Below are 116,666 nucleotides of genomic sequence, written 5' to 3'. Positions count from 1 at the left end.
CCAGGGAACCCTGGTTGAGAAACCCTGGCCTAGAGAACATCCTTAAGCCAACCAGGAATCCTGGGTATATGTTACTTTAGTACCTATCTGACCTTGGAAGAAGGGAGGGAGGGAGGAAGGAAGGCAAGCTAAGCAGCATTAGACCTTATATCTTCTTGGCATGTAAGGTGCTCTCTTGGATGGGAGTTCCAGATTAAGCAAGGAAACATCCTCAGGCCCACAGGGGATCCAGCATCTTTTTTTTTTTTAATTAAAGAGCATCAGAAGCTTGGTTCTCTCTCCTATCTTATTTTGGGTCAGAGAAATTCATACTGAGCATACAAATATATTCATGAAGCGTTGGTCTCTTAAACAAAATTATTTGTAGAAATTAAAGCTACCACACCTAGGCTGCATAAAAAATCCAGAGGAACCTTAAATGGCAGCAAAGAGATACAGAAGACCCTAACTCTTTGCTGCCATCTAGTGGTCATCAAGAGTTTTACAGCCCATATCTGATACCCCTACTAACAATCAATCAATATTTCAAGAGCATGGAGACAATGCCCTGCTAATTTCCTTCCAACAAACTTGGCAGTTTTCCCAGAAGCAAGTACTCCTGCTTTTGACTTTGCCATTCTCTGTTCTATCCAAGATTTGTGCCTTACTGTTAAATTCAAGCAACACTGAACTCTTAAAAAACCTTTCGACTACTATCATAGGATTTCTGTGAAGAATGATACTCATAATTAGCATTATCCTTAAGCTTAATGCAAGTCTCTTTTGGTAAAATCACACCAATATCTCCTTTGTTAAATAGGCAGATCTACAATAGTTGCTGCCTTGGATTTGCTTCCTCTGTAGTTCACAAATTTAGCTAATATAATACTTCTTTGTTATACTATGAATGGGGAAGATACTAAATTTTGTAATCCTAGACTGAAATCCCATGCCTTCTCAGGTAATGTACATGCAGTGATGGAGTATGCTTAACTCACCTTTCTCTGGTTGAAAAATTGACACTACCACAAGGACACAATGATCCACTCAATCACATTTTGTTCTAAATACAGCTCCTTTACCTTGAAAACTGGTTCAAGAGGTCTTCCTGATCCCCACAATATGGTGAAAGGAATAGTCAAGTCACCTCTAACCCAAGCATAAAGATATGCTGTGTAGGAAGAACATCTGAGAGCCAAGGAGTGCATTTTAGATACTATATACTCTAAGAAATGAGTGGGGCTGAATTCATCAGGTGATATGATTACTCATTATTAAACATTGGTATTTAAAATGCCTTTGTGTCACATTAAAATACCATTCAGTCATAGCCACCCTGACTTGTGAGAAATACTCTAATAAACCAATATGAGCTAAGTGAAAATACAGGTTGTGAATGTCAGTCATAGAACAATAAGACGAAGTGTTTGAACTCTATCTTTCTTTGGTCTGTAACCAGATTGCCTCAGGGCAAAATTATTTGCCAATACAATTATGTCCATACTTTTTTTCTGGACTTCCAGGACACAGGGCAAAGTAACTATCTTGTTAATGGTTGATTTTTCAAGAATAAAAGGCTGACTGACTGGATGATCAAGCAAGGATGGTGTCACATGCCCTCCAAATCCCTTCATAATTGAAGTCTGCCGCCTCCTCTTCTCCCTCTTCCTCCCTCTCCTCTCAGCCAGGCGTGTCCTTCTCACAGGTAAGCCTTACAGGTCCTGTTGCAGACTTTCCTTCAGAAGATGTTGTACAGATAAGACAAAACCTTCTTAGCCACCATTGCACCAATTCTTCAGTACAAAATACATGGAAACCTTTAGATACTCTAACCAAATTTTACCTTATAAATGGCTAGGAGCCAGTCTTGGACTTAGGAAAGTAAATTTTAATGGAGTCTTGCAAAAATGGACAGCATACCATGGCTTAAATGCTAAAGGATAAACAAGCTCCAAAGAGATTACCTTGGGTGTGAAAAACAAAATATTGGAAGCAGAGGCACAAACTATTGCTTGAAAAATGGGAAAACATCCACGTCCCTATGGCCGAACAGTGAACACATAGATATGCTGAGAAGTGACAAGGAGATATCTGGGAAAAAGAAACAGAACCAACAAGGAGTAGAAACAGGTGGCTTGAGCCTGTAGCGGTGGAATCAGAAGACTACAGATCAGAATAGGATAAGGCTGGCAAGAAATGCCAAATGCTCTGAAAGAGTGTTGTTTTGGTACATCCAAATAAAAATGCAGTCAAGGTAACTTTGGGGGTGTTGCTTGTAAGAAGCGGGGGAGTAATGGGGGGAGAGGGAGAAGGGAGAACTGCTGCCTATCTTCTCAACCAGAGGGAAAATGCTCTTCCTAAACTGACTGAGGAAAGCTGGGGAACACAGTTCAGGGCTGATAAAGCTACCATATGTTCCCTGATAAAGCTTTTTGTTGTTTATTCGATTAGTTGCTTCCGACTCTTCGTGACTTCATGGACCAGCCCACGCCAGAGCTTCCTGTCAGTCGTCAACACCCCCAGCTCCCCCAGGGACGAGTCCGTCACCTCTAGAATATCATCCATCCATCTTGCCCTTGGTCGGCCCCTCTTCCTTTTGCCTTCCACTCTCCCTAGCATCAGCATCTTCTCCAGGGTGTCCTGTCTTCTCATTATGTGGCCAAAGTATTTCAGTTTTGCCTTGAATATCATTCCCTCAAGTGAGCAGTCTGGCTTTATTTCCTGGAGGATGGACTGGTTTGATCTTCTTGCAGTCCAAGGCACTCTCAGAATTTTCCTCCAACACCACAGTTCCAAAGCATCTATCCTCCTTCTCTCAGCCTTCCTTATGGTCCAGCTCTCGCAGCCATATGTTACTACAGGGAACACCATTGCTTTAGCTATGCGGGCCTTTGTTGTCAGTGTGATGTCTCTGCTCTTAACTATTTTATCGAGATTTGTCATTGCTCTTCTCCCAAAGATTAAGCGTCTTCTGATTTCCTGACTGCAGTCAGCATCTGCAGTAATCTTCGCACCTAGGAATACAAAGTCTTTCACTGCTTCTACGTTTTCTCCCTCTATTTGCCAGTTATCAATCAAGCTGGTTGCCATAATCTTGGTTTTTTTCAGGTTTAGCTGCAAGCCAGCTTTTGCACTTTCTTCTTTCACCTTCATCATAAGGCTCCTCAGTTCCTCTTCGCTTTCAGCCATCAAAGTGGTATCATCTGCATATCTGAGATTGTTAATGTTTCTTCCAGCGATTTTAACTCCAGCCTTGGATTCCTCAAGCCCAGCATGTCGCATGATGTGTTCTGCGTACAAGTTGAATAGGTAGGGTGAGAGTATACAGCCCTGCCGTACTCCTTTCCCAATCTTAAACCAGTCTGTTGTTCCGTGGTCTGTTCTTACTGTTGCTACTTGGTCGTTATACAGATTCTTCAGGAGGCAGACAAGATGACTTGGTATCCCCATACCACTAAGAACTTGCCACAATTTGTTATGGTCCACACAGTCAAAGGCTTTAGAATAGTCAATAAAACAGAAATAGATGTTTTTCTGAAACTCCCTGGCTTTTTCCATTATCCAGTGGATATTGGCAATTTGGTCCCTAGTTCCTCTGCCTTTTCTAAACCCAGCTTGTACATCTGGCAATTCTCGCTCCATGAACTGCTGAAGTCTACCTTGCAGGATCTTGAGCATTACCTTACTGGCATGTGAAATGAGTGCCACTGTTCGATAGTTCGAACATTCTTTAGTGTTTCCCTTTTTTGGTATGGGGATATAAGTTGATTTTTTCCAGTCTGATGGCCATTCTTGTGTTTTCCAAATTTGCTGGCATATAGCATGCATTACCTTGAAGGCATCATCTTGCAAGATTTTGAACAGTTCAGCTGGGATGCCATCGTCTCCTGCTGCCTTGTTATTAGCAATGCTTCTTAAGGCCCACTCAACCTCACTCTTCAGGATGTCTGACTCTAGCTCACTGACCACACTGTCAAAGCTATCCCCGATATTGTTAACCTTCCTATACAGGTCTTCCGTATATTCTTGCCACCTTTTCTTGATCTCTTCTTCTTCTGTCAGGTCCTTGCCATCTTTGTTTTTGATCATACCCATTTTGGCCTGGAATTTACCTCCAATGTTTCTAATTTTCTGGAGGAGGTCTCTTGTCCTTCCTATTCTATTGTCTTCTTCCACTTCCACGCATTGCTTGTTTAAAAATAATTCCTTATCTCTTCTGGCTAACCTCTGGAATTTTGCATTGAATTGGGCATATCTCCCCCTATCACTGTTGCCTTTTGCTTTCCTTCTTTCTTGGGCTACTTCTAGTGTCTCAGCAGACAGCCATTTTGCCTTCTTGGTTTTCTCTTTCTTTGGGATGTACTTTGTTGCCGCCTCCTGAACAATGCTGCCAACTTCTGTCCATAGTTCTTCTGGGACCCTATCTACTAAGTCCAGTCCCTTAAATCTGTTCTTCACCTCCACTGCATATTCCTTAGGAATATTAGTGAGCAAATATCTAGCTGATCTGTGGGTCTTCCCTAATCTCTTTAGTCTGATCCTAAATTGTGCAAGAAGAAATTCGTGATCTGAACTACAGTCAGCTCCAGGTCTTGTTTTTACCGACTGTATAGATGTCCGCCACCGTTGGCTGCAAAGGATGTAGTCAATCTGGTTTCAGTGTTGTCCATCTGGGGAAGTCCATGTATAAAGCCCTCTCTTAGGTTGCTGGAAGAGAGTGTTTGTTATGCACATTGAGTTGTCTTGGCAAAATTCTATCAGCCTATGTCCTGCTTCATTTTGTTCACCCAGGCCATGCTTACCTGTAATTCCAGGTGTCATTTGACTGCCCACCTTAGCATCCCAGTCTCCCGTGATGAAAATAACATCTCTTTTAGGCGTGTTGTCCAGTAGGTGCTGCAGATCCTCATAGAACTGCTCTACTTCAGCTTCTTCAGCATTTGTGGTTGGGGTGTATATTTGGATCACTGTGATGTTAGATGGCTTGCCCTGAATTCGAATTGAGATCATTCTGTCGTTTTTTGGATTGTATCCAAGCACTGCTTTAGCCACTTTACTATTAATTATGAAGGCTACTCCATTTCTTCTGTGGTCCTCTTGTCCACAGTAGTAGATCTGGTGGTCATTTGATGTGAAGTGGCCCATTCCAGTCCATTTCAGTTCACTGACGCCCAGAATGTCTATCTTGAATCTTGACATCTCACCAATAACCACATCCAATTTGCCCTGGCTCATAGATCTTACATTCCAGGTTCCAATGGTGTGTTGATCCTTAGAACATCAGATTCGCCGTTCACCACCAGCACCGTTGGCCGCTAGCTGTCCTTTCGGCTTTGAGCTAGCTGCGTCATCACGTCTGGGGCTAGTTGAGCTCATCCTCTGTTCCTCCCCAGTAGCATTTTGACCATCTTCTGACCCGGGGGTCTCATCTTCCAATGGTATACCGACATATCTCTGGTTGTACTGATCCATTTAGTTTTCACAGCAAGAATACTGGGGTGGGTTGCCATTACCTTGCCCAGGGATCGCATTTAGTCTGACCTCTCTGTCATGACCTTCCCGTCTTGGGTGGCCCTTCACGGTTTAGCTCATGGCATCATTGAGGTGCTCAAGCTCCAGCACCACGACAAGGTAACGATCCTTTGCTGATAAAGCTACCTGAAATTAATTGAAGTCTCCAGGGCCACGTGAATTATCCCAGCGTTGAAATAAGCTGGCCAAAGGGAACCGAAAATTGCAGACTGGAAAACTGGGGAGATGCCCGAAAAGGCAACTTTGTCCCTGTATTCAAGAAGCAAAAGTCAGAGGAGCCAGGAAATTTGCAGACCAGCATGGATTTGTCAAGAACAAGGTGTGCCGTACTAACTCATTTCATTTGGATTTGCAACTGCTGCAACAATCACACCCCAAGATCTGCATCAACCTTGAAGGAAATTTGAAGTGGGGTCCCCAAAGTCAGCCCTGGGCTAATCAACAACTAAATCAATGACCAAGAGGATGCAAGTGGGGAGGGGATGTTTGGCAGATTTTCTGATTACATGAGCTAGCAGGTGGTTCAATGGCTAATCATCCAAGGACAAAAATCATAATTCAAAATTATTCTGAGAAGCTTAATCCTTGCCAAATCTAAAAGGATGGTATTCATCAGTGACAAATGTAAGCTCCTACCTTTGGTGGGAAAAATGAAGCACATATGTAGAGGATTGCGGAAGCCTGGCATGACAGCAGAGCTCGTGAGAAGGATCTAGGAGTCAGAACAGGCAAACGGCTATACATGAGCAAACACTGTAATGCAGCATCCAGAAAAGCCAACAGACCCCTGGGCTGCCTAAACAGAAGCAAAGTGCCCAGCCCACAGGAGGCAATCGTCCCATTATATCCTGCACTGATTAGGCTGCACTTGAAGCTCCCTGACAGATTCTGGGCACTGCGTTCTAAAAGGGGATGGAGAACCGGGAGGGAGCTCAAAGGAGAGCCACTAGGCTGGGGAGGGGTCAGGAAACCCTTACCTATGAGGAATGACGAAAGGAGCTAAGCATAAATACCTGCAAGGCTGTCGCGTACTCGGATTAAAGCTAGGGCAGGAGCCTTTCCAGCTCACACAGTGCATAATTCTACGACGCAGGATCCCTTCAATCCATATTTGACCAGGAAGACTTTTCCTGAGAGTTCAGAATCTGCAACGCTGACAGATACCATTTGAACACATCTGCTGGTCTCAAGTGGGCTGGCAAGACGGTTCATAAAGAATTGATGCAGTTCTGCCTCTCCTCTCCTCTCCCTTCAGGTTTGCTCACCAAAAGACGTCTCTGCGGGACCTGCGCGGCAGCCTCTCCCTGGCCAGCCATGCTGATCCTGACCTGCTCCTCCAAGTTGCAGCTGCTGGAGGGTGTGTTGCGAAAGGGCCTGCCCGAAACACTGCTGGTAACCACCTGTTTAGAGCTGCCTCCTTCCCCTGTAAATGTAACAGCTGACGTTTCTCCATGTCTTGTGAATTTGGAGAAAACAGCACTGGTTAAGTTTCTACATGCATAACAACATCTGACGCCATCCTTGCAGCCATTTCACGTTCAAGTCTACTTTTCCTTTAGCCACATTTGCAAATGCAAAGCCAATAAACACCAAAATACAGGGGTACCTCCAGCTGCACAATTCCAAAAGAGAAGAGTAAGCTTTGAAAAGGGAGATACAGGTAGGGAAGGTGGGAGCCTCTCTTTGCTGATTTCTCCTGCTACAGGAAATCCACAAGCCACATGGCCTTTCACCCAGGTAGCAAATTCCCACAACTTACCCAGCGTAGCATTTGGCCCTCAACAGGCTTTGGGTGGGTTCTGGATCGGCCAATCAGGGAGGGATCAGTACTGCACCCAGACCCGCCCCCGACCCTGAGAGGAAAGACTGCATGTGTCCTGCGTTGCCTTCAAGAAGGTGCTAGAAACCTTTTCCTTCCCCCTCTATTCACCATATTATGAAGCTCTGTCAGCCTCTGGAAACCCACCTACAAATGAACCACGCTCCGGATAAGTGCTGAGCCAGCCCTGACATTTCCCACTGCTTGGAAGTCTACACACCTCAGAGCATATTTGAGACAGATCGATTCTGGCAACAGAAAAGAGCATCAGCACGTGGGAAAGGGGGGCGATAGCTCAGCGAGATGGCCAGTCCAGTCGGGGCTCCAGATATCAGCCTAGGATCGGGGGCCAAATCCCAGGAGGAGGCCACTGGCTGCATCCTCCACTTCAGGATGGGGTTGCTGTCCTGACGGTCCCCAAGCTGTCAGGAGGTGGAGCAGGAGGAGGAAACTCAGGCTTTGTGTCTCAGAGGGGAGAGGCAGGCAGATGGGATGGCCCTCGATCCACCAAGATGGCTGCCCCCCAGCATTTTGGGGTGGAACTACAGTATCTGGTCTTCTGCCCTAGGCCTCCCTGACCTTCTTTTTAATGGCCAGGTCTGTGGGGCAGTGATGCACATCAACCGTGGAAACCCAGCTCAGCACGAAGTCGTGGTGGACTCTTGGCCAGAATTTAAAGCGGTTCTTACCCGACCACGGAAGGAGGTAGGGAATTACAACTGATGTTGATGGGTTTCTCCACAGCCCAGTGGCACCAAAGATGGGGGAAACCCACAGGAAACGTCGGCCTCTGTGGCCATTCAGGAGGCGCTCCGAGGTGCCGTGGCGGTTCTCCTTGACTCCTCTCTTTTATATCCCTCCGCCAAGTTAGCCCGGCCTCACCAGCCCCTCCGCAGGGTCTCCGCTGTCTGCTCTGTTCCTGGTGCCATGAGTGTCTCTGTGCCGCTTCCTGCAGGTGGTGACAGACAACAGGGATTACTATGCCAACCTGCACGCGGCTTTCTACCGGGAGGAAGATGCCTGCAGAACGCTCCTAGAAAACAAAGACGCTGTAGACTGGGACAAAGCCTTCCACCTGAAAGGCAAGGCGGGGCTCTGGGAATTTCTTTTCCCAGCCTTAGGAGATTTTGGAAAGTGCTCAAAACCTGGTTGGTCCCTCAGCCCTTGCAAAGGGTGGTTGTGGAGCCCCATTTAGCTTAGCTGAGTTTTGTTTTGTTGAGTTTAAAACGGAGTGTTTGCTCTTCTTCCATGTTCTTTTTCTTTATATAGGGTCTATATGGATGCATGTATGAAGGTGTAGGTATACACACACAAACACAGACACGTACGCTAAAATATAGGGTTTAAGAACTAGCCCTCGGCCATCATTCAAAATAATTGTAAATTGAGATTAACTTTGAAATAAATATTTAAAACAGGAGAGTCATGGAAGGAAAACGTTCAGACGTTTTACATTTCTTTTAACGTGCTATGGAACCTTGAAACTGTCTACTGAAGTTGTGGGATCCATTGAGTTTCATGGTGTCTATGCAAGCAGAATGATGCAGTATATTTAAATAACCTCCTCAACCAATAGTTTATGAACAGATTAAATCATTAAGAAAGTAACCAAGTTGTCTAATTAGTTCATCCTTCTTATTGCAAAAATCACTATAAAGGCCTTCTACCTCTGTGGAACAATTATTAACGTGAAATTACTAATCAAAGCATCAGTCACATTGCCTTATGACAGATACAAACGCTATTCTCAGAGTTCCTTGGAACCAATGTCTTCTTTTCTGACTGGATAACATAGGTGAAAACCAAACGATGCATAGAATTAAGTAGCCCTGGATGTGTCACTTTCCCCTTGGCCCCCCATGTGAAATCCCCAGTGCAACCTGTAAGTCTGGCCCTTAAACCCAAGAAAGTTGTGTATCATGTTATGATTTCATAGCCGTGCCCGATAATCCAATCCAGAGTTCATCCTGGTGGGTGACATTTGTCCTGGTGCACTAGAGCAGTGGCCATTCCATTCTACAGGCCTCCAGCCAAAGAGGAGAAATTATAAGCTTATGCACCATCCCATTCCAGCCACCACCACCATTTCCCTGTGCCTGGGAAACGTCTCCGTGCCACCAGTTGCAGAGACTTAGGAGCAGAGACAAGATACAGTTTCATCTGAACCCCAGGGTGGCTTTCTGGAACATTTCCATTCTGTGCAGGTCTCCAAGATGGGCTCTATCAGGCTGTGAAAGTCATGGCAGAGGCTAGGCGTGTCCACCTGGAGCCCTATTTCTACCAGGCAACGCTGCACCCGGACGCAGCCACGTTGTGTCAGACCCGGTGAGTGAACATACTCTCTTTCTGAGGGAGCTGCCTTGGGGGAAATCTGTTACGTGGATTCAATTCCATGAAATGTCTGGAATTCAGTAATGGGGCCAAGGTATCCGGCAGTTTTATAACCAATCCTATCCTCTGTAGAAAACTAGGACTATGTTGTTTCCCCTATTTGTAAAAGAGAGACAGGTTTACAAATACTCCCCCTGTGGTTACAGTGCAGAATTTACTATTCCTTGCCCACTTGGAAGATGTGGAACTGACAATATTCGGTAGAGAGCAGAGGTTAGCTTGAGTTGGAAGCATTCAGTGAATGCAACTGCTCCAGAAGAAATGGCATTGAGAATATGAAGGCGATGTTAAAGACAACAACAACAAAGTATCCTAAAGGTGATTACTGGAGCTTCAAGAGGCTGTTAAGGGGATATTTCAGAATAAGTGAGATTTGTGTATTTTGAATATTGGGTAATTCTGGGATCGTGGTTTCCCTTGAAATGTCCTATTAGACTTTTGGTCTTGCTGGGTGTGAGGAAAGATTTTTTTCCAGTATGTGGGATGCTATGTACGTATGTATGTATGTATTTCAATTTCTGTAGCCGCCCATCTCAACCAAGTGACTCTGGGCTGTGAACAGTTTATAAAAATAATTAAAACAGTTAAAATACAATACAAAAATAAATATATATGGCAACTGAAAAAAGTTAACGCCATAATTGGCAGTATAGCCAGGAAACAGGGGCCTTAACACAATCGGGGCCCCAGGCCCGGGAACATAAGCAGGCCTTCAAAGCTTAACAAAAGGCCAATAGGGTCAGGGACATCCTGATCTCTGAATGGATCATATTCCAGAGGGCAGGGTCTATGGCAGAGAAGACATGTCTCCTGGTCCCTGCCAGCCAATTTTCCTTGGCTACTGGGACCCGCAGCGTGCTCAACCTGCCGGCAAATTGGACGGGTAGAGACTATTGGGAGATGACGGTCCCTTACGTAGCCCAGTCCCAAGCCATGAAGGGCTTTAAAGGTGACAGCCAGCACCTGGAATTGCATCTGGAAACACACTGGCAGCCAATGCAGTTCACAAAGTAGTGGCGTTACACGTGCCACATATCCAACACCATTTCCTACCCGTGTGGCCACATTCTGTACCAGTTGAAGCTTCCAAATGCTCTTCAAGGGCAGCCCCATGTAGAGCACATTGCAATAATCCAGACGAGAGATTACGAGGCTATGAGAGACTGTAAGCAAAGCCTCCTGGTGCAGGAATGGGCGCAACTGGCGCACAACCAGAAGGTGAGTGAAGGCCCTCTTAGCCATGGCTGCCACCTGCTCCTCGAGCAGGAGCTGTGAGTCCAAGAGGACCCCCAGACTGCGCATTGGGTCTGTCTGGGGCAGTGCTAGCCCATTCAGAACCAAAGATGGAAAAACCTTGCCACCAAAAGGCCCAAATAACCAAAGCCACGCGGTCTTGCTTGGGTTGAGTCCAAGACCATTGCGCCCCACCCAGGCCCCTACAGCCTCCAGACCCTGGGACAGGACATCCACAGCATCGCTCAGGGGGCCCAGGGTAGAGATATAAAGTTGGGTTTCATCAGAATATTGCAGATACCTCACCCCAAACCAACAGATCACCTCACCCAGCAGCCTCATGTACATGCAGAAAGGAGAGATAACCGAGCCCTGAGGCACCCCACAAAGTAGGGGCCACGGGGAGAGACTGGAACTGACTGGAACCAACCCCAGAGGAAGGAGGAATACCAGCACAACACAGTGCCGCCCACCCCCAACTCCCAAAGCTGGCCCAGAAGGATATCATGATTGATGGTATTGAAAGCTGCTGAGTGGTCAAGAAGAGCAAGGATGGATGCACTGCCCCCATCCCGCTCCTGCCAGAGGACATCCAAGAGCATGACTAATGCCATCTCAGTCCTGTAACTCTGCCTGAACCTTGACTGAAAGGGATCTAGATAATCTGCTCCATCCAGGGTCCTTTGAAGCTGCCACGTGACCACTCTCTCCACAATCAATCTCTCCACTATTCTCTTACTCCAACATCACTACCACCTGCTCTTTCTTTTCAGGCTCAGAAGTGACCCTCTCCACTTGGGGACGCTCAGTCCATCCCATGCACCCCTACTCAATGACACCTGGCCCACTGGAGGCAATGCTCGGAGCCTGCGCTATCTGAGGAGCCTGATTGATGACTTTCCAAATGCTTGTCTCCTAGATGAGGAAGGCCAGCCAGTTGCCTGGTGTCTAAGTGATGCAGTTGGGTGTATGACACATAGCTATGCCCTCCCCAAGTACCGGGGAAAGGGTCATATGAAAACAGTGTTCCAAGCACTATCCAGGAAGTTGCACGCTAAAGATTTTGCCTTGTATGGTGGAGTTCTGCCAGAGAACCAGAACTCCAAGCGCCTTTTAATTAGTCTGGGCTTTCATCTCTTACCTTGGACAAAGTATGTGCTTGTATTCACTCCAAATCACCTGAAATAGCCTACTGCATGATTCCTCCTTGAATCAGTGGCACCAGGTCTGGCTTCATCAGACTGAAGGTTGGAAGTACATTTGAAACCTAGATTTAAGAGAATGCCTCTTTGGATATATCAAGGTTAAGTCTAAAAAGAATCACAGGAAACAAGAATAGCTCTCAATGAATAATTGTGCATTCTAAAATAAAACTCTTGCAGCCTTTAAATGATTCATTTCCCATAGCTATCCCCTTTTTTCACCATATCAGGATCCATCACGTTGGCCCTTAATCTCTTCTTCATGAGAGCTCCTCCACCCCACCACTGTGTTGAGTCTCCCATCCTGCAATCGTCCTCACTTCTGCCAATTTCAAAAGGCTGAGAATAGGCCAAAGACTCTAAAGCAATTACTGTTCGCACCAGATTCTTGCACACAATCTAAAAATGGAACCATGAATGTTTGACAGAAATCTACAAGCGTGTTAGGATATTCCCTCATGTAAATAAAGATTTGGTTATCCTGTTTGGTCTCACATACTGCAGGGTTCAATCACTGTATCTTCAAATTAGTTAATAACATGTTTTATTCCCATTTAATGAAATTCAACTAAGAGTTTGGAATTTTCCATAAATTTGCCTATCACTTGAATGGTCACTCAGGTTGAATGTGCATGCAGAAACTCCTGCAATCTGGGAGATCAGATATAAAATGCTGTGAGGGCAAAACAAAACAAAAATGGTATAACTGACTGAGGTCTTATGTCCAATGACAAATATTTTCTTAGAATGAATAGTCCTTGAGCATGTGCAAAGAAATCCTGCCAAACACATTGGCTGACTTGTAAAAGACAACGCCTTAGTCTTTAATCTTCCCTACACACAACTTTTACGATGTGCTCATTGACCCATGACAGAGCAGGCACCAGAATAGACATGCTCCATTAAAATGAATTCTTTAATTGATGAGTAATGGCAAGATGGCTGTGCTGGCTGAGAGATCTGTCACACGGCTCAGAAAACTCTTTACACTCCTGTGTACTTAGGTTGCCTGTTCCTTTCTCAGAGTCTGGAGTAGAGCAGGGGCTATGCCAGATGACGTATCATCCTTGAAGCCAGGCGACATGGAGCCATGCAAGCTCTCCATCCAGTTCACCTGCTCATCTCCCCTCATCAATGGCCTGCTTGTTTACAGAAGTAGAAGTAGTACTTAGGTTTTATGTAAATGTCCATGAGTGTGCTTGTGTGTGTGTGTGTGTGTGTTTGTACACACATCCCTATACCTTTGTTTTGATTTATTTTGCATAAGGCTGGTGGTTTATTTGTTTGTAGTAGAAAGGCAGTATAAAAGGAATACCTCAATCAAAACAAATAAATATGCTTAACAAGTATGCTTAGGATGAATGAAATTACAGCTTTCCATTAAAAAAACATTTTAAAAAAGAAATTGCACAGACTGCCAAACTGGGACTGTCTTGGCACCATGGACAAAACAGCATCCAATCTGCTGAAGTCCGTCTAGGGTACTGCAATGGCCTCAGTTTGAAAAACATACGATGGAGATGGTCATGAGCTACATCGGCTGTGATGCCGTGCCTTCAACCTGAAAAAAAATGGAGACATTGAGACCAAGGCAGCAGTATAACAAGCGGAACAGCAAACAAGCTCAGCCCAAGCTCAACCCAAGCAAGACTGAGTGGCTTTGGGTTTGTGGGCCTCCCGGTGCTAAGGTTTTTCCACTCTGGTCTTGGATGGGGTTCCACTGCCCCAGACGGACCCGGTGCGCAATCTGTGGGTCCTCATAGACTCACGGCTCCTCCTCGAAGAGCAGGTGGCAGCCGTGGCTTGGAGGGCCTTTGCACACCTTCGGGTTGTGCGCCAGCTGTGCCCATTCCTAGACCGAGAGGCTTTGCTCACAGTCACTCATGCCCTCGTGACCTCCCGTCTGGACTACTGTAATGCGCTCTACATGGGGCTGCCCTTGAAGAACATTCGGAAGCTTCAGCTGGTGCAGAATGCAGCTGCACAGATAGTAAATAGTAGTGGCTCCTCGGCACATGTAACACCACTGCTACGTGAGCTGCATTGGTTGCCAGTGTGCTTCTGGGTGCAATTCAAGGTGCTGGCTGTCACCTTTAAAGCCCTTCGTGGCTTGGGGCCGGGTTACCTAAGGGACCGCCTTCTCCCAGTTGTTTCTGCCCGTCCAATTCGATCTAGTAGGTTGCGTATGCTGCGGGTCCTGTCAGCCAGGGAGTATTGGCTGGCGGGAACTAGAAGGCGTGCCTTCTCCTCCATAGCGCCTGCCCTCTGGAACATCCTCGCTCCAGAAATTTGGATGTCCCTGACCCTGTTGGCCTTTCGTAAGGCCGTAAAGACCTGGCTTTGTGCCCGGGCCTGGGGCCTCGAGCGTGTGGATGGTCCCGTCTCTTGGCTGTATTAATATCTATGCATTGCTCACTTGGCAGCCATGTATATTTATTTTGTATTTATTTCATATTTTAACTGTTTTAATTATAACTGTTTTATGGTTTTATTGTTGTAAGCCGCCCAGAGACACTTGCTGAGATGGGCAGCTATAGAAATCAAACAAACAAACAAACAAACAAGTCTATTCAGAAGCTCTGGTGCCAAACTCTCCTCCCCCCCCCTTGTTCACTAAAGGGGGACTTTACTTTTGTCCCTAAACACAGCCAAAGCCAATGGGGCTTTCTGACAGGTTCTGCAAAATGGGTACAGACCACTGATCAAGGGATTGCTGGTTCAGATTCCAGCATGGGTGAACCAGATCGTGCAGAAATCTGCTTTTCAACCTCTTTGGCTGGGAAAGAGGTTGGGCCCTTTGGTGTTAATCTGTTCTGCTTGGCATGTTACCCAGCCCATAGTAAGCAAGGTCACCAGCCCCACCCCCTGCTAGGTCCCATGGAATAGCAAGGCCAGAAGACGGTGGCATGAGGATTGGAAAGCACCGTAGCCTGCTTCCTCTTGTGTGAACCCAAATGGAGGCCCTCAGCTAATGTGGGATTCAGCGCTTTCCTTCCCAGCTCCAAGGATTGATGGCTGGAAGGATAGCTTTCCCTAGACCAGCTTATCCAACCCTGCGTCCCCAGGTATCTTGGTCTACAATTTCCAATATCCCCAGCAAACGGGTATGTGGCCCTGGTTGAATTCTTCCTGCTGTGAACAACATATAGATGGCCCTGGAGAGCTGGTTGTATCTGCCTTTGGTCCACCTTTGCAGCCAACTCCTGGAATCTCCTGAAGGTGGGAAAGGGACGAGAACTTCTTAGACAGACAGACATATATAGTATTTTTCTCAAAACCGCAGCAATGTTTATTGTCACACTGCTTTCCAAGCAAAGAATTTGTGCTGATTTCTATTATAAACAGTGGCCTTAACTTAGCAAACTATGCAGACCTTTGCAGACAGACTTTTCTATGCAGACATTTCTTCATTTTCTTAACTGTCTCACTTGCTCCCTCCCCAATTCACAGAGTATTCCTTATAACGACTTTGATCAGGAAGCTTCAGTACTTTCACTTCTTTGGCTCACCTTTAGCCTAGAGAGGAAAGAGGGAAGAGGGAAAAACAACATTTTCCTGAACTTTAGGGAATTCCAGTCTCTTGGTCAAGCTTTTTCTCATTGACTCCAGATCTGTCATTTCCAAGGACAGCTTCAGTCTTTTCCACCATTCCGTCTACTCTGCAGATCCCCCTGTCTGATCCTGCCAACTTCTGTTGGGGCCTCAGTTGCAGATTCCTCCTTCCTCCAAGGATCCTCTGTCCAACTGTGCCTGGATTCACACAGCACCTTCAGTCTGCAGAGTACAAACACAGCACCTTCCTTTCATGGCCTAAGAGATCTGCCCTTTTATTTATTTTTGCCAAAAGGCAGACGTGTCTGCTCATAGGTATCTGAATTAGGAAGGAAACTTCTAGGTGTCTATATGACACCTTGCATAGTTCCGGCAAATAGACAAAAACCGTCAACTTTGGGGCCAATGACATCATACCATCAGGTCCCTCAGGTCAGCTCAGCCTGCCACAGGGTTCTTGTAGCATAACAGCAGCTCAGCAACACAGAAGATATGATCCAGGTTGGTTACAGTGGCCTCCCGTCTTATGGGCTCTCATAGGTTGCTAGCTTGGATAATAACTCCAGGCTGCCTAGTGAACATCCTCAAGCCAGCACAGAATCCTATATATATACTTTGCTCTGGGAGCTTCCTGACCTTGGTGGAAGGGAGGGAGGGAGGGATCCACTCAACTACATTTGATCCGACGTACACAGCTCTTTAGACATAAAGATGTATTATGTGCGAAGAACGTCTAAGAGACAAGGAGTGCATCTTGGAACCACCCTTGTCTTCAAATGGTAGATTGGACACCATACCCTGCAAGAAGTGAGTGGGGCCAGGACAAAATAAGTTCATCAGGAGATATGATTACTCTTTATTAAACATTTGGATTTAAGAATGCCCCTTCTGTCATATCAAATTACCATTCAGTCACAGCCACCTTGACTTGTAACCAGATTGCCTCGGGGCAAAATTATTTGCCAATACAATTATGTCCATACTTTTTTCTGGCCTCCGGGACACAGGGCAAAGTAACTTTCTTGTTAATGGTTCATTTTTCTTGTTAATGGTTCATTTTTCAAGAAGGCTGGATGATCAAGCAAGGATGATGCCACGTGCCCTCCAGATCCCTTCATAATTGAAGTCTGCCGCCTCCTCTTCTCCCTCTTCCTCCCTCTCCTCTCAGCCAGGTGTGTCCTTCTCGCAGGTAAGCCTTACAGGTCCTGTTGCAGACTTTCCTTCAGAAAGAAGATGCTGTACAGATAGGACAAAACCTTCTTAGCCACCATTGCACCAATTCTTCAGTACAAAAGACATGGAAATTTATAGATACTCTAACCAAATTACCTTATAAATGACTAGGAGCCAATCTTGGACTTAGGAAAGAAATCTTAATGGAGTCTTGCAAAAATGGACAGCATACCATGACTTGACATCCCAGTATTCAAGAAGCTAAACACAAAGGAGCCAGAAAATTACAGACCACTGAACGTCAACATCTGTCCTGGAAGGGTGTAGGACAGATTGCCAAGTATCCTGACTCCACGCACCTAGAAAAAAGGGTCTCCTTACCATGACTTAGCCTGGATTTGTCCAGAACAAGGCATGCCAAACTAATGCACTGATGAACTCTGACCAGTTTAATAGATCAGTAAATGTTGTAAAAGGTGTGCATCTTGATTTTAGTAAAGAAGTTAATATTGTCTCTCTCTCAAGATCCCTGTGGAAAAATATCTTTATAGAAAGCTGTAGGCTACAGGGCACTGCAGTTGTTGGATTGCAGCATCCAGAAAAGCCAACGGACCCCTGGGCTGCCTAAACAGAAGCAAAGTGCCCAGCCCACAGGAGGCAATCGTCCCATTATATCCTGCACTGATTAGGCTGCACTTGAAGCTCCCTGACAGATTCTGGGCACTGCGTTCTAAAAGGGGACGGAGAACCGGGAGGGAGCTCAAAGGAGAGCCACTAGGCTGGGGAGGGGTCAGGAAACCCTTACCTATGAGGAATGACGAAAGGAGCTAAGCATAAATACCTGCAAGGCTGTCGCGTACTCGGATTAAAGCTAGGGCAGGAGCCTTTCCAGCTCACACAGTGCATAATTCTACGACGCAGGATCCCTTCAATCCATATTTGACCAGGAAGACTTTTCCTGAGAATTCAGAATCTGCAACGCTGACAGATACCATTTGAACACATCTGCTGGTCTCAAGTGGGCTGGCAAGACGGTTCATAAAGAATTGATGCAGTTCTGCCTCTCCTCTCCTCTCCCTTCAGGTTTGCTCACCAAAAGACGTCTCCGCGGGACCTGCGCGGCAGCCTCTCCCTGGCCAGCCATGCTGATCCTGACCTGCTCCTCCAAGTTGCAGCTGCTGGAGGGTGTGTTGCGAAAGGGCCTGCCCGAAACACTGCTGGTAACCACCTGTTTAGAGCTGCCTCCTTCCCCTGTAAATGTAACAGCTGACGTTTCTCCATGTCTTGTGAATTTGGAGAAAACAGCACTGGTTAAGTTTCTACATGCATAACAACATCTGACGCCATCCTTGCAGCCATTTCACGTTCAAGTCTACTTTTCCTTTAGCCACATTTGCAAATGCAAAGCCAATAAACTCCAAAATACAGGGGTACCTCCAGCTGCACAATTCCAAAAGAGAAGAGTAAGCTTTGAAAAGGGAGATACAGGTAGGGAAGGTGGGAGCCTCTCTTTGCTGATTTCTCCTGCTACAGGAAATCCACAAGCCACATGGCCTTTCACCCAGGTAGCAAATTCCCACAACTCACCCAGCGTAGCATTTGGCCCTCAACAGGCTTTGGGTGGGTTCTGGATCAGCCAATCAGAGAGGGATCAGTACTGCACCCAGACCCGCCCCCGACCCTGAGAGGAAAGACTGCATGTGTCCTGCGTTGCCTTCAAGAAGGTGCTAGAAACCTTTTCCTTCCCCCTCTATTCACCATATTATGAAGCTCTGTCAGCCTCTGGAAACCCACCTACAAATGAACCACGCTCCGGATAAGTGCTGAGCCAGCCCTGACATTTCCCACTGCTTGGAAGTCTACACACCTCAGAGCATATTTGAGACAGATCGATTCTGGCAACAGAAAAGAGCATCAGCACGTGGGAAAGGGGGGCCCTAGCTCAGCGAGATGGCCAGTCCAGTCAGGGCTCCAGATATCAGCCTAGGATCGGGAGCCAAATCCCAGGAGGAAGCCACTGGCTGCATCCTCCACTTCAGGATGGGGTTGCTGTCCTGACGGTCCCCAAGCTGTCAGGAGGTGGAGCAGGAGGAGGAAACTCAGGCTTTGTGTCTCAGAGGGGAGAGGCAGGCAGATGGGATGGCCCTCGATCCACCAAGATGGCTGCCCCCCAGCATTTTGGGGTGGAACTACAGTATCTGGTCTTCTGCCCTAGGCCTCCCTGACCTTCTTTTTAATGGCCAGGTCTGTGGGGCAGTGATGCACATCAACCGTGGAAACCCAGCTCAGCACGAAGTCGTGGTGGACTCTTGGCCAGAATTTAAAGCGGTTCTTACCCGACCACGGAAGGAGGTAGGGAATTACAACTGATGTTGATGGGTTTCTCCACAGCCCAGTGGCACCAAAGATGGGGGAAACCCACAGGAAACGTCGGCCTCTGTGGCCATTCAGGAGGCGCTCCGAGGTGCCGTGGCGGTTCTCCTTGACTCCCCTCTTTTATATCCCTCCGCCAAGTTAGCCCGGCCTCACCAGCCCCTCCGCAGGGTCTCTGCTGTCTGCTCTGTTCCCGGTGCCATGAGTGTCTCTGTGCCGCTTCCTGCAGGTGGTGACAGACAACAGGGATTACTATGCCAACCTGCACGCGGCTTTCTACCGGGAGGAAGATGCCTGCAGAACGCTCCTAGAAAACAAAGACGCTGTAGACTGGGACAAAGCCTTCCACCTGCAAGGCAAGGCGGGGCTCTGGGAATTTCTTTTCCCAGCCTTAGGAGATTTTGGAAAGTGCTCAAAACCTGGTTGGTCCCTCAGCCCTTGCAAAGGGTGGTTGTGGAGCCCCATTTAGCTTAGCTGAGTTTTGTTTTGTTGAGTTTAAAACAGAGTGTTTGCTCTTCTTCCATGTTCTTTTTCTTTATATAGGGTCTATATGGATGCATGTATGAAGGTGTAGGTATACACACACAAACACAGACACGTATGCTAAAATATATGGTTTAAGAACTAGCCCTCGGCCATCATTCAAAATAATTGTAAATTGAGATTAACTTTGAAATAAATATTTAAAACAGGAGAGTCATGGAAGGAAAACGTTCAGACGTTTTACATTTCTTTTAACGTGCTATGGAACCTTGAAACTGTCTACTGAAGTTGTGGGATCCATTGAGTTTCATGCAAGCAGAATGATGCACTATATTTAAATAACCTTCTCAACCAATAGTTTATGAACAGATTAAATCATTAAGAAAGTAACCAAATTGTCTAATTAGTTCATCCTTCTTATTGCAAAAATCACTATAAAGGCCTTCTACCTCTGTGGAACAATTATTAACGTGAAATTACTAATCAAAGCATCAGTCACATTGCCTTATGACAGATACAAACGCTATTCTCAGAGTTCCTTGGAACCAATGTCTTTTTTTCTGACTGGATAACATAGGTGAAAACCAAACGATGCATAGAATTAAGTAGCCCTGGATGTGTCACTTTCCCCTTGGCCCCCCATGTGAAATCCCCAGTGCAACCTGTAAGTCTGGCCCTTAAACCCAAGAAAGTTGTGTATCATGTTATGATTTCATAGCCGTGCCAGATAATCCAATCCAGAGTTTATCCTGGTGGGTGACATTTGTCCTGGTGCACTAGAGCAGTGGCCATTCCATTCTACAGGCCTCCAGCCAAAGAGGAGAAATTATAAGCTTATGCACCATCCCATTCCAGCCACCACCACCATTTCCCTGTGCCTGGGAAACGTCTCTGTGCCACCAGTTGCAGAGACTTAGGAGCAGGGACAAGATACGGTTTCATCTGAACCCCAGGGTGGCTTTCTGGAACATTTCCATTCTGTGCAGGTCTCCAAGATGGGCTCTATCAGGCTGTGAAAGTCATGGCAGAGGCTAGGCGTGTCCACCTGGAGCCCTATTTCTACCAGGCAATGCTGCACCCGGACGCAGCCACATTATGTCAGACCCGGTGAGTGAACATACTCTCTTTCTGAGGGAGCTGCCTTGGGGGAAATCTGTTAAGTGGATTCAATGCCATGAAATGTCTGGAATTCAGTAATGGGGCCAAGGTATCCGGCAGTTTTATAACCAATCCTATCCTCTGTAGAAAACTAGGAGTATGTTGTTTCCCCTATTTGTAAAAGAGAGACAGGTTTACAAATACTCCCCCTGTGGTTACAGTGCAGAATTTACTATTCCTTGCCCACTTGGAAGATGTGGAACTGACAATATTCGGTAGAGAGCAGAGGTTAGCTTGAGTTGGAAGCATTCAGTGAATGCAACTGCTCCAAAAGAAATGGCATTGAGAATATGAAGGCGATGTTAAAGACAACAACAACAAAGTATCCTAAAGGTGATTACTGGAGCTTCAAGAGGCTGTTAAGGGGATATTTCAGAATAAGTGAGATTTGTGTATTTTGAATATTGGGTAATTCTGGGATCGTGGTTTCCCTTGAAATGTCCTATTAGACTTTTGGTCTTGCTGGGTGTGAGGAAAGATTTTTTTCCAGTATGTGGGATGCTATGTACGTATGTATGTATGTATTTCAATTTCTGTAGCCGCCCATCTCAACCAAGTGACTCTGGGCTGTGAACAGTTTATAAAAACAATTTAAAAAGTTAAAATACAATACAAAAATAAATATATATGGCAACTGAAAAAAGTTAACGCCATAATTGGCAGTATAGCCAGGAAACAGGGGCCTTAACACAATCGGGGCCCCAGGCCCGGGAACATAAGCAGGCCTTCAAAGCTTAACAAAAGGCCAATAGGGTCAGGGACATCCTGATCTCTGAATGGATCATATTCCAGAGGGCAGGGTCTATGGCAGAGAAGACATGTCTCCTGGTCCCTGCCAGCCAATTTTCCTTGGCTACTGGGACCCGCAGCGTGCTCAACCTGCCGGCAAATTGGACGGGTAGAGACTATTGTGAGATGACGGTCCCTTACGTAGCCCAGTCCCAAGCCATGAAGGGCTTTAAAGGTGACAGCCAGCACCTGGAATTGCATCTGGAAACACACTGGCAGCCAATGCAGTTCACAAAGTAGTGGCGTTACACGTGCCACATATCCAACACCATTTCCTACCCGTGTGGCCACATTCTGTACCAGTTGAAGCTTCCAAATGCTCTTCAAGGGCAGCCCCATGTAGAGCACATTGCAATAATCCAGACGAGAGATTACGAGGCTATGAGAGACTGTAAGCAAAGCCTCCTGGTGCAGGAATGGGCGCAACTGGCGCACAACCAGAAGGTGAGTGAAGGCCCTCTTAGCCATGGCTGCCACCTGCTCCTCGAGCAGGAGCTGTGAGTCCAAGAGGACCCCCAGACTGCGCATTGGGTCTGTCTGGGGCAGTGCTAGCCCATTCAGAACCAAAGATGGAAAAACCTTGCCACCAAAAGGCCCAAATAACCAAAGCCACGCAGTCTTGCTTGGGTTGAGTCCAAGACCATTGCGCCCCACCCAGGCCCCTACAGCCTCCAGACCCTGGGACAGGACATCCACAGCATCGCTCAGGGGGCCCAGGGTAGAGATATAAAGTTGGGTTTCATCAGAATATTGCAGATACCTCACCCCAAACCAACAGATCACCTCACCCAGCAGCCTCATGTACATGCAGAAAGGAGAGATAACCGAGCCCTGAGGCACCCCACAAAGTAGGGGCCACGGGGAGAGACTGGAACTGACTGGAACCAACCCCAGAGGAAGGAGGAATACCAGCACAACACAGTGCCGCCCACCCCCAACTCCCAAAGCTGGCCCAGAAGGATATCATGATTGATGGTATTGAAAGCTGCTGAGTGGTCAAGAAGAGCAAGGATGGATGCACTGCCCCCATCCCGCTCCTGCCAGAGGACATCCAAGAGCATGACTAATGCCATCTCAGTCCTGTAACTCTGCCTGAACCTTGACTGAAAGGGATCTAGATAATCTGCTCCATCCAGGGTCCTTTGAAGCTGCCACGTGACCACTCTCTCCACAATCAATCTCTCCACTATTCTCTTACTCCAACATCACTACCACCTGCTCTTTCTTTTCAGGCTCAGAAGTGACCCTCTCCACTTGGGGACGCTCAGTCCATCCCATGCACCCCTACTCAATGACACCTGGCCCACTGGAGGCAATGCTCGGAGCCTGCGCTATCTGAGGAGCCTGATTGATGACTTTCCAAATGCTTGTCTCCTAGATGAGGAAGGCCAGCCAGTTGCCTGGTGTCTAAGTGATGCAGTTGGGTGTATGACACATAGCTATGCCCTCCCCAAGTACCGGGGAAAGGGTCATATGAAAACAGTGTTCCAAGCACTATCCAGGAAGTTGCACGCTAAAGATTTTGCCTTGTATGGTGGAGTTCTGCCAGAGAACCAGAACTCCAAGCGCCTTTTAATTAGTCTGGGCTTTCATCTCTTACCTTGGACAAAGTATGTGCTTGTATTCACTCCAAATCACCTGAAATAGCCTACTGCATGATTCCTCCTTGAATCAGTGGCACCAGGTCTGGCTTCATCAGACTGAAGGTTGGAAGTACATTTGAAACCTAGATTTAAGAGAATGCCTCTTTGGATATATCAAGGTTAAGTCTAAAAAGAATCACAGGAAACAAGAATAGCTCTCAATGAATAATTGTGCATTCTAAAATAAAACTCTTGCAGCCTTTAAATGATTCATTTCCCATAGCTATCCCCTTTTTTCACCATATCAGGATCCATCACGTTGGCCCTTAATCTCTTCTTCATGAGAGCTCCTCCACCCCACCACTGTGTTGAGTCTCCCATCCTGCAATCGTCCTCACTTCTGCCAATTTCAAAAGGCTGAGAATAGGCCAAAGACTCTAAAGCAATTACTGTTCGCACCAGATTCTTGCACACAATCTAAAAATGGAACCATGAATGTTTGACAGAAATCTACAAGCGTGTTAGGATATTCCCTCATGTAAATAAAGATTTGGTTATCCTGTTTGGTCTCACATACTGCAGGGTTCAATCACTGTATCTTCAAATTAGTTAATAACATGTTTTATTCCCATTTAATGAAATTCAACTAAGAGTTTGGAATTTTCCATAAATTTGCCTATCACTTGAATGGTCACTCAGGTTGAATGTGTATGCAGAAACTCTTTAATCTTCCCTACACACAACTTTTACGATGTGCTCATTGACCCATGACAGAGCAGGCACCAGAATAGACATGCTCCATTAAAATGAATTCTTTAATTGATGAGTAATGGCAAGATGGCTGTGCTGGCTGAGAGATCTGTCACACGGCTCAGAAAACTCTTTACACTCCTGTGTACTTAGGTTGCCTGTTCCTTTTCCAGAGTCTGGAGTAGAGCAGGGGCTACACCTTGACTTTTGTTTTGTTGGGTAGAAGCAAGTATTTTTTTCCAGTATGGTGGAATGCTATCCTCTTGTTCCACGTTCACTACCACTTGCTCTTTCCTTTCAGGCTCAGAAGTAACCCCCTGCACTTGGGGACGCTCAGCCCATTCCATGCACCCCTACTCAACAACACGTGGCCCTTTGGAGGCAATGCTCGGAGCCTGCGCTATCTGAGGAGCCTGATTGATGACTTTCCAAATGCTTGTCTCCTAGATGAGGAAGGCCAGCCAGTTGTTTGGTCCCTAAGTGATGCAATTGGGTGTTTGACACATGGCTATGCCCTTCCCAAGTACCGGGGAAAGGGTCATATGAAAACAGTGTTGCAGGCAGTAGCCAGGAAGTTGCATGCTAAAGATTTTCCCTTGTATGCTAGAGTTCTGCCAGAGAATCAGATCTCCAAGGAACATTTAAGGGGCCAGGGCTTTCATCTCTTGCCTTGGACAAAGTATATCCTTTTTTTCACTCCAGATCACCTGAAATAGCAGGGGCAACATTTAGGCTTCATTCGTTTGGGAGGCTGGAAGTACCATTCATACAGCAATTTAAGGGACAGTCTCTGGATGTATTCAAGGTTAACTAAAAAGAATCACAAGAATCAAGAATAGCTCTCGATGAATAATCTTGCCTTCTAAAATAAAACTCTTGCAGCCTTCAAATGATACATTCCCCATAGCTATCCCTTTGCATACATTTTACATCATTATCAGGATCCAGCACTTTGGCCCTAAATCTCCTTTTTATGAGAGAGAGCTCCTCTACCCCACCACCATGTTGAGTCTCCCAACCTGCAATCATCTTCACTTCTGCCTATTTTAAAAGGCTGAGAATAGGCCAATGACTCTCTAAGGCAATTACTGCTCCCACCAGCTAATCAGTAGGAGAGTGCAAAGTATGTCCTTCAATCAGTTCCCTACCCCAAGCTCTGTGCTTTAGGGTTCCAGCACTCTTAGAAGAAGAGAGATGATTGCTAATGAGGCTTATTCTGTTGTCCTTCCTTATGTCTAAGAGTCATATGCAGAAAATGGAGAGAAAATGTCCATAAATTTGGGGTTACTTCCTACATTATGACTTGCTTATTAAAAACAAATCCAGGTACAAGTTTTGTCAACGGAAGTTCTTTGAAGGCCTCATAAAGCTGGAATAGTCAAATGTAAGTTGGGACAATAATACTCGTTTTTGCTAGTTATGACAGGGAGAAACATCTGGGAAGCAAAAGCTTCTCTTGTTACCAGCTTCTTGCACACAACCTGAACATGCAACAATGAATACTTGACAGAAATCTACAAGTGCACTAGTGTATACTCTCATGTCTAATGGGGATTTGGTTATCAAACATAGGGCATCAGAATTCCTATCTATTCTCTGTGTGGATGCTATCACTTCCAACTGATTAATGGCAAGCTTCATTCCCACCCAAACAGGAAATACCAACCAATAATTTGGAATTTTCCAAAAATTTGCTTATAACTTTAGAAATCAACCAGATTGATGACTTGCATGTATTTCTGGAGACTGAACAAACTCATAACAACCAGGAGCAATTTGCAACAAATACCTACAATACCTGCCATAGTCCATGTTATCTTGTCAACCTGAAGCAGCAGCAAGTTAGCAAAAGCATGCTAGATATCATATGAAGAAGAGGTCTTCCATACTGTGAAAGAGTATTAGGAAGAATAAAATAGCTAGTGAAATTGAGTTCCCCTGCTGAGGATGCTGTTGTAAAATTTGCCTTCTTCAAGTGAATGGCAACAGACCACAGAAGCTGAACATCTGTTGATAAAGGAACAACAGAAACACTAGACCCAGATGCCTTTGAACTTTAGGAGTTGATGCCTCTCAGCTTTATTCAAGAGTCACACAATTGAAAAACAATCCTCAGTTGTAGTGTATTACTTGCAAGACCAGTTCCAGCAAGCAGTCATTATTAAGAGAGAAGTCAAGGACCGTGGGGTTCCAGAAAGAGGGAATGATTGACACACTGCAGAAATAGGAGAAGTAAATGAAGTTGTAGTTGGATTTACAGACAGACTTTTATCTGTGTGAAGTTTTCAACTATTTTCATGATATGGGAATACAGGCAGTTAATTGCTCATTAGTAGTTTTCCCCACAATCAACGATCAGTGTGCCAAATTAGTCAAATTCCTTCAATATACAATAAAGGAAACAACTTTCAGAAGGTGCAGATAAAAGCCCAACTCCCCTCACAACGTTGTTGTGGGGAGTATAGGAGGAGGAAGGATGTTCCCTGCCTTGGGTTATTTGTAAAAATAATAAAGGCAGGATAAAAAATAAAATAAAAAAGGCATCTCTTTGTTACACTCACTATCTTCAATCACAATCACTCCATACAGCCATGGAAACCAAGCAACTCCACTTTTAGTATCTCAGCAGGACCTGCAAATTTAAGAGATACAGTACCTGAAATATTGGCTTCTATTTCAGAAAGTGGTACTCTTGCTGCCACCTAGTGATGGAGCATTAAAAAATGATCTGTTTTCTATGCTTCTGCCCATTTTTGTACTTTGATTTGATTTCAGCTCAAGGCCCTTCTCAGCAATCTTCCTTAGGTCTTTTTTTCCTGAAGGTGGCCAAGTTTATAAGTTCTACATGGCATTACTAACTAGCACATGATCATCAAAACCATACAAGAATCTCACACAATTTCATTCAAACCATACAAGAGTCTCACACAATTTCATTCAAACCATACAAGAGTCTCACACATTTTCAACAGTTGTTTATATTGGCAGGATACCTCTTTATTTTTATTAGATAAGTCTACCAGATCTGGGCTATTAGAGTCCAGACAGCCACTAGATGAGAGGAGAGACATACAAAAAACAACTCCATTATCTAGTGGTCGTCAGAATTTTTGTAGCCCAGATGTTAGCCTTAAATATGGACACCAGGAGGAATGACTTACTACTGGAGTAAAGGCAGGGAAAAAAACACTATGAATTGTCACTGAATCCACATTAACTTGCCCCGTTTTTCTGCCAACTAAGGTGGTTAGGATTGATACTCAATTTAAGTGCCTGGTGCCCTATTAATAAATAACCTCCAACATAAGCCTCTTAACCAAGACAGTACTGGTAAATAAATACATCTGTGATCAGCCCTGTTGCTGAATAATCAATCGTTTCCTGTTGTGTTTGAGGAAAGGTTGGAGGAGGACATCTCTTAGAATTGCACAATTAGACCCAACATGCCCAATGGCTCTGCCGGGCACACCACAACCTGAAAAGAAGCAAGATTTTCAGATCAGCTCCTCACCCTTGCAGGTACTGTTACCTGCTTGGCTGAAAAGAGCTGAACTAAGAACTGTGCCCTACTCCAAGGGGGGGGCGGAGGGTAAAATTCTCTCTCCTGGCCTGGAAGAAAAGGGGAAGAGGCTACTGGATTTTGAAGATGATTGGTAGTGGCATAGCTACCAAATGTCACAAATTTCCCAGGACTACCACATTTTTCAGAGTGAAATCCTAAAACAGAACCCTGCCCTCAAAAAAAAAATCTTAACCCCTAAACAACCATACTGTATTTGAAGAGCTCCATATTCTTTCTGCTTTACTTTGCTTGGTTGTCTCCTCTATGGGGCTTCTTCTGGGCATGCTCATGTAATGGTTATTTTATGGCCAGGAGCCTACTCTTTTTTGCAGCCAATTAAGGGCAAAGACAAGCCAGTCAAGGCTAATTGTGGTTTATGGCCCAATCACGTCTTTGCATCTTGGGCTTTGCATCCCAGACTTATTCCTGGAACAATTTTGAGAGAGCCTAATATCTTTGGTAAAGACATCCATGAAACATGGGATGCAAATTATAGATATGATTTTCCTGATCATAGTTTGATTACATGATAAGCCAATGGTTGGGGGGATGGAGCAACATTTTGTTTTCATTTTTTTAAGCAGCTGTTGTAAAGCTGCTTCTGTTTGTGTTACTTCCATTTAAGAATGCTGCAATCTGATGGCCCACCGTGTAGGACTGCATTGCGCAAATAGCAATCTAACCCCAAAATGTTTCAGATACAGTTTTATACTGACTAGTAAAAAGACCAGCAAGAACTGGGTGCTTTTTTGTGGGGAAAGTTTATTATTCATTTCTCTTTAAGGAGGCTGCAATATTAAATGTGCTTGCTGGGCACAAGCCACACTGACTGTCTCAGCTGAGTCAGCATGTAAAGCAACAGCATTTTCAACTGTTGCCCTTGCTAACTTCTAAGTGACTCTGCAACCAGTGGCCTTGCTTATTTTGGAAGTGTTATGATGATAATGATTTTGATTGCATCAAAATTGTAATGTAAGCCTTTCACAGAAATGGGCTGTAAATCATTCTTTACTTTTGGTATAAATAAAAGAAGCTGAACATAAATCATCATGTGGATTTCTGATTTGGTTTGGACCTACATAAAACAACCTTTTTACGGCAGTTTTTCCAAACTCTAGCAACAACCATATTATGGACTTCCAACTCCCAGAATTCTCAGCTGGCAGGGAAATTCTGGAAGTTGAGGTCCACAAAGCTGGAAGTTTGCAGACTGGAAAACACTGCTTTGGTTTGCTAAACAGCGAAGGTGCCTGTAAAAGTGGGTGGGGGGCATATTTGCTTTGTGAGGCACATTGAAATAATCATGTGCCTATTTTAGATTTTGATTTGGTGGCAGGTATGTGTGAGAGTTAATAAAGCTCTGAACAGCAAGAGGTTTTAATAGTACCACCCAGCTTAGTAAAGAAGAGTTCCTGGTCACTCTAAAATAAGGTCTAGGTTTATGAACAGGGTTAAATTATATTTGGGATTAAAACTCATTTTTTTCTTGTATGCTGCACTAATCTGCTGTTTAGGCTTAACTCCTGGATACCAGATGAGAGCAAGATCCAGGACTCAGGTTTGCCCCATAAGTTACAAACTCAACAGGATATCATAAAAAATAAAGAGGGTTTCCTGGTTCCCCCTGGGCAGTGGGACCTTCAAAATTAAAACAGATGGCAGCAGCCTATCAAGGAAGAACCGGGTTAGTCTGGGTTGCCCCCAGACCAGGAAAAAGTCTTTTTGTGCCAGGTAACCAAGAAAAAGAGTAGCTGTGTGAACAAAGGGCTTGCTCCACTAGGGCAGAACCACTTGGGCGGCAAGACCAGAGTAGCAGGAAGCCACAGCAACTTCTCTGAAAAGGAGAGAAGCCTACCACTTCCAAAGCCCATTATGAAAGCAAGACCAAGTTCTGTGAGAACATAAAAGATGTAAATAAAAAGAAACATGCGAGGCCACATCAAATTTTGTGGAGGAACTCTGTCTTGGCTTGTTTGCTTTCTTTAACCCAGCAGATTGGCAAATTCATCCACTACCTTAACTTGGCCTAGACCACCTCAGTGCTGACTATAACAATCCTTTATTCTTCTGTTCAAACGGAGGAAGCCATTTCTGATCGGAGCCCTGGGCTGGCTGCAGACAGACTGAGCCCCAAACCACCAATGGAGGAAGCTGGGAGGCCTCGGCATTTTTCCAGAGCCTTTACTGCAGAGCAGTGCCCGCAACTGGAATGAAGGAACTATTCAAATGATTATCCTTTCAAAGTGTCAGGAGCTGTTTCTCAGTCTGTGGTAATACCAATTGCTCTTTTCCAAGGGCATATCCATGCCACAGGCTTCAAGGAAGAATTTGAAGCATGGTTACTCTCTGGGGAGGCCTGCCTTGGCATCTCACATGGCCTTTGCCAAACAGCTGGGACGGGCTTGGCTGCCTCCAGCGACACAATGGCGTCCTTTGGAACAGACACAATTTTATGGTCAACTTAAGCAAATGATCCATCTGGAGTCAGACTGTCCCACGGCTCTCAGTTTTCAAGCCAGTGAGTTCTTGGCCAAAGGAAAGGAGGAGATGAGGAGGGAAATAAACACAGTAGGGAAAGAGAGAGAGAGGGAGAGAGAAAGAGAGAGAGACACAGAGAGAGGGTATGCCTTGGACTAGCCATTGTTGAATTTATTTACATTTCTGCTTAAGTCTTTACAGTCCTTTAAAATTCCCATTATTCCCTTAAAGCCTGGGCTGGTTGGTCTGGGAACAACAAATCTTATAGCAGAGTTGGAATTAAAATGATATGGAGTTAAAAGGGATAGATCACAGCAGGACAGACACATAAATGCACAATGTGCTGCATCTGCAAAAATGCATAAAGCCAGGGAAGAGCAGGGCTGGACGAAGTTAAAAGCCCAGAATTTGGAAGTACCTCATGAAATCTTGCAGGCATTATTAACACCACAGGGCAGGCATTCACTTTAGTGAGTTCATTGTAATACGCCCCCTAAGACTGTCATTCCTATGAGTGTCCAGCACTCCCTCCTTAGAACGTTGGGATGTTATATTGTATTTGTCATGTATCAGCTGAGCAGCCATGCTCAGAGTGTTGCCATATCTGGGCTGCAAAAATTATGAGATGGTAGCAAAGAATCAGAATCTTCTGTATCTCTGTGCTGCTGTCTATGGGTCACCCAGATTTTAGCAGCCTGGATATAGCAGACCTACATGATTGGCCCCAGACAAATAGAGACAGATCACTGCTTCTTAAAGCCCTCTTCATCCCTTTGGGCAGAATAAGTGAAGAACCAGATTATATCATAACAAGCACATGTAACTGCCCCAGCATGCAGGCCCCCTGCTAATCCCCATCCCCATCCCCGTCCCCATCCTTGTCCTCCCTCTCAAACTTGGATTCCTAAGAATCTGCTGGATAGTCTCTGGTGGGTATGTCTCACAGGCACTATCTGGATAAGGGGCTGTCCTTATGTTTGGAGTGCCAGTAGGACAGCTGGATGGCTGCTGTAGGAGATATGTTGTTGTGAGTTGCCGTCGAGTCGTTTTTGGTAGGAGATATAGGATACCCTTTTCCCTCCCCTCTGCCTGTCTGAGAGTTGCCTCTGCTTTTACATGCTCCTGTCAATTAGGGCATTATTTTGCTGCTGAAGTCATGGAAGGTGTTGGCCAGAAATATGGTTGAGAGTTACAGCTCCCTTCTCTAACCTCCTTCACTTCTTTCCACCTCTTTCTCCTTCTGAGTCACTTAAGTCCTCCTCCATTTCTGTCAAGGTGCTGTGTGATCCAGGAAGATTGCCAAGCTATTGACATGGAAATAATTGGCCCACCAGAGGGACACTCTCACTGTTTCAGAATAGAGCTATAGGTTGTAACCTCCAAATCCTCCTCCTCCTCTCCTCTGAATCTGTGAATTCAGACATCATCTGTTTGTTGTCCTTTTCTTGTCTGGAGCAACCACAACTTCAGTACTCCACTTCTATGAGTTGCTACTGGCCAGGGCACAATATAGGAGGCATTAACCTTTGGGAGTACTCTGGGGGCACACATCCCTAGTCAAGCTCTGGCTTCAAAGGCTAACATCCCCCCCCTAACTTTGGTCTGATTCCTGGGGGCGGGAAATAGTAGGAAACTGCCTGGCTCTGTGGATCTTTGAGATTGACTGGATGAGGGGCTGTGGTAATCTGCCACTGTTAGGGTCCTCCTCACAGGTGATTTAGGAAGATTGGTGGATGCTGATACTTCTCTTGCTGGTGAAGTCCCACTGCCAGCTGTATAGCCCAGGACATCTTCCACTCCAGGACGATGGTGGCCAGCTGAACATAGTGTAGAACTGTTTTTGGTGCAACCCCACTTCCCTTGTTGTATGTAGTGACATCACTGGGCTGCTTTTTCATGGCTTTCTCCTTGTCTGTGGTGAAAGCCCATCTTGTTTATTTTTTTGGTAATTCAGGTCATAGTAACATCTCTCTTTATAGACTTTTCATTTGCTCCTGTGCTTCATCAGTAGTAGGGACCTTGATGAGATTTCTAGTCTCCACATTGCCCCAGTTTCTTCTTTGTCCCGGTTTGCATGGAGGACTGTGTCAAGAAGGCATCCCAAACTGTCACAGTTGGATTGTGGATTATGGATTGTGGCAATGGGAGTGGATGGCCAGCTACTTTCGCTAGACGTGGCTGGGCATCATGGGATGTTGGCAACAGGTTGTTGCCGTTTTATAACATCTGTAGATTCCCAGCACTCTTGCCTTGAAGCCCATTTGCAGGGGTGGGTTGCTTGAAGCAGACTGCGTCTGGGTGACTTCCTTTTGCTTGGATGGGATTGATGAAATTTCTGGTGTATTGTGGAACATGGGGAGGCTTGTGAGTACTTTTATGGCTCATGGAAATAGATGGCAGGGTAGCTTATTGCTTCCTTGAAGCCCATGGGAGGGTGGCCATGGCCATCAGGGGATGGAGCAATCTTCCCAGGTGAGACTGTCAGCTGCTGCTGTAATTCCCAGAGGTACACCTGAGGGTGTTTTCATTCTTGGGATGCATGGCTGGACCTCTCTTCAGTTGTTGTTTTGTTGTTGTTGCTTATTCGTTTAGTCACTTCGGACTCTTCGTGACTTCATGGACCAGCCCACGCCAGAGCTTCCTGTCGGTCGTCAACACCCCCAGCTCCCCCAGGGACGAGTCCATCACCTCTAGAATATCATCCATCCACCTTGCCCTTGGTCGGCCCCTCTTCCTTTTGCCCTCCACTCTCCCTAGTATCAGCATCTTCTCCAGGGTGTCCTGTCTTCTCATTATGGGGCCAAAGTATTTCAGGTTTGCCTTTAATATCGTTCCCTCAAGTGAGCAGTCTGGCTTTATTTCCTGGAGGATGGACTGGTTTGATCTTCTTGCAGTCCAAGGCACTCTCAGAATTTTCCTCCAACACCACAGTTCAAAAGCATCGATCTTCCTTCTCTCAGCCTTCCTTATGCTCCAGCTCTCGCAGCCATACGTTACTACGGGGAACGCCATTGCTTTAACTATGCAGACCTTTGTTGTCAGTGTGATGTCTCTGCTCTCAACTATTTTATCGAGATTTGTCATTGCTCTTCTCCCAAGGATTAAGCGTCTTCTGATTTCCTGACTGCAGTCAGCATCTGCAGTAATCTTCGCACCTAGAAATACAAAGTCTTTCACTGCTTCTACATTTTCTCCCTCTATTTGCCAGTTATCAGTCAAGCTGGTTGCCATAATCTTGGTTTTCTCTCTTCAGTTGTTGCTGTTTGTTTATTTCTGGCACTTCCTTGACATGTGTGGGGTTCTCTGAGGGCTATTCCCATTTGTTTTCATTATTGGTTTGAAACACCTGACAGAGAAGAGGTTTACATGGTGCCTCTGCAGGTGAAGGGCCTTGCTGAGTTGTACCCAGTGGCTCCCTGTAGCTCAGCCAGAAATAAATTAGCTCGGTTCTCCAATATGGCTGATGTTACAGGATCACAGGAGTCTGACATTTCTTTCAAACTGATGCAGAATCCTTAAGAGAAACTGCCCTAGGTATTCATTTTAATTTATGTTTCTTACCTTGGGAATTTTGAGTTTTTAAAGATTATATTAGCCATCTTTACTACTTATCTGATAAAAAGGCAGGGTTGAAATCAAGTGCATAAATAAAAATAAACTGCAGTGGTGTCTAACAAAACCCTGGTGCCCAATCTCTTTTGCCAGGTGTCATTGAGAGGGATCAAACATGCATTGGGGGAAAATGTGACAGGGTCCTTAGGTATTTCTCTATCAGTTGCTTTCTTCCTATAGGATACTAGGATGCCCATATCTGCAGAATAAACATTGGTCTAAACACTGGCAAGCGTGCTAGGAATAGGGTGAATATAGAAGTTGGAGTTTCAGGAAAGAAATTATTGGGGGAGGTTACATATTCTCTGCTTCCGCTGCCCCCCCCAAACCTATTTATTCTTTGCTTGCAGTATATATCTCCTTGAAATAATCTCATCTGCATTGCCTGTCAATCAATTTGTATACTGCCATAATAAGAACAATGAAAAACTAATTAAAGTATCTGTAAGTTAGGCACTACTTCACGTAGGAAACTGTTTTTCAGTAATCTCTAAAAAATTATTCTGGTTAGAGCTGTTATGATCCAGGATTTCAGGATCTAGAAATGTGATCTATAGCATATATAACACTTTGTTAAATTCTTCTGTATCTGATTCTCTTGCACTATGTCTTTGTGAATTAAAGACACATGGTCTGACTTTGGGAACACAACTGCTAAATATCACTGAACACCATCATGATGGAAATTGTTTTGAAATCGTTTGCCAATAATAAACTATTCTATGTAACATTTAGGAAACAAAGAAAACAGATCCGTATACAGAAAGCCATCATATATAAGCTTCCCCCAAATACTTGATCAGTCCACAGGGCAGTAATTAACATAAACTGTAGAAACTCCACTGGTCATAAGATGATTATGGATCCTTGACTGGAGTACAACATGTTCCCCTCAGTTCAATCCCCTCAGTTCAATCCATGCTGCATTCATTAAAGCAAGCAACCATTTTCAGACCACCCTGAAGCATTCATAGAAACAAAAAAGAGATAAAATCCATAGCTGCCCACTCATCAATAATTCTAGTGAAAATGTCAGCGGCAATGAAAAGGTAACACATCTTTATGAAATCATCTTTACTTTCATTCACTCTTGCTTTTTGATACAGAAAGCTCCAGCTGAAGGACTTTGATAGCTGAGACAGATGTCCATGACAAAGGCTGATAACAGTCCTTCGCACGGTTATAGTAGTCAGGTTCCAATCACAGCAGTGTTGCAAGAAATGGCACTGATTTCTCCAAAAGAAAAACAATGTCACATGGGTGAAAGCTTGAGTTGGGAGTCTCTTTCCAAATGATAATTCATTATAGAGTAGCTGTCAGAGATATCTACCATCTACAGCAGAGTTTCTCAACCTTGGCAACTTTAAGGTGTGTGGGCTTCAACTCCCACAATTCCCCAGCCAGCATGCAAGAATAGCATGAGCATGTTTGGGACTTTGGTTGTACTTGTGGCATATTGGCCAAAATATGCCAAATCTGACCACTATTTACCATTAAGCTGGATATGCTGCATGTGGTCTGCATGTAATTAAGGCTGAAAACCAGGGTACTGTCAGCCCTTTGAGGTAGTCCAGACAGGAAACCAAAACCATGATTACTAACACTACCTTTATTGTAAGGTTACAGTAACAGAATCTTGCAAGTCTGAAAGCACCTCTCCCCTCCCTTACTTTTACTCTCCCAAAAACTAGGGAGGGTCCCTTTCTTGGATGCTTTCTCCACCCCCATTCTTTCTGCGGGCTGAGATATCGCTTGTCAGACTGTTGCCTGGGCTGAGGCTCTCCCTCCTGTCTTCCAAGGTTATTCTTACAGCCTATTACAGGTACAGCTTGGCTCACTTACTGCAAAAGCATTATGTAGAAGCTTTGATCCACCAAAGCCATGGTGGGCATGGAGATCAAAACTACGGCCCCATCTGGGGACAGCTGTGGCATATGGAAGATTACAGCTTGGAATGTAAAAGGAATAAATTGGTGGTTGGTATATTTTATAGTGATTTTATAATTTTGTGATAATATTCATTTTGTGATAATCTTTTAATAATCATCTATCTTTTTATAATAATTGTTTTTATTTATTCACTGTTTTTACCTCATTGTTGTATGCCACCCAGAGTTGCCTTGTGTGAGATGAGTGGCCATCTATATGTGAGCAATGAATGAATGAATGAATGATAAATAGCAGGAAGGGAAGGGAGGAGAAAAAGGGAGGAACAAAAGAGTATTTGTGAAACTGGGGAATGTTGTAATAGGTTTAAATTGAAGGTGGCTTGATCCTGAGGAGTGGAGTTCACATGCAGGTAAGTGAAAGTGTAGTTTTCATTATGTATGGTAGAAAGTATGGATCACTGTCATCTAGGTTGTTGTGGCTCTGTATGGTAACATGTTACACTCCAGTGAATGATGATTCAACCAGATATGAGTTTTGGAAAAAAAAAATTTGCAACGTTCTGAATGAATACAATCTAGTGGGAAAAATATTCTGCTAGGTGACATCAATATATTAATGGGAATGAAATAAGAGACTAGAAATAATTATTTCCTGTATTCTTGGAGAGCCAAGTATGAATGAGAATGGGTGACTGTTGGCTTAGAAAAGTGTCTTTGTTTTGAATATATGATTTAAACATGAGCCTATTCATATGTACACAAGGGAAAAATGAATCACAAAGTAGGCTTGATTTCCTTGTTTATGACAAAAGAGTGAGAGAATTAGAGAAGTATGCAAGAGTGACGAGAGGTTCTGAATATGGGACAGACCATTATTTGGGAGTGTCAAAAGTGCATCTGGGGCGGGGGGATGAGCATGGGAAAAAAAGAAAAGGCATGAAAGATATTCTACTGGAAATAGAATATTGCAAGAAGGCCCATAGTTTGAGTCATGTAGGCAAAAGTATTAGAAGACAGATTAATCTCACAAGTGAATGAATAGAAAATGGATGTACAGCAAAGGAGGAGGATATGGAAACTGGTTGGAACAAAGAATTACATTACAGAGTGCTACAGAAGTGTGTGAAGTTACACTAATAGAAATATGAAGGAGATGCTTGGTGGAATGATGCAGTGAAAGAGACTATGGATAAAAAAAGAATGTAAATAAAAGAATGACATGAGAGATTCTGTATATGCTTATACAGAAGAAGAGGGATGCAAAGAGAATAAAGAATAATGACATTTAAAAGAGAGGAAATGCAGAGTGATTTTGGTGGAAAAAGCATTGCTTTTAGAAATGAGTGAAAAGGGCTGAACAAAGAACCTTCAGCTGGATGAATGGATAAAAAATTTAAAAATAAAGATTAAATTGTTAAAAACAAAAAATAAAAGTGATGAAATGATGTGTAACGAAACTGAAGTGAGGGGATGCTGGAAGGAATATTTCAGAGATTTGTATCAGGTTGCTAGTAATTTGTCAAGGAGAGGAAATGAAACAAAAGCTATAAATATTAGTGTTGGAGGGGAAAAAATTATCAAAGGTCATAAATGCTTTGCAAAAGTTGGAAAATGGTAAGATGTGTAGATGGTATAAGAGAAGAATGTTAAAATATTAATGAGATGTGCAAAACTTGTGTAACTTGTTTAACATGTGTTTATTTATTTATTTATTTTTCAAATTTCTACCACCGCCCATCTCTCCTGAAATGGATGTATGTGAAGACTGCATCTTAAAATGAATCAAATGAATCAAATGGGGAACTTAGCAGTACATTATGTTTACAGTTACTAATAAAGAATATCCATAACCTTCATTGAAAATGCTATGTAAAATCTATCATCTGTCTCTATTGATCTATCATCTATCTATCTATCTATCTATCTATCTATCTATCTATCTATCTATCTATCTATCATCATCTATCTCACCCTTGTATATATGTATTGTTGTTGTATAGCTTTCTTTTTCCCCCCCTTTTTTATTTGCTATTATTATTTTTTCCCTAGTTTTAGGAAATAAATAAATAAACAAATAAATAAAGCCTGTTCCCCACCCTCCCCCTCATTAAAAAGATCTTTACAACTACCAGAGCTGAGCTACAAAAATCAGGATGACCATTAGGTGGCAACAAAAACATACAGAAGGACCTAACTCTTTGCTGCCACCTAGTGGCTGTCTTTATTTTTGCAACCCAGATCTGGGGGTTGTAGTAATAGTAGTAGTACTGTTGTTGTTGTTGTTGTTGTTATTTTACTACACAGAAAAAAGAAAAGAAAAAAGAGACAAAGTATATGTATAACAATACAAGTTTTAAAGCTAAGCATTAAACCTTGACCACATCTTTCTGCTACCTTGATAATAAGGGCGACTTCATGAGCAGAGAGTAAATACACGTAATCAACCCAAGGTTGTATATTCTGGGCTGTATTGTCTTCCCATAGTAAAAGGATAATTTCTTCTGCTACGCCCATTCTCAGCAAACCCATAGTTCTTCATGTACTGCTACGTTCCAAGTAATTGGTAAATGATCCAAAATCATATTTACACCTCTAAACTGTATCTCTTCCCAAAGCCCTTTAACCATATAGTAAACCAAATCGGGATGGCTGTGGGGCAAGCACATTTCATATAATGTACATAGTTGTCCCCTTTCCATATCATTTATGTTTCTAGCCTGATGAAGTTGACACCCATAGCTTTTTAACCACTCTCAGAAGTGTCCAGTAAACACTTTTTTTGCTGTTCAGTTATGTTCATCTTAAAATCATAAGAAACACACTTAATATGCTTTAAGACCTTTAAGCATTGACATGTTAATATGGGATATTCCAACTCTTTATTCCAAAATTCTTACAAATAAATGATATCATTTAATCATCTATAGAAAAATAGTGTTGATGTAGGATTGTCCAAAACAAAGTGTCAGCAGTCATTCTGGAGTTGTAGATGTTGGTAATGTACCTGCAACAAATTGTAAAATCAAAAGATGCTTTAACTGGGTATATTGCCTTTCTACAGTTTTAGACAATCCAAATGGTTCTAGCAAGAATTCAAATAGTTTAAAAACTTATTTGTCAATAAGCTGATCTAGAGTATTAACAAACCTATGAGACTATGAATAAACAAACAAATAAATAAATAAAGATTTACCTGCTGTTTGCACACTGGATGCTTTCATAGTGTATTGTGAATAAGAATCAAAACGGTACTTATCTCCCAGTATCTTGCAATTAAGTCTTGCAGCCCATAAAGCTGGAATTACTGTAGAATTATAACTAAAAGAAACCAAGCCCCTGCCATGATGTCAGAGGGATCACAAAATACCTTTCTAATTGTGCCCATAATGGTTTTGGATTTTGTCATTTGAATTCCACAGAGAAACAAAAGTCAGAATGTATGCCCAGTGATAAAGCCAAAATTCAAGAAAGTTAAAATTCAATTATCATATGATAACTGTAATTTTAGATAAAGAGAATTTAGGGGTTTGTCCTTTTCCTGAAACTTTCTTAATTTTATCAGTCCATGTACTTTGTTGGTGAGTACACACACACACACGCACCATGCCACACACACACACACACACACATGCCCCTTAATGTGGTATTCAGTTTTATAACATTTACCTTTCTCTTGAAAAACGTGAGTTCTAATCCTGCCTTAGACACGAAGTCAGCTGGGTGACCTTCGGCCAGTCCCTCTCGCTCAGCCCTAGGAAGGAGGCAAGGGCAAACCACTTCTGAAATCTTGCCAAGAAAACTGCAGGGACTTGTTAATGTAGTCGCCAGGAGTAAAGACTGCCTTGAAGACCCACATGCACACACACACACATATATACACTAACCTGGAATAAACTATTTGAAATATTTACAGCTACAATCAATTTTTTCCCTTGGTCCAAGATACTTGCAAGAATTCAAACAACAAATTCATTAGCTTATATCTCTTGTTAAAACTTGGCACCTTTAAGATGTGTGGACTTCAGCTCCCAGAATTCCCCAGCCAACATACTGGCCAAGGAATTCTGGGAGTTGAAGTCCACACATCTTAAAGGTGCCAAGTTTGAATAACACTGGCTTATATGAATATATAAGACTTACTCCAACTGATTTAATAACTAACAATTTACCAACATATTGCACCATATCAATAAATGGTATAAAGCATTTATAATATCGATAAAGACATAGGCATATAACAGCAATCTGTTTTCCAGCCCCTTTTAAGCCTAGATGGTCCTTCATTTACCCCCTAAGTCAGGCCAATGGGTCCAATATCAGACTGAATATAAGAGGAGGCAAAGGGGGTCCTTGATGCCTCCATGAGGCATCTTGATAGGAGAAAAAAACCATTCCATTTGTAATATATAGGGCAAAGAATAGATGATTGTCAGATGTGGTGGGTGTGTGAAAAAATTCAAGCACATTAGAAGGAGGTGGTTGACACTGTAAAAAGAACCACAACGTGCTAGTTTGTCCCTAATGTACCATTAAGATTACTTCTTGGAGGTAGAGAATAAACAGGAAATAGTGTCTAATTTGATTATAGTGGCAAGAATAGAAGAGGCCTCAACATGGAAAAACTCATGTGGACCATTAATATGATTGCCTGAAGAGTTTGCAGTTGGCTTTGCACAGTAAAATCGACACATTTAAGTTTAAATTCTGTTTTCAGAAGGCAGAGAAAAAATTACTCATGTAAGGAATTTCTAACAATCTGGGATTTATTTGCATATTCCTAGAAGGTACATTTTATTTTCTGAAGGAACTCTAGAAATCTATTGAAAAACAAAGAGAGTTTATTTTTAAAGACAAAGAAGGCCAGAAGAACACTTCTTTTAAGGATCTCCTAACAACCAATATAGAAAAGCCGGTGTGTTTTTCCCAAGAGCAGATGTTCACAAAGATCCATGGGAATCAGTGACCTGAAAGCGTTCACTGGCAACCCAAACGGCAGGGTTTCTGAAGCTACTTCCATGCCCAGCCTTTCGTTGCAAGGAGTCCTTCAAACTGCTTGAATCCAACTTCCTTTTGGACTTTACCCATGATTATAGCAGCCAGAAAGGCCCAGTTTGGCAACTTGCAATGCTGAAGCTCCACAGGGCTTTGAACAGTCTGTTTTCCCCTTTGCAGGAATTCTTGTCCTACCCACCTCTGGTCATCTGATTTTGGAGCTTTGTAATCTATTTCATAAGCAACCCTAATAATAAACCAGTTTCAATCCTTCTAGTCCATTTCACAGTCCTGGGGGGGTGGGGGTGGAAAAAGTCAGGCTTGATTTCCCTTAATTATACAAGCAGTATACACTGAACTTTACACTGGCATCTTAGCTTCTGAGTTCAATCAGACATTACTCTTCCCCCTATGCGCATACACAGAGACTTTCCCCCCATATACACAAACATACAGACTCTACGGTGCAACTCAACCACCAGGCTGTAAAATTAGTGTCATGCCACCATCACAGTTTTCAGTGGGAGCTGATATGCAAGGGGGAGAAAAACATCTGAATGGCCAGGCAGCTTCCCACTGTTCAGAGTTTTTGGAAAAGAAAGACACACACAGCCTGTTTTAAAACATGAGAGGGGGGTGGCAATTTTGTTTTTTCCCCTTCCTGGGGAAACAGGTTCCAAAGGATTGTGGTTACTGAGTGACCTGCTGTAACTCAGGTGGAGAGTTTTGTACTGTCCTATTGGGGCACTTGCAGGGGGTATAAAGGGTGCCTGTCTGGGAGGGGCTGAAAATCAGAAGAAGAGAACAAAGTGAAATATTTTGGAAGAGGCAGTGGCTAGGGATCCTAAATGTGAATTTGCTGCAAAATGTATTGTAAATTCTTGTTGCACAATGCAATGGTAAAATTTTATGTACAATTAACTGTAATATTCTTGCAGCTCTGCAATACTAATATACCTATTTCTTGCTACTAACCCCCCTTGTCTCCTGCTATTATGTGCATAGTTCTGTTTGCAAGGAGGATAAATTAATATCCCTGCTCGTCTTAAATATACCCCTGACCTTTGGTATTCATACTCATGTGCCACTTACTTGGACTATCCTGATAAATGATGCTTGCACAGCACTGCCGCTGAAGAAGTTGTGTGTGAGAGTATTTACATGGGCAAGGAGAAGTATTCATGCAGATTTTATCTTGCTTTATCATCAAAGATAATCCTAAAGCAGGATTTGCATTTATGCTCACTTCTCCCAGGTCAAAGGCAGCCACGTATCTAATTCTACAAAGGGTAGTCTCCTATTAAAGAGCTTTCTTAAAAACAATCCTTTGTTTGAAAGTATTCTGTGTTTGAAAGCAAATTCAGCTTTACATTGAAGAACCGTAAGAAATAATTGCCGATCAACTGTTAACACTTGGACAGCAAATCATATCTTAGCCTGATCTGCTCATAGTCACTTTGAGAAGATGTGGGTGGAAATACATGCTCACTTTTCACAGGCTTAAGAAATGCCCTGGACCCTCTGCCAGGCTTCTCCGTGGAAGGAAAATGTCTTGAGAAGGCACCTGCCATTAGTTCCCTCAGGCAGAAGTGATCTAGCAAGATGATGATACCAACACCCTCCTGGTTCCTGTGCCTGGAGAATGAAGTGGGCTGTGTCTTTGACTTGTTCACGGAATTTCCTCAAGTTCAAAATAAAACTGTAGGACACAGAAAAAAACCCCACAGCCCTGTTGAGTGAACCTTGCACCTCTGGTCTTGTGACCAGGTATCATCAGGGTTAAAGCATGCTGCAACCACCCTTTTTTCTCAATGAGTTTCTGGGAATCAAGTCAAGCCAAGATGCAGTTAATGGTTCATTTCTTCAAGAATAAAAGGCTGTTTTGCCACACTGCAGAGCTTTCCCTTAACATAGCCCCACAAAGGCTGACTTCCATGGCACTGCAGGCTGTTCTGTTCTTTTTTTACCCAATCTGAACTTTCAGGTGAGCAGTCATTATCCATGGGGTGTTATGAAGAATACGATCTTACCCCATCAAAAGTGCAGCAAAACTCCACTTTTTAAAATACTATGCCAGTAGTGGGCCCACAGATGGATAAATGGGTAAATGGGTTAGCAGCTCTTCAGATGAAAGAGAATATGCATGTGAACAGGAGGCAACATTCATGTCCTCAGGAAAAGCAGGGGCTATAAACTTGTATTTATAGTATTTTTTTTTAATCTTGTTCCTCAGCCACCATTTGAAAAAAAAGTCAGTCCCTGCTTACAATCCAAAAGTATTGGATTAGGACTGGGGAGAGCCGCAATGAGATGTATGTTCAGCCATGAAGTCCGCTGTGTAACTGGATGGGCCGTTCTCTCAGCCTAACCTAACTCACCAGGCTTCTCTGAGGATTAAAACTGGGAAGGAGGGGAATAATTGAATAACATCTTGAGTTCTTCAAGGAAAATAGAACATAAATAAGAGAAGAGAAGAGAAAACTTTTATTGTCATTCCACTATACACAAAGGTGCACATTAAAATGAAATGTCATTGCAATTGGCTCACAAAAAAATACTATAATGCTTTTTAATATTTTTAATATTAATATTTAATTTTGTTTAAAAGATGAGGGAAAATAAGCAAAGCAAGCTTAAAACAAAATATATGTCCTTGTGTTTAAAAAAGAAGATAGGGAAGGCAAGCAGAGAACAGATTCTGGAATTCTTCCCAAGATTTTTCTGGGCAGTGGCCGCAGGATGCATCTTGTCTGTTTTCTGTGTAATGAAGGAACATGTTGTATCTATGTTTCTGTTTTCACCTCTTCTTGCATTGGGGGTGGGTTGTGTACATACAAGCACACACTAGGAAGTACAGGTAGTCCTCGCTTAATGACAACAATTGAGACCGGAATTTTGGTTGCTATGTGAAGTGGTCATTAAGTGAATCTGACCTGATTTTATGACCTTTTTTGAGGTGATTGTTAAGCAAATCACTGCAGGCATTAAGTGAACCACATGGTCATTAACCAAATCATGTGGTTCCCCATTGATTTTGCTTGCCAGAAGCTGGCTGGGAAGGTCAAAGATGGTGATCACGTGACCACGGGATGCTGTGATAGTCATAAATGAAAACCAGTTGCCAAGCACCCAAATTGTGATCATGTGACCATGGGGACGCTGTGATGGTTGTAAGTGTTAGAACTGGTCGTAAGTTAGTTTTTCCAACACCGTTGTAAGTTCGAAGCATCACTAAACAAATGGTTGTTAAGCGAGGACTACCTGTACAAGGAGGGCAAAATATGCATGTCTCTGAAGGGAGGTTTAGAACGGAGCAGTTGGCAGCATTATGAGTCATGGCCCAAGTACCTCTCCCATAAGGATGTATTGGGGAAATTCTTTTCTGAAATGTTTATCTCCACTACTCCCAGATCTAGCCCATTTTCAAACTCAGTTTCCCTTTTGCTGGATTCTCCCCCACCCCTCCCCATACAAATTTGGTCCAGTTCTCTCTTGTGTTTAAAGAGTTATCCTGAAGATGGGCAGGCAAGCAGACAGAATCCCATCTACCCACCCCATTTTACATAATTCCTTTCCAATATTCTGTTAGGTTGGAAAAAATAAAAAATTCTGATTGCAATTCAATCAGGAAGGGAGAAAATCCTAATGGAGTTGGCCTTTCAACACACCTAATAGTTTCCCATCGCATTTCCCTTTGCTTCTGGGTGAAGGTTGAGGGAGCAGCTTAAAAGAGACTTTCATGTCCTTAAGGCTGCATTTGTACGTCACACTATCTTAACATGTGTTTGGCTAGTTTGTGGCTCAGTGTGTTGGACAAATGTAGGCAAATGAGCTGGATTTAAAAGATGTTGCAGGGAGAGATATTGACTTGTTGCACTGTTTTGAAAAACTTCCCTTTTAAGTGCAATAGGCTAAAAAGTTTGTTTCTAATGAAGTAAGGATGCCTTTCAGCCTGTTAGCCTGCCTCACCTTCTCATCAAGGCTTTTCAACCAGACTTCCTTTGTGGGAACTTGCCCAGCACCCTGTATGATCAGCCCTGCAGATCCTGACCTGTCTGTCCAAGTTGCAGCTGCTAGAGAGTGCACTGTGAAGAAGCCTGCCTCAAGCACTGTCAGTAACACCCATTCACTTGCTGTCAGCCTTCCCAGGTTGTCCAGACAGGAAACATGACCAGGTGAACTAATTCTACTTTATTGTAAGGCTACATCGACAGAATCTCACAAGTCTAATAGTATAAATCTCTTGCCCTCTTTTTTACAGCCTGAGAACTTAGGGAGGTTCCTTTCTTTTTTTAAAAAAAAAACTTTATTAAATTTTAAAATAGAAATATAAAATCTTACAAGTACTAGTAGTTAAGAAAGAAGGTAAAAAAGAAAACAGGAGCGCAAAAAGAAAAAGAAAAAAACAAAGATACAAAAAGAATGACTTCTGACTTGCTTTTACAACAGATATAGGTAAAACTTATGTCAAACTCTTACTCTAAGATTACAACCCAACGTTGATTTTTTTCTATTGTCTACTAATATTACTAATAATCAAAACCATATATCTTGATTTCATGTTTTTCTGTTTCACGCAAAAAGTCCAAAAGGGGCTTCCAATTGGCATTAAAACTAGTCAATGTCTTTTCTCTAATAAGAGCTGTCAATTTTGCCATCTCAGCCAACTCCATCAACTTTACCACCCATTCTTCCATTGTAGGTAATCTCAAGTCTTTCTACCACTGGACATATAAAATCTCGCTGCAGTTATCATATATAAGAACAAAGTTCCATGAGATTTTTCCAATTCTTTATCCTTAAGTCCCATAAGAAATATCTCTGGTTTTGATTGTATATTAATCTTCAAAATTTCCTGAATTACTATATGTATTTGAGTCCAACATTTTTTAGCTTTTTTACAGGTCCACCAAAGATGATAAAAAGTCTCTTCTTGTTTCACATTTCCAACATATATTTGAAGTCCCTTTCTACATTTTTGACAATCTTTCAGGTGACAGATACCATCAATACATCATTTTATAAAAATTCTCTTTAAGATTATAACATAATGTAAATTTCAACTCTTTCATCTGAGTTTCTTTCTCTTCCCGTTATGCAGCTGCAGGCTATGCCCTCTCTTACCTGATTGTTCCCCAGACAGCATCTCTTCCCCCCACCCTGTCTCCCAAGGTCATTCCCACATACCATTACTCTTGCTTAGAGTTGCTGCTTTTTTCTATAAACTGAGCAAAGTGATGTTTCTCTGTGCTGTTAAAGATAGAGGAATCCGACCAGGAAAACAATCTTCAAAGGGCCCCAGTGATGGAACCAAAGTTCTGGGCCAAAAAGAATTAGGGATTTCTCTCCCTTTTGCCCCTTGTTCCATAAAATCCAAAGCCCACCATCTGTACACCCTTCTGATACAGCAAATTCCTGCAACCCAACCAGTATAGCTATTGGCACCTGACCAATCCAGTTGAACTCCAGACAGCTAGTTGGTGCTGGATATACTTGTTAGTATCTCAAACTCACTTTGGGACTGATAAAGCATCTTTACCATCCAAGAGGCCCAGAAGTAGAAAGCAGACAAAAACAAAACAAAACAAAACAAAACAACCCCCCCCCAAATCTCTCTTTCCATGTTGTCTTCATCAAAAAACCTTAAGTCTTGAGGAATCTGGTGGGGAGTGCGCATTTCCTATGTTGTACATTTTATTTTAAGCTCCGGGTATTTAGTGCAGTCAGTCATGCATCATTTTGGGGAATTGTTCATATTTGTAATAAATAGCAGTGAAGTAGTAGGAAGCACGCTTCTTCTTCCTAGCTTTCTAGACTCTCAGTTATTAAAGGACTGAAAGCACAATAGGAAACCCCGAACTCCAGGCCCAGGGAACGGCAGTTCTGGAGCCAGGTCCTGCCCGCTCTGCTTCCTCCGCAGGTACTCTACACAGGGGGCCAAGGACTGGAAAGGGCCAGTGTCTTTCACTCATCTACAGCATTTCCCAGCTGATAAACAGCTGTGTCCCCTGTCACATCTCAACTGGCACATCTAACAGTAACTTCTGCACTTGCTTTTTCAATGCTTCCTCTGTCAGACAGATGCAGTGGAGTTGCTATGAACTGCTCTTAACTGCTATCCTGAGGGCGCTGAATACAAATAGCCTGGAGGAGGAGGGTGAAGGCAGAGGCCTGTCATATTAATACTTGGAAAATCTGAGTCTTAAAATGGATTGCTTCTTGCTGAACGTGTTGGAAACCATCCACCGAAGGTCGCGACCCCCAGCATCCTCCGCATCTGACTGACTGGCCTCGTATTTCGCATATATGCACAGATACATCTATGTGATGTCCCACAGCTCATAGCCGAAGTGCTCCCACAGCTCCTCTTCCATTTGCCTTGTATGCGTACCCATATACACTGAGGGGTATTCTGTGGATTTTCTGTCCTTTTCAGCAGGTAAGCACTGGACTTTATTCCCTGATTTTTCAGGAGAGCCACACAATACTGTCACCAATCACTGGGGTCCTGTCTTTTTACTGTGATTATTTTGTCTTTTTTCCGGAATGCAGGAAGTCCTGTAAAAATGGAAAAGAAAAGCACGTATACAGATATGGAAAGTTTTAGTACTACTATATTCTTTCTTTTTCCTTGATGAGGTTTTGGTGTGGGTAGCAACGTATCCAAAAATCGAATCAATCACAGCACAGCATTCCTTCCTTCATTCCAGCCTTTGTAGGGCCCCAGTTTTAATTTTTCACCCATCTTTAAATCATCGTTAGAACATTTGCTAGCTGGAAGTCATTACTTTTTTAACATACCATTTAATAACTTGTCATTATTATATGACCTTGAAATAATATTCCAACCACATAGTGTCCCACCTCCTTGGGCTGCTGAACGAAAAGTGAGATATACATCTACAAACAGATAAAAATACAAATACTAAATTTAACTTGATAGAATTATGATGCTACGGTGTTTAATGGAAAGTGAGAAAAGGCTGTAATACCATAATGAAACTGATTTTAAAAAACCTTCTTATATATCATCATTTTGGCAGTGAAAAGAGCCTTTCATTTCTGTTTTTTAAAATAATAATAATAATAATAATAATAATAATAATAATAATAATATAACAAACTCAAGAATTTGGAACCAATTCTTCTGGAAAAAATGTTTCAGCAATAATTCAAGGATTAAAAGGGCATCCACCACAAAGGCTATAATGGGGGTATATCCATTACGATCTTGCCCAGCCATACCCCACTCAGTGCTGTGGTCGGAACAGAACCGGATATATGCATAGTTAGACTGTGGAAAGCCGGTTGCCAGCCCGCTTGTGGCTGACAAGAGAATAGCAATGCCTGATCCACGCTTGGAGCCATCTGTCTGGAAGAAGACTTGCTGAAGCCTGGTTCCAAACCACAAGTCTACTTCTGATCTAAGAAATAGCTTGATGTAGTCAAAATTATTTCTGACTTGCTCCACCTGCAAAATTAATCAGGAAATTAAGTGGTAAAATGGATCCTCTCCAAATATTTAGTCTACAAGTTATTTTCCTGTACAATCAAGCTGAGCAATGCTGTATGATAAAATAATGACTTCATTTTCTACATCATTTTATTCCAGAGAGATCTGGAGGTAATTCAGATTCCCCCGCTCCTCCCCGCCTTTTTTTTTTTAAAAAAACCATCCTGCTTTCTTGTTCTTATGGGTACAGCCCCCAGATTATGTCTGCAACACCCCAGAATTTCTTTCAGGACTTTTCATTTATTCTTCTCCATCTGCTTGCTCTTGTATTTCAGGATAAGAAGTGATGTCTTACACTTGGGCCCTTCTAAATGAAAACTGGGATTTTCGCGAAAACCATTTCAGCCATCAATTCCTTGATGGTTCATCAACAACTTTCCTAATATCTGCCCCCTGGATAAGGAAGGCCAGCTGGTTTCCTGGGTTCTTAGCAATGCGTTTGGCTGTGTGACACATGGATGCACCCTTCCTCCGTACTGAGGGCATGGCTATGCAGGATTACTGTTACAAAGGTAGTTGGGAAACTACATCCTCATGGTTTCCCACTGTATCTTGGGGTTCTAGCAGATAATCAGTTCTCCAAAAGGCCTTGAAGTGTCAGGGCTTCCAGTTGTTGCCTGGGACATACTACATGCTGATTGTGACACCACCTTTCAAGAATTAGCAAAACTTAAATATCACTCAGAGATCCAAGGGAAGCATTTTTAGAATCACTTGTGGAAGATGACAGTGGTGTTCCTGGGAAATGGTAATGAGATGGCAGGGCTTGCTCTGGGATATGTTCATGGTGCAATTGCAAACAACATCTAAAAAAATGTATCTCGTTAATCCAAGATGCAGATTCTCCTGAAGAACAAAAGGCAATGTGTAAAGCAGTGTATGGACATGTAGAAACAAGAATGGTTTGCAGGAGTAAAAAATATGGAGATGGTGAATGGTGTTGGGATAAACTAGTTTAACTATGTTTTCCTTTTGTTTTCTTATCTTGTGCTTTTAATTTCTTTGACTGAGTTTTTCTTACCATGATAGGCAAGTGCATCTATGCAGACCCTCCCAAGAAATTCTCACACCAGGTACAAGTGTAGGGACTTTCTTTGCTTCTGTACTATTGGTATATCTTTTATGCTGAATGTGCCACAAAATAGACTTATTTATCTTTCCCCCTGAAAAGTAGCATCTACATCAAACCAAACATGTCTCTTGTAGAAAACTGCCTGATCTAAACTCTTTGGCATGGAAAGAATCCAGTGACGGGACCACACTTAGCTGATCTTGACTGACCTAGAAAACCTAACTAGGATCAGATCTGGATAGCATTCAGATGGAAGATTATTTATTTATTTGTTTATCATATTTTTATCACTGCCCATCTCCCTCATACAGGGGACTCTGGGCGGTTCACAATAAAACCGTTTAAAATTTGATAAAATCATAATAATATCATTAATCAATAAATAAATATAAAATGTAATAAGATCCAAGTAATGGCAGATCTAATACCACCCAGAGGGGAGCAAGACCGGCCTCGGCAGGACTAGGGAGCCAACCAACCGCAAGCATGGCTCTTCCTCTCCCCACTCCAGGCATGGTGACAAAGCCAGGTCTTCAATCATTTCCTGAAGTCCAAAAGAGAGGAGGCTAGCCTCACTTCCGGGGGAAGGGTGTTCCAAAGGGTGGGAGCTGCTGTAGAGAAGGCCCACCTCCTGGACCCCACCAGATGGAGTTCACGTGCAGATGGGGTCCGCAGCATGCCCTCTCTGCATGAGCGGGTGGGATGGGTTGATGTAACGGCGATGAGACGGTCCCTTAGGTAGCCTGGCCCCATGCCATGTAGGGCTTTAAAGGTGATAACCAACACCTTGAATTGGACCCAGAAGCAAACTGGCACCCAGTGCAGCTCATGCAGCAACGGAGTAATATGTGCTGATCTTGGAGCACCCAAGATTGCCCATGCAGCTGCATTTTGGACCAGCTGTAGCTTCCGGATACTCTTCAAGGGTAGCCCTATGTAGAGTGCATTACAGTAGTCTATATGGGAGATGACCAGGGCATGAGTGACCATTCGAAGGGCTTCTCGCTCCAGGAAGGGGCGTAACTGGCGTACAACACGAAGTTGTGCAAAGGCCCTTCTGGCCACGACTGCCACCTGCTCTTCGAGCAGGAATTGTGAGTCCAAGAGGACCCCCAAGTTACGCACTGGGTCTCTCTGGGGCAGTGCAACCCCATCCAAGACTAAAGATGGCAAGATCCTTGGAGCAGAGGGGCCGTTAACCCACAGCCACTCCGTCTTACCAGGGTTCAGCTGAAGCTTGTTGTCCCCCATCCAGGCCCCCACAGCCCCCAGGCACCTGGAGAGGGCGGTCACAGCATCACTTACTTCCCCCAGGATGGAGATGTATAACTGAGTATCATCAGCATATTGATGATACCTCATCCCGTGGAGACGGATTATCTCCCCCAGCGGTTTCATGTAGATGTTAAAAAGGAGAGGAGACAGTACCGACCCCTGCGGCACCCCACAAAGGAGGGGCTGTGAGCCCGATCTCTCCTCACCTATTAACACCAACTGGGACGGCCCTGAAGGAAGGAGGTGAACCAGCATAACACTATGCCGCCCACCCCCAACTCCCTGAGCCGACCCAAAAGGATACCATGGTCGATGGTATCAAAAGCCGCTGAGAGGTCAAGGAGAACAAGGATGGATGCACTGCCTCCATCCTGCTTCCACCAGAGATCATCCATAAGTGTGACCAATGCAGTTTCTGTCCCATATCTGGGCCTGAAACCTGACTGAAAGGGGTCTAGATAATCTACTTCCTCCAGGATCCTCTGGAGCTGCAGTGCCACCACCTTCTCAACCACCTTCCCCGTAAAGGGGAGGTGGGAGACTGGATGAAAATTATCCAGCATGGTAGGGTCCAGCGATGGTTTCTTGAGGAGGGGGTGTACCAATGCCTCCTTAAAGGCCGCCGGAAACACCCCTCCCCCAAGGATGTATTTATCATTGACTGGGCCCAACCACACATCACCTCCTGAGCTGCCTTCACCAGCCAGGAGGGACACGGGTCAAATTGACAGGTGGTGGCATTTACAGTCCAGAGGATCTTGTCCACTTCCACGGGTCCAACAGGATCAAACTGTTCCCAGATAACTGGGTAAGTACGCTCCCCAGGTATCTCCCCAGACTCCATTCCACGCTTGGAGTCCAACTTAGAGCGAAGCTGGTTTAAGAAATCCTTTTCTGAATGTCAATGTCTTCATCCACTTTGGCCCCTATCCAGTGCTGCCCAGACTGCGGTTAACCCGGCCCCCAACTGGAAGATTTGCCTGCTTCCTTTCCCCCCATCCTCCCAGCCAGGAGAGCCAATGCCAGTTGCTTCCCCTTCTATGGATGGGTCTTTTGAGGACTGGTAGAACAACTGTTTTACATTTGGGTTAAAAGAAGAGGAAATTTGGCAGAACTTTCAACAAGTTCACCCAGTTAAAAGAAGAAAAAGACCTCAGAGAAATGGTCAGTATTTTATTCTTTGCTGCATCTGTTTTAAATAGTCAGAAACTCGAAGTATGCATTTTACTGAGGAGGAGGAGGAGGAAGAGGAGGAGGGATCTTTTATAGCAGGCAGCCCAGGATGTTGACTGGGGAATTCTGGGAGTTGAAGTCCACACATCTTAAAATTGCCAAGGAAGAGAAACACTGAGCTAGTGTGAATTCTGGTGGGCAGTTTCTCCATATCATAAACAAAGGTAACACATAAAGATGCCCCTGAGTCAAGCTCATCCCCTGGAGACTACATATCCACTTCCATGGGATTTGCTTGGCAGTACCATGGAAGTGACTTGCTATTTCCTTCTTCCATTTTTTTGTTTGCTTTATTTCCTGGTCTAGCTTACAGCCCTGTGGTTTCCTACTTTCACCCATCTAAGTAGTAATAACCTGATCTGACCTTGCCTTGCTTTTTTCAAGGTCATCCAAGGTCAGCTAGATGCTGTCACATCTGGTAACATGCAAAGCCAAATCTTTATGACTAGAAAAGTAGTACATATTCAAAATGAAGCAGGCTTATCCTGCTGTTTTCCTTTTTGCATGGCTACACTTCAAGAGGTACTGTTACTGTTGTTGGTTTTAAACTCAGAAGCATATTTTAAAACATGATCTTCCCCACTGCCCTCTGAAGTAACACAGTCCTAGCCTCTACAACTTAATTCTGCTGCATTTGTAGAGCAGGCCTCTGTTTCCCAGCATATATACTTGAAGGGTATCCGGAAGCTTCAGCTGGTCCAGAATGCAACTGCGCAGGCTATTTTTGGTGCCCCTAGAAGGGCACATGTAACACCATTGCTGCATGAGCTGCAGTGGGTGCCAGTTTGCTTCTGGGTCCAATTCAAGGTGTTGGTTATTACCTTTAAAGCCCTACCTGGCATGGGGCCAGGTTACCTGAGGGACCGTCTCATCCCCATTACATCAGCCCGCCCCACCCGATCATCCAGAGAGGGCATGTTGCAGACCCCGTCCATAAGAGAATTTCATTTGGCAGGGTCCAGGAAATGGGCCTTCTCTGTAGTGGCCTCCGCCTTCTGGAATATCTTGCCCCCAGAGGTGAGGCAGGCCCCCTCACTCCTGACCTTCCGGAAGGCCCTGAAGACCTGGTTCTGCCATCTTGCCTGGGACGGGAAAGTGAATAACCATTCTTGGGGGTGGCTCGCACCCTAGAGTCCCTCCCACCAGCCTGGATTTTATAATTTTCTTGGATTCTATTTATTTACTGTGTTTTATTATAACTGTTTTATGAGATTTTAATGTTTATATATTGCGCTTGATTTTATTGTAAACCGCCCGAAGTCCCTCTTTTGGGAGAGATGGGCGGTGGCTAAATTTGATCAATCAATCAATCAATCAATCAACCAATAAATAAATATATAAAGGGTTTGTTTGTGCTCGCTTTGTTCCCTGTTACAGGGTAGCACCTGGGCCAAGGAAGGACTCTCTCACTCGTTCTGCTTTCCACAAACCAGAAGCGTTTAACATCAGATGTGACAGCTCACTCCTGCAAAATGATGTTAGAGAATCATCAGAGATTTCATTGAGAGGTCACAGCAATTCCCATTGCATGAAAAGAACCATTAAAAATAATAAAAAAACAACAGCTAGAATGTCCTTTTAAATAGGTCGAGTTCCTGTTTGGGTAAACATGTTGATTTTTAAATTGCCCAACCCTTTATGACCTATGCAGTTTTAAATCTTGTCTGTTCCCAGGTACCAGTGACAGCTTATTCTTTAAGTGTCAAGAATTGCCAGTTCCAAATTGGGCATTTCATTTTAAAACTCCAGAAATTGGTCAGTATTACTACAAACAAGAAGTAGCTGACCTGCAAGAGGAAGAGTATCAATCCAGTAACAACAAGACAAATAGTTTGGATAACTTTATTAGAGACTGCAAAATCCTAAAAAGCTTCTTACTAAGTGGGGAAATCAGTAAGAGAACTTCTAGAGGATACCAAAACTCACTGTAAGAGGAGGAAAAATATTTTCTGTCACTGGATACCAGCCCTACCGCCTCTCACCACCAGATGTCACTTTTACCCCCATGAAAACTTAGTGATTGGCTTTATTGAAGAAATTCATGAAAATTACTATACAAGTTAGAAGTTAACCCAGTAATTTGTCTACCTCAGCATACACATGGAAAAGGATCAGAAAATCACTGGAGCTTATTTACAATTTAGGCAGTCTAGTAGCTTTTTCTTGCTGTAGATAAAGAAATATAGGTATACAGACATACAGATGTTTTCTGTAGCATGTGAAATAAGTCTTACTGAACTCTAGGGTTGACTTCTAAGTGGACCAAAGATTGCACTGATACCCTCATCTTTAAAGTTGCTATTGTTTGTTTGTTTGTTTGATTGGTTGAATGATCTTTCTCCCATGGGGCCACAGGTTCAAGGCCTGCCACTTCTTTGTGGGAAGAAATATTTTGACCTGTTCCTTGTTACTGCAGTGGTCTGGTCTAGTAGTGGGACTGTTGGCTTCTGACCTTGTCAGGATGAGCTCTCACACTATATGAATGTTTTTCCTCCTTTCAAGGACAGTATAGGATTTGAAGCAACAACCTGTAATCTCGTACAACTTTAAAATGTCAAATATTACTTGATTCCAGTTGGGGCTGGATCATGATACTGTAGGGACATAAGTTAATGCTTCTCCCCAAACCATGTTTCTGATACTTAGTGCAGGATGCACAACCCTTCCAGACCAAGGCTCACCAACCTGGGAGCCATACTCACCAGGAGGACATAAACTAAATTTTATTCATCCTTTAAACATTTTAATTAAAATTAAATGCCGCTCATATGATTAACTCTCCAGGCATGTTTTTGACACTTTCCTCCTTCTGTCCCATTAAAAGCTGCAATTTGATGAGGCACCTTGGAATGCCTTGTTCAAGGTTATCAAGGGCCACATGTACAGTATCTCCTCAGGTTGTTCACCTTTATTCTAAGGCAAAGTGAAGCTGGGTTGATTTCTCAGTTCATACCATTTACTAAGATCATGAACAGTGCCTTTCCCTGGCATTTTCCTTTTTCTTCAGGCTCTGAAAATGAAAGGTTGGAGTCAACTGCTGCAATCTCTCTCGCTCTTTCTTTCATACAAGCACACTCGCACAGAACATGTCTAATTAGAATTGCTGTGAAAATTGTCCTCTAAATGGCCATGATTTTGCATTGCTATGTGCCAGCCAATGAACAATAAGAGGGCAGATGGCAGAGGATGAAGGGTGGTGATGAAACAACTGTGGTTAATTCAAGGTTGTTGCCTGGCCTATTTTGTGCTCTCCTCCCATTCTTGGCCATGGCCCCAGACAGCCCATCCTAGGCCTTGTCCTCTGCTGGGAATCAGAACCAAGTCAGCTGGTTTCCAGGACAAGGGAGTCCATGAGACAAAGGCAGATGGCAGGAGGCGCCAACCTCAGGCCCTGCCCCAGACTGAACTTTGTGATCAGGAATCCAATACAGCTTGAGTCATCGCCCCTCATTCTCTCCCCCAACCCTCAAAGAGCAAGCAGGACTCAAGAGAAAGGCGCATGGAGCAAGTTGGACAACATTCAATGCATCCTCCCCATCCCACCCCTACTGCCCTCCCAACCCCTATTTCACCCTCAACTTTTCTCCCGCCTGCCTTTTATCCTTAGCCTGTAACAGTGACTAATGCGTTTCCTGAGACTGAGCTTCAGCCATGAGAGCCTTGCTTTATGGAACAGCACTGGGGGCCTGACCCACTTTACTAAGCCAAGTCCACATCCTTAGCCCTTGACTCAGAAAAACAGAACTGCAATCAGCTGGTTTTAGGAAAGAATTACAAAGCCTGTCTCTAATATTTGTTCACATTCTTCAGCCTTTTGACCCAGTCCCCTTCTTAGCCAAAGGCATGACTCCTCTAACAGGCAATTCTTGTCCAGGAAAGAGGGCATAATAATTCCTTATTTATGTGCTCTTTGTACTGCTTGCTGTAATATTTTCAGTCTGTATTTCATATAGGAAAGTGGCTTCCAGCTTTACTTCTTTACCTGATAGAAACCAGCCTTCTTGTCTTGATAGCACTGGATGAACAAGAGCTGCATTATAGATAAATGACAGGAACACTTTGGATGGGAACTCCTCCTTCTCCTTCTCCTTCCTACCTGATTCCCAATGAATCTGGGTGATTCACAAATAAAAAAACATTAAAAAACAATACGATGATGAGCAAGAATAAGAATAAAAGGTAGCAAGGTAGCAAAACTGGACAGGAGCAGAAACCAGCCCATAAAACCCAAAATGGGGCTTCACTCACCCTCACCAAAGGCCTGGGCAAAGAGCCAGGTCTTCATGGCCCTTCTAAACAATAGCAGAGTAGGAGCCATCTGGATCTCAGGGGGAACCTCATTCCAAAGGGCAGGTGCTGCTACAGAGAAGGTGCACTTCCATGGTCCCAATAGATGGTATTGTTTAACTGAGGGAACCCAGAGCTCACCAACCATGCAAATTGAATCAACGGGCAGACACTATGGGAGACAGGCAGTCCCCCAAGTAACCAGGCCATATGCCATCTAGGACTTTATAAGTAATAACCAGGATCTTGAATCTGGCAACCAGTGAAGCTCATGAATCAGAGGTGCTACATGGGCATACCAAGACATGCCCATCATTGTCGGGGCCACTGCATTCTGGACCAGGTGGAGGTTCCAGGTGATTTTTAAGGGCAGCCTTATGTAGAGTATGTTGCAGTAGTCAAGCTGTCAGGTGATCAGGGCATGAGTGACTGTCTGAAGGTCCTCCTGATCTAGGAAGGGGTGCAACTGGGACACCAGATGAAGCTATACAAAGAACTTCCTGGCCACAGTTGCTACTTGCTCATTGAGCAGGAGCTCTGATTCCAGAATGAACCCCAAATTGTGCACCACTCTTGAATGGGGAACTGTTACCCCATCTAAGGTTAAAGATGAAATATTCTCGGATCTAGGTGACCCTAACATCCACAGCCACTTGGCCTTGGTTGGATTGAATTGGAGACAGTTCTTCCATGCACAGCCACACTAGATTTGAAAATCACTGATTGGCATGCATAGTTTTCTGTTATCTGATCATAATGTCCTTACACTGGTAAGGAAAAATTGATTTGGGTTCCTTAAAATCCTTTATTGCATCCTAACCACCAGATCCCATGAGTCATTTTCCAACATGACTGCTCATATTAGCTTTAGAGGCCCTTCATGAGGTGGTTGGCAATTGGAAAGAAAGTGGGGCAAGCTCCTAGATTTGGGTGGCAATCTGATAAATTCACCCCATGCTGGAGGGCCCAAATAAACAGAATTCATCTTTTGATTACCAGAACAACTTCTCCCATGTAATTTCATTTATACAATGGCATAATTGATGAAAACCAGACAGAGCCTTTACTAAGTCATTAAGAAAGTAGGTTTAGCCATGAATAATTCCTGATTTGCTCTCTAGACCCAGGACACCAGGGATCAATTACTGTTCATAACTGGGGAAAGCAATAGCACCCTAACTCAGAATAAGCTCTAAAGCAGCATTAGAGTCAGCATGGAGGCTTGCTTGTCAACATTCAGGCAGAAGGGCCAGATGATTTCTCTCTTACTACTCTTTCTGCAATGATCTGCAAACATGTTCTGAAATCCATCCTCTCAGGCAAGCAGGTGATGGAGTTCACTGTATTGATTTTATTTAGCTGTTGCATTTCCTCCCCCCACTCCAATATTTCCATTTTCCCTTTAAGCCTTTTTTTTTTACATTTAAAGATTTGGCTTTATGGTTTTAGAAAGGAATCTTATTGATGTGCAAGACTACATAACCACCTGTTCTCTGTCCAGAATGACGTGAGGTCTGTTAAGTCCTGGGCCTTTGGGCACCAAGTTCCACAGGACCTTTCTTTCCAGTTCCCCTAGAGCTGAGCAGAAGGAAGAAGTCTTTGGTCAAACCAGTATGTCCATGGCTGCACAGGCTAGTGTGAGGTGGCTGAATCTCACTGGCAGCCTATCCCAGATATCTGTTATTGGGGAACTCTTCTTGAAAGGGATCTGCCAACCAACTTCTAAATTATTCCCACTTCTGGTTTGTAAGAGAAGGCTTCCCCATTCTGGAATAAGCATCCAGAAATTTTACTTCTTTTCAGAACTGATCAAAATACCATACCCCGCCCCCCTTCCTCTCTCATCCCTGGGCTTAGAATATTTAACCATAGTAAGACTCCTCTAAGAGTTACTTTTCCCCCCTGCTGGCTATTTAATTTTATTATTTTTACATTTACAATTATTAAAAAAAAAACACCTATTTTCTTTTTGAATTATGGAAGCAGCCCAGAAAAGGATAGGGCATGCATTTCATTGAATAAAAATGGAGGCAAATATGAATATTCCCACTCCATTTATCAGGAAAATCCTTAGTGTACCTAACACTAATTTTCCTCCAATGATACTGTTACACTGAAATGCAAGATTTCACTTTAGCTTTACATTTCAAGATGTTCAGCTTTTGGTAATGAATATTGCATTTGGAACAGCAAAGGTCAGGTGTTCAGATATGGGACCTATGAAGCTTATCTTTGTACTAAGTAAGTGAAAAAAAAGATGAAAGGTCCCCTGTGCAAGCACTGAGTCATGTCTGACCCTCTGGGGGGACGCCACTTTTGCGATGTTTTCTTGGCAGACTATAGTGGGGTGGTTTGCCATTGCCTTCCCCAGTCATCACCTTCCCCAGCAAGCTAGGTGCTCATTTTACTGACCAACCTTTGCTTTAAAAATTAAGTTCTTCTAGTATTACAGTTCTGTACAGGTGGGCGGTTTGATATGCAAATAGCCAAATTCAAATTTTAGTTTGCAGATTCCTGGTAGGGTTTCTTAGTTCATCTTTGTGATGTTGTTGAGTTACTTGTAAATTGTCTTCAGGAAGTATGAGTCATCATGTAGAAACAGAGGTGGAGCAGAGTAAATAGGAACTAAAAATGAAGCCTTAATTTTGTACATACAGTCCCTTCCTTATCATTAACCCTCCACAGCCTGTCACAGAGCACAGGTTATTCCTCCAATGTATTCTACCTTTAGCCATCTCAGTATGCTACAAAGATTCACCTGGTCTGTTCATTGTTCTAAGCAATGATTTAACTGTGATTTCTTGAGTAAATCACATTTGGCTAGATTCATATAATATTCTAAGCCTATACAGTCTACATACCATAATAACTGAGTTCACGCAACATGCTAATTACAAACCAAGTATAATGGACTAGTGCTCTGTATGACTCTGTGGCTGAATACTGCTTGTAAGAAGGAAATATGAATATGTATGTGAGATATGCATGCCAAAGATTCCAATCCTTTTTATTTTCTCAGTAAAAATTGAACAATTTTTCTTGTGCTGCATTGCAAAAATTGCGAGGCCCTCACAAATGATTTTTTTGAAATACAAGGGAAGTATGATTTAATCAGAGCTAATAAGAAATTTCCAAAAGGAGAAGAGAGCCGGATGTGATCTAGGAGTCAGACTGAGCCCTCTACCTGCCCCAATGAGTATGTAACAATGTGGGCAATGCTCAAAGTCCTGATCTCTGATATCACCCATTCTCTGGGCAATGAAGAGAGGCAGCCACAAATCCTCATGTCCTTCAAAACAAAGCAGATAACATGTTAATGTCTCAAAATTTATCCTCAGAATCTTGCCCCGTTTCCCTGAAATCTCTGTATCTCTGTATATACATAAGCATATACACACAGAGAGATGGCATCAGAAAAGATCCTGGTAACAAGTGAAAAAGTATAATGGTGTCCTTGTAATGAATACAGAAAGCTTCTAGGTGGGATGTCTGTAATCCTATCTATGATCCATCCAGCCAGCTGTTTATTCATTCCCTCATCCATCCATTTACAGTTTCAGGATATGTCTGCATTGTGATATTTAGGCAATTTAATATGGACCTTCAGTATGGATCTTAATATTAGGACTTCGAATCAACCAGTGAAACCTTGATTTACCAGACTTCTATGCAACAGGCTTTGCATGGACATGCCCAGAACAACTTCCTGTCTTTTACAAAATGTCAATTATATTTCTGCAATTTACCTAAAGATGGCACGGCACAATGGACATAAATGAAATCATTTGCATAACAAACCACCACAGTGTCATACTTCCTGATTCAATGGCCATTCATGCATAATGGATCTCCCTCCCTCCCAATTAGTCTGTTAAAACAAGGTGTCTGTGTATAAGTGATTCATGAGGTTTCCTTGAAAGAAGGAAAGGAGCTCTGGAACAGCAGAAGGGGGAAGGAATTTGTTCTTTGTGGAACCGGCTTGGTTGTATATTTCCTCAGTTGACTAATACTTACTTTAAAATAAAGACATGTTCTCTGTTGTTCCTGAGGTTTTCATTGTCTGAAACTCAGGTAAGTACACATGGTCCAAAGCACAGAACAGGAGAGGCATGATAGAAATATATCTTCTTCCTTGTAATGTATCACATCCAATAGAAAAGGCTCCAGGGTTTCACAGGAAAGCCCAAGTGTGTTTACAAGAACTGCCACTTCTTTGTGGAACAAGTTAAACAAGGAGGTTTTGAAACTACTCCTTCCTTCAAAACCTTAGACTACTAGGGAGTCCTGGAGGAAATTCAGGCAAAGCATTCAACTGTAACTTGATACTATGTGGGCTGAGAACAAATGTGGTTACAAATTATCTCTCTTGTTGCATGTTGTTGGAGAAGACACACTTGAGGTTTTTAGTTATGTTCGATATACAAATTATGAAATGTTAATGTTGAGGGCTGTGATGGCAAAATTTGAAAATTACTGCTTACCAAGAAAGAATGAGACATTTGAAAATCTAAGCATGGTAAAAGTGAAATTGTCGAGCACTATGTGGTTCTTATATCCCCAAAGAATCACACAGTGCTTAACAGTTTTACCTACAGAATCTCTCAACGAGGATAGAATTATTGTGGTACCAGAGACAATACAATCCAGAAAACTTTATTGCATGAAATAAGACCTTACCTTGGAAAAATCTCTTAAGATATGCTTGGCACAAACAAAGGAAATGAAGAACCCTGAAGGGGAAGCTGTCTGTGAGTAAAACCTCAAAAATGGGAAATGGCAAAAGCAAGCCCAATCACATCACAATCACACTGTACTCCAGAAGAGCTCATCAATGAGTCCTCATCAAAGAGCAAGGGATGGGCACTGCAAAGTGCTGCCCTGGGCCTGGTATAAGTCATCATTTCTATTAATGGCTTGGATGAAGAGGTGAAGGGAATGCAGGTGATACAAAATAGCCAATACCCTTGAAGGCACAGACATTAAAAGCAAAACCATGTTGATAAGTCAAAGAAATGGCCTAAAAAATAACAGAATGAAATGTTTAAAAAAAGAGAAATGCAAAGTTCTTCACTTAGGAAACAGAAATCAAATGCACAGGTATATTACGTGACCTACCTGGCAGGAATAGGGTTAGTCTTGGAATAGTAGTTCAGGAGATTTCAAACTTTTTCAAGCTACAGAATGTATCTATCCTCCCTCCCTCCCTCCCTCCCTCTCATCTATCTATCTGTATCCTAGAACCCCTGATCAGGAGACAAAGCTCTATTAATAGAAAATTGTTTGAGCGATTTTTTTAAAAAATTGCCCTTAAACTCTCATGGAATTCCATCAAGTTCTCATGGAACCTTAGGGTTTGAAAAATCCAGTATGAGTTGACAAAGTGAAGATGAGTCAGCAGTGTGATATGGCCCCCAAAACAGGAAGCGTAATTTGAGACTGCAATTGCCATATCCTTGGAAGGAAGAATTTTACTTCATTCTGCACTGATCAGATTCCACCTTGAATATTGTGTCCTAGGCCTGCACCATAAGAAGGATTCAGACAGGAACAGAGAGGGATGACAAGCATAGATCAGGGGACCAGAAATGAGATCTCATGAAAGCAGATTGAAGGAATTGGGAATATTTAGCTTTGGGAAGAGAAGGGGAGCATTGTAATCAGACCCTTCAAATAACCGAGCAGATGTCACACAGAAGATCACAACGTTCTCCAGCATCTCAAAATATAGGACATAGAATAACAGATTTAATTTATAGAAAGACAGGCATGGCTGGCTGGGGAATTTTGGAACACACCTTCAAGTTGCCAAGGTTGAGAAGCACTGACCTGTACAGTCATACATGGCACAGGGCCAGTGTCTTGGTGGGACCACCTATTTTTGCTCATTTCACCAAAGCCAGCAGAGTTTACATGCTCCAGACCCCGTATGTTAAAACAGTGCCATCTTGTGAGATATAGGAGTCGTGGCTTATCTGTTGCTGCACCTGCTCTGTGAGACAGCATTCCCTCTGAGATCTGGTTGGCCTTGAACCTGTTGGCCTTTCATATGGCATTCAAGACCTGGATATTCCCACAAGCATTTTGGCTAAGTTAGTTGTAAGTTGTTGTCTTAGTGACTGAAATGGGACATTTTTCCTTTCTTTCAACTCCAGGCATGTGGAACATTATGGTTTCTCTGTATATAGTTTAAAATGTGTTTTGTTCTTTTGGTTTTAATTTTTTGTAAGCCACCTAGAGTCACTGTGGTGAGATGGGCAGCTATATAAATTGTATGAATGACTGACTGACTGACTGACTGACTGAATGAATGTCAAGATACCAAATAATTAGACCATAAACTCATCACCACTGAATCCTCAGAATTAATTAAAAGAAATAACAATTATGGCCATGCAGATTCCCCCATTAGCAGAATTTACCCAATTGTGACAGAATTAACTACAAGCAGCTGGCAGAATCTGGCTGCCTTTCTAGCTTTAAATCAACTTTCTAGCACTCCTTCAAATGAATGCTAAACCTGTACAAAGAAGGAGCTGGCATAAAAACCTGCCCCAGAGGGCAGTTTCCAGTAACTGGAGGGAATGGGGTGAGCCCACAGTGATCTAAAGTGGCTAATAGGAGTTGGGCAGGTCCAATCTCTGCCCATTCAGCAACCAAATGTCCACTCAGTGTGTGGCAGCTGTGAAAAAGGCAAATTCCTTGTTAGGGAATCATTGGAAAAGGGACTGAGAATGGCCAACATCATCATGCCTTTATAAAAATCTATGGCAGTTCTTGGAAAAAAGATATAGACAAGGGCAACCAGATTACTGGGCTTGAATACCTTCCCTATGGAAAAAAAGGGCTAAAACACTAGGACAGAAAAAAGGAAACTGTGGGAACACAGTTGAGGTATAGAAAATAATGTTTGATATGGAGAAAATAGACATGGAAAAGTTCTTCTCCCTCTCTCAAAACCCTGGGAACAGGGGCCATCTAGTAAAGCTGAATGAAAGGAGATTTAGACAAAACCAAGTACTTCTTCACACTGCTCATGAGCCATGGAATTCATTACTATGAGGTATGTTGATGGCTCCCAGCTTGGAGAGCTTTAAAAAGGGTTTTAAAGAATTCATGGCAGACAGGCCTGTCAAGGGTTATTAGCCTTGAGATTCTGTGCTATCTTCAGACTGGAGGCAGCATGCCCCAAGTACCAGTTACAGAAGCCACAGGAGGAGAGAGATGTGTGATCATCTGGTTAGCCACTGTGAAAAACAAAATGCTGGATTAAGATGGGCCTTGGCCTGATTTATGCTGTTATGGGTTTATATTCTTAATTCTGGAGTTTCAGCTCCAAAATACTTTGAGAACATCAGGATGGGTAAGGCTGGTTTAGGCCTAGTTGATAAAAACTTAAATCATTATAAAAGATACCATAAAACTCTACTGCAAAAAAAAAAACTATTACCCCTTGTTTTCATACAGCATTCACATAAACACAAATTATAGGTTTGATCCTAAATGTGACAGGAACCAGCCCAGTGCATGCTGGGTTTAGATAAAATGAAGCCAATGCCACTCCTGGAGAAAGCATTTTATTTATTAATACAAGAATAGAAATTCTGCAATAAATACAATCTAATAAATAACATCTGAAAATAAATAAATATTAATATAGACCAACTTAGAATAACAACCTGACAGGAGGAGGGAGGGGTGGGCAAAGATGGAGAGAAAGAATGGCAGATGGGACCACATCTGGGAAATTCCTGCTTTGCTGGTGACAGTGTAAACCACAGAGCTCCACCAATCCTGTCTTATGGAGTGAATGGTACAGACAAGTGGTGGCCACTACTGGAGCTGGCTTAGACAATTATCCTACTATGGGTAGGTCTGCACATGGCAATAGTGAATGAGTGATCTTACCTAACCACAGAGGGGAAAGAAAGGCTTTCACGTGTTTGCACTAAACCAAGCCCCTCATGTCTGGTTCAGAGTCCAGTTTGCCCCTTCTGGTGAAGACGGCCTCTAGAATTAAGGTCCAGCAGAAGGTCCAGCCTGGGCATACTGCACAACCTGACTGGAGAGATGCTTCCCGTGTAACTGCCTGATCCATAAATGCCCTTTGGAAGCTTCCAATTGGCACAGCCCCTTAAAGAGAGCAAGGAGAATGCAGAGGAATCCAGCCATTGAGGGAGTGCAGTTTAATGCAAGTGGAGCATCAACGGTGGAGGCTGCCAGATGTTGGCTGCCCTGCAGCCAGGGCTTTATTGCTCATCATGGAGGCAGGAGGGGAAAGAGCTCTTCCTCTCCTTCTGGAAAATGAATGGCCCCCTATGGGGGGGGAGGAGGAGGGGGAGGAGGATATAATGTTAATATTGTACAAGAAGGTGGAGGAGAAAGAGATGAGAAGAAACAGGGTGTACAGATGTGAATCTGCTCACCCAGAGGCACAGCTTAGGAACAGAGAGCAATGCAGCACCAAGAAAGCAAGGAAGGAGGAGGGCAATGTTGAGGAGGGGCTGGGAGAGGGCAGCAGATTTGGAGTCTTTCAGAAGTGCTAGTCCTTGAGCGGCAGGTATGAATAATGTCAGTGAATGAGGTGAAGGCAGAGACAATGGCGATGGCAGGGATCAAAAGCCTCTGGCCTCGAGATGCAGCATGACAGCAGAAGGAGGCACTCTTTTGCGCAGCCGGTTGAAGTCTTTGGCTGAGCGCCACAGCCAGATCTGTAGCTCTTTGAGCAGCCAGAAGTCATCCATCTTGCGCAGGAAGTGGCTGGGTGGGGTCAGCTCTACAGGGGGCCCTGGAGTTGGAAGTGAATAGCCCAGGGAAGCCATGATGCCCGCAATTGAGCCCAGCAGCCCTTGCAGGCTAGCCCGGAAGTGGGCTAGGCTGTGGCGCAGACTTGGCAAGGCAGTTGGAGCTGTGCCATCCATGGTCCTCAGGTAGCAGAGCAGATGGCTGTAGGCCTGGTAATTAGCTGCTAGCCGGGCATTGTCATTCAAGCTGTGCCATTCCTGAATGTCTACGGTGGCACTTGGCACAGCTTCTACCCCAATTATCCGGGGAGGGTCAAAGTCCGGCTCATTGAAAGGTGGCCCCAAATAGTTGAGCTGAGGGGAAAAGACAAGGAAGTGTTAAACTCACTTGTACAGGAATACTCACTTCACAGTTCTTTCCACCCACCATCTCTACAAACACCTCCTCCCTCTCCTACACAGCGAGACAAGGAGGTGTAACTCTATGGGAACACAGGACATGTGCCCACTTGCACTTAACCACAAAGCAAACAATATCTTTTTTCTGCTGTGACCCCCTGAGGTTGCTTCATCTGATCCTCAGTCCACCAGTGGGAAAGCTGCAATTTTCTTTAGCTGTTCTGGTGTTAAAATACTCCCCCTTATTCCAACAGCCTCAAGGTGTGCAGAATCTGTCAGTCCTTGTCATCCATTACCTTAGAGGGAGATCAGATGTCTGGCAGTACCCAGGAACACAGATAAGAGAAGTGGACTAGGGATTAGCGGTGGGAGCAACCAGTAGGGTTTTTTGCTGATGGAGGGGTGGATAAAACCTTAGCTTGGTTGTGGGAAAGACCATTTGCGATTCACAGTGCAAAATGCAAGAGGATATACATCTGTGCATACTGTGGCCTACCCATGCCTGCTGACCAACCCATCCCTAGGCATGATGGGCAAAATGTCCCTCGATCCACTGACTTGGCAAAGACCTTACTTTTACCTGGTTGCATTCCTTGCACTTCCATACTGCAACTGCAGCTGGTAAGTTTCTATCTTTGAAAGATCCTTGCTTCCTGGCTGATCATTCTGCTACAAACACAGGCACACGCTGGCTTTATTCACACCTGCCTGCCCCGCTGGGCTGTGTTCCTGGGATTCCCCACCCCCTGCCAACAGTGGTGTCCCGCAGGCAGCAGGATTGCCCAGGCAGTGGGGTGAGTGGGTGGGTGAAGCACCAAGCGGAAGGGAGGTGTGTCAAACCCTGCGGGTGTGTGAAGAATCTGACAAGCTCAGGAGACAAATTAATTTCCTCTCTGTTGCCCCAGGGCAAGTAGAGGCTCCCCAAACAACATTGTAGCAGTAGCAGAGATCAGCTAACAGGCAGGCTGAGACGTGGCCATCACCATGAGACCAGCAGGAGAAGGTGGGGAAAGGAGCTGGGCAGTAATTAAATTTGAATAATAAATAAATAAAATATTTAAGAATGGGGGCTTTGTAGGGAAAAAGAATAAGGAAGGAAAGATGGTGCACTTGGGAGGTTATTGGAAGATACAATGCTTGTTTAAGAAATGAAGTGATATGGCCCTGCATCTGTCAAAGGCTTTCCTTTTCCATCTTTTCCATGATACTTTCAGCTTTCATATAAGGACAATGAGCCAATTACTGCTAAGCCCGTTCATTGATCTCAGCTGTTGTGCCATTCGCTGCAAGACTGTGTGCCCAGGCAGAGGGAGAAAGACAGCGCAAAATTCAATGTCAACTCACTTGTTACACACACACACAAAATGCTCAGATTGAAAATGTGTATGAACCTTAAAAAACAAAATGCTTCTCTACATCTCATCATTTATTTGGGATTGGATAATTTAATGGAGAAGATCCAAAAGCTGTTTAGAACACTGAAGAACCCATCTGCCAACAGATGCAGTGGTGGCCACTCAATTAGATCTAATTTTGTGTAGAAGGGATCTAGATAAAATTGTGGAGGATCAGGCTATCAGTGGCCACTAGTCTTGATAGTTATACAGGTAGTCCTCATTTAGTGACTGCCTCATTTAGCAATGATTTGCAGTTAAGGTGATAAAAAGTAACTTTGAGACCAATCCTCACATTTACAATCTTCACAAGTCTATAAAGCAAAGGAAAGCTGAAGTAAGATCATAAGCACAGTTGTGGTTTTACTTAGCAACTGCTTCGCTTAACAACCAAGTTGCCAGTCCCAATTGTGGTTGCTAAACAAGGATTACCTGTATATCACCTCCAGATTCAAAGGCAACATACTATAGATTCCAATTGCCATGATCAGCAATAAAGAAGAGTTGTTGCCCTCACATACTGTTTCTTTTGAGCTTTTCTGTGAAACTAGACAATACTGAAGATTGATTTTTGGCCTGATCCAGCAGAGTGCTTATCAACTCTTAGAAATTTAAACACAGGAACTTTCTCATAAAGACTTCTGAGACTCCATTGTGCTCAACAACCACCAGTTTCTGAGCAGGTAAGGGATGGGAGGAAGCTAAGGAGCAGAAGGATGGGCTAGTGGGACCCATGTAGTCAGCTTTGGCTTCCTGCAAGTGTAGGGGGGCGTCATCCCTCCTCCCACACAGCTCTCTGCCTGGTGGGGGGCTGCCTCATGCTCAGTGCCTGGTGCTTCTGAGCTGGCTTTGCTAGGCACCCATAGCAGGGCTGTGCTGCTGCCCCTTCTCCTTCTAAGTGCCCAGCACAGCACCACATCCCCCTGGGGGCCAAGCAGAGAGGCAGCCCAACCTTTGCAGGGAGCCTGAGTGGATGCTGGAACTTGCTCTCCTCTGCTTCGATCTTAGGAAAAAAAATAACAAAGGGTTTGCAAAGAGACCTGGTCCAACCCTGGCTAGACAACAACTTTCTTCAGCATGTCTTGGGAAAAGGCAGGTACCTTTTGGCACTTAATCAAGCCCATGCTAACCACAGACTCCATTCCCTGCTCCTCCCACAATCATTGCCCAGAGGACAAGCAAGGAAAGGCCATGGCAGAGATTTAGTGCACTTAAACCACACACCTTCACAGCTTCTAGGAGGCTTGCGTGGTGGGTAAGACATTTGGGTTCGACTGGTGCTTCCTTCCCTTTCTCCTGGCCACCTGAAAAGCTCTCTCTACCCATAGCTTCTATGGCAGTCTTTGGAAGTAGCTTTGCTTCCACAGAAACCTCTTGGCAAAAAGTTTGTAACATCCCTCCAAAAGCTGCCAGCATGACGGCCTGCCCAATTGTTTTCCTCCCCTGGCAAGCTCAGAGCAGAGAGCTTGTGACTAGCGAGCACTTTGCCTGGGTACCTTTGGGTTGTTTTGCTTTGTTTTCCCCTTCTGCTTGGTTGACAACCATTAAGCATTATGAAGGCCGACCTACTTAAGGTGGGTAGCCTGGGCAGTCCTCCCAAGGCATCAGCACAGCCTCCTTGACCATCAGGATCATCCCTTTGTCACTGTCTGAGTTCCTCTTCTTTTAGACTCCTGAACTGGCTCCCTCAGTTGACTTATGACTCGCATCAAGAGAGGAGTGGTAGTACTAGCACAATTCAAGTTCAGGTCAGTTCAGCGGATGGGCTGTAGGCTTTGCCTCTGCTCCCCTCCCCAGAGGAAATCTCAGGAAAAGCGTAGCCTTCATAATTAATAGTAAAGTGGCTAAAGCAGTGCTTGGATACAATCCAAAAAACGATAGGATGATCTCAATTCGAATTCAGGGCAAGCCATCTAACATCACAGTGATCCAAATATACACCCCAACCACAGATGCTGAAGAAGCTGAAGTAGAGCAGTTCTATGAGGATCCGCAGCACCTATTGGACAACACACCTAAAAGAGACATTATTTTCATCACAGGAGACTGGAATGCTAAGGTGGGCAATCAAATGACACCTGGAATTACAGGTAAGCATGGCCTGGGTGAACAAAACGAAGCAGGACATAGGCTGATAGAATTTTGCCAAGACAACTCACTCTGCATAACAAACACTCTCTTCCAGCAACCTAAGAGAGGGCTTTATACATGGACTTCACCAGATGGACAACACCGAAATCAGATCGACTACATCCTGGAGCTGACTGTAGTTCAGATCACGAACTTCTTCTTGCACAATTTAGGATCAGACTAAAGAGATTAGGGAAGACCCACAGATCAGCTAGATATGAGCTCCCTAATATTCCTAAGGAATATGCAGTGGAGGTGAAGAATAGATTTAAGGGATTGGACTTAGTAGATAGGGTCCCGGAAGAACTCTGGACAGAAGTTCGCAACATTGTTCAGGAGGCGGCAACAAAATACATCCCAAAGAAAGAGAAAACCAAGAAGGCAAAATGGCTGTCTGCTGAGACACTAGAAGTAGCCCAAGAAAGAAGGAAAGCAAAAGGCAACAGTGATAGGGGGAGATATGCCCAATTAAATGCAAAATTCCAGAGGTTAGCCAGAAGAGATAAGGAATTATTTTTAAACAAGCAATGCGCAGAAGTGGAAGAAGACAATAGAATAGGAAGGACAAGAGATCTCTTCCAGAAAATTAGAAACATCGGAGGTAAATTCCAGGCAAAAATGGGTATGATCAAAAACAAAGATGGCAAGGACCTAACAGAAGAAGAAGAGATCAAGAAAAGGTGGCAAGAATATATCGAAGACCTGTATAGGAAAGATAACAATATCAGGGATAGCTTTGACGGTGTGGTCAGTGAGTTAGAGCCAGACATCCTGAAGAGTGAGGTTGAATGGGCCTTGAGAAGCATTGCTAATAACAAGGCAGCAGGAGACGATGGTATCCCAGCTGAATTGTTCAAAATCTTGCGAGGTGATGCTGTCAAGGTAATGCATGCTATATGCCAGCAAATTTGGAAAACACAAGAATGGCCATCAGACTGGAAAAAATCAACTTATATCCCCATACCGAAAAAGGGAAACAGTAAAGGATGTTCAAACTATCAAACTGTGGCACTCATTTCACATGCCAGTAAGGTAATGCTCAAGATCCTGCAAGGTAGACTTCAGCAATTCATGGAGTGAGAATTGACAGATGTACAAGCTGGGTTTAGAAAAGGCAGAGGAACTAGAAACCAAATTGCCAATATCCGCTGGATAATGGAAAAAGCCAGGGAGTTTCAGAAAAACATCTATTTCTGTTTTATTGACTATTCTAAAGCCTTTGACTGTGTGGACCATAACAAATTGTGGCAAGTTCTTAGTGGTATGGGGATACCAAGTCATCTTGTATGCCTCCTGAGGAATCTGTATAATGACCAAGTGGCAATGGTAAGAACAGACCACGGAACAATGCACTGGTTTAAGATTAGGAAAGGAGTACGGCAGGGCTGTATACTCTCACCCTACCTGTGCGCAGAACACATCATGCGATGTGCTGGGCTTGAGGAATCCAAGGCTGGGGTTAAAATCACTGGAAGAAACATTAACAATCTCAGATATGCAGATGATACCACTTTGATGGCTGAAAGCGAAGAGGAACTCAGGAGCCTTATGATGAAGGTGAAAGAGGAAAGTGCAAAAGCTGGCTTGCAGCTAAACCTCAAAAAAACCAAGATTATGGCAACCAGCTTGATTGATAACTGGCAAAGAGAGAGAGAAAACGTGGAAGCAGTGAAAGACTTTGTATTTCTAGGTGCAAAGATTACTGCAGATGCTGACTGCAGTCAGGAAATCAGAAGACGTTTAATCCTTGGGAGAAGAGCAATGACAAATCTCGATAAAATAGTTAAGAGCAGAGACATCACGCTGACAACAAAGGTCTGCGTAGTTAAAGCAATGGTATTCCCAGTAGCAACATATGGCTGCGAGAGCTGGACCATAAGGAAGGCTGAGAGAAGGAAGATGGATGCTTTTGAACTGTGGTGTTGGAGGAAAATTCTGAGAGTGCCTTGGACTGCAAGAAGATCAAACCAGTCCATCCTCCAGGAAATAAAGCCAGACTGCTCACTTGAGGGAATGATATTCAAGGCAAAACTGAAATACTTTGGCCACATAATGAGAAGACAGGACAGCCTGGAGAAGGTGCTGATGCTAGGGAGAGTGGAGGGCAAAAGGAAGAGGGGCCGACCAAGGGCAAGATGGATGGATGATATTCTAGAGGTGACGGACTCGTCCCTGGGGGAGCTGGGGGTGTTGACGACCGACAGGAAGCTCTGGTGTGGGCTGGTCCACAAAGTCACGAAGAGTCAGAAGCGACTAAACGAATAAACAACAACAACAATACACAAGATCAACTGTTATACATTCCTCATTGTGCTTAAAAAAAGCCTAGCCCATAGATGCTCATTTCCAGAACAATTTCCAGAGCTAGACAGAAAAAAAAAGCCCTACACTTATTTTTACTAAATACTAAAACTAATTGTAACATGTATAATGTTATATATATAAAAAACCCTACACTTATTTTTGCTAAACACTAAAACTATTTGTAACATGTACAAGGTTATATCAAATGGGCTGACGTTCCATTGAAGTAATTTCCACTTCTGTTAGGCTTTTCCAATTCCTGCACTTATTGCTCTCAGCATTCTCCCTCAAGCCACTACAGTGCCTTTCCTAATCTTCACTTGACTTACCATGGCTCTTCCATTTCTTTATTTTCATTTTGGTTTCCTATTACACATCCTTTCCCAACCTGCTAGTCTCCAGATGTGTTGACTACAAGTCCCATCAGCCCCCAGCCATGTTGTTAGGGGATATTTATTTATTTATTAAATTTATATGGACAGCTGTTCAGTAAGCAATTCTGATGAGATGATGAGAGTCATAGTCCAGCAGGTTTGGAAAGCACCAGGTTTGGAAAGCAGTTTTTATTTTGCTTTATTAAAATCTTAGTCTGTCTGGCCTAAAGGCCTTAATTGCTTTCTTGACAATTAAGATGGACTGGGGATAGTGTTTAAAAGTGAACACTCACAGAATTGAACTGCACTATCTGATAGACCTTAAGATACAGGTACTGCAGGTGGGGGTGGGGCAAGAAGGTGAATGTGATGAAATGCATGTCATGATGTCACAGTACAAGCCCTGCAACTGATATACCTGCATCCGATGTTAGAATGCGAGTACAAAAGGCCAGGAATTCCTTCATGACATCACAATACACATTCCATCATTTTCTTTTCATCGTGATTTGTAGCAGTAGCAGATACCTGGGCTCTCAGAAACTGCAAAGCACTATGAAAATTATGGAAGCCTAACAGAAGTGGAAATTACTTAAATGGAACAGCTGCCCATTTGAAATAACATTGTACATGTTACAAATAGTTTTAATATTTAGCAAAAATAAGTGCAGGGTTTTTTATATATAGAACATTGTGCATGTTACAATTAGTTTTAGTATTTAGTAAAAATAAGTGTAGGGGGTTTTTTTCTGTCTAGCTCTGGAAATTGTTCTGGAAATCAGCATCTATGGGCTAGGCTTTTTTTAAGCACAAGGAGGAAAGTATAACAGTTGATCTTGCGTTAAGCAAAGTTTGGGACAAGATGACTTCCAAGGAATCTTTAATTTCTATCCTATGATGTAAATGTCATTATTTTTAAAAGGTTTACCGTCTTTTACAAAGGGAGGACAGGTTTGCAAGTGTGAGTTCAGTATGAAGCCAAGTACACATTGCAAGTGAAGAACTGGCTGTTATTGCCATATCTTTACTTATATAATTTCACCCACTGAAAATAAGTGTTGTCTGAAACCTGGCTCTCTGTGGATCTAATGTAACAGGTTTCATACGTAAATATCACCTGAATTTGGAAAATTGTGTAGTATCTCTGTGCACACAACTATATATTTTGAAGACACTAGCATCTTCCGCATTCCATGTGGACAACATGGGAATACACCATTAGCTGGGGTTGGCAAAATAAATTCCCATATTGATTGCGCCTTCATTAGATGTGGCAATATGCACGTGCTATAGGATTAGTACGTATACCAGTACTAATCAAATGTATCTTTTTCCATTCTAGTTGCTATAAATGATAAATAATTGTACCTTTGGTGACAAGTATTACAATATCAATATTTAATTGGGGACAGTTTTGTCAATAAATAATACATTTCCACTGCCCTGGATTTTATCAGACTGTAGTTTTTCAATCCCTGTACTAAGACAGGAAAAGAAGAAGAAAAGGTTATGATCATCATTTTGACCCCATTTTCTCTCTCTCTCTCTCTTTTTCACACACACACATTCACACACATACACATACCCCACCTCTCCACACATTTATACATTTTCTGCTTGGAAAGCAGCCAAGCTGAATATAGGCACAGTGGAGGCCCAGAGAGTTGGCTATAGGCTGAATTTGCTTCTGTTGATCAGCCTGTACCATTCAATTAGCTTAGTATTATCAAAAGCCAGTACTGTTTGAGAATGTTGTTCGTTTCTGTGACAGGGGTTATCGTTAAGTGAGCACATCAAACAAACTCAATGAATGGACCTTGGCTGCTGTATGATGGCACAATTCTTTTATTTTCTAGACTGTGAAGATCTGACCTGCTTGATCTGCCTCCTTAAAAGAAAGTTTCCAGAATGTTGATATACTAGAAAATAGGGCTCCTGCATTTTCCATGGTCCAAACCAAGCAAATTCCTGATTTTGATAGCATTTGATGCTCAGTGTCAGGGAAACCTGCCAAGGGGTAGGGCCTGAAATGCCAGGTAGGCCAGAGAGCAGGGATGCCATGCAAACTGATGAGGGGCTGCCCCCACTCTCAGCTCTCTGCACAGCCGGGCGTTTCCCTGGCAAGTTCTGACAGACGAGGCCTCACCTCACCCCAGCGGGAGATCCACAACAGATTGTAAACAGGGAGACTCCACCGGTGCCTGAAGGCAGGGAGGAGAAAGGATGTCAGATATTCTGCCAAGTGAGGGCCATAGCTGTGGAGAGAGAACAGTATTTCAGCTATTCACCATGTAGGAGGAAATTTTAGGTGCTGGCACAGAGTGTTGCAGGCACGAAAAGTCCATATCCCTAATTCCCTTTTCAAATAATGCGCAGAATCAGTCTGTTGCCTTTTAACACCCTTCCCTTGCAGTGGGCTTTCAGGATTCAATATCTGGTTGTGTAATGTTTCCCTTCTTATGCACCAGTCTTACTCATTATTTTATGAGGCTCCACATGACCCTGCTGTCTGTTTACAGCACTCCTATCTTTCCCTACCACTTCTTGCATCATTTTAATTTCCAGAAATACTGATTAAGAAAGAAAAAACAGAACAGCTGCCTGAGTCCTGTGAATGGGTGGCATGAGGAGCCTCTGTGCAGAAGTGGCCGGAGATTTACTGAGCCCACAAGCCAGAATCTCACAGAGGGAAGGATAGCCTGGCCTCCCTTTGCTGCGCAGATATCCAAAGGGAGAGCAACAGGGAGGCACAATTTTCCAAGGAGATGTCAGTTGGGTAGGAAGAAACAGAGATGGTTCAAGGAAAAGGGAAGGAAGGAAAGAATTCCTAGGAAGTTGCTCAACTCAGTCACTTCCATTCTTCCAAAGTATCTACACTCACGTAAGTGGCCGCAAGCGTGTGCAGCTGATGTTCCAAATAGCGAGTAAGGTCGTACATCTGCTGGATGGACTGTCTGGTAGTCACTTGGTCCGTGCGGTTCAGTGCAGGCACCCCAGGCAGGTTCCAAAGCGTGGCGCACAGGAAGGCAAGGATCCCCCACGAATCTCCTGCAGGGAGCACACTTGTAAGGAGCTGTGGGCAGAGGGAGCACTGTGACCGGGGGAGCAAAGCCTGTGTTCCCCACCCCTGACCCATCCCACCCCGCCATTCCCTAGAGCAGCATTTCTCAACCTTGTCAACCTGAAGATGGGTGGACTTCAACTTCCAGAATTCCCATGCTGGCTGGGGAATTCTGGGAGTTGAAGTCCACCTGTCTTCAATTTGCCAAGATTGAGAAACACTGCCCTAGAGAAATCACAGGAGGAAAGGGCATGAAGCCATCTTGTTCTCTCCCACTGTATATATTTTCCCCAAACCCATTGCATAAAACATATCTACATGCGTGGCTCAGACCCTGGGAACAAATGACTCTTTTAGCTTAGAGTGATTCAGGATATTCTGATGTTGGGCTAATGGGTGGAAGAGTCCACCAGAAAAGGCTTTTGTCAAGCAATCCTTATTCCCCATCAACCCTATTTGTCCCATTCTTCTTTCATGCCAACAAAATGGCTCCACGTATTCTTGTATTTCTGCCATCTCAGCAGAAATTTTTCTTTCTTCTTTTTTTTTACAGGCAGGGTTTCCCATGGCACCAGTTAAAAGTAATCAAGGCCAATTAAGATGCAAATAGCAACTTTAGGGGATGTGTGCCTGCATGTGTAGGTTTTCAGTAGGGCCAGGGCAGGGAGAGGAAAAATCCCTAGTACTGTTTCCCTGAAACCAAGATTGCTATTTTCATTATAAAACATGTTACTTGGATTCACCTCAAGTCCAATCCAGTTTAGCCCAAAGGTTACCTAGATTGTTCTAGGATGAAAAGATTCTTACATAATGTCTTTTTTCCTTTTTTTTTTTTTTGGAAGTTCCTATTCATCTTCCCTGCCTCCACAGTGTTGGTACATTCTGGAGATTTCCAGAAAGAGAATAAAAAATCTCTCTCTGGAAATATATACAAGTATGTCAGTTTTTGACTCTTGGTGACTGCCTGGACTAGTCCCTGTAGTTTTCTTGGCAACGTTTTTTGGGGAGTGGTTTGCCACTGCCTCCTTCCTGGGGCTGAGAGTGACTGGCCCAGGGTCACCCAACTGTCTCCATGCCCAAGGCGAGGCTAGAACTCACGGTCTCCCGGTTTCTAGCCTGCTGCTTTAACCACTACAGTACACCAAATTGGCCCTTATTCTTAAGGAGAATAATGTCTCCTTAAGGATCCCAACCAAATTCCCAGTGATGTTCAGAGTTGGGGCAGAGGCCTATGTCCAGGTAGGCATAATTTTAAGTGACCTAATATTTGATAGGGTAGAACAGACTAGTCAGAGATTCTGGATTAGTGACTTGGGATCATTAATGTACATTAAACATTATCTGTTTAATAGCAAATATTTTCACAGTAAATGAACAAATTGTTAAAATACATTCAGCATATACCCCAAACTAATTTTTCTGTCAAACTTTTAATTATTTGGTTGAAACAGTGTTCTTAGTCCAGAAGAGAAACCTTATTTCCTAAGTTTATTAATACACCATGAATGTAGTGATTAAAAATAAAAACTTAGCATTTTGAGAGTGAAATTTTGGATGCTAATGGAAAAAATAAATACAGCCAAAAACTTCTAAGTAACATGAAAGGAAGACTAAGACACATTCCTAAATTTCTTTGTTAGGAATGCCACAAAAGGGGATTCTTCATTTGGCTTGCTCGGTATTCATTCATTTATTTTATTTATTATTCAAATTTTGTTACCGCCCATCTCCCCCAAAAGAGGGACTCTGGGCAGTTTCTGTTTTCCTCTGTCAGAGACATCTACAATATATCTTTATTCCCAGACCAAGGCTAGGAATATGGTTTTGCCTGTAAAGCCGCCATAAAAACCTATCGCATGACTCATGCCAATGCCTCCCACTTGGGTGATTCACCTACAAAGCACGCAGCCCGCCCTGGCCGCTTGCGCTTCATTAAAGACTATCCTGTGGCATTTTTCAGTGCGCGTCACACCCAAGCCCAGCCCAGTCTCAATAATTCCATCTTACTTCAGTACTTCCACTGTTGTTCTACCCACCAGGGACAGCGTCCACCCATTCCCTCTCCTACACAATCCAGAGGTTTCCTTTCCTTTTATATAAATTCCTTAGGAATCTGTGTCATTTTCCTTTGCAAGTTTGAAGGGGGCAGGGTTGGTGTCTCAACAGTAGGAACTTAAAGGGTATTTGTTTTTAGTCCCAGATGGATGTCTGGTATACAGTAACTCCTGCCTGATCTTGATCATTCTTTCTAAAGAGAGTGAGGGAGGCATGGGAAGGTCCTGCTTGAGAAATTCTGCTTCATCACCCAAGACATTTTGCCATTTCTGGTAAGGAAATATTCAGTGCCCCACCCTTGCCCTCATTCTGGGCAGTTCCACACAGCTACTAGACCCTCAGATACATTGTCAAAATGATCACATGATCACAATTTGGGAGCTTGGCAACTGGTTTGCATTTATGACTGTTGCAGCGTCCCATGGTCACATGATCACCATTTTCAACCTTCCCGGCTGGCTTCTGGCAAGCAAAATCAATGGGGAAACTGCATGATTCACAGTGACCATGTGGTTGCTTAACAACCACAGTGATTCGCTTTCTATCAGCCACCAAAAGCTTGCTCAACCCTATTTGAAGGGTAGTTTCAACTGCAGGTGCCAGAAAAAAGGTCATAAAGTTGGGTTGGATTTGCTTAATGTCCACTTCACTTAGCAACCACAATTCCTGTCCCAATTGTGGTTGTTAAGTGAGGACTACCAGTAGTGGCTTAGTATCTATAAGGCAGGTGGAGAATAGCAACCAGGAGCCAAGGGCAGTTTGGAGTTCTCAGACGGCTCACCCCAAGGTTCATCCTTTCGGTTGCTCAACTGCATTCATTGCCATTCATTTTGTGCCATGTTGGAGCTGGAAGTTAATTGGATGCCCTGAAAAATGGAAGCAAACTTTTGTGGTCACACAGGTTGAAAGCTATACAGGAATGGCACTAACACTGCATGTGGAAATATCCCCAACATGCTGATGGTACCTGGACTTTGAGCTGAATGTTGGTTCAACAACAGCAATGGGTTGTTGTCCTCCCCCACTGCACCTAAAGGCAGCAGGTCAGCTTAAGGGATATGGTGCAGACAGCATGGCCATATGCACCCCCTTTCTTCCATGAAGCATCTTGTCACTCTTCTCCTGCTGCCTGAGGCAGCTGCCCCATAGGCCTAATGGTAGGGCTCATCCTGCATAATAACATTTTGATCCTTTTCTATAGTGGTTGTAATCACATGATAAGAGTATTTTTATTTTTCAAGTATATTGTCAAATTCAAGATCATTCTACATTTCATACAATCTCTGCTTGGATTATATCAAATGAGGATAACACAGAGGTACCTAATAGCTGCTAAATCCAGGACCCAAATAAATAGCTAATCCAGCTCCATAAAGGATAAGGGAAAATTGTCCTGATCCTCTCAACATTTCTGTATAATCAGAAAGATCCACCCTCTGTTTAGACCAGTGTTTCTCAATCTTGGCAACTTGAAGATGTGTGGACTTTCAGGTTATGCTTCTCCAGCATTTAAGGGATGGGCAAAAAAACACTTCTTTGCATCCCTTGTAAACTCGGCTTTGCTGAATGTTGGCGGCACAGTTTCCCATCTTTTGAGACTGGAAACATGCATAACATGTAGTGTAGGCTACAGTAAGCTTAGGACCATTTAAAAGAAAATAAAAGAAAATTCCAAACTGGAAAAAACCTGGACTACCCATTTGTACGTGACACACTGCTTTCCACTTCTTGCTTGATCATATGTTCTTGCAAATTGTTAAGCATTTATACCAGCCACCAAAAGCTTGCTCAACCCTATTCCACGGGTAGTTTCAACTGCAGGTGCCATTCATTCTGAATTAGAACACTTAGTACCTGCAGACTAAATTAGGTCTGTCCTAATCACCTATAGCAAACCAGAAACTGGCAGAATCAGTATGGATGATTCATCTCCTTCACTGTGATAGCTTTTGATTGCGGGTATTTCTTCAGCCTCAGATTGTCTCCTGGTCTTCCCTTTTAGACAAATGGTATCTTTGTTCAAAATGACCCCATGATATCAACTGATTTCTACCACCACCTATGCCTACGTCTGGCCTTATTATTAATCATTACTCTTTTGCAGAAGAAAAAGGATTTCTTCGTTCCCCACATTTCCCAAAACACATTCAGTGGAAGGCAGCTTAAAGCTGTTCTTAGCTGTTCCAGATTTAGAGTAGGGTTTTCTCTCTCCTTCTGACACAACTTTGGTCATGGACACAATCCAGGACATTTCATCAATGATGTGGTCGATGACAAAGTCATGCTCAGATCTGCCCAGCTCCAACTGATGCTTTGGTTTCTGTAGCCAGGTCCTTCCCCTCTGGTCACTGGTCACTGCCCGCCAGGACCATTTTGGCTTGGGCTGCAAGAGAGGCTGGTCACCTGGTTTTCACAGAGCCATCTGCTTGTGTAGGGCTGACGAGCACCTTTCAAAGTGTTTGTTGGGTCTTATGCAGGCTCCTTATATGTCTGGGTTTAGTGCTTTTTAAGAAGAACACTGGACCTGTTTTCCCCCCAAAAAACAACTTTAGTGCTCTTTTGAAAGCATGATAGTCCAGTGCTGCAAAGGAAGTCAGTTTAAACCAGGAAAGACAGCCTGGTTTTGCCGGCTGTATGTCCCTGATTCTGACACTAATGAGTGTATTACAGGTTTTCCACTACATCTGCCATTTCACACAACTGTACTTTTTTTTTTTTACTGGTTCTATTATGTGGGAGGGGAGTGCAGTCCCATGTTGTCTATTTCCATACCCTTTTGCCTATCTGCAGGCAGCTACTGTGGTGCTACTGGCAATGGCCACTAATTGCCATCACTGCTGTTCCTTTGCAGCACTAACCAAGGACAGAGCTCACTGATTATCCATGTCTCCTTCCCATTCCACTTACCCTCCCTCACTTCTGCCCCACCACATCCTGGCAGGTGATGCTCAGTGAGAGGAGAAACAAAGCCACCACCAATTGCTTTCCTTAACTTGTCCACACTAAAAGTTAGGACGGCGCTACTTGCAAACTGCTTATTGGGGTAGAATAGGACTCAATCAGCTGTCCTGACATACTGTTCCACCGACCGAAGAATTGGAGGACTGCACTTCACATGGCCACAAGGAAGAGCCTTTAAAATAATATCGGACCCAAGTATAGCCTGATGGGTTACCCGTGGCACAGCTCAAGATCATTGGTTTAATTGCTAATGTCAATAGGAAGCTGTAGTGAATGTGTGATACTTGGGATGACCTAATAGGCCAACTGAATGCAGAACATTGTGAAATGGCATTTCTGCAATGCAATGTCACATAGTGAAACATTTCACATACACCATCAGATGCCGTCTCCAAATTCCTAACGTAATGGAGAAACTATTTTTCAAAACAGAATGCATTAGCAAGCTGACACTGTATCTCATTGTTTAAATAAAGATTATGGGTAGCTTTCTCACAACAACACATAATTGTACCCCTATTTGCCGCTGCAGCAATAATCTCTTATAGGAAGCAGGAACAAGAACACCAGCTCAAATCCAGCACCCTGAGTACTATCCGAGCTTTAGTTAACACAAGCACACACACACTCAATTATCAACAAGGGAGTGTGTGAGAAATTGGAAACAAAACTCCATTCTCTCTTCAAAGTTCACTAGCATATTGCACAACATTTCAGGTTCATTTCCTAGCATCTGCACAACACAACACAATTTCAAGGAGCAAGACAGGAAAAACCTCAGTGTGATACCTACGAGCAGAGGTTAGAGATCTGGTGCCTTTCAGATTCCCCCAGTCCACTGATACTGTTCGTGTTGGCTAGGCCTGATTAAGTTCAAAACATCTGAAGGATAACACGTTGTCTATACCTGGGTAAACTAATAGTCTGTTTCAATATAAACATGCCTCTTTTTTCACAGTAAAGTTACACTCTTACTAGATGGTTAATTAGTACTTTATGCCAGGGTTTTTCAAACTAGGGTTCCATGAGAATTTGATGGGGTTCTGTGAGGGACTAAGTTAAAAAAACATTCACTTGAATGCAGCCAATTTTCTATCATTAGAGCTTTGCCTCTTAATTAAAGTTCTGGGATTATTATTATTATTATTATTACTTTCTGTAATTAATAGATTCCAAGGCTGGAAAAAGTTTGAAAAATCCTACCTTTCACTTAAGTGATGTTTCTTCATATTTCACATCCCACCAATACTGTCTTTGTATTTCTCCTACTTTAGGTCTTAGCATCTTTTTAAACTCTGCAGTGACTGGACTCACATGATCACCTCTGAGCATTTGTTGAAAAATGCACTTGCTTATCAGAACTTTAACAAAATTAATAGTTCAAAAAAAAAACCAGAAGACAAAAACCAAACTGCATGTATTTTTCAAACATCCAGTTCAGGAAGAATTTATGATGACTATTTTATTTGGTTCATATCAGTTCTGACTGAAGGCACAAGTCAAATTTTTCTTATAAAATCAGTCTATAATAATTGACCATGAACTAAGATCCGATTAATTTCTTTTGGGAAAATATATGGAATTTCTTTGGGGGAAATAGATACACATCTATAGGGGTGTGTGCATATATATATACATGTATAGTAGAAAAGCAGATTCAAGGTTTTAGAGAGAATATCCGCAAAGAAGAAAATAGCTTGTGAAAAAGAAGAGGTTGTTTCTCCAGCCCTCATCTTCAGGAATTCAATATCAAAATGTGCCTTAAGCAAACACAGTCTTATTGGAGCGTTAGGCTGCTTTGGAAATGCCCTCATGGATTTTCAGTCCAAATATTCCTTTTCTCTTGAAGGATAACTTTGGGTGGGGTGGAAAGGGGGTGAATCCAAAACTGTAGTGCCTGAGGTTGATTTGCTGCCACTGATGAGTCACCAGAGAACTCCTTTTTCTGATGCCTGGAGCATTTTTGCACTTTTAAAAACTCTTCCTTTTCTAAAAGGATGGTGATGTTAAATGCATGAAGACTTATACAGAGAAGGAGAAGGAGAAAGAGAAGGGAGAAGGAATAATAATAATAATAATAATAATAATAATAATAGGGGAAGCAGCCACCTGAATCACATGGGGTTGAGCAACAACGATAGTTCAACCACTATTTGATTTACAAGGATGTATGTATGGCCACCCACATTAAAGGGCTTTCCTCCAGGCCTGGGAGTGGCAAAAAAGGATGCTGTCTGGCATGCGTTGCACAGTCCTCATTGCTTAGCCCTGTTCCCTGTTCTGCTTTAGTTACTTAGCCAGGGAGGGGTGCTATTTTAGAGATTAATGCAGGACAAGTTAAAGAAAGTAGTTGATGGACCCCCTGGCTTTTGTCCCCCACCAAAGATCAACCCTAACCGAAAGGGAAAAGCCATCCCCCATCACTCTCCTTAACATAGGATGTAGCTGAGGCTGAGGAGGCGGCAATAAGAGCCTGTCTCTAGGCCAGTGTTTCTCAACCTTGGCAGCTTGAAGATGTGTGGACTTCAACTCCCAGAATTCCCCAGTCAGCAAAGCCTAGGCCTAGGCCATTCCCCACTGCTTTCCAACCACCCACAGGTTGAAGGAAAAGTCTGAGCACTGGAAGGCACAAGTTCTATATTCCTGAGACAGAAATACCATGAATCCATATACAGAATGTACACTCAGGAGTAGGAGGAAATCTAAATAAGTATAAGTGCAGGTACAAAACCAGGAGTTCTAATGGTAAGTTAGACACCTGTCATTAATTTCTAATTAGACACCTGTCATTAATTTCTGCAACTTACAAAACAAAAACATTTTCAATAGATATTTTTCCACTGTGGTACTTTAGCAAGGATTCCATTTCTGTTCATAATACAAGTATGTTGACCTTTTCTTCCATGAAAGAACCATGATCCTGGAGTATAAATACTCTTGCAACATAAATTTTTCCTGTATTTGACGGTTTCTGTATCATTATCTGATATAGAATGTATAGAATTTTACAACTATATTTTTATAATATAGTTAAATAATTTAGATGAACATTTCAAGATCTTTTGCATGTTATTTATTATAATGTTTCAAAACTTCCAAACTGGAGGTGCATTTGTTATGTAATTTCCTTTTTTTTTTTTTTGCTAATAATACTTCAGTAAAAAAATGTTGCTTTACTAATGTTTAAATGACTAATTAAATAATAAGATTTCTAAAATATTTTTCTGGAATTTCCAAGCAATTTTTCTCTGAGTCTCATTCATGCTTTATTTTCTTGTTTTCAAATGTTGGGAAACTGTTCCTTTGAGTATTTTGTATACAGTATGTGCTAATGGTATGAACTACTGAGCCATTTCTGTATAATAATTGCAAAAAGTATAACTGTTGCACCTAAATAACCATAATTATTTCGTTCTGTGGAATCAACTTAATCTTTAGCCATCCAGCTAAAATAGATTTTAGAGCACAGGAACATTTAATACACTAAACATTTCCCCCTTTTCCCAAGATAGAATGAGCCAAGAAATAGAGAGGTCAGGCTCCATGTAGATGCTGTCATACGTTTGGCGAGCGTATGTGGTGTGCTACCGGTATTCATTAGCTAGCCCAGGTCTGTTTTAGATAAACAGATTCCAAAGTCAAATTTTAGAAAGGGGGAGGGGGTGGAAGAGGCCTAGCCCATAAGGAGCAAAATGAAGGGTTAATAGAAAGTAGTTGAAAGTTAGATGAAATTAGTATAGAAATAGTTTTGTATAACACCGCTCCCCCACCCACGCCGTAAAATGAGTTAAACCTGCTTGATCTTTCCTTTCCCCTCACTTTAATGTCTTCTTGGCTTTCGGAAATATATCCTGATTGTGAAGGTGGGAACAATTAGTGATAAAGGTTGGAAGTCTTGGATTGCAATGCCCATATAACTGTGGGCCAGATGTTAAGTCAACCTCAGCTGCAGATTTCCTAGCCTGCTCTACACTGGCAAAGGACGGATGCCAAAGACCAAGTTGTAACTGAGGTGTGCTTTGCAAGGAAGAAAACTTGCACTTGATTTTTCTGGCATTTTGTTGTTGTTGTTGTTGCTGAGAAATGAGCCGTTACATACAGCTTTTAAGAAGCAACACGCCCCTTTGCAAACATGTTGCAGAAGTAAAACAGTTTCCTCAAACATACCAATGCTCTCTGGGAAACGCTACACCCCCCAAAATGCCATTGCATCTGTAATAAAGCAGGAAAGGTGTGTTTTGGTTTGCTTAGCAACCTGAAATCACAAACCATCAAACAGTAACTGTTTGTGATTATCAGTAAGATTTGCCAGGGAAGCCCACACTGAATGTCTGTAAATTTGGCAGTTCAGAGGATCCCATGATTGCATCTGCTCACACTTTAATTAAAAGCTGCATCCACTGAGCTGGTATTAAAAGCAACATCTGCAGAACTATGGGACTTAATGAGAAATAAAATGTTGATTGTAACGATTTTTTAAAAAATGATAAGGTTTCCGGTCAAGAAGTAGACATGCGGTTTTTTATCTTCAAGAAGATGCCATAGCCAGAGAACCCTTATAGTTATATTTGTGTTTATATTTATCCATCTGTAGCCCAGGATATCATATACAATCCCATATCATTTTATCACCAGCCGAAGGATGTAGACTATATTAATTGTTTATCCCCTCACACATTTGTTTTCTCTGAATTAGATATGAAGATTGCATTAAATGCAGAACTGACTAAGAGTCCAAATTCATGCTAGCTGAACCAAATTCATGAGTGCAAAGGAATTACTGTCATGTTTCTATCTGGATGTATGAGTAAAATCCAGAGTCTATGATCTTGATTAAGTTTGCCATTGTTTCTTCCATTGGATTAAACTCCTGCCCATCTTTCATTATTCTTGAGTCTAAGAAAACAGAATTGTCCACCACTTCTACTTTTTCATAGTCAACTGTACATTCTGCTGCCAATGTACATGCTGGCTGCCAATACCTTATCTTCTAAAATTAACCATTGGCCCCAATTTGCTTTCCTGATGAGATTTTTAAAGCCTTCTATAATTTTAGTTAATAAAGTAGTACTGCCTGTAGTAGATAGTGGTGACAGCCGAATTTTGAACTATGGCTATAACAAAGTATTTTCTAATAAATTTATAATTTTGTGTTTTTAAATGCTTTATGTAGTCTCTATTAATTTATTTGTTAAACTGTTTTATCTTATATCTGTCAATCCTCCCAGGTAAACCAGACAGGAAACACGAGATGAGCTAGTTCCACTTTATTGTAAGGCTACATTAACAGAATCTTGCAAGTCTGAAGTACAAATCTCCCACCCTCCCTGTTTACCGCCTGAGTAATTAGGGCGGGCCCTTCCAAAGTTTCTTTTCTTGGTCGTTACTCTGTTGAGGTCTCCTTTCTCTTTTATCTGATCATTCTCTAGGTGGCATCTCCCCCCCCTTCAAAGGTCACCCTTACATTCCATCACAATATCAAACTTTTAGTTATATTTGTACTTTGCTACTTGGGTCTTTTGGCTGTAAATAAAAATTAGTAGTCGTAGTAGTAGTACCACCTGCATATATCACCTGTTGGTGCTTCAACCTCCACATCTGATTCCAGCTGTCATCTCTGCCAATACTGCCATTCCATTAACATATTCGTATCAATTAAACAGATGTGGGGTCAACATGCATCTTTATCTCGCTCTCTTCCCTATTCTGAACTCTGTTTCCTAAGATTCAGTTTTTACAATTGTTTCTTGTTCATTGTAAAGATTACTAAAAAGAATAATCAGGTATTTTGGCATGCCCAGTTAACCTCAGTATGTTCCATATGATCTAGATCTAAACTGTCAAAGGTGTTGCTATAATCAATAAAGCAAAGATAAACTTCCTTCTTAACTTGCTTGCTCCAATATCTGTTGTAGGTTAGTAACTGATAACCCATAGCCCTCTGATCTGCCTTTTCTGAAACTTGCCTGTTCATTTGGTATTTCTCTTTCCATGTACATTTCTATGTAAGATCTTAAGTAAAGCTTTACTTGCAGTAGTAATCTGCATGTTCTTGAATTGCTATACTTCAGTATATACACACACACGCACACACATTTTTCAATCACCCAATCTTCTTTGATATTTGTTGACATAAAACTGTTAGCCTTTTAACTGTCTCATCTCCTTCAGCTTTAAACCATGTAGTGGGTATTTCATTCGCGCCTGGGACTTCCTTATTTTATAGCTGCTCTATTGCCTCCCATACCTCCCGTTTTAGTGGAATTGGTCCTTGAACAGCTTCTGTCTCTATTAATTCCTGTCATTCTAAAGCCGATTTGTATATGGTTTCAGTGTACTCTTTCTTTAAGCTAATTTGCCGCCATTAACTTTCTTCCAGGCTTCCTCAACCAGTTCTGTGCTGTATCTATGCTGTTTCACTGATCTTATTTCTCATTTCCCTTTTCTTGTTATTAGTAGTATTTATAACCAATCTTCCATTGGCCCCATTTTTGTCTTTGTATCCCATAGCACATGCTTTGGTATTCACGGAGGAGAGAGTGAATGGAGAGAGAATTGCTCTAATAGACGGGATTCAGAAAGATCTATGAAGAGAGTACGTGCTAAAAAGTGGGGGGGAAAGTTAAACAGAAAACAGCTTAATTGAATGTACAGGATTAAAATAATAATGAAAACTTTCCCACCATTGCTGTCAGCATCTTCATCTTTTGCTGCTTTCCTGTTTCCCATTTCATAGCTCTCTCTGCACTCTTTATCTTGTAGTTTCCATGTACTTTCTTTTTTCCAGTACAGGTCTCTTTAATCTATCATGTCTTGATCTTCTTTTCCCACTATAATGCAAATCCTTCATACCTGATCTCTCAGTACCCCTTATTCCTGGAATTTTATGTACTTTTCTTTCCTTATTTCTCCATTTCTTTCCACCTGATTTTAGTAACCACAACAAAGACGTCTTTCATTACAAGACATTCATACAATGAAGGAATTTTACTGTGCAACCCCACAAATCCACAGTGTGTAGTAGGGCTCCCTTCAGATAATGTGTGTATATTGTAGCATACAGCCTGACTTTGAACCTCAGGAAAGGAAAATCCATGGAGGGAGTCTACGGTTCTATTAGATGATGGGAACATTGCAGGAGTTATTTAAACAAGGATCTACTTCCAGTCATATAGAGTAGGATGATGGGTCTGTTTATAATGACAGAAGGGCCATGTGGGTAAGGACTGCTGACCTCTCTGCAACCTTTCACTCCAAGTACTTTGGTCCAAGCTGAGCATAGTTCCGGTATCAGGGCTTGCTTGAGAAGAAAAGCATGGGCAAAGGGATGGGAATAGGGAGAAAGAGAGGTGAGGAAGTAAGCAACAAGTGGGAGAAGGGCTCTGCATCCCTCACCCATGTGCCCCTCTATCTAATGAAAATCCCTTTCTGTTCTCTGGGCATTTAAGATGATCCTCAGGCATTCCTTTCAGAAGGACAGAAAGAGTCACATGGAATAGTCACTTGGAATTCTTCAATGGGTGGAGGGAGGGAACAACTAGGGAGGAGGCACAACAGCCTAGATTAACTTCTTCTTATATAGGGCAGAGGGTAACTGGAAGGAGGGATCCTTGTCTGATCAGGCCTGTCAGTGGCAGCCTGAACTGTACTGGTATGGAAACTGACTTATGCGTACATGTTAATAAAATGAACATCTGGAACCCATCATGGTGGCAGCCATGATCAAACTCAATCTCTCTTACCTCTAAAATCCAGGCCCCTGCCACAGAGCTGCAGAAGAAACCACTTAGTGGTGGATGGGAGTGAGAGGTGTGTGATACACAGAGCAGCAGTCATGGGCTTATAAACATCCATACCACTGTGTTCAGTGCTATTTAAATGTGATTAAATACCCATCGGATCTGAAAAATGGCCCAATACTCCTCTTTCTAATTGTTCAGCAGGTTCTAGAAGTTCAGACTGTAATTTCTACTTTATTTCTTTTGCACCATTTCATGATTAAATACTCATCAGATCTGAAAAATGGCCCAATGCTCTCTCTAATTGTTCAACAGGCTCTAAAAGTTCAGACTGTAATTTCTACTTTATGTCTTTTGCACTATTTCCATTCCCACCACCCTTTTGCTAAGGCAGTGGGAAAGCAGAAACATCAACAATTACACAGAACCAACATGAAGTTCCAGAAACCTTATTTACACCCCCCGCACAAAAATTATAATTCAGTATAATATCTTGAGATTTCTGGGATGCCACATTGTGTTTTAGTCTTGCTTTTGCTTAATTTATTTCTATTTATTTATTAAAAATATTAATACTATTTTATAACAAATATTATAATTTTATTTATTAAAATTAACTTGTGTCAGGCAATTGGCAATGGATGCAGAATTGCATGCAAATGAAATGACATACGGACTCACAAACAGGTTTTATTTTCTCTGTCCAGAAGAGGTGACAATTCTGATAATAACCAAAGCACAGGAATCCTACATCTGGAGCTTCTTGCTTTCCTGGGGTTTCAATGATCCAGTTCCAAAGGGTTGTGCTGGTCCTACACATCAGTGGCCCCAATTTTATATGGAGCTCCTGAGCAAGAAAATGACCTCATTGCCTCATCCTACAGGGTGTGCTGAACAGGTTGTAAGCTATTGCTGAGAAATAACAGGGTAAGCAAATGGGCATCTCTATATGACTTTTATTTTTATTTTTTTCTGAGGGAGAACAGTCATGTATTCCTTTGCCCCAGTAGTCTTTGGTATAAATTGAAATCTCTGCACTTTCATATAATCTATCTTAATTAAGCCCTGTCTAACATCCAAACTATTTTAAAGAGTATTAGAAACTGCAGAAGGGGAGGTTTTTTTCCCTAATAACCAGCAACATATTTCCTCCTTCCTTTTTTCTTGCTTTGCTCAAGATTCAGCCTGAAAAAGAGACCCAGTGAACTCCAATGTTTGGTCATGACCATGGGATATTTTAGACAGGTCTAATCAAGATTTGCTTTGATTGCTAATCAAGATAATGCTCTATTGTTACATCAAGAGGATCTTTTCCCTAATGGTTTAGCATGAATACCTGCCATTTCCATCTGAACCTTTACTGTGCTCTCTTGTTTATGGGACAACTAGTGGTGAATAAACTACCAATGCGAGGAAACTGGAAAGAGATTGCAAAAAAGACTTATGTTGTTAAGCTGACTGGCACACCATATGAACAAATTGTAGATAATCCTTTGTTTTGTTACCACTATCCATATGCATGGCCATTTACACAGAATCAAAGCATAAGTCACAATGAAATATATTTGCACCAACTTCATATACTTCTGCCACCAAATGTTTCACTGCACATAAGTTTTGCAAGGTGCCAGGTAGATTAAAAAGAAGCTATTTAAATCAAGGAAAGTAATTTGTCCTCTGTTTTGCAGTGGTCAGATCCCATTCTGTGGGCACTGCACTTTAAAAAGCATTCAGATAAACCTGAACAAGAGCAAAGAAAGGCAAGGAGGATGATCAGGGACTGGAGACTATCTTATGGGGACTGCAAGAATGGGCTATATTTAGTCTTCAGGAAAGACAATTGAAGGTTGTCAATGACAGTTGTCAAGGATGTTACACAGAAGTTGATTATGGCATGTTCTCTGTCACCCAATGGTGTAGAGCACAGGATAACAGTCTAAGTTAGAGAAAGGCAGATTTTGGCTGGGCGTTAGGAAAAACTTCCTAATGGTACGAACATTTTAACAGTGCAACTAATTCCCTAGAGACCTGCACTTTGCCAGATGGTTGCAGTAGAGGCATTTATCAGGGATGCATTAATCTGGATTGCTAAACTGAACAAGGGTTGGACTTGATATCTAAATGGATCCTTCCAACCCTATAATTCTATTAAAATGCGCTTACGTAGAAATAGCATTTTAGCCCCACATAAATTACATTTACCTTTCCTGACAATATCTTTAGTCCTCTAGCATGATTTGGGCACAAAGAAATTTAACAGGAACAACTATTTCTCTGCTCCTCCCCTCTCCCCCATCACTTATATTTCTGCCAGGAAAAACACCTCTTTATTTGACTGGCTAAGAAAACAGGAGTCCTTGCCGTTGTGGTTATCATGCAACACCACCCTTACTGGGCTAAGGGCCCTAGTGTTGGAGAAACCAATCAGGGAGGATGTGCCAATAGGCCGGGGCAACATTCTATAGAGCCTTCCATGCTCACACCGAACCATGGCACAAACACGCCCTGCAACCTCTCTCTTCTGCCATGTCCCGAGCAAGTTGCCTTCATCTTGCCCCAAGCAGTTCTTCCCTCCTTTCACTGCTACTCAAGGGCAGCCTCAAGGTGTGCAAACTCTGCTAAGCCTCCTCACCACCTGCCTTGAAGGGAAATCAGGTGCTTGGCATTGACTGGGAAGAGAAGCAACAGAGACAGGCAGCAGCTACTGTAAGTTCACACCTGCCTAATTTTAGCAGACTCAAGAATGGCTGATGAGCACTTCAGTTCAGCTGCAGGGAAAGGCCCGGTGGATTGTGCTGCTTACTGCAAGAATATCTTTATTTGGGAATAACCAGTCCCTCTCTCTCAGCCCAACTCACCTCACAGGGTTGTTGTGGGGAAAATAGGAGGAGGAAGGAGTATTAGGTATGTTTGCCGCCTTGAGTTATTGATAAAAAAAATAATAATAAAGGGGAGGTAAAAAAAAATTTAAAAAATTATTTGGGAGCAAATATGCAGTAGGATATCCCTCCAAGTACACATCCACTGCGTTGTGCCAGAATACATGCAGCTTTGTTAGGCAGCTCGATTCGCTGAATAATCTTAACTGAGGCTTATGGTGGACAGTATTATCTGTACGCTGATCTTCCCTGTGGCGTTCCTTCTCGGGTCTCTCTCTGGCCGCTCACTCGTGCCAATTTCTGCCACGCAGCCGGGAGGAACGCAACAGGACCCCAAAACAGATGGCAACGTTGGGAGCCGCTATTGGCTCGGAAAGCGCTGAGGTCACAAGCCCTGGGCCTTAAATAGGAGATCTGGCGGGTGCGGAGCGGCTGGGCGGGGAGTATCGCAATTCCGCGAGCGGCTGGAGGGGGAGCTGCGAGGGGGAGCTCGCCTTTCCTCTCTTCGCCGCGGAGTTCGGCTCGCCTTGCCAGCTGCCGTCCTCAGGAAGAGAGCGCGTCCAGCTGGCAAGGCTGGATCGGAAGCAGGCGAGGGACAGGGATCGGGGCGACGGGGTTTGCTTCTTCGTCTCCTTCTTCTCGCCATTTCATCATTTCCCGACGCTCTTCTCCTATCCAGCCATCTCCTCGACTTCCCCGCCGCGGCTCCCCTGCCGCTGCTGGCCTGCTCCCACCCCACGCGCGGAGCCTTCGGCTGACCCCTTCCCGCCGGCTTGGCTGGGGGGCGGAGCGAAGCTGGCCCTGGTTCAGCGGAGGAAACCGGCAGCCCATTAAAGCAGGTGTCACATGTTCCTTCACCTGGGTCACTTGGCATGTGCAGGCTGCAGAGTTTCCCTTTAAGAGCCTAACCTGGAGAGTACTGAGCTGTGGTTCCCATCGCATTTCTGGGTTCCTGCCCCCCCCCACAAACATAGTGGGGCCCAAGCAGGTCTAGTATGTGGGAATGTTTATATTCCCACCCACTTTTCTTCCACCATACCGCAGCATAATAGACTTGTGCAGACGCTTGTGAGTTTTTTTCCCAACCCCTCCCCCCCACAAACACACATTATAATCATCTATAACTATTGTTCCCCAGCCACACACCTCTTGACCTGAAGATCAAACCTGCAAAATTGAAAGGGGCTGCAGATGCCAAACCAAAAAGAAAGACGTGAGTCATTGGAATGAGCAAATCAAATCCCCAGCCAAAATGGGCTGCTTTTGATGGATCCCTACACAGAATAATAGTTGAAGTCATGGCAATTCCCACATGCTGGGTCACAAGGTGTTGGGGGGGGTGGAATATTTTTAGGAAGTCATCAGTCTGCCAGGACTTACACTATAGCACAAGAAGTTGGAATCAATGGGGGAGTGATGAACAAAGCCCAGATTTGGAGGGGGGCTCCCCCCTTAGCATTTGGATAGCAGCAGGATGCCTGATTTCACCTCCACCAAATTGGCAAACCAAAAGCTGCAAATTCTCAGAACACCAGCAAGGGAACACCTCCCGCTGTGAACATTTCAAAAGGCTACAAGCTGACAACCAGCACAGACAAAAGCAGCTATAAACTGGAAGTGGGAGTTGTGAATCATAAAACAGCCCAGGCGCTAAAGAGGAACAACTGTGCAGCCAAAACAAATATGCCATATCAGAGTTGGCTAGAATGGACATTCATAAAAATGCCTGTGTGCTGTTACGAATATGTTAACACTGGAACATTCCAGAACAGAAGAATTCCATAATGTTACTTATAAAAATACCCTAACACCATGGAGACGCTTTGGTATTTAATGCTGCCTAGTAGCCCGTGGAAATACCCAGAATGGGGCTCTTTACAGATTCTGTGTTTTTGCAAAAACGCTCTAGTTCTGGATGGCTGCTTTCAAACTCAAAGAATATCTTCCTCTAAGAGAGGTTCTATGAACATCACCCAGGCAAAAAAGGCAAAGTCAAGATGTCCCAACACCATCCTTATCCTGCTAATTTTAGAAAATATTTAATTTGTAAAATTAAGGGAAGTCATGCCAGTTACTGGGATGGTTTCCCATCTATTTTGCCCCGTAAGGAACTACTGTAGGGGGAATTAGAGTGTTTTTTTAAAGGATATTGCTGCTGATGTGATAGTCACTTTCTTTCCCAGACTACAAAATGACTACAGAAAGGGACTGCAGTCATTTGATGGATCAATATTCATAACATTTTAGAATTCTCTTTCCCGAAACCAATGGACCAAGCTATTGTGAAATATAGTTATGAAAAGAACAGGCCATAGTAGACAACAAAGCACAAAATTCATATGGGAATGTGGACATCAGAGCTGTTATCTTCTACCATATAAGTTTTTGAGCAGAAGATAACACAGGATCCCATTTCTAGAGTCAGTTCAAAATGCCAATTTTGACCTTTAAAACCTGGAGACCAAAGAAGATAAAGCATCTAAAGCATCTATTGTCTCCACATGCATATGAAAAATTTCATCTAAGGACTGTAACTAACATATTGAATCATTGGGCCATCTCTCTGATGGAGACCCAATCTTTAGAAAGACTTGTATTTGCAGAGAATAATATTGGGAACATCTTTATCATTGGTTAACAAACTTAAAATTATAGGTTGATGATTACTATCTGCTCTGAAGCCAACATTAAATAATCTGACCAAGGGAAATAAACTAGTCAATGTTAAACAATAGTCTATCACACTTACTCCCCACCCACAAATAAATGTGAATTCAGCAGGATGATCATGTATAGGTAGTCCTTGACTTACAACCATTCGTTAGCATCCGTCTGAAGTTACAACAGGGCTGAAAAAAGTGATTTACAACCGGTCCTTGCACTTAACAACAGTCGCAGAGTCCCTGCAGTCACATGATCAAAATTTGGGTGCTTGGCAACTGGCATGTATTTATGACGGCTGCAGCATCCTGGAATCATGTGATCACCATTTGCAACCTTCCCAGCTGGCTTCTGACAAGCAAAGTCAATGGGGAACTGTGTGATTCACTAACAACTGTGTGGTTCACTTAATGACTGCCACAAAAAAAGTCATAAAATCAGGTGCGGTCACATGATGCCTCACTTAACAACTGCACCACTTAATGACTAATTTTCTGGTCCCTATTGTGGTTGTAAGTCAAGGACTGCCTGTACCATTGTACCATTTAAATTTATTAAATTTAACTCATTACAAAGTCTTTTTAGTAACAAATCAATGAGTTGTGGTTTTAAGTGTATTATGCAATATTTATTAAATATCTTATTTGTTAAACTGTTTTATCTAATGCCAAGTTCAGATTATATTTGTAACTTGTTTTTGGGCCTTTTGGCCATAAATAAAATTGAATTTAAAACTGAATTTACTCTGATCATTCATTCATTTCTTGTTTTAGTACCAGGAAAAAAAACCTGTTTATTTAACTGATGTGTTTTATCTTGGCAGAGTTTCTATTTTCACACTGCTACTGCTGATTTTACTAGTTTAGGTATATGCCAATTTTACAGTAGTGTAGTACATAACACTGCTGTGGCGTTCTTGGTGCTCTCTGAACTTGGTTGTTTGCTTGCAGACATTTCATTATCCAACTAGATAACATCATCACTGTGAATGAGAGTGGGGTTTGCTGCCTGTTTATAGGAAAAGGAAACTACACCCCCACCAAAACTGGCAGGGCAAGCTATTGCATGCAAACAGGCAGCAAACCCCACACTTGCTCACACTGATGATGTTACCTAGTCGGGTAATGAAACGTCTGCAAGCAAACAACAAACTCAGAGAGCACCAGAACTCCATAGTTCAACCCTGAGCTACAGATACTCTCTTCTATTGGAACATACACTTCTGTGGTTCTGGCCAATGTTTAGCTACTGTGTAGGTATGGGATTTAAAAGGATGCATGAAAGATAGCACGGGGCAATTTCAGATGAACAGATGCAAGCATTATCATTCAGAAGACATTATGCAGCCATTCTTTCCATCAAAAGAATTTTGGAAGAAGCAATGGAAAAAAGAGTTACAAATGAAAGACTTCCATAAAATTATGAGAATAAGGCAGAAAAATGGGATGTTCAAGTCATTGTCTGGAAACACTCATGGTGCGCAAGATTCCCTACTATGCTGTAAACTTACTGGGAGGTCACTGAAAAAGGTTAAGAACAAAGATCCTCTGCACAGGGGATGAAGACTAAGGGGAGAAAGCCTAACAGACAGGACAGAAAACAGAAGTACTCCGTTGACTGCTGAAGCGCCTCCTTCCTCTACTTCCATTTCAAACCAGCTCAGGTGATATGTTCAATATGTAAATCTCAACATGTGAGAAGCGATGAGCAATCCCTTCCCTCTCTCAGATGTGCAGAGATATCTGAACACATGACTGTCCATGGGTGCAATACAACTGTCATCTCAGAGCCTCTGTGTCCATACAGAGGCTTCCACTGACTGGCACTTCCTACCATGAGGGCTTCAGCTAATAGGGAAACCTTCTGATGTACCCCAAAGCTCTAGATGCAAGCAATTGTACCCACAGAGACTGACCCTTCAATGCAAGAAATAGCAGGAGCTAGAGAGGGGCAGCACCCCTCACTGTTTCTCTCAGACTGAGATTTACACACACAGGCATTACTTGAACAGCCGCCAGTTGCTCTAAGTACTATGAACTTTAAAAATTGATATGCCTTTACCTTCTTCCCTCATATTCCTTTTTAGGACCTGCCTGTTTAGCTTATCTATCAACAGTAAAGGAACTAGCAGTCCAGAAATACACCACAGACTAACACTTGGTAGGATAGCAATAAAGGCCTTGGAAAAAATACTTAGATCCCATGATACGTTTATAACTACAAAGATCAGAATCATGCAGGCAATGGTTTCCCCTGTGATATTCTATGGAAATAAAAGTTGGATTTTGAAGAAACAGGATAGAAAGAATATTGACACTTTTGAACTTTGGTGATGGAGAAGACTTGAGAATACCATGGACAGCTAAGAAAACAAGCCAATGGATCATCAATCCAGAGTTCTCACTCAAGGCACAAACAAGGTGCAAGTTGCCATATTTCGGACACATTATGCAAAGACCTAGCTCTCTGGAGAAGTCTGTTGTGCTGAGAGAGATAGAAAGAAAGAGAAGAAAGGCATGAGCAGCAGCAAAGGGAATGGACTCAGTAAGACTGGGATTGATGCACTATTGAAAGGTCTGAAAAACCTGGCTTGAGGACAGACCATCCTGGAGAAGGCCTAACTTGACGACACTTAATCATCATAATCAGGTTTGGTTAAGATAGCAAATTTAAGAGTATACATGTACACATTAAAGCTTAGTCCTTGACTTTAAAAGGTTGACATTTTGCTGCACGGGGATGATTTTGCTCCCTGCATGGGCAGTATTTTATAACCTAAACAAAAAGCCTTCAGGCCAAAGTGGAGTGCAAGATGAAGTCAGTAAGGCACGTGGCATAAAAACTTTCTGGGTGTGAAGACATTGACAAAGAAAGGCAAGACTTCTATCAGTCAGACATTTACTTTTGGTCTCCCAAAGAATAAATAATGTAGCAGAACCTTATTCCTGGATTTTGGTGAGACTGTGAGAAATCTGTAGATTCTTCCTCTATGCCTGAAGGTCTGAAACTGCACTGAGCCCATCTTTTTTTGCAGTTGTGCTTCACCAGCCTGGGCTTGGTTTCCCAGCACGGCAGGCATTGTGACTGGACTCTGCCAGGCAGCTCCAAGCTCAGTCTGAAACAGCTTTTCTTTGCTCTGAAGCAAGTTGGGAAACTATGTGCTTTGCTGCCTTACTGGGCAGTATAGGGTTAATGGCCGCTTTAAGTAATTGCCTAATAATGCTGTACTGTAATAAAGAAAACGGACTGCCTCTAGCACTGTGGATGGCCTGTATCCATGCCACCTCCCTGCAAACCAGCCTCACCCCAATTTGCTGACCTTTTCCAGTTCAGGGCTCCCCATAAAAATAGTCCTGACTCCATTCTGTGATTCCACCCTCATCCTGCTATTCTAATCCTCAGCTCTCTGTAAATAGCTCTGCTTATGCCCGTGATTCCTGCAAACCTGTCCCTGGGATTACAGATGCAAATAACTCAGCTTCACCCCCTGTTTCTCATCTATAGGCCAGCAACCAGCAATGTCAGTTCTAATATCCCAGAACAGCACTGCCCACAGTTCCAGTATTTTAGCAACAGCAGACCTGCTGTTTCTAGATTCTAGAATTCTGCCAATATTTTCCAGCCTGACATGTCTTGCAGCCTCCTATTTTCTCTTTGATTTTAGGGACCATGAACAAGCAGGAGTAATTTAAAAATTTGGAACCTGATCTTGCTTTATTATTTCAAAATGAAACCTGTCAGAAAGAATTGCTTTCTTTTGGGGAATCTCACTTCACTGATGCACGTGTTGTCCAGTTCCTGAGGATGAAAGAAGGGTATTGAAATATGACTCTGCATGTGTTCAGGTCTCCTTTTCCCACTCTGCTATGCCACCACAGACTGACTACAAAACAAAGCCACGCATTCCGGGCCACGGAACGGATCACGCCTACTGGCTGGATGGCAAGCAGCACCTGCTCTTTTTAAAAACACCTAAACCACATTTATGAATGTGCATCTGTTTTTAAAAATTGGTATTTGAAGGAGAAAATTGATGTGAGATAGCAAAGAAGGGGTCAGTGATTTGTGATATCTAAGTGTAAACATCTGCTTTCTTTGATTGCAGGAAATGACATAGTTTGTCATTATAAAGCAGGGAAGGTGATATCTTTTTCTGCCAATGGAGGAGTTTGCAAGAGTTGAGATATAAATTTGCCATTAGCACAATGGAAAGGTGTATCTATGCCAAAATGTTCTGCAGCCAGCATTTCAACAAACTTCGGGGTGGGGGGGAGCACGGCTCATTCACTCAAGGGTTTTGATTTCTCATCACTGCACCATGGGTCACTGGTGTGCATAACAAGAGTCTACTGATGCGACTTTTCCAGTTGTTGGAGGATGCATTGAGGTGGCCTGGAGACAAAAGAAGGAAAGCGGCTTGTACCCCAAGTGAGCCTTGGGCGAAGGGCCCCTCCTTGCAACTGCCTGGGTGAGCCTCTGCATAAACAGGAATGGCGGGAAGAAGAGAGGGGGAGGGGGAGGGGCAACAGAGATTGTGCCTGGTTAAGCCCTGGGATAGATTGACCCTGACAGATGTTTACAGTGGTGCTGAAGAAGGGGGGTTATTACAGAGCCGCAGACTAAACAGACCTTTGTGCAGGGAGGGGGCGATATCACCCCCTGCCCCCCAGTTCTACCAAACCTACATCTGAAAAGAGGGGATGGAGGTGGCAGTTCCAGAGTATGCTCCCAGATCCCATGGCAGGGTGGGAGCCACCTGGGAAGGCGGGAAGCTTGTGGGAAAAGACGCCCACGGCTGCCCCAGTATTTTATCCCAGACTGTTTCCAAGATCAAGCAGCTCTTGAGGAGTGGGATTCTGAAGTGGTGAGCTTTGGGGTAAGAGATGTCCTGTGAATGGGCAGAAGGCAGCACAACTTGGGGGGAGAGGCTGACTAGAGGGAATTCCTTGTGGGGAAGGGAGGGAGCCAGGGTGAAACAATGTTCCATTTGGACTCAGAAAACCAAGGAAGTGCCTGACGTCAAAACCTTTATGAAACAGAGGGAAAGGTCATGTCTGGTGGCAGAACATTTCCATCCAGCAAACATCTTTTTTGGCATGTTTTGGTCTGCCATGCATGTCTATGGGGTGGAATAATGTGGGATGGTGGAGGAATTCCCATCATTTCCCAGAACTAAGAGCTCCCAGGATCATGGTTCCTGCCAGCAACTGTCTGTCATCCTAATTCACTAATCCAGATCCAGTGGAAGTATTTCAACCCTCCGTTCAAGGCCAGGGTGCCGTTTTAGACCACCACTGTGTTAACATTCCCCTTACCCATTCAAGGCCTAGAAGCAAGCAAAGATAATTTGCTCACATCCATTTTAGCAAAATTGCATTTGAAAATTTGGGAGGAAAGAAAACATGCCCTCACTTAATCTGTATTTACTTTTATATTTATACACTATCCATTTTGGCTCTCTGTTCAACCCTCCACAGTAGGCTTGTCAGCAGCTTGCCTTCAAAGCACCCTCTGCTCCAAATCAATTGCCAACCAGGGTTCGCTTCTTGAATGGAGTCTCTGACTGCTGGTTGCTGAAGTCAACAACTAGGTTCATATCTCCAGCCATGGTTAATCAAGGATTTTTGAATACTCCACAATCAGCTGGATGCACACAACATACTAAGCCGTAGTCCACAGCTTACTGTGCACAATGACTAAGTTCACACAACCAGCCAAAGCCAAATCAGTGACAAATGTTATGTGAACTAGACCACAGAGTGAGAGAGGCACTGGGACCTTTGGACTTTCCAAAAATGTAAAGGTGGCTGGTGTTGGGAACAAAATGCTTGACTATATAGATCTTTTATATGATACAGCAGGGCCATTCCTATGTTCTGAAAAGGGAATTTTCCCCACTTCTGTGTGATGGCCCTTCATGTACTCTGAGTGTTATTGTGCCCTTCCTTCATCTTCTCTTCTTTGGGTTAAGCATATTTAGTTCCTTGAACCTTTCCTCACAGGACTTCTTCTACATACTTCTGACAATCATCATCGACTCCCTGTATGTCCATATCCATTCTTAGGAGCACCTTTACATTAATAAACAAAAACTCAAGCTTGCCTTTTAAATGGAGCCTAGCTGATCACTCTTCTGTGAGAGGAGACGGGGAAGAGGAGAAAGCTGCAAGCATGGAGTCCCTCCTTGAGGGGGAGATGGGCGGTGACAGGAATTTGATAAATAAATAAATAAATAAATAAATAGACAGACAAGGAGTGGTAAGACAGGCTTGGCTCATTTAAATGAATTCAAGTCTCCCTGGCCAAATGGATTATATCCCAGGGTACTGAAGGAACTAGCAGAGGTACTGCAGAACCACTCTTAGTATTCTTTGAGAATTCCTGAAGGCACGGTGAGGTCCCACAAGACTGAAAGAGAGCAAATGTCCCCATCTTCAAGAAGGGGAAGAAGGAGGACTCAGGAAACCCAGCCCTCTCAAACTTGACAGCTATACTGAGAAGTCCTCAAAGAGATCTTCAATAGCAGTGCACGTTTGTGAGCACTTTACAATTAACAGGAGCCAGCATGGGTTTGTCACTAACAAGTTGTGCCAGACCAATTGTATCTATTTCTTTGACAGAGTTCCTAGCTGGGTAGATCAGGGGAATGCTATAGACATGGTATACTAGGATTTCAGTAAAGCCTTCGGCAAACCCTCTCATGAAAAATTCCTTATTAAAATGGTGAAAGGTAGACTAGATAACACTACTGTTAGATGGACATGGCTGAACAATTGTATCCATGAGTGCTCATTAATGGCTTCATTTCAGTTGGAGGGAATACGATAGCAGTCTTCAAAGCTTTGGAGAGATGTTGCCTAGAAGAGGCAGTGGACTTGTTCTCTGTTGCTGCAGAGGGCAGGACCAGAACCAATGATTAAAACTATAAGAGGTAAGTTCAACTTAGACGTCAGGAGGAGCTTCCTGACTATGTGAATTGTCAGCCAGTGGAACAGGCTGGTATATAATATGGTGAGTTTTTCTTCACTAGAGGTCTGCAAACAAAGCTGGATGTCACCTGTCAGAGATGTTTTAATGGATCCTGCACTGAACAGGGGGTCGGACTAGATAATTTCTAAGGTTACTTCCAACTGTATGATTCTATGACAAATTACTAGGTTTTGGATATTAGGGAAAGCTTCTTAATGGCAAATGCAGTTTGACCACAGAGTCAATTGCACACAGATACTCGGGATATTTTTCCCTTCAAGCAGAAGCTAGACAGTCATCTACTGATGCTTGAGCAGCTAGTCATGAAGATGCTCTAGTCTGAGCAAGAGGCTGGATTAAATAGCCTTCAAGGTCCTAATAATTCTGTGGTTTCATGATTAGTAAAATGAGTACACCATGGTTATCCCAAAGGAAGTGGTGCAGCCATACCCCTTTCTGCTTGAATTGGTCCCAAGGGAGTGAAAGTAGTTATGCATTCTAATTCTCAAATAACAAAAACCATCTGAACCTGAAAGAGAAGGCACAGTCTGGAGAAACAGGATAGAACTGGGCAGTAATTAAATTTGTGAATAGACAGTAAACACTAAGCAGATAGTAAGGTCTAACAATACACCTCTTATCAGTCCCCACCTGCAGTGATTACTGAGGACCAGGGTACTCTGTGGATAAGTCACACAGCAGACAAGATGCTTCAGGATAGAAGCTGACTCTGGGACTTGATGGGCTTTGGTTTCCATTTGCTTCAGTGTATGGGACAGGTGATCTCATTCAGAGAAAAAGTCACAAGACAAAGTTTGTTAGAGAGTAGGAAGAATTAGACTTCTTTTTTAGTGAGAACTTACAAAAAGAATCATAAGTACTCCAAGAAAGTAAAATAAGGATTTAATGCACAAGACAGCAATTAGCAAGCTTTGAGACCCCATACCATTTTATAAATTCTAAGCCTTAAATTTCAATCTAATCCCACACCAATATATGCATAATCTTACCCACTTTAGAGCAGAGCTGGGTGGGGGGAAGAGGATGAAGAGGATTACTTTCTCTCTGTGGTTGCCTCTTCCTGTTTGGTGTTGTGTTTTTCATATGTGAGCCCATGGCATATGTAGGATGTGCTTAAGGGAGTTTACCATAAGAACACTCCTGTTATATATCTGTACAGTATGCAGTGATAGCTGTGAAAAACCTCTTAGGGGCATTACAATAAAGAATCTGCCTAAAGTGTTGTTCACCTTTTGAACTCTTGGCTTAACCCAGGTTGGCACCTCCAGGGCTCCTTCCTGAGTTTGCCCTTTGTGTTTCTTGCCATACTAGGGCTTTCCCATTTATCAGCAACCTGCAAAGGAGTTGTGAGTCATTTGCAAAGATAGCCTGCCTGTAGTCTTCCCTTTCCTGAAAAGCAACATGCAGGACTCCCTGATAAAATTCCAAAAAGGCTGATGAATGGTCAGTAAGCAACAATGAACGCATGGATTCAGGCATGAACCTTATGAGTCTGAGAAATAACCGGTTTTCATTTCTGGTTATCTCTTCCCACAGAAGCGACAACATGTAGTTCACAATATTGGATCTCAAAGAAGTTAAGCGGGGTTGGGCCAAGGTAGTCCCTGGATGGAAGGCCGTCATAAAATGTCAGGGTTAGACTTGGAAATCTCTTGGCCTTTCTTGGACGGTCACAGAAAAGACAGTGGTAGCAAGCCATTTCCATATTGTTGCCAAGACATTTCACAAACATGTCCCTGAAGTTGCCATCATTGACTCTACTTTTTTACTTTTTCTTTACATTACTTTTTTAACCTTCCACATCATTTGCTGAGATAAGCTACGTCCCCAAAAGCATTTCTGCCTAGAATGAAAACCGAGAGTCCTATTCCAAAAGATTTTTTAAAAAATAAACTCCATGAGAAAAGAAACAAACAATCGAGCAGGATGAAAACATCACATTACTTGGAATAACAAATAAAGTTTCTTCTGCAAAATCTAGAGACTAATCTTCTACATGTTTGCTGAGAAGCAATCCCAACATAATTCAAATACACTTACTTTCAACTGAGAGCAATTTTCAATGTCGTGCCCACAACATTAGTTTAATGGTATGGGACTACATATTGTTGCTTTCTGTTCCAGTCTAGCGAAAGCAAAGCTACTGCGGCATGATTCGTTTTGTGTGGTTCTGCTGATTTTCCTAATCATATGCCATGGTGCTACTTACATTTTTGCCATAAATACAGAATCCTAGCCTGTGGGACAACTGAAGTACTTTGGCCCCACAATGAGAAGACAGGACACCGTGGAGAAGATGCTGATGCTGGGGAGAGTGGAAGGCAAAAGGAAGAGGGGCCGACCAAGGGCAGGGTGGATGGATGATATTCTAGAGGTGACGGACTCGTCCCTGGGGGAGCTGGGGGTGTTGACGACTGACAGGAAGCTCTGGCGTGGGCTGGTCCATGAAGTCACGAAGAGTCAGAAGCGACTGAACGAATAAACAATAAAAAGCCTGTGGGACCATTAAGATACAGTATAAAGCGCTTCACCAGGCAGGACTTCAGCCTAAGTAATTATGCACTGGATTGCTCTGCCTCTCAAACTCTTTGTGTGCATATGCAAATGCCGTTAATGTTGGCTGAAAGGCAAAAGGGAATTATCTTTAAATAAACATGCATGTTTTTAGTCCATATTGGTTTTCCATGGATATATGAAACAGAAAAATGATTCTACAGTGTAACTCTATCCATGTGCAGTTAGAAGAAAATTTGTATTTTCCTTTCTAAGTTTTTTTCCCCTTTTAGGATGGCAGGCTAGCAGCTCAATCTTATGTATCAATGGACTGAAGGTGCAGCTGGATCTGAGAGCTTTGCAGAAGATGAGCAAGCATTTCTGACTCTCGTACAATTTCAATTGCAAAATCCCTTCACTAAAAATAAAGAAAGCTTGGGGTAACTGGGAATGGATATTTTATACAGAAGCACCAGGAGCTCATTTAATCCCTTTATTCAGTGTTTTGCACCTGGCTGCTTTTGGTGGCTCTAGTAAAAAAAGAAAGCGTGACTAGACCTACATGTGTGTAATCTTGGCCACTCCAACTCTACATGTCCAGGCAGAAGCGTTATTAAAGTTGGAGAGAGCACATGCAGCAGTACATTGACACAGGTTTACACTTTTACCTTCACCGTACATGAGAACGGCAATACTTGGTTTTTAAGTTTTCAAAGTGAAAAGAAGAATTTGGGTTCTAGCAGATGTCATTCTCAGAGGGTCAATCGCCAGGAGTGGAGCTCAATTTGAGAAGCTTATCTTTTTAGCCATGTTAATCTACTACAGCTTAATCATATGGCATTTAAAATACTAACTAAGGTATTCTAAGGAATCAGTCTACCAGATTCAGGTATAATGTTTTTTTCCATGTTACATTTACCAAGTTATCAGTTGATTGATTGGTTCAAAATCAAACCTTCTTGACATTAATTTCAAAAGTGAAACTGTGAAAACTTTGACCACCTGTCAACTAAATTTCCGAAGGAAAAAAAATGAAAACGCAGGAGATCCACCTCTGGGGATTGCCCCTCTGCTGCTGAATGGGATGACCCTTAGATGAAAGTCTCGAGAGTTCCCAGTGCTCCGCCAGAAAGAAAGGGAATAACTGGGCCGAAGAGAACACCGAAACGTGGAAAGGGAAAACTCCAGCGTTGATTCTTCCCTGCTCTGCCCGCTCTTTCTCTTGCCGTGAGCTCTGGATTTTCAAGTGTAGCTTGATCGGTTCGCCCTGAGAGTCAGCGGCTCGGTGGAGGAGAAACGAGCTTCTGCAACCGCAAACGAGGCTGCGTGCAAAACAAATGGCGCAGCTGGAGAATGGACTTTGGCGCGGGGGTGGGGGAGGCGGGAGACAGCGGGGTGGTGGGGGGAGATGCTTGCAGAAGCCCTGAGGTCGGCTGGGCAGAGATCAGGCCGGCCTTAAGGCACCAAGTCCTGCTCGCGCTGCTGTGGAGGCTGGGATGGGAACCGGAAGAAGAAACCGAATCGTGGTGGGAAAGGGGCCGAGGCTCTCTCTGAAGAAGAACTGATGCCGCCTTTCGGCATGCATAAAAAGAGGTTCCTAAAACGGGGTGGGGAGGAGGGTGTGTCTTTTTTCCCACCACACGTATTGGTAGGAGTCGCATTGGCTTAGAGATGGAGAGCCATTCCAAGTTAGGGAGCTTGTAGCGGTCTGTTTTTATGGTCGGAAAGGTGAGATGGGCAAGGGGTTGACTTCTGCAGTCGTAACCTTGATAGTATTAAAACAGACGGGTTGTACTTGTTTATTTGATGACTGTCCCTTTTTAATCAGTTCCTACAGTGAGTCAGAGTAATAACAACGGCTGGGAAGATTTCGTATAGTACATTCTGTAGACTTGCTCATCTCAACAGAGCAATGGGGGCCTTTCCCCATAGCAGAACTGAGTGGGCTCCACAACAGCTGCTGCATGCCGGACAGCTACTAAGTAGCAGTAATTCCCAACTTCTTGCTGTCAACTAATTTTTGCAGTCCAGATACGGAGACCTGTAAAGCTCCCACTATCCTTGGCTCAGATTATACCAGCATGAAATGCCCATTTCCATCCTTCTTCTGTTGCCTCTGTTTCAAGACAGGGCAGTCACTTGACTTCCCTTCCTGGTAGAGGGTGACAAAGCCTGAGAGGCTTCACATGTAATGCTGGAATAAGGGGGGAGCCATTCGTGGGCTGGCGACCAGGTGTGAGCAGTGCCAAGGGGAAACAGCAGAAAAAAGTTTGCCAAGGCATTTTGTTCTGTAATTGCTCACAAGGGGGGAAATGTTCTAAGTAACCTTCTCACTGCCTGAAACCAGAAGGTTACTGAGGAGCAGTCCAGTGGATGAAGTGAGGTTGTGAATGGTTTTCCAATCTCTGATTTTAAACAAAACAGCTCAGGAATAGATTGTTTTGTTTTGAAATTCCAAGGAGAAGAGAATGGACCCCCCCTGTAGCCAGATGAAAAAGGAATTTTGCCTCTTCACCAAATGTTTGTCAGGAGAGAAGGCAAGGTAAAATGAGTCATATCATTGGATCGTTCACCTAGGCCAGCCGGGCCATGCTGGCTAGAATTGTGGTTGCTAAAGTTGGACACATCTGGAGGATACCAAGTTGAGGAAAGTTGGCCTAGGCTGAGAAGATTGTGTCTGACTGGTCCAAGAAGCTACAACTGGAGTTCAGTGGGCAGCTGCCATATCAGCATCCTGATTAATAGTAAATACTGTAAGCACCTTTCCAATTAGCAGAAATGGGTTTAATCTACAACAGATTATGCAGAGGGCATAAAATATGAGAATAAGAGATAGATCTAGGTTGTACTCATTGTCCTGTGGGTCCTTGGTCCTTAAAAAGTTTATCAATTAAGTGTAACTTGGTTGAACCTGACCATGGCTAAAGCTAATAAACATTACACCCAATTTACCCAAGGTCTTTTGTAAAAGCAGGTACATTCAATGTATTGGAAATATAAAACCACAGTTATTGAAAACTGAGTTATAGAAAATCCTCCAAAGTCTTTAAAATAGTTCACAAAATACCCCTAGCATTTCTTTCTCTAAAGGAAAGCAGGGAGAACTGACACATCAAACCTTCAGAATGGTCAGCCCTTGACTCCTGTTCCATAAGTGGGATACATACTGGAGAATAATCAGAGTGATAGGAAGGATGTTTTGGAGTGCACATAGGTAGTTGGAAAGGAAAAGGGAGAGGCAAGCTTAAAATGGAGGGCGCAGTTAATTCATACATGGGACAGAGACACAAGAGGAACTGAACTTTTAGAAGGAAATTGTACTTCTAAAAGTTGTAATTCCACTGGTGCAAGACAAATTCCTAGCACCCTTTAATCTTCTCTGAACAAAGTCATTGCAAAATGCCAGAAATTTTCTTTCTAATTCTATTTTCTGTGTGTGCTAGTGGGTTGAAGGCCTGCTGTCTTAATAAACAAGGTTTCACTTTTGGAACATAGTACATCCTTTCCCAGCCTGCAGCTTTCCAAATAGGTCAAAGATTTTTGGGGGTGAAATTTAGGATGCCTTATAGAGTGGTACCCTGAAAGAAGGGTTATCACTTTTCCACAGTTCCCTGGATAATCTTAGGTGAGCAAAATAATCATTGACAAAGGGTTAGCATCAAAAAATTGTTCACCAGTGACATTTATCCTTATTTTCTCTGCTTGATTCAAAGTGTGTTTTTAATATATAGTGGTTGTGAGGAAACCTCAGAAGTATGTGTGTTTATACAGAGTATAATGCAGGGATTTCTCTAAGAGCCAAAAGGAGCCTGGCAGTGTGAACTATCCAATGTCCCTTGGCCAGTTGGGGAATGGTTCTGTCTTGCATATCTCAAATTCAAATGCCAGCGCTGTTAACTTTTTGATGCTCCTGTAAAAAGGCTCATGAAGGTGGAACAGAGATCAGTATATCTTTAAGGATCAGTATAACCTGTGCAATACATAATCTTTTACCAATAAGCCATGTTCTTACATATAGATTAATTATGATGGATCATAACTATCTAATTAATCTTTTTGGGTCTCCTATCTGTATATGGCACACTGCAAATGATATGGCACCTGTTTTGGTTTTTATGGGGGGCCAGCAGCATTGGCCAAATGCCTTTATTACTATTTTCACTTTCAAAACCAACCAACCAACCATCTTTCACTGTGGTCTACATCTATTCTCATTTTGCAGACCCTAGACTGAGAAAATACTTGTTCAAATATTCATTTGGTGAATTTTTGGCTGACCCCAAAAGGAGCTGGGTGGGCTGGAGCAAGATGGTACGTTGTTAGTTGCTTACTGTCCTTACATTTGTTTTGTCCCCTCAGAGCTGTTGCAGGCTGAGCAAATGAGGAGTCTGCAGATGATACTGGGGAGCCCCAAGCAGCCAACAGGCTTGTTTGCATCAATGACAGAGTCAAGGCTATGCAGAGGAAAAAAAGGACAGTGAAATTAACCAGACAGTGGCTGTGCTTTGTAAGGATTTTTCCATTCTGAGGTAAGCTATATTGCTCCAGGAGAGAGGTGGGTAAAGTAAAGTGGATAGTGACAAGGAACAGAAAAAGTGTGAAACTGAATGAGGCGCAAGGAAATTCCTAGATGAACAGAAGATTTTCTATAGCTTACATGGTCTACTGAGGTATTTCCAGCTGTTTATGTAACAACACCACTGAACATATGCCAGAATGCTGCTAGGAATAAGAAAGCCATTATTGGGTCTTCCAGCAGATTTTTAATTTCTATGTCAAAGTTAGAATTTTTTAATCACATAGGGGATGAAGGGTCATTGATTTCAGGGTAACTTGTTCCCTGGTAAATATATCTAAGGTTGCAACCTTAGTGGAATATATTATATTTACAGCGAATGAACAAATGGAGGACCATCAGTAACCACCTACTTATAAGCAGCTGCAGTGAATGAGAAATGTGCACAGAATGGAGAATTGCTACAAGGGATGTGAAGACAAGTGAGGTCAGAATAAAGGATGCGGAAAGGATTGAAGGCACTAAGGCTTGGAGGGCTGAGGGATCAAGTCCAAGGGTCATAACATTGAGTTTGAATGTATAAGTTCCTTTTGAAGTCATTTAACTGTATGCTAAATTAAAGAAGTGAGATGTACAAAAACTATACAAGTGTGTTCTTAATATTGTGCCGTAGAATACGTGGATGCTACATTATACTTCCTTGACAGTGAGAGACAAAGTCACACCAGACAAGATGGTGAAGAAATCCTTTTGGACTAGGACTCATGTCTCTGCAATTGAAAGCAAAGACATGAAACATTTCTTAGGTCCAAAAGTTGTGAAGCAGGGCCACCAAGTGTGTGCAGTGCCCCTGGAGTACGGTTGACGAGATCACGTCTAGACTGTGCAATGCAAAAAATTTTTTAGATTTGGATGCAAGCCAAGAGGTTTTACCGTTCCAGCTCTACAGTATACAGAAAATGCCAAACACCTTCCCCCCACCCCCCACCTTCCAGATCTATGCTGAAAGGATACTTGGGATAGTAAATACTGAGACTCTAAGAACATCATTGTGGGCCTGCAGAACATGGAAAGAGGCATCCGGTAGATGGTCCAAAGACTGGGAATGAAACTGTAGGCTATTCCTATTGTGTGCTTACTCAGTGGTAAATTATACTGAGTTCCGTGGAACATACTGTATCTTGCAAAGCTTTGCATTTTATTGAGCGCTAGTCCCACGGTAGAGGCTTAAATCTGGGAAGAATGAGCCTAGGGTTGCAGCCCTACTTCTACTAAGTGTGCTTAGCATCGCATTCTTTGTATAACAAGAGGCTTCCTGCAGGGTGACATATGATGGATTTCCATTGAAGGAAAGCAACCGTTCTGGATGAAAGACCTCAAGCATGCAGAGAACAAGCCATGTGTTGAAATGCTGCAAGGAAACACGTTATTTCAATTGCTGCATGTGGTGAAGAGTTACCAGATTTTGGCACCAGATTTTATAGCAAGATATTCTTAGGAATGAAGTATTGATTGGAGGCATTGGCTGATAACAAAGGACAGATAGCAGTTTAGGGATTGGGGAGCAGCTGAGAGTATGCTGATGTTTCTTTGAAGTGTTCTCTGATTGCTGCCTTTGCTTTATGTAAAAGTCATTCCCATGCTTGCTTACTTGGAGGTAAGCTTTCTTGATCTCAGTGGGATTTGCTTTGAGTAAACTTAGAGGAGAATAGGCCTGCACAACCTCAAAACAGTCCTCTGCACCAGCAACATGCTGAAGCCCTTGTTTAGTTGACTGCAGAGGCTTTCTTGCGGGGAGGCTCCATAAGCGCGTTTCCCTACAGTTAAATGCAGAAGCCGGCGGAGCTGAAGTAAACACAGAGCTGAGCTCTGCTGAAACTAAATCTGACCAGCTTAGTCTAAAACCACAGGGTGATGTGAGCTTCCAAGAGTATCAAGGCTAGAAGGTGGGGCAAGAGGAAAATCCAAATTTCTGAAAGCCAAAAAGGGTGAGGGGCAGAAGTCACATTGAGAAGTCCCTGTGTACAATATGATTTGATAGAAAACTACCATTTATTAATCACTGTGCAGAATAGAAATTACTAAGCTTAGATTCTAGTCCCCACTGGGTTACTGAGACATGTGCAAACAGAGCCCACAATGACCTATCTTGATCAGGCACAGATGCACTTAACCAGGTTAAATATCCAGCTACGAAGCATGCAGTCAGTACAAAGATCTGAAGGCACCCACGGATGTTTTCCTTTTGGGATGCAGCAGATTCTTTGTCACGGAAACTCCAGAGATGCTTTCTGGCTTTTCCTGACTGAAAACTCTCCAAGTGTAAGACCACCCTGTGTTGCAAGGTTAAGGCAAATTGATCCCCTTTCAGCTTGTGAGTCTTTCTCTCCATTGCAAACTCCTCAGGAGAAACCAAGCTGTTGGCAGGAGTACATGAGAAGCAACTTCCCCTGGAATTTCGAAGCACTTGTGAAAAGAATGGCAGTGCAATTTGTGATCGCTTTGTTCAAAGTATGCTGTGGGAAATCTTAATTAGAGGTCTTTCTATCTAGCATAGTGGATCAGAGAGAATCTGGTATTCTGAGTGTTTTTACAGGGATTCGCAGCTGGATTTGTAAATTATCTCTGAAGGTCCTCAAGAAGGGATTACAGGCAGAAGGAAGAGCCAATAGGTGTAATAATCTATTTAACAAAGGTCTCTTAGCCTAAGCAGTTGTATGCCAGAGCACAAGAATAGACAAGGCATGCTTGCAATAAATAGCACCTCCCATTGTTAGAAGCAAAATGGGAGATCACTAGCCTTTTCATGATCTATCTATACCAAGAAAAAAACTAGCACTGCATATTAGATGTTAGACTGAAAAAAATAATCTTGTGTTCTAGTTTCTATAGATAGCAAACTGTCCTTCCAGATGGGGTGAAGAGGCTGTAGATCAACGCAGGTGGCTTTTTTTTTTTTTTTTGAGATTGAGGAGCTAACATTGAGTTAGGGATTTTACCTCATTCTGGTTTGCTTTTTAAAATCTGCTGTGGGTTTCTTAATAGGTGCAGCAAACAGATTGGAGGTTTCACACACCTATTTCACTGCTTATTTCCGTTTTAAAAAGCAGGAAATTGCCTCGCTGTAATTTGAGAGTACAGAGTGGAGAAAGCTTCCACAAGAAAATGAGGTCTGTTTTAACGCCCTTGCTGTTCTCATGTAGGTCCCAGCAGGTGGCAGCACTTAGCTAACCTGACCAATCTTAGAAAAGCTAAGAAGTGTCAAACTGGTTAGTTGTTAGATGGGAGACCACTAGGAAATCCCAAAGTGGTAGCCTAGCCTGGAAAGAAAGAAAAAATTCTGGAAAGAAAGCAATAACAGCCGCCATTGTATTGCTGCCTAGAAGACAACGTGGCCTGTCTAGGTAGTCACTAGGACTCAAGCCTAAAGCAAGGGAGTCTTTATCTTCTATTGTTGCATGATCCTCCTCTGCAGCTTGTACTCCCATCTTTCATCCTTTAACCTCACATCCATTTCTTTTCTTTTTCTGTGTATGTCCTGCAGAGGCTCCAGCCCATTTCCAGAGTTCCTCTCCAAATAGCTTCAATCCCCTGTTTTGGGACCAAACTCAGCAGCAACACCCTGTCCTCATCTCCCTTGTGTTGGAATTATCAGGGATCAACTCAGCATTGTCTCATGAGCATAATAAGAGGGTTTGTCTGGTAGGTGTGTCTCTATTGTGCTTGTGGGAAGTCACAAGGGGCCCCTGATTTCCTCTTCCTCCTCCTCCTTGAGTCTGGGAGACACACAGTCTCCATCTTACCTCATGGGCAGACATGCAGGCAGGAGGGCTGCATAATGCAGGCCTCGTCCTTTACCATCTTGCTTGCACACAAACTTTCTATTCCACATAGAAAGTGTCTACAAAGAATAAGTGATGGAGTGCCTTTCTACTATGAACCTACCTCTATCCAGCTCTGCTGAATAAAGTAAGCTACCTCTACTTTTCTTCTTCTAACTGCTATGTGAAGACTGAATTTATTTCTGAACATAATTAAGCTGGATGTGCAAGTTCTCATTTTGGTCCACGCTTCTACTCTGCAAGATTGCTGTTAGCTGCTTGGAGTTCTTTTATTAACATTTAAAAACTCCATCACCTTGGACTCCCCGTTGATCTCCTTTTTGTGGAAATCTCCCCTTTCCTGGGGCTCCTCTGTCCTGTACACTCTCCTCCGTTGCCGTTGCTATATTCAGACTGTAGTGTCCCCCCCCCGCCCCCGCACCTTTGTGTTCTTTTCCCTTGGCTTCTCCTCAAGGCCTCATGAGACTGTCCTCATCCATTGCCTGCGATTCAGTGCAGTCAGAAAAGAGCCTGATTTTCCCATATATAGTCAGGGTACGTACCATGCTGCCTTTTGCTTAAGACCTCAGACATCTCTCTCTAACTAAGTTCTAGTGACTAATTGTTCCACATCTTCTGGGCTAGCATCCAACACGCCTCTTGCCCATGACCCAGATTAGTATAGATTTGCTGTTCCTACCTGTGATATATGCTTTCCTCCCTCCCTGCCCTCCATCCTTGCCTATGTGGGCAAGGCCCATCACTTGGACCCCCTTGCCTTGCTTTGCCAGATCTGTCTCTCTGCACCTTGAACCTTTCCATTATCGGTCTAGCTGTTTCTCTTCCTGACTCCATCTTTTTTTTTTCCCCTTGGTGACACCTTAGTGGTCGCAAGTAGATAGATTTTGCCTGCATAAATGGATCACAGCTAGCCTAATAAGTTGGAGCTGAAGTTTAGGAAGAAGATATCTAAAGAATGAACAACTGTTCTTATCTTTCAGGAACCAGAGAATATCTTCTTGTAAGAAACTGGCTTCTTATGATCCTGGCTTCTTCTGACTATTGTCAAGAAAAGTGACAGAGAGTTCAACAGGAATAGTTGTAGTAGTCATCAGGATTTTTATCCTGGACTTTTGCTCCCCGATTTAGCAGGTGCCTGGGCTATACAGGGGACTTCTGCAAGAGTGAAGCTTAAACCTGATCTTGGTCTTAAGAAGCTGAAATAATTGTGACTGCAGAGTTGTTGTATAGAGATGAGGACTTGTGTTTCAGTTGTTACGCTTCTTCGTCTTGGGTTGGTTTTCCTAGATTAGTTCTATGAACTGGATTTTTTTCTAGAATGTCTTCAGAATACCTGCATACATCAGGTTGGAGAATACAGGTATAAGAGGAACATCTGGATATCTCTAAATTAGAAGACTGTGTGAGCTGCTTTCTCTATGTAAATGCCATGGCATCATTTCTGTTCAGGCTCCAGGTGGTCCTTGCTTAATGACAATTGGGACTGGAATTTTGGTTGCTAAGCAAAGCAGTCATTAAGCGAATCCGACCTGATTTTACAACCTTTTTTGTGGTGGTCGTTAAGCGAATCACTGCAGGCATTAAGCAAACCACGTGGTGGTTAAGCGAATCACATGGTTCCCTTCATTTTGCTTGCCAGAAGCTGACCGGGAAGGTTGAAAATGGCGATCATGTGACCACGGGACGCTGTGACAGTCATAAATGTGAACTGGTTGCCAAGCACCCAAATTGTGATCACAGGACTGTGAGGACACTGCAATGGTCATAAGTGCAAGGACTGGTTGCAAGTCAGTTTTCTCAGCACTGTTGTAAGTCCAAACCATCACTAAACAAATGGCTGTTAAGCGAGGACTACCTGTAGTCATGCCATTGATGGAATTAATAAAAAGCACAGGAGGAAGTTTAAAGAAAAGATATTGGCCTCTTCCCAGAGTGTGCCTAATTATGTGTCAGACCTGGTCCATGAAACAGTTTATTAAGCCTTGGCAGCCTTATCTGTTTTAACCATGTGGTATACTGTACATTTTGCCCACATTTTCATATCTAAGCAAAGGAATTTTGTTTTCAAAGGTTGGGAGATGCAAAAATATAGACGCTTTTAGACATTCAGTGAGATGCCCTGGTGATAGTTATGCAGAGATTCTGTTCTTAAGCCTGGCCACCTGTGTTGTGTGTCAGGCTACACTTCTGGTTTCCACACCCCTGCTTGGAGGGTAGATTGGTCCCCAAGAGCATAGGACTTGGCTATCTTGTTCTATAGCACTTGACCAGGAGGGTGAGAAGCTGCTGAGAGTGCGTACCCGTAAAACTGAAGTCTTATTCAAAATGTCTTGTTTGAGCCTCAGTTGGTTTGTTTTCGTTGTTGAGGTGCATCACTGTCTTGTCACAATAACACAAAATCATCAGACAATTTCTACAACTTTTCTTTTCTCCTCTTTAATTACCTGGCTGTGGGCTTAGGATCAGCAAACCGAGACCAGCAGCAGAAGTAATGAAGAACACTTTACAGGAAGGGCATGCATGAAGAAAAGTGTGTACCTCTCTGTGTGTTCGTGTGCACATATGTCCATGCAAAGATATGGGTGAGTGGGAGAGGTTGGACGGCAGGGGGTCTACCTCTCAGAACCGAACAGCTGCTTTGAACACATCTGGTTGTGGGATGGAAGGCAGTAAGAAAATCAAGTGGGAAACAGGGAATTTACTTACTCGCTTTTGCTGTGAACCTTCACCTGCTCCAATACCAGGATTTAACTCCTATTCAGGAAGTCAAGTGAGAGGCGTTAACGAATGTGTAATAGTGCATCAGTGCACCAGGTTGGATATTCAGAGCCGAAGCTGGCTCTCTGGTGCCATAACTCCTGTTGTCAAGTTAGTTGTCAGAAGAAGAATCCCTCAAATACATGCAGGAATGTCTTCTCCACAGAGCTAAATCTACAATTTCCAGACAGTCGAGTCCTGGCAGCCTTCATTTTGGGTATGAAGCAATATCTGTGTCAGAGTATATGGTCCTTGGAAGAACTGTACAGAGATCTCTGTATAGGACAGACTGTATGAATTAGTCTGCTTCCTGTGGTGTAGCTGATTGTCCTGACACTGATTGTTTACATTCTGTCTCTTTGCTAGTTTTAAATAGCCATGTGGAGACTCAGATAGGCTGCGTGAAAAAGATGCCTGTGAGCTGAACAAGGTCTGATCTTATACAGATTCCTACAGTTCTCATGCACGTTAGGTATTTTCCCCTGCACTTCTGTTTTGAGCAGGGCCTGGCGCTACCTTTCCCTGAAAGGAGCAGCTTCCTTATTCATGCGACATCCATGCTCATTTTGAAGTCTACATGCCAATCTCTCTCCAAACCATTGGAGAGCAGTATCAGACATGTTGGTCCCTAAACCAGTTCTTCCACTGTAGTCACTTTCTCTCTATACTTCAGATCCATTCCAAGTGATAATATGTCTCCAGTTTGTTTGCCAGATTGGTGGTAGTATGAATATGGAAGCTAAGCCAACGGTGGAAGCCTCCTTGCCCTGCCATCTCTCAGCAGCAAGATGAATACTGCTGTGTAGAAAGGGGATGCTGATGTGGTGTGCACATGCATGGCTGTTGGGAGCATAAAAGTATGCACCTTCTTGAGGTGGACGTTCACGTATATGTGGCTGAGTACCTGGCTGGATAGTTTCTCCAGGGTATTCTCGGTCTCTCTGTTGGGGTGTTTCCTTCCCAGACACCTTGGTATCCCCACCTATATCACAGAGTTGGCTTCCTGTGTGGACAGTGGATTTCTAACTGAAGTATTTCACTGTGGAGAAACCTCTTGGGTTCAGCCGGAGTTCTATCTTTGGAGTTCTCTCCAAAGTTCTCTCTTCGGAGGAAAGGCTCCTACCTCTTTTTTGTTCACATGCAGTAGAATTCCCTGTTACCCAGAGAAGCCCATGTGACTCATCAGCTTGTGGTGGCTACATTATGGCGCTAGTGCACAGGGTTGAAAACTACTTGCCAAAAAGTGAACGCTTCAGCAATAAGTGGTGTCTTTTTGTCTGACTGGCCATAGCTGCATGCACACTTGAATGATCTTGCATGTGTGTATAAAGAGAGGGTGTTGCTTATGAAAAGTATGCCCTTCCCTAGTACCCATTCCCTTTTTACCTATACCTTCCATGAAACTTTCCACATGGCGTCTCCAGCATACAAAATTATCCATTCTTTGTTCTGCTACTCAATTACTATCATGTTGGAGAAGTTCTAAAGCTGGTTTAAAGCTTAAGTATCCCGGAGGCTAGCCATCACAGCGTGTTGTTTAGGAACATTTCCCCCTAATTTTGGCTATCCTAGGAAAAAAAAGTTGCTCTCTGCAGCTGCCGGATGGGAGTGTTAGAGCCCCGTGCGTTTATCAGTGGGACGTCTCTTCTCCTCTCCTTCCTTAATTTTGCTAGCTAACTCAGCCAAAGATCAGAACCATCTGGCCGAAGGGAGTCCCAAGAGCCGATGGGCAGCATCTCTTTCCACCGTACCTAGCAGGAAGAGTTTGGTCTCTTGCTCATTATGTTCTGTCTTTGCCTGCCTGATCCTGGAGGGATGAATCAAAGCTGGTCTCCCCGGCCTCATGTTTTCCGGCATCTTCCCTTTCAGTTTCTTTGCTCTTGCTCTGCCTTTTCCAACATCCAGAGTGAAAAAAAATCCCAAAGATTTTTGTTTTGTGTCCTTTTTTTTTTAAAAAAAGCTTTGTTTGCTCTTTCTTTTTAAATTACTAATTCGGTGGGAGCAAGAGGCTTGCCTGTTCCTAAATGGCATGATTAGACTGTCAGAAGAGCCAGTCCAGGGAAACAAACCACTTTTGACCTTTTAAGGCTCCTTTTTACATTTCTATTTTATTTAAATACAAGCCCTCCCCCAGAAAGCCTGGGGAGTTGTCTGCAAAACATAAAAACCCCATTGCTTATAAAAATTACACCCTGCAGGAAAATGTACTCTCATTCTAAGTAATCTTCCCCCCTCCAGCTTTTCAGCCTTCTCAAAGTAGCAGTGAGAAAAGTTTTGCTAACCAGACTGAGATATTAAAACTCTACCAAGTAACAAAAACAACACCCCAAACCCCTCACAGCACTTAGAAAGATTCAGACACTTCCCAAGTTGGGCTCTCCCCGCTATTTCTATCCGCCCCCCTGCCAAAGAAGGACATTTCCTCATTTTGGGGGGGAAAAGTGTTTCAGGGTGGCTTTTCTTCCCCTTGTCCTGTTCTTTGTTTAAAAACAAACGAATAAACTATCCTTTTATTTTAGTAACCAAACATTCCTTGTTTCTGTTTTGGGACAGCACTTAACTGAAGCCATGGGGAAGGGAAAAAACCCTTTTTAGCCGTTGTCTAAAACGTTGGTGACTTTGATTTTCCTCTGTCAATTTGGGATGTTATTCCCTTGCTAAGTAGCCTTCTCCTCTCTACCCCCCCCCCCCCGCTCCTTTCAGTAATCACAAACATACATGAAAAAGAGAGAAGGGGGGCAGAGGGAAAGTCTTAAATCAGTCCCAAAGCCAGACAGACGTTTTAATCAAATCAAATTAGAATCAGCAGCGGCTGGAAAAAAAGTCAAGGCGCACAGCAAGAGCCCCACCCCACCCCCCTTCTCAAAACTTGAGCGAGATGCGAGCCCTTACCTGAACCCTCCCCAGCAACACAGAGCATAGTAGACTCAGAGTGTGGGCTGGGGGCGACACGGCGGGTTAGCAGACCAACGGCTGTGCTCCGAATGATCGCTGCAGATCCCGACGCGGAGTGAAAAATTCCCTTTCTCTCTGGCTGGCTCTGCCCCGGGTTCCGTTCCTTCCTTCCTTCCTTCCTTCCTCCTTCCTTCCTCCTTCCTTTTTTTCCCCTTCCCTATTTGTTTTGGTTTGTGTTTGCTGGGTGTTAGGTGGGAAAAGCTGTCTGTACTTTGTTTTGTATGTATGCAAAGTTTTTACCACGCGCTCTCTCTCTCTCTCTCGCTCTCTCTCGCTCTCTCGCGCGCTCTCTCTCTCTCTCTCACTCTCCTCTTCCACCTCCTGTGATTTGTTCTTTGATTGGTGTCCAGGAATGTAGGAAAAAGAAAGAAAGAGAAAGAAAGAAAGAAAGAAAGAAAGAAAAGCATAACCCTCTTCTCAAAGTGGCTGCCTTTTAAAAAAAATTAAAGTGTTAAGCAGAACCAGGTTGCTTTCAAGAATGTATT

General features: G+C 43.1%; 3 protein-coding genes across 3 annotated transcripts; 2 read left to right on the top strand and 1 right to left on the bottom strand.

Annotated features, from left to right (window-relative positions):
• Positions 1 to 1,633: 1,633 nt before the first annotated feature.
• On the top strand, positions 1,634 to 12,344 carry LOC134487307 (glycine N-acyltransferase-like protein 3). Its single transcript, XM_063289033.1, has 6 exons — positions 1,634 to 1,684; positions 6,767 to 6,903; positions 7,928 to 8,035; positions 8,286 to 8,412; positions 9,535 to 9,655; positions 11,728 to 12,344. Exons 2-6 carry the CDS (start codon positions 6,826 to 6,828, stop codon positions 12,140 to 12,142), a joined length of 849 nt encoding a protein of 282 aa, XP_063145103.1. The 5' UTR covers positions 1,634 to 1,684; positions 6,767 to 6,825; the 3' UTR covers positions 12,143 to 12,344.
• Positions 12,345 to 16,789: 4,445 nt separating this feature from the next.
• On the top strand, positions 16,790 to 23,533 carry LOC134489738 (glycine N-acyltransferase-like protein 3). The gene is made up of 6 exons (XM_063292594.1): positions 16,790 to 16,897; positions 17,965 to 18,101; positions 19,126 to 19,233; positions 19,484 to 19,610; positions 20,724 to 20,844; positions 22,917 to 23,533. The coding sequence occupies exons 2-6, from the start codon at positions 18,024 to 18,026 to the stop codon at positions 23,329 to 23,331; spliced, it is 849 nt and encodes a 282-aa protein (XP_063148664.1). The 5' UTR covers positions 16,790 to 16,897; positions 17,965 to 18,023; the 3' UTR covers positions 23,332 to 23,533.
• A 40,720-nt stretch (positions 23,534 to 64,253) lies between these two features.
• CLCF1 (cardiotrophin like cytokine factor 1) lies at positions 64,254 to 116,368 on the bottom strand. The gene is made up of 3 exons (XM_063289022.1): positions 116,119 to 116,368; positions 74,154 to 74,320; positions 64,254 to 65,025 (listed from the first exon to the last, which is right to left on the bottom strand). The coding sequence occupies exons 1-3, from the start codon at positions 116,144 to 116,146 to the stop codon at positions 64,543 to 64,545; spliced, it is 678 nt and encodes a 225-aa protein (XP_063145092.1). The 5' UTR covers positions 116,147 to 116,368; the 3' UTR covers positions 64,254 to 64,542.
• Positions 116,369 to 116,666: the final 298 nt, after the last annotated feature.

Source organism: Candoia aspera, chromosome 1 (genome assembly GCF_035149785.1).
Source record: "Candoia aspera isolate rCanAsp1 chromosome 1, rCanAsp1.hap2, whole genome shotgun sequence".
NCBI lineage: Eukaryota > Metazoa > Chordata > Lepidosauria > Squamata > Boidae > Candoia > Candoia aspera.
This window is presented reverse-complemented; position numbering and strand designations above follow the sequence as displayed.

Excerpts from the sequence above, each read along its gene's own strand:
- LOC134487307 (XM_063289033.1), top strand. The coding sequence starts at position 6,826 with ATGCTGATCCTGACCTGCTCCTCCAAGTTGCAGCTGCTGGAGGGTGTG. Across the intron at positions 6,904-7,927 it reads GCCTGCCCGAAACACTGCTG|GTCTGTGGGGCAGTGATGCA; the intron begins GTAACCACCTGT and ends TTTAATGGCCAG. Across the intron at positions 9,656-11,727 it reads GCCACGTTGTGTCAGACCCG|GCTCAGAAGTGACCCTCTCC; the intron begins GTGAGTGAACAT and ends CTTTCTTTTCAG.
- LOC134489738 (XM_063292594.1), top strand. The coding sequence starts at position 18,024 with ATGCTGATCCTGACCTGCTCCTCCAAGTTGCAGCTGCTGGAGGGTGTG. Across the intron at positions 19,611-20,723 it reads CAAAGCCTTCCACCTGCAAG|GTCTCCAAGATGGGCTCTAT; the intron begins GCAAGGCGGGGC and ends CATTCTGTGCAG. Across the intron at positions 20,845-22,916 it reads GCCACATTATGTCAGACCCG|GCTCAGAAGTGACCCTCTCC; the intron begins GTGAGTGAACAT and ends CTTTCTTTTCAG.
- CLCF1 (XM_063289022.1), bottom strand. The coding sequence starts at position 116,146 with ATGCTCTGTGTTGCTGGGGAGGGTTCAG. Across the intron at positions 74,321-116,118 it reads TGTTGCTGGGGAGGGTTCAG|GAGATTCGTGGGGGATCCTT; the intron begins GTAAGGGCTCGC and ends TGCTCCCTGCAG. Across the intron at positions 65,026-74,153 it reads ACACGCTTGCGGCCACTTAC|CTCAACTATTTGGGGCCACC; the intron begins GTGAGTGTAGAT and ends TTTTCCCCTCAG.